The sequence below is a fragment of the Equus caballus genome, chromosome 27 (genome assembly GCF_041296265.1).
Source record: "Equus caballus isolate H_3958 breed thoroughbred chromosome 27, TB-T2T, whole genome shotgun sequence".
NCBI lineage: Eukaryota > Metazoa > Chordata > Mammalia > Perissodactyla > Equidae > Equus > Equus caballus.
This window is the reverse complement of record NC_091710.1, coordinates 21,361,203-21,504,279: the sequence shown is the minus strand read 5'-3', so window position 1 is coordinate 21,504,279 and position 143,077 is coordinate 21,361,203. Positions and strand designations below refer to the sequence as shown.

Here is a 143,077-nt window from a genome sequence, read left to right as displayed (position 1 = left end):
TTAATATTTAACATACTCAAAAGCTAACATTAAATCAAAAAGGGAAAAAACCCAAAACGTAAAAGGAATATAAACAGAAACAAATTAATCTAACTGGTTATCTAATTAACGATATAACTGTACTGTGAGAGATGCTATTTTTTTCTAATTTTTGGTGTGGGTGGGAGGAAGATTGGCACTGAGCTAACACCCATTTCCAATCGTCCTCTCTTTGCTTGAGGAAGACTGTCACTGAGCTCACACCTGTGCCAATCTTCCTCTATTCCATGTGGGACGCCACCACAGCATGGCCTGACAAGCAGTGCTAGATCTGTGCCCAGGATCCGAACCTGCGAACCCCAGGCCGCCAAAACAGAGCACGCGAACCCAACCAGTACGTCACTGGGCTGGCCCTGAGAGATGCTATTATTTTGAGTAACTTTTGAATACTATACTCTGTACATCCTCAATGGTTCTATTCTCTCTGTATGACAATATTCTAAGGACAAAAAGTCCTGCAAAGAAACCTTAAATTTCATTTGGTAAATTTATTTTTAGTAGCAATATTATGATTATAATCATGAAACTATTTTGTGTATATTACAAGATAAAGAAAATGTTGTTCTCTAAACCAAGATTTGCAGAACAAGAGAGCAGAGATACCTATACAAAATTAAGAAACTAAAGAAAAAATCTGAAATGTTAGGTGACATTTGGAAATACCAATATATACTCAGTTTTTAAAACATTCCTTCCTAGCTCTGTCCACGGAAAGGACCTAGAAACTGTGACAGTAACAGTGAACACACCTACCTCGCACCTGGATCTTTATTGGTTTCTTTTTCAATTGTGGTGAAGTACATGTAACGTAACATTTACCACCTTAACCATTGTTGAGTGTACAGAGCAGTACTGTTAAGTCAGATCTGGGCTTTTAATACCATTCCCCATTAAGAGAAATCAGGGTTTTCTAGAAATGGCTGATTCCCGGTCCCGGAGACTGGGACATCATAATATGCCGGAAAGCACTCAAAGACCATTGAGGTCAGATCAGGACACAGGAGTCAAGTGGAAGGCACTCCCACTGCCTAAATTTGGGAAAATTTAAGCATCAAAAGTGACTGTAATTTATTGTAACATATTAAAAAAATAACATGCATGAGTCCACAGTGTTCCTCAAAAAAGGAGAGAGAAGTGGAGGGAGGGTGGCCATGGAGGAAAGTTCTGCTCTACAGAAGCCCAAATAATACTGAAGAAATGCTATACTTAGAAAAGTACCACTCTGCAACCTCCAAAGTGATCAATGAGTCAGGTCAGGGTCGTCAAAAGATGCTAAAACTGGGGCTGGCCCCATGGCCGAGTGGTTAAGTTCGCGCGCTCCGCTGCAGGCAGCCCAGTGTTTCGTTGGTTCGAATCCTGGGCACAGACATGGCACTGCTCATCAGGCCACGCTGAGGCAGCGTCCCACATGCCACAACTAGAAGAACCCACAACGAAGAATATACAACTATGTACCGGGGGGCTTTGGGGAGAAAAAAGAAATAATAAAATCTTTAAAAAAAAAAAAAAAAGATGCTAAAACTATTCGGTGAGATGTGGCTGGGAGCGGGAAATTCTCAGGGTGCCAAAGTATCACCCCTCAGATCGCAAGGACAGGAATGGACCTTCCAATTGCAGACCTCTCTGTCGTCACCTTCAACCGAGTGACCATGCACATCACCCACAGGGGACCCGCTGCTACTGTGTGTCTCCTGATATAGTGCAATACGAGGGACACAGCATCACCGAAGAGTTATTCTTGTAAAAATGTTTAACCAGAGTCGAATCAGTCTAATCAATCTAATTTTCATTTTACAGGAAATGCAGGGGATAGGAGGACAGATTAAAAACATCCTGAAAAAACAAACAAATCCAGAATGTAGGATATTCTATAAAATACCTCAACTGGCCTCCCGAGAAAGTCAGTGCCATGAAAAAAAGAGTAAGTGATGGACTGTTCTAGATTAAAAGGGACTATAAAGGCATAAAAAAACAAAAGCAATGTGTAAATCTTGGTTCAAAAGTAACCAACAAAAGACATCGTTGGGACAATTAGGGGAAAATATGTGTCTGTATAAAATTTTTATGTATGTATGTAGATATACACACACACAGAAAGAGAAAGAATAAAATAAAACAGATAAACTGACTGCTTCAATGGATCTCTCTGACCGATCCAAAGCCACCTGAGAGGGGACTAAGGAGCTAGAGGATATGCCAGAGAGTGATGAGTTGTTGTCATCTGAGCTAAAATCATCAGTTCTCTGGAATGGAGCCTCCCTACTGACAGCAGCTTGGAGGCAGTCCCGTCATTTCTCAACTGCCCTTTTCAGAAAATTGAAATTAGAGCTGCGAGCCTCACAGAGGGACTCTCTGAGTCTTCACTAGTTAACATCTGTAAATATCACGGGGCTGAAAAGCATTATTAAAATCAGATGTGCAAATATCCACATCAACACGTGCCTGAGGTCTGTAGGGAAACGAGGACCGGGCTTCGGCAAGTCAGGGTGTTAAAGGGACTTAATCAGAGTGGTGGCTCTTGTGAGGTTCTCTTTGGAACTCGCCCTTCCAAGGGTATGGCTGGGGAGCAGGACCCCTGCCAATGGCACCGCATATCCACTCAGAGAGCAGTGAGGTAATGTGGGGAATGAACGTCGAATGACGGGCTCAGAAGACCTGCATGTGTGTTCTAACTCTGACGCATTTTTGGCCAGTAGCAGGTAGAGCAACCCATTTTCCCTGTGTTGGGTTGAGAGTCACTTCATTTTATCACAGGTCTTGGCTGAGCCTTAACCAAGCTGCATAGTTACATTAGATAGATATTAGCAAATGTGGTTAAAACCAACCGATTCATCTTTCTAGCCTTCCAAAGATCTGCACTGTGGCTCAGCCACGCTCCAGACCTCAGCCCCGTCTGGCCCTACCTCATTATTGTTACTATCCTAACTGTAAAATCGGAGACTGGTGAAAAAGATTTATACTTTTCAAGGCACCTTGATAACCAGGATCTCAGCTGGTCGTCCCAATAGTCCCATGAGATAGGCAGAGCGGAAAATAAATGAATTTTGCAAGTGAGTAAACTGAGGCTCAGACTATCCTGGCCAAGGCCCTGTAACTGGTACATTACAAAGCTGGCAAGAGAATTCAGTCCTTCAGTCCATGTGCCCCCATGGCCCTGGGCCTCACAGTGCCTTCCTTCCAGCACCACTTCTAGTCCTGACCCCTTTACCTAAAACCCAAACCAACCCCATTCTGTGGGCCACCAAAAGCCTGCAACCTCACCCCAATCTCCCTCGCTGCCAGCTCCTCTCTCCACCCAGGCTGTCCGGTGAAGCTTCCAAACTTGCAGTGACCGGCAGGGAAATGTGCAGGCGATAAAACGGGGCCAAAAATCAGGGTGTAATGGAGACAAAAAGATTCCATTGCCTATCTTTTTCCAGGTTCCGGCCTCTTTGTTGGAGGTTGGGGGACAAAAAGTTTTTGCATGGAAGAACAGAATTCCAGGTCAAGAAAAAAAGCTTGGTGTTGATCTAATCCAGTGGTTCCTAAACCTGGCTTCCCATCAGAATCTGCTGGAAGGTCTGTTAAAATAAAGATTCCCAGGGGCTGGCCCCGTGGCCGAGTGGTTAAGTTCGTGCGCTCCGCTGTAGGCGGCCCAGTGTTTCGTTGGTTCGAATCCTGGGTGCGGACATGGTACTGCTCATCAAAACCACGCTGAGGCAGCATCCCACATGCCACAACTAGAAGGACCCACAACGAAGAATATACAACTATGTACTGGGGGCTTTGGGGAGAAAAAAAAGGAAATAAAATAAAATCTTTAAAAAAAAAAAAAATAAAGATTCCTGTGCACCACTTGCAATAGGTCTGCAGGTGGGCCTGAGAATCTGTATTTCTAAAAAGCTCCCTGGGGGTCCCAGCTGCATGGGGTGCACTGAGCAGCAATGTGCAGCCACTGTCAGAGTATCGAGGGACTCTCCAGCAACGAGACTGATTCCCAGAGTGGAAAGAGACTTGCCCAAGGTCGCACAGGTAGGCAGTGATTTACAGCTTTATAATCAAATTCACACACATTGTCACACTAGGGCCTCTTATCAGCCCTAGAAGGTAAGTGAGAAGCTGCATGTCCTATTCCTTCTGGGAGAGGAAGAAGGGCCCCTTGTGTTCGCTAAGCCTCCTCTCCATATCAGTTTCCTAGGGCTGCCATAATAAAGTACCATAGACTAGGCAGCTTAAACAAAGAGAGTTATTCTCTCACGGTCCTGGAGGCTAGAAGTCTGAGATCAAGGTATTGGCAGGGCTTGTTTCTTCCAGGACCTCTCTCCTGGGCTTGTGGACAGCCACTTCTCCCCGTGTCCTCACATGGTCCTTCCTCAGTGTGTGTCTGTGTCCTAGTCTGCGCTTCCTATAAGGACACCAGTCCTATTGGATTAGGGCCCACTCCCATGAGCTCATTTTACCTTAATTACTTCTTTAAAGTCCCAGTCTCCAAATGCTAAGGTACTAGGGGTAGGACTGCAACACGTGAATTTTGCAGGAACACGATTCAGCCCATAGCACTCTCCCTTCTCCAACGCGGTAAAATTGCTACTTGATTTAGACGAAAACCAAGTAAGTAGGAAATAAAAACTACGTTTCCAAATTTAATATTAATTAGGCATTTTTATTGCTTTTTAGGTCCAAAATATCTTTTGAGATATTAATGCAGAGAAGTTTCTAAGAAATGCTATTTTTAAGACTAAGGGCTTAAAATCTATGTTAAAATTTATCATCGAAGAATGCTTTAATTCACCAATAACTAATATTGCCTCTCTTTATAAAAATCTAATGGGTTTTAGGAGCTGGCCCAGAGACATAGTTGCTAAGTTGGCACGCTCCACTTTGGTGGCCCAGGGTTCATGGGTTCTGATCTTGGGCATGGACCTACGCACCGCTCATCAAGCCATGCTGTGGTGGAGTCCCACATACAGAATGGAGGAAGATTGGCACAGATGTTAGCTCAGGGCCTATCTTCCGCACCAAAAAAAAATCTGATGGGTTTTAACTTTAAAAAGGAAACCTCTAAAAATAGATGTAAGAAGTGGAATAAAACACAACATTTTGGAGCAGCTGAGTTGGTGGAATAACAACCATCTTAATGTTTCATTGAACAAAATAACCTTTGACCTTGCTTGTATCTCTTGAAGGCAGGATTCCGGAGGTCAAGGGTTAATTGGCCTGGAAATGATAATATGTTTATCAGCAAAATAAACTGAGAAATAATGTGTGAGTTAAGGCCACTCTGTTCTCACTGTCTCAAATTCCCAGCAAAACACAATGAAATTGACAATCCATGCAGTCTTTGCACAAAAGAAGAATATTTATCCCTTTTTGTGGACTGAAGAGGACTGTGCCAACACAAACTTCTGCTTTTTATCTTCTGAGAGTCCAGAACAACAGTGCTATCTCTGCCCCAGGGACATGTTTTTAGAAGCATTGGATCCTCTTCACACAAAATTAATTGATGACGTGCTTTCAGTCTTTCCTAAGTGCCCCCCTCCCTGATGCTCCCAACCCTACATCCACCCGCAGCTTGCTAAATAAAGCAGTTCTGCAAAATCTGGCTATGCTGGGATACTGTAAAGGGCCACCCCATTAGAAGTCTGCAAAGCTAGGTTCTATGTCAAACTGACCACCTTCCATGCAATTTGGGGCAAATTAATTCAACTCTCTGGGCCTCAGTTTAACAATCTATAAAACTACAGCATGAGACTCAATGACCTCTTAAGTCTTTGCAAGGACTTTTGTATTCTTATTTATTTTTAAGGGAAAAATATGAGACCTTGAAAAATGTACTCAAGTCTTAGCTGTCTGACAGAAGAGGAAGGAAGAGGAGAAGGAGGAGGAAGGAGGAGAAAACCAGCAGGAAATGACTGAACTTTCCTCCAAGCAAGCGTCGCTGCCCGGCGGTGGCTGGAGCCCCCTACAAAGGGAGCATTCGACAGGGGAGTCCCCGCAACACACATCACAAGTGGAGAGGAGCCTGAGCTGATAGAAGCTGAACTGGGACTAGAACTCAGGTCTTCTGACACAAAGCACAGTGTTGTCGCTATCTAGCCGTGTGACCTTTGGAAAGTCACATAAACATCTCTGGCCCCGGTTTCTTCATCTACAAAAGGAGGGAGTTAGATGGCTTCTCTCTTCTCCAGGATTGCATTAGTGAGACAGCTGGTATTGTTAATTGATAAGGAAGTGGTTCAAAGAGGATCCATCTGTTTTTAATTAAATTCCATTTGCGACATCTTTATAAATGCTCTGCGTCCAGGAGATAACATATTAGGAGATGCTGAAAGCATACATATTGAAGCCATATGGCAGTGCATAAAGGACAGACCCAATTAAACAGAATTAAACCAGTGACTGGTGAGAACCAGGAAGCGTATGCTTTGAGAGATTTGGGGAGGGAGTTAAAGCTTATTGGGCATCAGAAAAGTTAGAGAGTATTTTCAATGGAAATTGGATGTTAGCAGAAACATCATTATAGGAAACTGACACTCTGTGGACTCTGACAGAGTAAAAGGAAGTAACGAAAATTGAAAAACAGAAGCCAGAAGTGAAATAGGAGAAATGGTTGGGAATGTCATCCCTGGGGATGTGCAGTGGGAGGGAGAGGCACAACCTGAAGCAGATGGCAATTCCCACACACAACTGACACTTACCCATGGGTTTTGTTTTTTGGGGTTTTTTTTTTAATCCATAAATTTTATTTTTTAGAGCAGTTTTAGGTTCACAGCAAAATTGCGTGGAAAATACAGAGTTCTCACGTGCCCTCTACCCCTACGCATGTACACATCCTTCGCCAGAGTCTTGCAGAGCGTTGTAGTTGATGAAGCTACATAGACACTCCATTATCACCCATAGTTTACATTAGGGTCCACTCACGGTGTTGTACATTCTGTGAGTTTTTAACAAATATGTAATGACATATATCCACCACTGTAGTATCATCCATAATTGTTTCACTGCCCTAAAAGCCCTCTGTGCCCTGCCTATTCATCCCTCTCTGACCTTTCACCCCTGGCAGCCACTGAGATTTGACTGTCTCCATGGTTTTGCCTTTTCCAGAAAGTCATATAGTTGGAATCATACAGTATGTAGCCTTTTCAAATGGGCTTCTCTGACTTAGTAATATGCACTTAAGTTTCCCCCATGTCTTTTCATGGTTTGATAGCTCGTTTCTTTTTAGCGCTGACTAATATTCCATTGTCTGGATGGACCACAGTTTATTGATCCACTCACCTACTGAAGGACATCTTAGCTGCTTGCAAGTTTCAGCAATTATGAATAAAGCTGCTATAAATATCCGTAGGCAGGTTTTTGTATGGATGCAAATTCTGAGTTCATTTGGGTAAATACCAAGGGGTATGACTGCTATATGTGTGATACAGTTTGGTAAGAGTAAGTTTGGTTTTGTAAGAAACTTCCAAACTGTCTCCCACAGTGGCTGTACCAGCAGGAATGAATGAGACTTCCTGTTGCTCCACATTCTCTCCAGTGTTTGGTGTTGTCAGCGTTTTGGATTTTGGCCATTCTAATAGGTGTATAGCGGTAGCTCATTGTTGTTTTAATTTACAATTCCCTAATGACTTATCACATGCTTACTTTTAACGTGCTTACTTGCGATCTGCATATCTTCTTGGTGAGGTGTCTGTGAAGGTCTTTTGCCCATTTTTAAATCAAGTTGTTCATTTTCTTGTTATTGAGTTTTAAGAATTCTTTGTATATTTTGGATAACAGTCCTTTATAAGATGTGTCTTTTGCAAATATTTTCTCCCAGTCTGTAGTTTGTCTTCTCATTCGCTAGACCATGTTTTTAAAATAGTCAACATCTGGTTAAAATGAGCAAGGTCAACTTTGAAGGGGAAAATAAATGAGAAAGCTCGCCCCCTGAAGGGAGCACGGTGGAGGGGGGCAGCAGAGGGAAGGGGAGGGTGGTGCACAGTGCAGTTCTGTCTCAGTATATGTGTTCCAGTGTATATACCCAAGATGTAGATAAAAGTACCAAAATAGCTTTCCCACATCGTACGGGAAACTCATTCCAGCGAGAACAGATAAGTGTCAGAGGGATGCTGGGAGGCTTAGCACCATGTGCCTTAGTTTTCCTCTCTTCTTCCCGCTCTTCATAGTTCATCTAAAACATTTTCTAGGAGGAGGGGGAAGCTCTTATTTCAGCAAGCTTATCTGTGGCTTCTTCCAGGAAGCTTTCTCTAGCCTTCCAATTTGATGGCCTGCCTTTGTATACTCTGTACTGTACTGATCAGAGGCTTCCCCGTCATCATTCTAATGGCCTGGACTCTTATCATAGCCCTCACTAGAACACAAGCTCCCTGAGGCAGGAGCCACCTGCCTTGTTTCCAGATATATCCCAAAATCAAGCACAGTACCTGGAACATTACCAACTCTCAACAAATATTGGTTGTGCGAATGAATGAAGTAAGTACTGGAACACGAGACACTCGTATTAATTCGCTAGGGCTGCCATAACAAAGTACCACAAACTGGGTGGCTTACACAACAGGAATTTATTGTCTTACAGCTCTAGAGGCTAGAAGTCTGAGATCAAGGTGTCAGCAGGGCCACGCTCCCCGTGAAGGTGCTAAGGAGGGATGTGTTCCAGGCCTCTCTCCCAGCTTCAGGTAGTTCCTTGGCTGTGGCAGCATGACTCTAATCTTCACACAGCGTTCTCCCTGTGTCTCTGTCACAAGCCTGTCTGTCTCTGTGTCCAATTTCCCCTTTTATGAGGACACTAGTCACGTTGGATTAGGGCCCACTCTGATGACTTTATTTCAACTTGATTACCGCTGTAAAGATCCAGTCTCCAAATAATGTCACATTCTGAGGTACTGGGGAGTTAGGACTCCAACATATCTTTTTTAGGAGGATGTAATTCAACCCGTGACACTCATCTAGGGACTTTGAAATTTATCATGTAGGCAGATAGGTCCTTTAAACAAGAGTGTGACACAATCAAATTTGCATTTTGGAGAGGTGTGAAAGGTGGACTAGAAGCATGCAAGACTGAAGAAGGAAGCCAAGGTAGGTCCAGGGGAGAAGTGATGAGCCCCCAGCAAAGGCAGTAGCATTGAGAATGGGTAGAGAACAGAGATTCAGAGATATTTTGGAGGTAGATAGGCAAAGGTGCAATGACTAATTGATGGTAACTAAGCAGAGAGGGGATGCCAGTCACTAATTTAGAGAATTTCAGAAAGTGGACCAAGTAAAAGAAGAGAATTAGCTCAGTTTGGGGCTTGCAGAGTTTGAGGTGTCTTTTACCCCAGTATCTGTGTCCTTGGATCTCTACCCAATCAGTGCAATGCAGGACAATTTATGATGCCCTCATCCCTAATGACAAAAAAGATAAATACCTGTGGATTGCTACTTAACAAATAGACCTTAGTATTTCTTAGAATTTTTTAACTTTTCATTTTGAAGTAATTATGTAAAAAGTTGTTTAAGAAAAAAGTCTTATATATATTTTACCTACCTTCCCCAAATGTTACCATCTTACAGACCCATAGTGTAATTTTCAGACTATTAATTAATTGTATGATTATCAATTATAATTGTATTATTAGTTGATTGTATGATTAATGTTGGCATATAATATTAATTAATCCTCAGACAATCTGGACTATAGACTGTCTTCAAGGCAACAATTATTTAAAGAAATTCAGAACAAAGCCTGACATAGGAAGCATTCAATAACTACTTATGAATGAATGAATGATAAGTAATGTTAGAAAGGGAAGCAAACCAACATCCAGTGAGTTACCGGAAGCTCGGTTAAGAACTTTACCCGAGTTATCTCATTTCATCTTCATTACAACATGTGAGGCCAGCAGTTGTCTCTGATTTCATACAAGGAAATTAATGATGTAGAGTTTTTGCCCATTAAAACATGCTGGATGGATTAAAAAAAAAGAAGAAGAAGAAGAAGAGAGACCAATCTCAAGGAATAAATGTAGCTTAGAGATGGACCACAGGGCAGGGCTCTCATCCTTAGAAGCGTGGGATGAAGAGCCCATTTTCCACAGGGACACATCTCACCTGGCAGGACATATGACATTCCAGAGAACACCTGGCTTTTAACGACTGCAAACGCAGTCATCCTCCTTGATTCCATTAAATCCTGAGGCAATTGGTTCTGACTGTCTGCTCACTTTTCAAAGGGACGTATCAGGTGTAGCAGAACTATGCAGGGAAAAGTAGGAAAAGTTTGTCCTAAGGGTTCCCCTCCCCCATTTCCCCTTCCCAAGTCCTCCCCCTAACTGCCAGATAGAGATGATCACATAAAAGCCTGCCCTACCTCAGACCTCTCCCTTCTTTCTCTGCCTGGTCCAGGCTCATCCAGCCTTTGTCCTGTTCTCCGTGGCCCTGCCTGGTGACTGACTAACCTGACAGCTACTAAGGGGCGATGGAGAAAGGTAACTTTTCTGTAGATTCGACACAATATGGGGCTAACTTTTTGTCCTGGACTAGCTCTTAGTGAAATTGTGAATGTGTGATGACATCCCAGAGAAGCATCTACTACCACTTGCTCAGGCCCTTTCCCAGGCCCCCGATGCCTTTAGGCAGCCTCAGGACCCTCAGAAAACCCTCTGGGAGCTCCCGTGGGTTATTCTCTGTACCCCAACTATTTCTTTCCACACTTCTCCACAGAAAGAAAACTCGTTCACAACCTGTTGTACCCTCCAAGGCCCTCCAGGCTTCTAGGAAAAAAGAGTCATCAGTCTAGACTAACATATTCATGAATATGAACATGTCTCAGAGACGAAATTTGCATTTCATCAATTGTGGCTTCCTGGTTACAAGGTTTGAAATTAGAGAAGCAAATCTAATAAGGGAGACGTATTTTGGGGTAGGAAGGCCTTGGGCTATTTCTTCAATTACATAATGATTTTTTTTTTTACCTCTATTACTCAAGGACGCTGCATATTGGTGACTTAAATGATAGAGTAGAAACTCTGCTGGCTAAATATAGGGGATTCACTAAATTAGGCAAGACACAAATAGGACTGACTTTTAAGAGTAAGATGGAGTTTAACAGGGATATTATGCAAGTCCCATGTTAAAGAACTGAAAGCATACCACGGACAACGTGGAGGTCACATGGTTCAGCATCACCCAGCAGGAAAAGGCGTGAGGGGTTCAGAGGGCGAGTTGAGCATGCAGTGTTTCACACAGTGCAGGGTTCAATAACATGTGTGCATGGTGGGTTAGAATGCAGAGAGGATTCTAGAACATACCAAGCAGGGTTCTGAGCCTATGGCCACTAATGTGGCCTTCTCAGAAAACATCCTCTACAAGGCCTTCCATCTTCTCTTTTCTTTTTCAGGGGGCTCTTCCATTCGTTCATTCCTCTTGATCCCTTCATAGCCCTGAGTTGTTCAACTCCTTCCCTCTATAAATGAGTCTCCATGACCAAATGTTAAGAGGAGAGTAATTTTACTCCCCAAAAAAGCAAAGATCTAAGTGTGCATCCTTTCTTCAACACATCTAGTACTCAGGGGGATAAATTCTTAAATTTATGGTCTTAATTCCCATTTTGTCAATGTCCTGGAATGCATATTACTATGAAGATGGTATAGCGATTAATCCTTTGTGTTTGATGGATATTTCTCCTTTATAAGAAAACTAGGCGTAACTTGCAGTGGACTTGACAGGACCTTCTGGGGGCAATTGTGAATTCTTCATCCTAGAAGTCACAAAGATAGTTTAAATAGTGCCCTACTCTAAGAAGGGTGCCTGGACCAAACACTTGCCAGGCCCTTCCAACTCTAGGGAGATACTATTCTAAGGGAGATTATTTTTCTTTTTCGTTTTTACTTTTGTCAAAACTCACTTTGAATCAGGTTCCACAGAGACATGGAAGCTTAATCACCTATGCTACATAGTGATGGTGTGTTCCCAGAGCCCTTCTTAGTCTTCCCAGCCATGGCTAGCCACAAAATTTGTGAAGATCAATGCAAAATGAAAATGCGACCCCCATGTTCAAAAATTAAGAATTTCAAGATAACGACAGCAAAACATTTAGCAAAGCACAGGGTCCTTGTAAGTACAGAGCCCTGTGCAACTGCACAGGCCGCAGGCCCGCAAAGCCAGCCTCGCTTCCAGCTCTATGACTTTAAACTGTGCCGGTGGAGAGAGAGTATGAAATCTCCAAACTCCCTGCCACCACCAGCCACTTCAGATTTAAGAAGTCTGCAATATTAGCCCAAACAATAAGGGCAAAGGCCTCCTATTAATGACATTGTTCAATCTACTCTTCTCCCTCACAATGAAAGAAACAAAAATGCAGGCAAGAGCAGCTCTTTCAAGAAGAAAGTGTTCAGCACAACTGTTAGGCATCTGTTCAGCCTGTTTCATGAAACTGGAACACATGTTGCTTTGGATGGTGGGATTTTAATGGGAAGGAACAGATGCTGTCAACTCAGGTATGCTAATAAGTTTATCTCAAAATGCAATTAAGACCTGCAAGCTTCTAAAACAGAAGCTGACTTCAAATTACCAACAAGTGCATGAAAACAAAGAGACAATGATCCTTAGAGTTCTGTCCACTCTGCGAGTGCACCCTAGAAGCAAGAAATGAGAACCAAGAAAACGGATCTAGTCTGTCCATATAGTTCTGCTACAATGCTTTAGAAAGAAACAACAAGAACGAAAAAAGCAATGTTTAGATGAAATGGGGGGCTTGTTTAGCAACATGAGCATGGCCAAGGAGAATAGTTTAAAATGCCTTTAGTATAAGTACAGATTTCAATTCATTCAAATCTTTATGAAGGCCCTTGGAGGAAGTGGTTGGACACAAACAGAACAAAGCTTAGGAGGGATGATAGTTGAAGAGAAGAAGTAAATGGCAGTGTGGAAAGCTGTTTGTGAGCAAGGCTGAAAATGATCTCTGGGTCAAAAGTTGAACATGAGTCAGTGACACAGAATAGGACTCTGTATTGAAAAGGTAGCTTTGTTCTAATCAGAAAAAAACAGAATTTAAAATGAAAGGACTAAAGACCAGTCTCTGATAATGTTCAGCACAGATTAATGCTCTTTTTTGGAGTTCTGTATCTAGTTCTAAAGACCAGAAGTTCTGAGAGTCATACAAAAAGACTGATGATTTGGAAAAGACATCCTACCATACACTACAAAGGGAATTGGTTCATTTACCTTGAAGAAGAGACAATAGAGGGCCAGGTAAAAGGATGTAGGATTTTTATCACTCTCTCTCTCTTCCATAAAGATCTTTTACCCTCACCGCTACCTTGGCCTCACCCAAGCAAACACCAAATTCTGGTTACTCCAGGTGTGTTAGTCAGGGTTCTCCAGAGAAATAAAGCTTATATAGAAAGAAATACATATAAAAGGATTTATGATAAGGTATTGACATATGCAATTATGAAGGCTGAGAAGTTGCCGTCTGCAAACTAGAGACCCAGGAAAGCTGGAGGTATAGTTCGAAGACCTGAGAGTCGGTGAGTCGATGGTATAGATTCCAGTCTGGATCTGAAGGCCTGAGAACCAGGAATGCTGAGAGGAGAACCAGATCAACGTTGCAGCTCAATCATTCAGGTGGAGAGCAAATTCAGCCTTTTTCCACTTTTTGTTCTCTTCAGATCCTGGATGGATTGGGTGGTACTGACCCACATTGAGGAGGCAATCTGGTTACTCATTCTACCAACTCAAATGCTAATCTCTTCCAGAAACACCCTCACAAACACATCCCAGAAATAATGTTTAACCAGCTGACTGGTCATCCGTTGGCCCAGTCAAGGTGACACATAAAATTAACCATCAATACCAGATATACTCATCATTTCCTGGACACAGGTGCTGGAATGTCCTCCTTCAAGCTGACCTACATGTTGTAATCTCTCTCCTCCCTCCTGGTCCCACAAGAATGTAAGCTTTGATAGGACTTACTCCGTGCTTTAGTCATCCTTTCATCCCCAGCTCTTATAAATAAGTACTCAATAGATATTTGTTGAATGAATTCATTTTCAAAGCTTGAGAATCTGTCATGGACAAGGTAATATAATAGATAATATATAGGGCTCAAAAAACTTGACACAGAGAAAGCACTCATTTCAAAAAGGAGGAAAGAATGAATTTTCAAGACTCTAGACCAGTAGCTTGACTTCAGCCACTTAAAATATTAAAGGATTTTTTAAAACACGTAGAAGAATGAGGTGATCTTTTGGAGCTAGCATAGATTCATGGATCATAAATTACGTCTGATTCATATTATCACCTTAGTTTGACCGGAGTTACTAGATTAATAGATATAGTAGGAATTATATGAGACTGCATATAAACTACTCAGCCTAGCTCCTGACACTGATAGCTCAACAAATAATGGCTATTGGTATTATCATGTTGATTTTAGCAAAGCATTTGACTATCTCTAATGATATAATCATAATAATAATAAAAACAATAACTACCATTTATTGACTATTTATTATGTGCCAAACACATCCTAAGTGCTTTGCACAAAATATCACATTGAAGCCTCACAAGGTAGGTATACTGGGTTGAACAGTGTCCCTGAAAATCCATGTCCACCAGGAACCTCAAAATGTGACCTTATTTGGAAATAGGGTCTTTGCAGATATAATCAAGTTAAGATAAGGTAATACTGGATTAAGGTGGGCCCTAAATCCAATGACTGGTGTCTTACAAGAAAAGAGAAATTTGAAGACACGGAGGAGACACAGGGAAGAAGTCTGTGTGAAGATGGAGATTGGAGTTATGCTGCCACAAGCCAAGAAATGCCAAGGATTGCCAGCAATCACCAGAATGCAGAAAAGGCAAGAAAGGATTCTTCCTTAGAGGCTTCAAAGGGAGCACGGCCATGCCCACACCTTGACTTTGGACTTCTAGGCTCCAGAACTGTGAGAGAGTAAACTTGGGTTGTTTTAAACCACCCAATTTGTGGCACTTTGTTATGGTAACCTTAGGAAGCTAATATAGTAGGTATTGTTATGCTCACTCACAGTGAAGAAACCGAGATGTAGAAAGGTTACACATCTATGCAAGGACACAAAGCTACGAAGTTGTAGAACCCAGATTCCAGCTTAGGTCTGTCTAACTCCAAAGCCCCCGCTCTTAACATGTAAACTGGTCCACAGATTCATGCCTGGCTTGTCTTTTGCCAACCAAGAATGCTAATCAATATATTTACGTCAACCTGAAGAATTCTTTAATGATGTCCACTCATTCATTCATTCACTCATTCATTTTTGTAGAGGTGAGGAAGGGGCCTGTCCCAGACCCTGTTCACCTATTAGTGAATATTATCAAAAATAGCTAGCATTTATGTAGCACTTACTATGTGCCAGGCACCATTTAAGCAGCTTATGTATATTAGCACATTTATTTCTCAAACAACTCCAAATGAGGCAATGTGAAGACTAATTATAAGAATTCTTCACCTTCACACCCCAATTCTTCGCCTCTCTCTATACCCATACCCCTGCAATGTGACTTTGGAGGTCCTCCCATGAAGAAGTGATGGCGCACCTTTCCCACCCTTTGAATAAGAGCTGGCCCTGTGACTTGCTTTGGCCAACTGAGCAGTGGAAGTGCCTGTGTGCCAGACGGGAGCCTCAACCTCAAGAGGACCTACATGCTTTCCCACTGCATGCCATGAAAGCACCCCAGGTTAGCCTGCTGGAGAAGGAGCTGAGGCATTTCAGCTAATGGTTAGCCCACCCCAAGAAGCAGAGCTGCTTACTTAACCTGCACCTGACCACAGACAAGCCTACCTCAGACCAGAAAAACTGACCAGCACAGTCAGTTCAAATAGCCAACCTGCAAATTATAAACTAAATAAATGATTATTGTCTTAAACCACTAAGTTTCAAGGTGGTTTGTCAACCAATGAACATAGGTAGTTACAATAATAATAGTGTATGATTCCTATTTTACTGAAGAAGCTGAGACACAGAGTTATTTAGAACTATCCCAAGGTTATAGCAAAAAAGTGTCAGGGCCAGAACTTCAACTCAAAGAAACTGGCTCCAGAATCCAATCTCTTCACCACCACAACATCCTGCCTCTCAAAGAGGGATTGTTTATAAGATTGGTCAATGACACCAAGCCAAGAAAGATGACTAATTACCATAGATGATAGAATCAAGATTCAGAATAATCTCTACAGGCATGACCCAAAATCTGCTGATCTATAAGATAAAACTTCACAGGAAAAAATACATAAAGTCCTGCATCTGAGTTTTTAAAAATACACAAATGAAAAATAAGGGAGGTCTGATTTAAAGGAGGTCACATGAAAAATTAAGAGGGATTTTAAAGAAACAAACCTAAGAGTCAAGCATGTGATGCCCCGCATTAATGAGGGTGTGGTGCCCAGGCCTCAGGAAACACTAGTGCTGCTGCATGTGGTATGATTAGAGAGACATTGATAAACTGAGGTATAACAAGGTCAAACAAAAATTCTATTACATGAGAAAGCATGAGACTAGGGTGGGGAGATTGCACAAGTCTGTGAGCTCTTAAAGCAGCTAAAGATTTGTCAAATGTTGAAGAGGAAGTGGATTGATTCTGTGACACACTGGGGAGAAGGTAGAGACCAGTGACTGGAAGTGTAGCAGTTTTATCAGGTGCTAACAGGAAATACTTTTATTTTTTCTCCCACTGCCCCTTCCAGCCTGCTCTCTGGACTTGTTCTTTCTCATCCCTCAATGAAATCTCCAGCAGCTCCCATAGCTTTCCTGGGTCTTTTCAGTCAACTGAAGTGTTTCACTTCAGTAATTAAAATACCCCTGCTGTATAACATCAACACTCCAAACTCATTTAAACTTAAGGCTTCTCTCCTCCCGAGGTTGCAAGCCTATAGAGGTTTGGGGAAGGAGGCATGGTTGGGTTAGTTTCTCTTCCTTGCTCCATCTCCCCCAAATTGTCAGTCACCATGTTTGATCCTTTCATGGTCAAACCCAAAGAGAGAGGAGATTAGAGGAAAAGGGTAAAGAGGTAAATGTAGTTGCGATCTGGTGATAGTGCCCTCTTGGGGGCAGAAGCACAATTACATTTCTTCTGCAGGCTCTTGGGGGCTTCCTCCAGGAGTCTGGCTGGGCTCCCTTAACCGAAGCAATGCCTCTCCTCTCATGGGTAGCTTACAGGTTTCCCCTGGCTACCACCCATCTATTTGGATCCTTTTTCCTCTCCAGGAGTTCCTCTTTCATAGAATCACTTTTACAAAGACCCAGACCAGCTCCTTTCTGCATGATCATTTGGTCCCTGTAAAACATGCACTTTTGCTGCACCATCAGAGAAAGCGCAGCTCCCTTCCAATGCAGTCTCTTTACTAGGTCACCAGCAGGGGCCATCTACAGACACAGCCTCAGCCTTCAAACATTTCAGGCACGAGTTCCTCAAACTCCAAGGAATTCACTAGAAGCTCTTAGAACACTCATCTTGAATCCTTCTATACTTCTTTGAGGGGAAATGCCACAGCATTCCAACAATCCCTCGAAGAAAGAAGGTTCTCAAGGCTGGCAGAGAGACAAGGGTGATGGGGTGGTGCTGCTAGGACGGGTTTGACAATCTCCTCCCTGTGTCCTCAGAGCAGTCAGGCACTCAGCTGCAGCCAGTGTTCTCAGCACTTAGAGCCTTTGTGCAACTCCGAGAAAAATGCATTCCATTCTAACACGCCATCACAGAAGGTACAGGGAAGCAGATTTCCAGCTAATAGAAGGTTACCTTTCTAACAAAAAAGATGTGTCCAGATCATAAAGTTGTAGTCTACCAGTTTCTAAAATTAATTGTCAAACAGAGGTGATGGAAGGAATTTCTGCACAGAGTGGGAGGTAACATCTAACATATTCTTCCTTGCTCTAGAATTCTATTATTTCTATAACAGTGTCCATCTCTACACTTAAGAAATGTATATATTTTTTTAAAAAGTAATCCCAAGGGTCATGAAAGAGAGTGCATGATTATGTAGCACATATGGTATTCAGACTGCTCAGGAGAATTAAAAGGAAGGAAAGCTCTTGATAGGGTAGACTTTAGTTAGGGAAGATTTCTCTGCAATTGTAGTACTTATCCCATACTTTTAACAAAATTTGTTTTCTGGACAAGAGTGTCTTTGGGGAAGTCTAGGAGTCCAGCAGAGAAGTCCCAGCACAAAGAAAAAAATTGGGGATTGGATGCATTGAAGAGGGTAAGAGTAACAGCTTCACTTTACCTGAATCCGCTCCCCCAAGGTGCACAGAAAAGTGCAGAGAGAGACCTTCTTGGTCTGTAATTTCTTCTACTCGGGAAAGTGAAAAGAGTGAGCAGCCAGCTTCCCCAGATGTGTGAAATGTTGCCAAAGAGGCCCACTTCTTTCTCACCCCATCCAGAGTACTGAACTTTATTAAGGGACAGCCAGAGCTCTCAGAGGGCATCAAAGGCACAGACTCCATCAAGAAGCCTGCCCACAAGTCACTGAGGACACCATGCCTGGGGATTCCCCTAGCTGGCCCACAGGTACCCCCAATGTGCCACATGCCTCACACACACATACACACACACACACACACACACCCCATGGCTGATCCCCTGTGCACGCCTCTGAGAGCAGTGAGTGTGAGCCTTTGCAGATGGCTATTGAGCACATGCAGAAAGCCAGCCTGAATGTGCAGGATTGGGAGAAAGAACAGAAACTTGAGCATTCAGCACCACCCTATGGAAGGCAAACAGGAGGCTGTCAGCACTCAGCCTTTCTTTGCAGGACTGAGAATTTTCCCTGAAGAAAGAATAAGAAATATGAAGCAAGCATATCCACAGAAGGTCTAAGAAAGCCTCAGAATCCCTGGCAGGGCTGATAGAAAGTAACTATCTCCTGAAGCCAGTCAGTAAAGCCTGCAGCAAGTCACTTCTTGAAATGCAAAGACAGCAACATAAAACTTCAAGAAACATGAAAAATCAAGGAATGATGCTACCACCACAGGAACACAATAATTCTCCAGTAACAACCCCAAAGAAATTGAGATCTTCAATTTTCCTAACAAAAAATTAAAAATAGTTGTTTTAACTAAGCCCAGTGAACTACAAGAAAACACAGAAAAAAATCAGTGAAATCAGAAAAACAATATATGATAAAAATGAGAAGGTTAAGAGAGAGATAGAAATCACAAAAAAGAATCAAACAGAAATTCTACAGCTGAAGAATACAATAAATGAAATGAAAAATGCAATAGAGATCATCAACATCAGACTTAATCAAGCAGAAGAAAGAATCAGCGAACTTGAAGACAAGTCATTTGAAATTATCCAGTCAGAGGAGGACAAAGAAACAAGTATTTAAGAGTGGATAAAACCTATGTGAATTATGGGATACCATCAAGTGAAACAATCTATGCATTATTGGAGTTACAGAAGAAGAGAGAGAAAAGGGGACAGAAAGCTTATTTAAAGAAGTAATGGCTAAGAACTTTCCAAATCTGGGGAGAGATTTGAACATCCAAGTTCATGAAGCTCATAGGTCCCCCAAAAGTTTCAACCCAAAAAGTTCTTCTCCAAGACCATTATAATAAAACAGTCTAAATCAAAGACAAAGAGAGAATTTTAAAGCAACAAGAAAAAAAATTCTTGCATACATGGGAACTCCCATTAGACTATCAGACGACTTCTCAGCAGAAACCTTGCAAGCCAGGAAAGAGTAAGATAACATACTCGAAGTGCTGAAAGAAAAAACTGCCAACAAAGGATATTTTACAGGGCAAAGTTGTCCCTCAGAAATGAAGGACACATAAAGACTTTTCCAGAAAAACAAAAGCAGAAGGATTCATCACCACTAGACCTGACTTACCAGAAATGATGAAAAGAATTCTTCCAACTGAAATGAAAGGAGACTGACTAGTAATATGAAATCATATGAAAATAAAAAAACACACTAGCAATGATAAGAATATAATCAAATTCAAAATACTCCAATATTGTAATATGGTGTGTGAGTCACTTAACTTGAATAAAGGTTAAAGGGCAAAAGTATTAAAAATAACTATAACTACAATAATTTGTTAATGGCTACACAATATAAAAAGGTGTAAATTATGACATCAGAAACATAAAATGTGGGTGAGAGTAAAGGGATTTTTGTATGTGATCAAAGTTAAGTTATCAACTTAAAATAGATTGTTATAACTATAAGATGTTTTATATAAGCTTCATCATAACCACAAAGCAAAAACCTACAGTAGACACGCAAAAGATAAAGAGAAGGGAATCAAAGCATACCACTACAGAAAATCAACAATTTACAAAGGAAGACAGCATGAGAGGAAGAAAGGAACTACAAAACAGCCAGAAAACACTTAATAAAATTGCATCAGTAGGTCTTTATCTTTCAGTAATTACATTAAATGTAAATGGATTAAATTCTCCAAATAAAAGGCATAGAGTGGCCGGATGAATTTTTTTAGAAAAGACATAACTATATACTGCCTATAAGAGACTCACTTCAGCTTTAAGGACATACATAGGATCAAAGTGAAGGGATGAAAAGATATTCCAGGCAAATGGAAACCAAAAGAGAACAGACATAGCTATAGTTACATCAGACAAAATAGGCTTGAAGTAAAAAACTGTAACAAGAGCAAAAGAAGGTCAGTTTATGATGATAAAGGGATCAATCCATCAACAGGATACAACAATCATAAATATATATGCACCCAACATCAGAGCACCTGAATATATTAAGCAAATACTAACAGATCTGAAGGGAAAAATAGATAGCAATATAATAATAGGAGGAGATTTCAATAGCCCACTTTCAACAATGGATAGATCATCCAGACAGAAAATCAACTGGAAAATCAGACTTGAAATATACTTTAGATCTGATGGTCTTAACAGGCATATACAGAACATTCCATCTGACAAAAGCAGAATGTACATTCTTCTCAAGCACACAGGAACTTTTTCCAGGATTGATTATACGTTTGAACACAAAACAAATCTTAACAAATTGTAGAAGATTGAAATCATATCAAGTACTTTTTCTGACCATAATGGTATGAAACTAGGAATCAGTAACAGAAGGAAAACTGGAAAAGTCACAAATATGTGGAAATTGAACAACACACTTCTGAACAACCAATGGGTCAAAAAAGAAATGAAAAGGAAAATCAAAAAATATCCTGAAACAAACAAAAAAAATGAAAATACAACATATCAAAACTTATGGGATGCAGCAAAAGCAATTCTAAGAGGGAAGTTTATAGCAATAAACACCTACATTAAGAATAAAGATCTAAAATTTTTATTTTAGATAAATATTTGTTTATAGGTCTCTTTAACCTAACTTTATACCTCAAGAAACTAGAAAAGAGGAACAAACAAATCCCAAGGTTAGTAGAAGGAAAGAAATAACAAAGATCAGAGCAGAAATAAATGAAACAGAGACCAGAAAATAAATAGAAAAGATCAAGAAAATTAAGAGCTATATTTTTTAAAAGATAAGGAAAATTAACATCTTTAGCTAGAGAAACTAAGAAAAAAGACAAGACTCAAATAAAATCAGAAATGAAAGAGGAGACATTACAATTGACACCGCAGAAATACAAAGGATCATAAGAGTCTACAATGAACAATTATATGCCAATAAATTGGATAATTTAGTGAAATAGATCAGTCCTAGAAACATACTACCTACCAGAGCTGAATCATGAAGAAATGGAAAATCTGAACAGACCAACAATGAGTAAGGACATTGAATCGGTAATCAAAAATCTCCTAACAAACGAAAGCCCAGGACCTGATGACTTCACAGCTGAATTTTATCAAACATTTAAAGAAGAGTTAATACCAATCCTTCTCAAACCCTTCCAAAAGATTGAAGAGGAGAGAACACTTTGAAATTTATTCTATGAGGCCAGCATTACCCTCATACCAAAGCCAGATAAGGACATTACAAGAAAAGAAAATTACAGACCAATATCTCTGATGAACATAGACGCAAAAATCCTCAACAAAATACAACCAAACCAAATTCAAGAGCACATTAAAAGGATCGTACACTATGATCAAGTGGGACTTATCCCTGGAATGCAAGGATGGTGCAACACATGCAAATCAATAAATGTGATACACTACATTAAAGAATAAAGGATAAAGATCATATGATCATCTCAATAGATGCAGAAAAAGCATTTGACAAAATTCAACATTCTTTCATGACAAAAGTTCTCAACAAATTCAGTATAGAAGGAATGTATCTCAACATAATAAAGGCTATATATGGCAAGCCCACAGCTAACATCATACTCAAAGGTGAAAAGTTGAGAGCTATTCCTCTAAAATCAGGAACAAGACTTGGATGTCCACCCTCACCACTTCTACTCAGCATAGTAGTAGAAGTCCTAGTCAGAGGGATCAGGTAAGAAAAAGAAATAAAAGCACCAAATCAGAAAGAAAGAGGTAAAATTGTCTTTGTTTACAAATAACATGATATTATATATAGAAAACCCTAAAGACTCCACACAAAAAAAATTGTTAGAACAAATAAATGAATTCAGTAAAGAAGGATACAAAATCAATATACAGAAGTTAGTTGCATTTTTATACGCTAACAATGAGCTATCAGAAAAAGAAATTAAGAAAATAATCCCATTTACAATTGCATGAAAAAGAATAAAATATCGAGGCTGGCCCAGTGGTGTAGAGGTTGGGTTCACATGCTCCACTTTGGCTGCCCAGGGTTCACAGGTTCAGATCCCAGGCATGGACCTACACACTGCTCATCAAGCCACACTGTGGCAGCGTCCCACATGCAAAATAGAGGAGGACTGGCACAGATGTTAGCTCAAGGACAATCTTCCTCAATTAAAAAAAAAAGTGGTGGAGGGAGATTGGCTACAGATGTTAGCCCAGAGCCAATCCTCCTCACACACACACAAAAAGAATAAAATACCTAGGAATAAATTTAACTAAGGAGGTGAAAGACCTGTAAACTGAAAACTATAAGACATTGCTGAAAGAAACTGAGGAAGACACAAATAAATGGAAAGATATCCTGTGTTCACAGATTGGAAGAAGTAATATTGTTAAAATATCCATACTACCCAAAGTGATCTACAGATTCAATGCAATCCCTATCAGTATTCCATTGACATTCTTCACAGAAATGGAAAAACAATCCTAAAATTCATATGGAGCTACAAAAGACCTCAAATAACCAAATCTTGAGACAGAATAACAAAGCTAAAGGCATCACACTCCCTGATTTCAAACTATTTCACAGAGCTATAGTATATAAAGCAGTATGATATTGGCATAAAAACAGACACATAGATCAATGGAACAGAATAGAGAGCTGAGAAATAAACCCATGCATATACAGTCAAGTAATCATTGAAAAAGGCACCAAGAACACACGATGGGAAAGGATAGTCTCTTCAATAAGTGGTGTTGGTAAAACTGGACAGCCACATGCAAAAGAATGAAAGCAGACTCCTATCTTACACCATTCACAAACATTAACTGGAAATGGACTGAGGACGTTAATACCTGAAACAGTAAAACTCCTAGAAGAAAACATAGAGGAAAAGCTCCTCGCCATTGATGTTGGCAATGATTTCTTGAATTTGACACCAAAAGCACAGGCAAGAAAAGAAAAAATAAACAAGCATAACTACATCAAACTAAAAAACTTCAACACAGCAAAGGAATCAATCAATAAACTGAAAAGGCAACCTACAGAATGGGAGAAAATATTTGCAAAACCATATATATGATAAGGGGTTAATATGCAAAATATATAAATAATTCATACAGCTCAATAGCAAAAAAACAAATAATCTGATTTTAAAATGGGCAGAGGACCTGAATAGACATTTTTCCAAAGAAGACATACAATGGTCAACATGTACATGAAAAGGTACCCTACGCTAAGCGAAATCAACCAGACAGAGACAAATACTGTATGATCTCACTTATACATGTAATCTAAGAAAAAAAAATGTCTAACTCACAGAAACAGAGAGTAGAATGGTGGTTACCAGAGGCTGGAAGGTTGGGGAAATGGGGAGATGCTGGTCAAAAAGTACAAGCCTTCAGTTATAAGATGAATAAACTCTGGGGATCTAACATACATCACGGTGACTATAGTTACTAATTACATGTTGTGTACTTGAAATTCGCTGAGAGTAGACCTAAAGCATTCTCACCACACACAAAAAAGGTAACTATGTAAGGTGATAAATGTATTAATTAACCTGATTGTAGTAATCATTTCACAAAGTGTATGTATATCAAATCATCACATTGTACACTTCAAATATATACAATTTTATTTGTCAGTTATCCCTCAATAAAGCTCAAAAAAAAAGATCTGGTGAGTGAATGAATAAATGAATGATCTAATGAATGACTGAAATGTAAATGGAAAGACCAGAATTTGGTTTAGGCCAAGAACGTGTGAAAGGTCACTCTAAGAGAGAGAACAGATAAGTGAAGCTGTGGTGGCAGAAACAAACAGGAGAGGGTTACAGAGAGGTCAGTAAACACAGCAGCCTGAATAAAAATGAAGGGGCTGTGTGAGAAAACAAGACAGCCATGTGGTTAAATTAGGTAAAAATCAGTAGGTTTAACCAGTTAGATCCAACAGACATTAGGAAAATGTTCTAGTCTCCCAAGCAGGGGACCAATGCTGTGAGACTGGAATTGTAGAAGGATTAATCTTTAGAGATAAACAGACAATTGACTCTCCCAGCTAAAGATGGGCCAAGGGAAATGGTTTAAGTTAGAGTAAGGAAACTAGATTAGATATAAAAGGTCATTATGTGGAAAGTCTGTGAAATCCTTCCTGGAATCCTTAGAAATCTGTTGTTAGAGTTTCTGCTACTAGTCAGGGAATGGTTTGGAAAATTTTTCAAGGGCATTTCTATGCCATGTTTATAAGTTTCTTTGATAACTAAAATTGAACATGTATTAGTCATACAGAATTCCAAAATATGCTCAAATGCATAGAATAGGTTGGGGTCATTCTAAACCACTCAATACCACTAACAGTAAACCAACTGTAAAAGGAAGAAGAGAGGGAGGAAAGAAAGAAGGAAGAGAAGAAGTAGGCGAAAGAGGAGGAGAATGAAGACTGAAGAAATTCCAATGTTTTAGCTATACCATAGGCCTTGACCTAAGCACATCTACAAAAGTGTTTCATCAATGTATTGTCATCCATCAGGTGTATCAGGGCAGAAAGACAGCTGGGGAGCCATTGGGTAAAGCTAAATCACTGATCCAGTCTCAACCACTCTCTCCTGGAGACAAGCAATTCTATAGTCACACATCTATCTCCCTCAGTAATTAGGCAGAACCTTAACCCCCATCACCAGTCCCTAAACAAACATAAGTGCAGGAGGGAGCCCACCTCACTCAGCTAACTGCTGGTCATTTGGAAGACCAGATTTCACATCTTTGGAGCTAACTTCCCAGATGTGGGTTGTAAGAGGTGAAATTTATAGGCTGTGGTAAGTGGGCTAAAGAAATATAACTTTATTTTCTCTTTATTTTCTTTATTCCTAGTTTGTAGCAAGGGAGGAGAAGAATCTTAAATTTGAGCATTCAAGGGGCTGGCCCCGTGGCCGAGTGGTTAAGTTCGCGCGCTCCGCTGCAGGCGGCCCAGAGTTTCGTTGGTTCGAATCCTGGGCGCGGACATGGCACTGCTCATCAAACCACGCTGAGGCAGCGTCCCACATGCCACAACTAGAAGAATCCACAAGAAGAATATACAACTATGTACCGGGGGGCTTTGGGGAGAAAAAGGAAAAAATAAAATCTTAAAAAAAAAAAAAAAAATTTGAGCATTCAAGAAAACTTTCCTCCAAACATTCTTTTTACCTGGGTTAGGTTTTAAGCTCAGTCAATTCTGAGTTTCTCTTCTCCTGGAAGGAGAAGTGTGAGTGTGTTGGGCAGGGGGTAGGTGATGACACAATATAACTTACTGTCCTTCAGTTCCTCTTTCTCCCAGCTCCCTCTTCCCAAGTATCAAGAATTGAGCTGTACCTTCTCTACTGTTTCCTGGAGTGAAAAAAAATTTTTGTTTCACCACCTAGTCTTAGTGGCCAATGTCTGCCTGGAAAACTCCAAATTAAAGACAAAAGGAAAAGTACAATGAAAAATATTTCCAAAAATATTACCCTTTTTGCTCAATGTATGAAAATTGTCTGTTTTCTTTGTCTACTCCACTAGACTGACAGCTGGAGGGTAGTGACTGCTTTACCTGTTTGAGAGTGTTCTCAACTGCAAGTATTGAATACACAGGAAAACAACTCCTATGAGATCTTACTGAGTCAGTAAGGAAGCATCAACTTCAGACACAAAGACTAGTAGACATTTAATGCAAAACAGGATCAGACGAGGGAAAAGAAAGGAAATTCCAGAAATAACCATATACACACACATACACATACAAACAAGTGATTTTCGACAAAGGTACAAAGGCAATACAGTCCAGAAAGGAGAGTCTTTTCAACAAATAGTCCTGGAACAATTGGATAATTATATGGCAGGGAAAATGAACTTCAATCCATAACTGTGGTGAGCAGAATAATGCCCTCCCCAAGATATCCAAACCTTTATCCCCCAAACTCATGAATATGTTAAGAGAGTGAAAAGACAAGCCACGGACTAGGAAAAAAATGTTTGTGAATCATATATCTGATATAGGACTTTTCTTTAGAACATATAAAGAAATAGAGAGAGAGAGAATAGATTAAAAAACTCAAAAATAGGAAAACAAACACAAATTTAAAAATGGCAAAAGATTTGAACAGACACTTCACCTAAGAAGACAGATGTTCAAAATCATTAGCCGTAGAAAAATGAAAATTACAACCACAAGGAGACAGCATAACACAAGTGTTGACAAAGATATGAAGCAACTGGAATTCTCTGGTTCTGGAACTGCTGGTGGGAATGTAACACGGTACAGCCATTTTCTCTAGAAACAGTCTGGCAGTTTCCTAAAAAGTTAAACATACTTATCCTCGGATCCAGCCATTCTACTCCTAGGTATTGACCCAAGAAAAATGAAAAGCTTTGTCCATACAAAGATTTGTAACTGAATGTCCAAAGCAGCTTTATTTGTAATAGCCCATAACCGGAAGAAACTCAAATGTCCATCAATAAGTGAATGAGTAAACGAACTGTGGGATACCCATACATATCCAGGTACAAAAAGAAATGAAGTCTTATAGCACGACAACAAATGAAACTCAAAATAGTCTATGTGAAAAAAGCCAGACAAAAGGAGTACACACTGTGTGATTCATTTTTTATAAAATTCAAGGGAAGAGAAACCAACGTATAGTGACAGACAGCAGATCAGTGCCTGGAGAAAGGGGCTGGGGAGGAGCGGGAAGGCGTGATTGCAAAGCAGCATGAGGAGCCTTCTGAGAGTGATAAATGATCTTGATTGAGACGATAGTTTCGTGGTTGCATACATATGTCAGAATTTATCAATTTTTTCCATTTTAAATATGTTCAGTTTATCGTATGCTACTTATACCTCCATAAAGCTGTTTTTAAAATACAATAGTAGAACACTTTAAAAATATATAAAAGGCAGGATCAGACAATGGTGCTATCAAGTTATATTAGCCAGGCACCACCAGATAAAGGTGAGGTGGGGTTCTTTGGCTGTCTTGCAAAAGTATGCTGAGTTAAGTGAGGGCACCAGTGACCTTGAATAAGAGAAGAGCTGCTTGTCCTCTCAGGTCACCAGAGGGGTGTCGGCTGGAGGTGCTGGATGATCATCTTTGGGGTAGGAGGAAAGACAACACCTCAGAGAAGAGTTGGAGGAGCGATGGTTGACAATGAGCCCAAGCAGGTTCTTCATCCTCCCTTCCTCCCTCGCTGTTGCCAAACGGATCCCCAGCAGCCTGCTTTCTATTTCTAAATTTGTGTGAGCGTTTGTTTAGTATAGAGTCGAGTATCCCACGTGTAAGCTGAGCCGCCCAATCAAGAGTGAAAACAACCCCCTACAATCAGTGATCCGAAACTACCGCGCCACGATCAAACCGGAACTGATGCAACCGGGAAACGCGACTCTCAAACCCCGCAACTTCCCGGGGGCTCGGGTCTCCCCGGGCCGCCCCGCCCTCCAGCCCCGCCGGCCTTCTCCTTCCGGATTGACTCCTCCGGGCGGGGCGGGGCAGGAGCGGAGTCGGCCCGGGGAGGCCGCAGCGCGCAGTCTCAGTAGAGACGCTTTACGGCCGGAGGAGAGGGTGGTTCCTAGACTTGAGGCAGGAGGCCGAGCTGAGGGGCGGGGAAAGAGGCGTTTTGCGGCAGGGACGTAAGTGACGGCGCAGGCGGCGCGACAGCAGCTGGAGGGCATAGGAGGCGGGTTCGTGTTTCCCGGGCGGAACCCGGCTGTGGGGGGCGCGGGGCCTGCGCCGGAGTGGTGGCCAAAGGCCCGCGGTGACAGCATGGGTGAAGGGGAGGGGGGCGGGGGAGGACCTGAGCTGCCTGGGGCGGTGGGTGGGTCTGAGGGGCTGGCGGGCTGGCGTGCTGGGTCCAGGCCGGGGATCTGACGCGTGGTTGGTGTCCCCTGACCCCACAGCGCGGCCCGTCCTGTCCTCGCCATGAGGCCGCAGCAGGCGCCGGTGTCCGGGAAGGTGTTCATTCAGCGAGACTACAGCAGTGGCACACGCTGCCAGTTCCAGACCAAGTTTCCCGCGGAGCTGGAGAACCGGGTAGGCAGCCTGGCTCCCCGCACCTGCTCTGGGCGAGGGAGGGAGACTCCCCAGGGGCGGGAGGGGTATGGGCTGTCGCCTGGCCCATGAGTGTCTCGCGGCTCTGGGAGGGGCAGGCAAAGAGGGGCCTTGGCCAGAGGTTACGAAGAGGGCCGCTAAGCAAGACCTGGTGTTTGGAGGAGGAGGAAGAAGGCCAAGCGGCCGAGTGTGGTGACCTCATAGAAGTCTGATGCCCGGTGCCGGGAGTCTGTACCCCGCTGTCCCCCGCCCCCACCCCCGGGTTATTGACGAGAGAATGAGGACCTACTTCCTGAGGCTCCAGGCCACCTAACTGAGCATGCTGGAAGCGGTCTCCTCCTGCCTCGCCACGCAAGGGGAATCATCATCGTTCTTGTGACTGGCGTTTGTGGCCGCTGTGCTGGTCGCGCTGCTCGGCAGAAAGCGTTTATGAAGTGCCATGCCAGGCGGTGCAGACAGGCCTTCTTGGAGCCTGCAAAACGTAGAGAATTAGATGGGCCTGGACAGAGAAATAGCTCAGAACAAGGCCTTAAACTTCTCACTCCCTCTTATGGTCACTGGAAACCACCTGTGTTATGTTGGCTTGCATCTCAAAATTGTCGTCAGGATATAGGTCCTTTGGGCAACTTTGCATACAGAGGTGAAGAGTGGGATGTGTTTCCCCTTTCTTCAGACTTAGGAAAAAAAAAGTATCGTATTTTAAAGGTACAATGAAATGAGTATATGTGAGTACGTGTGTTTTCTTGTGTCCTTTTGTGTCCACGTGGGTTCACCCACCCAAAGAGAGACCCTTGGTATTGAGCCATGTTACCTTACATTCTGTTTCCTTTTCAGAGGTCAATTTCTGGTTAGATGGGAGCAGGTTTTGTGGCTCTTTCCTTGTCACAAGGAGGGTGAAGGGCTGAGAGGTGATTAGGCATGCTGTGGGTGTGGGGCTAAGAAATGCTGGTCATGGAATAAGTGGGTGTAGATGAGTCTGTACTGGAGAAAGGTGTAGCAGTCATTTAAAATTAGCTTTTATCCAGGTAGGTTGTTCTGCCTGATTGCCAAGGTTGGAAAATCAACAATGATCAATTATAGTGTCCTTCAGCTTGATTTATAACCGTGGGCAGGTTAGTGGCCCAAGTATGTTTCTTTAAATGCAATTAAAGATCAAACGTGTCTTATAAAGATGGTTTGTAAATTAGGTTGTTTGTGAAATGCCGTATAAATGCTGCAGTTTGTTGTCACGGTGTTATGAGTTAACTCAGCCTGACACTAGGTGGACGTTTCCACAGTGGTTGGAAGAGGTAGAAATTGAGCAAGTTAGCTATTGGCTAAAGCTACCGAATGTTGTTTTTAAAGTAGTTTAACATGGAAGTTAACTTGTCTTACATGGTAGGACTTCTATGAAATAGATCAAATGTTTTATTTTTAAGTTTATTATAGAAACTCTGACTTATGCTATCTCTGTACTTTCAGGTCAGAACATAAACTATTCTTTTTCACCACACTTATTTGGATGTTACAAGATTCTTTTGTTTAAAGGTTTTAAAGTTAAACTTCCAACTCCTACTTGAACCAAATGTATGTATGCAGAATCAGCCATTAATCTTCCACTCTGTGTGTGGCAGAGCCTTTATTTTATAGTTGGAATACAGAAATAGAGTGTCGTCACAGTACTTACTGGTTCTTACAGGAAGTTGATGTTTCTGAATTCTGGAGTCCTTTTACTTCTTTGACTTCATCAAGCCCAGAACTGCTTGTGATTCTGAGCACTACACGGAATGGTATACGGTGCTATTCAATTGTGCCTTTGAAATTTTTTTTCTTTTTAAATGTTTGGGTGAAAACACTAGCTTATACTTTAAACTGTTTGGGAAAGCTTTGATTTTTTTTTCTGCGTCGAGATTAAATTTAAATTACAGGTTTAAATTTTCCTTGCTTTGTTTGATGGGAAATTGAAAGGTTTCTTTCTTTGTTTCTCTACTACTTACCCTAGAAATTGCACTGATTGCTCTGCCGCTGGGGCTGATTTTCCTTGTGAGAGAACATCACACTTGGCAACTTAATAGAGGAAGAAACTAATAGACAAATGTTTTGTGTTACTTAAAGCATTAAACACAGACACATTTGTACTCTTTAATTTGGGAGTGAGGACAAGTTCTGTCTGTTAACAAGTTTACTTTCTCCACTGCCTGTGAGAATGTGATACTTTGATGCCTAAGAGCTTTGTTGCCAGGACGGCTCTTGAAAAGAAGCTTTTATTCTCACTTCAGCCAAAATACAGACATCATAGACACCCTTGGTCTGTGGAGAAGAGAAGAGGTGAACTATAATAGAGGCGTTTGTTCCCCTCCGTACCTTCAGAAATATGTGTCTACGTCTGGTCAGTAGAAATTACCATTGACTTGTGATCGCTTTAAGCTTCAGCCCCACGCTTTCTACCATGTAGTTCAAAAAGAAACAAATTCTGAGAAAACAAGCTCGATTCCTGTTTCATTCTGACTTTCACTGTTTATGGGTCCAAATTTGTATTGGGCTCCAGCTTCAGGTGTCTCCAGGTTTTGGTACAGCTCCCGTACCAGTGTCCAGGTACCTGGGGGGAACACCAACAGCTGTTCTGCACGCGCCTGGAGGGCGTGAGAGAGACGCCCATGTAGGTTCTCTTGGGCCCTGTGCGTTAAGTGCATCCTCTGCCTTTATTGCTTCCTATCATGCTTTTTACCCTTTTTAATAATCTTTCAAAGAAATTCTTGGGTTTTTCTTTTTTTAGCTTTTGTTCCTTTTCTCCTTTTTATTAAGCTTTTTTTAAAGTCCTTCTCCTTAGTTTTGGGGGGATTTTTTGTTAGTTTGTTTAGGTGATGATAACAATTTAACATTAATATTTGTTCACTGAGCTGTTTTTCTAAGTCTGTTTTCAGGGAATGAGAACTCTGACATAGGTTCCCCAGATGACCATTCTTGACATACCACATTTTCAAGTGGTGGCTCAGTGAAGGAACGCTGCCCGGGTCTCAGCACCATCTCCACCTACCCAGCTCTTGTCAGCAACTCTCATATTCTGGGAAATTAAAAGTAGTCCCTTTTTAAGAACAGGTAGAGCCGCCACCACTTTAAAGTTTACATACCATTGTAAAGTTTTTTTCATGCCGTTGACTTATTGAGTCCTCAGAGTTTTCCACACGAAGGACAAAACGATGATTACAACTGCCTCTAGCCTAAAGCATTTTAATAGCTTAAGGGTGATGAGCGTAAATTGTTTTATACTTTAAAAAATTATGTTCTTGAGAATATTTTGTCTCAAACTGTATATTGAGGTTCTTTGATTTTTTTCTGAGTCTATTTCTATATAAAGACTAAGTAGAGGAGAGAATTCTTAGTAGTTATTAGGTTTAGGAATAAGGGAGATAATTTGTGAGAGAAAGCCTGGAGTAAGGACAGATAAATTGCGCTTTGTTACCAAGAATGATAATATTGGGTGAAATTCTCTACTAATGGATCTTGAAAGTTCTAAGGTGAAGTATTGAGATTTGAAATCTACAAAGTATTGTTAGAAGAAAATAAAGTGATATTGGAAGAAGAAAGTAAAAGCAGATGATTAGAATGAAAAATGGATGACAGTAGTATTAGTGTAAATGTAAGATAATGGTGTCACTTAATAGAAAGAAGTAATAGGAAGGACTTGGTATGAAGAGTTGTATGGTAGTTTGAGATTTTGCCTTGTTCACTGTGAACTTTTCCTAAGCAAATAGTTACTTTAAAAGAGATAGGAGATTGAGTAAACAGAATACAGAACTTACAAACTTGCACGTTTTGATCCTTCTGCTTAAAATGTCCTTTCCGTTTTTGCCTAGTAAATTCTAGTATTTAGGGACTCAATTAAGATCACCCGCTCTTTCCAGATAGAGGGAACATCTCCCTCCTTTTGTGCCCCCACTGTACTTTATATATGCCTTTATTACAGAATTCTGTCAATTTATTGCATTTTTATGTTTACATATCTGTTCTGCTTGCAAGACCTTAAACTCCTTGAGGACTGAGACAGTGTCTTATTCATTTTTCTCTAGGGTCTGTCATAACATCTTATGGTAGGTGCTCAGTAAATGTGAATATAAGTGAATGGAAAGATGGAAGGATTGTATAATTTAATTAAGTTACTTGAACTTCAACATAAAGAATAAAGAAGCACCATGTTGAGCATGAAGATACCCAGTATCCATAAGAAGGATAAAATTAAACGCTAAGCAATTCCAGTAACTTAGGTCGAGATTTAATCAGCTGAAAATTGTTTGTGGACTGTTAGATAAGAATGTTGACAAAATAGCAAAATAAATTAGTGATGGCAAGCTTTAGTGAGTTGCTGATCTTTTTTTCCAAAACTTATTTTTAAATTCTTTCTTCCATACAGATTGATAGGCAGCAGTTTGAAGAGACAGTTAGAACTCTCAATAATCTTTATGCAGAAGCAGAGAAGCTTGGGGGCCAATCATATCTTGAAGGCTGTTTGGCTTGTTTAACAGCATACACCATCTTCTTATGCATGGAAACTCATTATGAGAAGGTAAGGCTGCCTTTGTTTTCACAAAATCTCTTGAAATTGGAAAGAAGGTGAGTTTATTACATGTTTGTGTTTATGTGATGACAATTGCCATAAACTTTAAACAGGCATTTATAAATAATAATAATTCAAATTTTATTATTATTCCTATGTGTGTTCCAACGTGGAGTTGACATCAGTGTTCAAATTTACTTACACTTAAGAAGAATGTAGAAAATCTATGTTCTCATTCTACCCAGCTTTCTGAGAATCGTTTCACTTTATTTCCCCAAATTTCTCTCTTCACGCTTGTCCTCCCACCTCTCTTTCCAGTTGCCTTCCAGATGCAGAGTTGCTGGTTTCTCAGCTTAGATGTCTAAAAGTCAAACCACATACCTCCCCATTTTGTTTAATAGCGCCCTGTCTTTTTTAGTACAATCTTTAGACGTGGGGGATGAAGAAGAGGGAAAAATGTATCAATTGTCCAAGGCTGAAATATTTCCCATTTTCCCATTCATTAACTTTTCATGATTTCTTCTGCGACTATCCTAGTTTATGCCTGTATTACCTCTCTCCTAAACTGATGAAATAGTCTCCTGACAAGTCTCATTCTGGTCTTTTACTTTTCCAAACTGTCTGCTGCTGTCTTCAGAAAACACAGCCTTAGTTCCGCCGCCACTCCTCCTAAGTCAGAGGCCTTTCCTGGCTTTCCATTTATTGCCACTGAGTAGAGTTCAAGCCCCTTCTCAAGCTGACCTCCAGCTTACCTCTCCAAGTCTATCCCTCACCCCTTTATCTGTCAGCCAAACTTGATTATCGTTTGTCACTAACCTTACCCTCCGAAGTTCTCCTCCAACTACAGCACCATTCTTCCCGTGGCCAGATCTCACCAGTGCTAACGCCCACTTCATCTAACTTGTCCCTACTCTTCCAGTTGAATTGTTTCTCTGTAGCTCCACAACATTTTGTTTGTCTCTGTTTTCCGGCACTTACCACTGTCTACTTTGGAATGTAGGAGTTTACATTCTCATCTTATTTGCCCTTCAAGTGTGTATTTTTCTTGAGGTCAAGGACAGTGCCTTAACCATTTTGTATGGTCACCTCTTCATGCCTGACACCATGACTTGGGTTTATTAGGCACTCGTTGAATGTGTGTTAAATGAATGACTTTAAGTTAATCACAGCAAACCCCTAATATCTCATTAAATTCTGACCATGTTTAGAAAATGAAATGCTGTAAGAATATCTATTTAATACCCTACCTTGTAGAGGTGTCCTTGTGATTGTCGTGCACTCTGTAGTGGAGAGCAGAGACAGTTGCAACCGAAATATTTTGAGTTATTTGCTGGAAATGCTGCCATATTCTTCATTAGCATCCTGACATGAATTCCCTTAGTGGTATCATAAAACTGTATCATGTAAAAGGGTATATTTAGATAGCTAAATTAGTAGTTTGTATCCTTCTATACATCACACAGAGAAGCAGCTTTCATTCCTGTTTAACATTCAAAATCAGCAGTTATAAAGGACCAGTATCCTCTTTCAGGCTATGTTTTGTCTTAGCAGCCTCTCTTCAGTATTGCATTTGGTGGGTAAAGGAACAGGGGATTCATTCATTTGATAAATGTTTTCTGGAAGCCTACTATGTGCTAAGCAATGTGCAGAGAATATAACTGAATAGAGCAGACATGATTGCTGACCTTGTGGAGTTTATAATTTAGTAGTAATAACTGATAATCAGGAAACAAAACCAACAAAATTGTGCATTGTGATAAGTGCCTTGAAGGAAACAGACTTTCCTATGAAGGAATATAATACGAAAGACGTAATTTAGGTTGTGTGGGCAGAAAAGCCCTCTGAAATGGTGACATTTAAGCTCCTCCAAGAAAGATGAAAAGCTTGAGGCCATTTGGGCAAAGAGATCAATGTACGCAAAGGCCAGTTTGCATACATTGCAAATCAGTGTATGCAAACTGGCCTTTGAAGGAGGGCCAGTGTGGGAGGAGAGGAGTAGGGAGAGAAGGGCTAGAGATGAGTTTGGAGAGGTGAGGAACAACTGTATCCTGTAAGGAGTGTGTAGTCCAGGGAGAGAAGTTGAGACTTTATTTTCAGTGCAGTGGGAAGCTGCTCAAAGGTTTTAAGCAGGAGAGTGATATGATCAGATTTTCATTTTAAAGAGCTCTCTTTGCCTTGTGGGGAAAAAGGTATAAAAGTAGAAGTAGGGAAACTGGTTAGGATACTCCACAGAAGTCTAGGCAAGAGATGATGATAGCCCAGACCGGGAGTGGAGCATTGGAGATGAAAGGAAGGGAGCAATTCCAGGGATTGCTGATGGTAGAACCAAGGAACTGAATGTAGGAGGGCAGGGTAAGGCTGAATTCATGTGGGTAAAAACTTGGTCTCCCAGGGATTGTCATTTAAAGAATATATAATATTGCCAATTTAAGGTAGAAATACATCCTCCAGAGTATTTTATTCATGCTTAGTGGAGTATTAGAAGCTTCAGTTGTCATTTCACTCTACCTCCTAAATTTGTTAATAAGATTTTAATTAACCTTTATTTCTCAGTGTACACTTGTTGAAATAGATGTCAATACCTCCTTCTGACATCACTTGTAAAAAGGAAATTGTTAATTGGATACCAGCCAAGTCGGTTACTATTTATGTGATCATGGACAAGTTAATCTCTAAGTTCTCTCAACTGCAAAATAGGTCTTAGAGTTAATAAATTGCTTCGCATATGCTAGATGCTTAATAAAGAGTGTTTTCTTAAGATAGATTTTAAAACTAAGTTAGCATGTATATATGTTTTAATTAGATATTTCTGAACTCACGTATGCAATTTTTTATTTCAAGCATAAGTAGTTTTTTTTTTTAGCAGCAGCTAGTTTATTTAGCTGCTAAAACATTTAGCAGCTCTTAATTAAATCCTTTTGATTTATTAATCTTGGAAGGCAGTTCTCAGGATTAGAAATACAATGGAAATTGATTGATCCCAATAGATGTTTTAACTTGGGTTCATCGGCAATATATAAGATACTCCAAGTGAAATTAATCAAGACATCAAAATTTAAGGCATGGTCACATTTTTTAAATAGGTGATTTTATTTTAGAAACTGGGCATGAATAACTAGATAATACAAAGTGACTAATTTATAAATGGTCATGTAACCTGCCTATACTTTTAAAAGAAAACTCTTCAAATGTTTATTTATATTTCTGATAAAATAATAAAAGTATAAGAACAACCTTCCCCTCTCCTTCTCTCCAATTTATCCCTTAGGAATTTCTTTATAAGAAGACAGGATTGAGTCATTTAGCCTTTATTGTTTTAAACATTAAAATTTCTAGTCTGTAAACAATAAGCTGAATATGATAGCGCTTACACTTTGTCATGTGGGTTAAATTTTTTGAAATTGTAAATAGGCCTTTTAAAACTCACTAGAACAATCATGCATTTTTTTCCCTATAAAGTGCTAATTATTGATCTAAAATGAAGATAAAGACTTCAGTGTTATTTCTTCTTTGTTGCTGCCCATTATAATCAGGGAACAAATGGGCTTGTAGAAGGTTCTCTTCTCAGTGGCTGTCTGCCTTGTTCATCAACTAGAAAACATCGCTCCTGCTATGTGCTGTAATCTGTAAAAGGAACATACTTAGAAGGAACTTAGATATTTTCTGAAAATAAGATAATCGTGTTCTTACTTATCCTCACTTATTTTTTCTTTTTTTTATTCGCCCTGAGCTGACGTCTTTGGCCAGTCTTCCTCTATTTTGTACATGGGTTGCTGCCACAGCACGGTTGATGAGTGGTGTAGGTCCATGCTCAGGATCCAAAACTGCAAACCCAGGCTGCCAAGGTGGAGCGCACAAACATAACCACTACGCCACCGGGCCGGCCCCCAGGATATTTTTTCTTGAGGGTCTCGTACACTTTCTCCAGTTTAATATCTCAAGAAGGTTAATAGTCTTTCCTGAGGATTGATTGTGTTTAGCGTTGTAAATATTGTACATATTGACATTTTATTGAGGATTTGAGAATAACAGAGAGAATTTTGTTCAGTATTATGGTTTGTTTTGACATTGATTTTACCAAAAATAAATTATGAGTAAAACGTCAACACATGGTTTCTTGGGGGTGAGAATGGTGCTTTGTCCTGTCTGGGATGCAGTATGAGTTTCCTGCTAACAATGCCTTCCTATTGCTGAAGAGACTGAGAGTTTAGCAGCATCTTGTTTAGGAAAGTGCTGCCTTCACCAAAGGTAGTGTAAGAGGATTTGGAACTTAGACAAAAAGAAAACTGATCATTTTCTTTCTGAACTGATAGCCAAGTGCACATGAATGTTATTAAAGTTTAAATAAAAGCCTTGCACAACAAAGTTGTGCTTTGAATCAAATAAAGGAATGCTCTTTCTTTCCTGGTAACCTGTACCCAGGGACAGAGGGAGGAAAGCTGTTCTGAAGGAACCCTTTCTTCGAAACAGCCAGGCAGGCTTTTTTCTGAGTGTCGCCTAGTACAGGTGGACTGGGGCGAGGGGAGACTGGCTCTCCAGTTTCCAGTTCCGGCAGGGGAGCCGAGAAGGAATGGGAGAGAAGATGGAGAGTCCTGAGTGGGGCACTGTTATGGGCCATTGCATTCTGTTCATATTTTAGCAGGATTGACAAACTCTGACAGAAAGACAGTGTGCCTAAGATTTTTTTTTTTTGCTCATAAAAACCAAGTACAACTCAAAATCTTTGATAGCTTGAAAATAGGAGAATGATACTTGTGTTACTTCAGGTAATAGGTGAAAAGAATCTTTTCTTTAGAAATAGTATTAATTTACTACATAAAGAACCCTGCAGATTGCTCTTTTAATATCATACTTTTTTAAAAAAAGCATAAAACATTAGATCGTATTATTCCCAAAGATGTCACCTGAATAAACTGTTTAAATTATTTTCCTTCAATAAGAAAATGTGTTATACAAACCACACAGAATTTTCAATTCTAAATCAATTTGTACCAAAGCACATAAATTGTAACATTCTAATTTGTTAGTTTGGCCTGATATGCCCACACTAAATCATTTCTTAATTTTCAGCTTTATTTTCATATAGTTCTTTTTTCCCAATATGTTGTGATCCCATTTATCTGTGAGTTTATCATATGCTGGTAGTGTGAATTTAAGAAAATATATAGTAACTAAAGAACTGGATCAAAGCCTCTTTGAACATTAGAGCCAGGAAAGGGTTATGATGACTTTGAATCTGAAATAAAACATGTAGCTCTTTGATTTTGGATATATAGCTATTAAGATTTATTTTCTTCTAGCTTATCTGTCTCAGAATTGCCCTTATTAAAGCTGGAGATTTGGTGATTTCCAGAAGTTCCTTTATATCCTATCTGGTTTTTGTCTACGTTTGCTTTGACTTTTACAACCTTAATACTAAACTTACAGAGTGAGGTTCCCTCTGCGACACAAGAGCAGACTACAGAGTAGCCTCTGTGAGTTGTGGAAGTGATGGAAGACGCTTGTGGTCATCAGGAGCTCCCTAGCAGCCAATGACCGTGGGCTTTAGAAAGGAAACACTCTTTTCAGTTTTAAGCTAACTGGGCTGCCTTTTGTTATTGGCTAACTTTGTGTCATCACTTAAACTTGTGAAAACGCACAAAGGAGAGAAGAAGCAGTTCTTCGGCGTTAAGGTGAAATGCCCAGAGCTATCCTTGGTGTTGGAAGACGTCACGTTAACAACAGTGTATGAGCAGGGACAGAGAAAAGCATAACCATTGTGTATAGTCATCTGTTTCTCTGTATCTAGGATTGAGGTGACCAGGAGGTAAGGAGGGGAGGATTGTCCTCATGCTTTTGTATGCGTTTGTGCTCACACTGCGTTGAAGATGCTGGTGATTTGAAGAGTCCATGATGCTGTGCTATCTATTGTGTGCAACTGGTGTGAGCCAGATAATCAGAGCTGTATCCCTCCGTATGAATAGCTGTGACTTGCTTTGTACACTAATTCCATTGCCTGAATATTTTGATATCCAGGTGGTACTTAAAGGGAAATCTGATGAAATTTGTAAAAAGCTGTGGTATTTCCTTCTGTCAGGTTCTGAAGAAAGTCTCCAAATACATTCAAGAGCAGAATGAGAAGATATATGCTCCCCAAGGCCTCCTCCTGACAGATCCAATCGAGAGAGGACTTCGAGTTGTATCTTTTTAGTCCAGATCATAAGGTCTAAATATCTATAAAAAGAAAATTTTGGTGGTACTCTTTGGCATTGGCTAGAGAGAATTTAACTGTCTTGTATTTGCCTTAGGAATCGTCTCTGTGAATTACATACCTACCATAAGCCTATCTCCAACATTTTTTCTGAAACAGGTCTCTCCTTCCTTTGCATTGCAGGTCTCTGGATTGTTCAGTATTCTGGTTCTTTCTTGGTTCTGAGGGCATCTTGTAGTAATAATGGGGGTGGTATGAGTAATGCATTTCAGCTGCAGAAACTCTGAACCTAAAGCCCCTTTGAAATGCGTAAACTCATGATGTTTGGTGAGACTTGTCATCCAAATGAATTGCAGGTCCATGGGTTCATCTGACGAGTTGAAATCAGTTACAGCTGCCAGATGTATAATTTCATTACCTTTGACATACTGTGCATATTTTAAGAGGCAGTAAGCTTTGAAAATCACTAAGTGAATTTGGTAAATAAAATTGCAAAGAACTAATTTAGCCTGATAACGGGAGTAATGGGTAAAATAAATTTTTTTTAAAGCCTAGGTCAGATAGTCCCAGGCCTTCCGGCTGATAATAATTTCAACAGTTTTATTATACTCTACGGCAATGGTTCTTAAACTTTTAGAGGTCGTAAACCTTCTCCCAAGAAAAAGTTTTCATATAATTTCAGGGCGTTTTGAACCCCCGAATTCCTTACCTTCATGGATTCTCAGTTAAGAACCCCCTAGTTCTACAATGAAGCATCTTTTTTCAGAATTTTTTAAAAAAATAAATAATCAGTGTTTGGGGAGGAAATACATGTGGACTACTACAAGGATTTCAGTTTTCAGCAAGGTAGAGAAAGCATCATGTTTAACTTAGGTAGGAGAAATTTTTAATAATTTGAAAATAAGTAAAGCAAATAGAAAAGTCTGTGCAGATCATACTCATCGTCTTGCCATAGTCCCCTTTTGTGTTATGTTCTGTAGTGTGTTTTCTTAACAGCCATGCTGTTTAGATTGAAATTACCATTTATGAAGACAGAGGCATGAGCAGTGGAAGATAAACCATAGAATTAAAGGTAAATATGAAATTATATGATTCATATGCAGTTTTTTTAATTTAAGGGATGCATGAATTTTCTTTCCTACTTGATAAATAAATCGTAAATAGTGCCATATTCTCTATATTGGCCTGATATTTAAAATGTGTATTTAATCCTAGTTCTATTTGGTGATATAGAATTTAATCCTGATTCTTTCTCCCCATATTTTTTTCAGACTGGTTTTGTTGTTACTTTGTTTTTTGGATCTTTTTGGGAGGGAAGTTGTCTTGTTTTATTTTAATATTTCAAAACTATCCTGGTCATTTAAATAGTTAGGTTTTGCATATAAGAATCAGTTCAGAGATTTCCCTGCCTATATGACAAATGGTTTTAATAACCAAAGAAACATTTCAGAGTAGAGTGGGGGATGTTCTGAATATAGCCCTGTAGAAGAAACTTACCTCTAGTAGGTAGAACCGTAAATTTAATTCTTTCATTTAAAGTGTTTGTATTCCTAGATATCCATGTAATTACCTTGAATAAATAAGAAACAAGTTGTTAACACTGATAGGAATCTCCAGGCAGAAGCATGTAGGAGGCAAAGTACATGAGCATAGCCTTCTAAGTGACAGAAAATCCTACTTCACTGTTTCTGCCAATTTCAGTCATTTTCTCTTTCAACAAATAGTGTTCTGCTGCTGTACATTCCTAATCGACTTCGTTTGCAGTATCTCTCAACAGGTAGCACAGAGACAGAATCCACCAAAGCAGAAATATTCCTTCCCAGGACACCTGTAATAGTAATAGTACCGTTTTGAGGGCACCTGCTATGTGCCGGGTATTATACAAATGGTATTTCTAATTCTCACAAGTATTCTGCACAGTATTTCCCCAGTTTTACAGATGAGCATTCCAAGGTACAATTAGATTAAATGATGTTCTCAAAGTCATACGGCTAACAAATATCGGGATATGAACCCAAGTCTGATTGACCATAAAACCCCAGTTTTTTACACCAAACTTCCTCTGAGTACTTGGAGCAGCAGGAACTTGAGAAGGGAAGGAGTTCATTAGATTGTTCTAAGTGTTTTCTTTTCTTTTTCAGTACTTTTTTTAAAATACATTTTGTCTCTTCCTGTGCAATTTATTGAATCCTACAAACCAACCTACATTCCACAGCTGCCTTCTTCTAGCACTAGTGAATGTGTCACCTGAATTCTTGAAAGTCAGGGGCCCAAGTAATGATATCCTCTGCCATACGTTTTATTTCTGTAAAAAGGCCTTGTTTTGGCACATTTACTGTTACTTGTCCATGCACTTTCTCATGTACAATTTCCAAACTGATATTTCTCAGACGAGCAGTTGGGAACTTCATGTGTGGCTTTTGTTACATGCCATTGGAGGAAGTTTGTTTTATCAATTGCAGCTGCGTTGACTTGGCGCAACCCATTTGTCATGACTCATTTTGCAGCTATTATTGCTAAATATAATGTTTTTCTGAGGTGGTGTGGTATTTTGAGCAGTTACACACCAGACTAATCTATCAATATTCAAACAACTGTGAAATTTTGAAATGGGAAAGATTTACATTAGGAAACTTCTAGATAGTTTCATGAATGCAAATATTTTTGTGCAACACAATTTACTTTTCAGAGCTATGGTTCCTCAGGCCCAGGATCCAGTGTAGGCTGAGGTCTTGGAGGAGGGGGTAAAAACAATAAGAATAATTAATTCAATTCTACCATTTTTCATAAGTCTACAAGGTGTCTGCAGGATGAAGCATTATATGGGAATTAAATTAATGATTTAACAAAAGAGTACACAAATCATGGAGATAGGCTTTATTTTAAAAATCTTTAAACAAAAATATTTTGCTCTTTTTCAGCTTAATTTTTTTAATGTCTGTCTTATTAGATAGACTGATGGTGTTTTCTCTTTGGATTAAGATTGTCTTTATTTAAAAAATGGAATATATCATTATTCAGTCACAATAAATGAATGATAATAAAAGTATCTAACATTTATTGGCATTTATTATGTGCCTGCATTGTTCTAAATACTTGATTTGAGTCATCACAACAATCCTACGACATAGATACTCTTACCCCAGTTTTTCAGATGAGGAAACTCAGGCATGGAGAACTTAGGTGACTTGTCGTCCAAGGCTGAAAGCCAGTAGGTAGAAATCCAGGCAGCCTGGCCCCAGATGCTCCCTTAGCCCTGTGCCGTGCTGTGATGTGATTGCTCAGAGATGGAGATAGACAGGGCTTGCATGTCTCGGTTCTTGAGCTATGCGCTCACTTAGGCAAATGGTACAGAGCCAGGTATTCTATTAGAACCCTGGCTTAATAGAACATAGCCCACATATTAGGACCGCATATCAGTTGGTGTAAGAGAGATGTTTCAGTGGTTATTTTTGGCATCCTTTTCTAAAGCATTTACTTTTCTAATTATAGATCCCACCTCCAGCTGGGACCCTCATCTATCCACTGGCCGATCGCAGAGTGTCCCCTACCTCCTCTCCAGAGCATCATTCCTTTGTATCTGCTGCCAGAGCCACGGTGCCATTTACTCCAAGGACTAACTTTCTAAAATTCCACACCTGGAGTGACCTCTAGTCGCTCAGCATCCACTTTGTGTCTCCAAATTGTGTAAGACTCTGTAATCTTTTGATTAGTTTCTGAGAAAACACAATGAAGCATTTCACTTTTTTTATTCAAAGCCATTAAGAAAATATGCAGTTGGTCAGCCCAACACGAAGTTTATTTCTTATCTGCCACCAGTACCACTGGTTCTCTTCATTCCTTGGGCCAGCTTCCCAGATGGCCCTAGACTTCAACAAGTCATATCTTAGCCAGTGTTCAGTCTTATTCCCCCAAATTGATGAAATGCTTTTCTCCAGGATTTTGGTGAAGGGTAGGCTGTCTGTGGTTTTGCTAACGCATCTCCCAGATTTCAAAGAACTACCAGGTTTACCATGACTCAAATCTTAAAGATCTATCTCTGCTGTTCAGTTTCTCAAACTGAAGCTCGTTGGAAAAATAATGTATAATGTTATTTGTTTTATTATAGCAATTATTCCTAATTAAAGCAGTATTTAATGCAATTTCCAGTTATTTTTCTTTGGAGAATTTTGTTATTATTGCATTACCTTAAATGTTGGGAAGATGTGGTATGTGTTGCTTGTTCCTTACAAAAATAAGTAAGCACAATAAAGTGGATGCTAAACCATCAGACACATAAATGTCCCTGCTGTGTCCCTGAATGTGTAATGAGCAAGTGTAATAAATATTTTAATTATAGTTTTGTTATAAATATAACTTATGAGAAAACAATTTGATAGGAATCATACTGTATATTGCTAATTTTTAACTGTCCCTACTGGCGAACCTTGGGATCCATGGTCCCCCTCACGCACGGTACTCACTGCGGAGGGACCTTACCGTCGGTTCAGGTGCGGTAGGTTAAGCGATTTCCAAGGAAAACTCTCAAGTCGGAGTCAGTATTTCTAGATCTTCTTTTGGGTGTATGTTCTTAGCATCAAGGCTTCTTATGCCCTTCATTCATTTTTGGGGTTTGAGAGCACTGTATTTGGGAGAAGGTTAAGAAATGCATTAGGATAAAGTGAAACAGTTCAAAGTTTTGCTTTCAGAGATATTGTAGGTGCTAAAACTGGATTTAATCTTTCAGATTTAATTTCTTTTTTGGATCTGTTATTCAGTAAATCCCATAGGTCTATGTAATATTTTAATTGTATAAAACACTTTTGTTACTTTATAGCCTATAATAGTGTGTCTGTCTGCCTTTTAAACCCGTTGCAATAACTTTGCTGAAATATTAACACATTAGTAAAACTTTTCTTAAACAGATTGTCTCTGTGTCATATTTGGTGTGATTTGATAAACTGCTAAATGATATGGCATAAAATTTGGCAGATAGACATTACTACTCGAATCACTGTTACAGTGTGGCTTGGGAGTTTTAAACAAACATCTTACATTTGTGTAGTTTGTCACACTTTTCAGCTTTTTACATGCTTTATGTCATAAGAGTAGATGTTAGCTAAATAGCTGAAAAACCAGAATAGTCCCTAATAGTCAAAAATGTATTCAATTAAAGAAATAAGAGGTTAGAATGTTTCATTAGAAAAATGTGTCCCAGTTATTGTTACTATCTTGGCTTATCTGATGACTCCGTTTTTTAAAATGAAGTGCTTTTATAGAGAGTAACAGCTTATAAAATATAGTCTATATTCTTTTGTGAAATAATTTTTCTTTATGCGATTTTCCCTTTCTCTTCCTTGTCCAATTAATTGAATAGCAAATAATGCTGATATGTAGCTGGTAGTCAAAAAAGCAATCAGAAAACCTGAATTAAGTTTCTTCCATATTCCACGTGGCCCTGGCTCCTAGCATGAGCTGAAATCATAGTTTCTCAAGAGTGAGCTGCTTTGTTGTTTTTATTTCACATAAAGGAAGTCAGGGTATCTGCGTATTTGCTTTATACACTCATCTCCCCCTCCCCTTGCCATGCCTCTGCTTCCCAACAATGGGGAGTGTCAGTTCCAGGAGAGCTGAGGTGGTTTCTGCTTATTCTTGCATCTGTTCACAACTCCAAGCATCAACACACACAAAGCTACATAGACTTAGCACTCACATACCTGTGGAGTGAATAAATGAATGAGATAGAGGGTGACAGGTCATTAACAGAGTTCCTTTACAACATCTTGATTAGTGAGGTGTTTCTCTGACTTGATAAGATGGGGACTTGTATACTCCCCTTGTAAAGTCTTGTTCTAGGACTGGAAAGATGTTATCTGTGCCTTAAACTCCATTGGGGTGGGCATTGGTGCAGAGATGGCTACTCTTGAGGATTTGAGTGACCTTTCACTTCTAGATCAGGAATTCCCAGGGAAAGGAGAGGAGTTGCATTCAAAACCTCTGAAGTAGGTGGATAGTGTAAATAATGAATAAGCCGCCTACTCATACTTTGTCGTTTTATTATTCTGCATATCATTGACATTGCCAATGTCTAATGTTGAATCTAGCTATGGTTAAAGCTAGGAAACATTTTTTAAGTATATTTCTCCTTAATTCTTTTAACTTCTATTTAATCTTCTGGTAAAGGTTCACTTTTAAAAAGTTTCCACTTTTCAAGGTTCTCTAGGACCTAATAAAGCATGAATTTTGTATTCGAGTCCTTACTACTATATTTCTTCATGTAAAAGTTAGAAGAAACTGTATGAAAAATGTGCTTATCCCTCATTTGACAGCTGAAATGAATCAAATAGGCCTCTAATAGCACCAGAGACTCTTCCATGGTGCAAATACTAAGGGAAATAGCCAAAGTGATCCCCATCCTTGGTTGGAGGACGAACATCAATAGATGTACCCATTGTACAGTGACTAACTTTAATCTACAGAGATGTAAGTTACAAAGAATTTTATTCTTCCCACGAGAGCTGGAATAAATGGTTTTATAATGGCCCTCTGCCGTACTCAAAACTTGGAAAGGTGTAGGGGAGAGCAAATGTCTGAATAATGCCTTTGTATGAATTGTGGTGAATGTTAAAATGTAGGTTCTGGACCACCTAAGTTCTCGGATACTTTATGAGTCCAGCAGTACATGTATTCTGTTCCAAAATGAGTAGACACAGAATTACGTGACCAAAGTGAATGCTATGGCTCTTCTCCTAAGTTCTTCCATAGACCTCAAATGGTGCAGATGTGCAGTTTTGTGAAATTCTGCCTAAAACTTACAGGAACTTAATGCCTACTTGAAAATTTTTTAAGACTCCATTTTGCAAAAAGAAATAATTTTATAAATCAGGCACAACCAAGGATTTTTGGCTAAGGGGCGTTGTCAAGTTAAAACAAGTTTATGCCAGCAGAATTTTCTGATTTTTTTTTTTTAATAGGATCTGAGCAATATAAGTACTTATTGACCTTGTAAGGACATATTTAACTTTGTCCTGTCACTTTTTACCTTGGTAGTGAAATCGTTAATCTTCAGGTTACTAAATCACCTTGTTTCTGAAGAATTTCTTTTTGTTTTACTTACAGAGAGTTGTTTTTTAAAAAAGGCGATGGGGCCGGGGGGGCTGCCTAGATCTGTTCTTGATCTTAATGTTTCTGTTCGTGTATGTATTCTCTCATCTCATATTTTCACAGACGAGTTTATTGCCAGGAAATGAACATCATAATTTGTATTCAAAAATGTTTTGGCAGTTAGTCTTCTGGGAACAACCAAATGCCAAACAGCATAACTGTAGAAGCTCAGATTCTGTGATACACAAGGACTTGAAACACAATGTAATGTGACCTTTCCTTCCCAATTAAAAGACTAGTGTGAACAACCTTTGCACAGCCGTGCATCTCGTACAACGTACAAATGTTTTATTTTGTCCAGTTCCTAATCTCTTAGATGTTTGAAGGATTGTGTGCTTGAAAAAGCAACATTATTGTAGATGTTACTAATTTTAAAATGAGTGCTCCTAAACAATTAGCAAAGGAAAGGCCCAACAGCATGTTTGGGGCATTTTTAATACTGCAGAAAAAGATCTTCGCTTAGTATCTAATGATATGGAGAGGCTACGTCAGGAAAGGAAAATCATCTCTTAAATAACCAGAATTCCCAACTGCAACCATATTGACTATAGAAACTACAAACACCTGCCAGCAAGAGCTATAAATAAAAAATAACCAGATCCCTGGTAGAGACTCTGAAAGAATTCTGAGGAAAAAAGAAAAGTCCTTGTGTACATTGTTTTCTCTTCCCAAATGCTGTTTTTAAAGTGACCACAATTTTTCTATTTACCAAGGAAATGTGTGGTGTCAGAATAATATGCAGCTGCATATTAACTACATGCAACAGTTAAAGGCAGGAAATAAAAATCCTCTGAGACTGGAGGAGGCATTTAGGCTCACTGGGTAAAATTTAGTCTAATCAGTCCATTTAACAGACAAGCTTGTTAAGAACTTAAAAACTTATTCACAGGGCTGGCCACGTGGCCATGTGGTTAAAGTTCCACACTCCGCTTCGGTCGCCCTGGTTTGTGGGTTCGGATCCTGGACGCGGTCCTACTCCACTCATCAGTCATGCTGTGGAGCCATCCCACGTACAAAATAGAGGAAGATGGCACAGATATTAGCTCAGGGTGAATCTTCCTCACCAAAAAAAAAAAAAACCTATTTGCCTGACAAAGTCCCAATAAGGTTTTGTGTGGAACTTGACATACTGATTCTAGAAAAAGGGGAGAGACATGCCCTACAACTAGCAGGACAGATTAAGCTGTAGTGCTTCATATGTGTGGCATTGGTGCAAGGATAGGCTCACAGAACAATGGAACAGAAAGAGACTGAGGCACAGACTCAGGCATGTCTGTTGGGCTGGGTAGCCTCCTTTTGCCCCTCCAGATCCTTTCTCCTTCTGCGTGCTCCTTTATATCCTAGAAAACTGATCTGTGCAACTGCATTAACCTGGCTCTCTTGCCCTGAGGCTCCCAGTAGGGTCTGGCCAATGGGAGAGATGAGCAGGAGATCTGAGCATGGTTCACTGATTCATGGAAGTGGCTGACTAGTTGGCCAGCTGCTTAGGGGCCTGGGAGATAAACCTGGAAGGCTTGGTGAGGAGGAGTCAAGGAGCACTCTGTGGAAGGACCTCTACGAATGGACTCAGAGTGTGAAGAAATTCATGTGCCATGTAAATGCCCACCAGATGGCATCCACTGCAGAGAGGTTCTCACTGAGGAAGTGGAAAGCCTTTTGATTTCAGGCAGCCTCTTCCTAGCTCCCTGGTGCTCATTCAGTGGGACCATGTGAAATGATCGTGGCCACAAGGATAGAGGCTACATGTGGCTCAACAGCATGGGCTTCCTCTCATTACGTCTGACCTGGCTACTGCCACTGCTGAGTGCCCCATCGGCCAGTGGAGGCCAACACAACCCCGCAGTATGGCACCTTTCTCCAGAGGGGGTTTTGCTTATAACAAGACTGGGCATTTTAATTACTGTATTGGGACTGTGTTTTGTGACTGAAAGAGATCATGGGACTTTTTTTTTCAACCAAAGATTGACAAGAGTTGTCATGGATCTTCCTCAATTTTCATCAAGGGAAAGAGGAAGAACTATACCCAACAAATATATGTAAAGGGGCAAAAATAAAATCAGAGACAAAAATAAAGTTGCTTTATGATTACGTTCCGTGAGTTATCCTAATTGATACACATATACACACAATTCGTATATTATTACCATATTACTTTTGGATACATACATATGTGGCAAAATATGTAAATATGCCTAGGAACAATAAACACCAAGTTGGGGTTACCTCTAGAGAGGGAGGAAGAGGAATGAGTCAGAAAGAGGAATGCAGGGCTGCGATTGAATTTGTAATGTTAAGCGTCTTATTATTTTCCATACTTTTTCAAATCCCTCGAAAGTTTTTATTACAAAAACAACCACACGTATTTGTCAATATAAATTACCATATCCTAAATATTATGGACGCCAGTTAAGATCATCAGTATCAATATGGGCTTTGAGGATTTGGACACAACACCCACCTCCTGGGACCGCACCCAGGTCTCCAGTGTCCACATCCTCTAAGCCTTCAGGCCTGTTCGTCTCGTTGGTCTCCTTCACTCAAGAGGCACTACCTCTGAATTCTGCTAGTTCTAATTATACCAAAAAAATGGTGAAAAATATGGACAAATGTCTTTTTTCTGCTTATACATATGTGAGTAGACCTCTAAAATAAATGAGTTAAACTTCTAGCCTAGAAGCAGCACATAGCCAAGGGTAAAGTTCAGGGTCAAGCTGAATTTCTTAAAGTGGATATGTCTAAGATGAAACAGAGAGAGGATGACTGAGAAACCTATGATGTCACTTCCCCACAAACAGTGAAAAGTCCAAAGTAATTTCAGCCTTCACAGGCTCCACGGCTCACATCCACATCTTACTGACCCTAACAAGTTAGCAGCTCACAGAATGACAGCTGCTCTCAGCAAGATCAGCCAGGATGGGCCAAATGACCCAAGGCTGCTTCTTGCTCCAAAAACTACCAACAATTAACACAATTTCATGACCAGATTTCAGTATTTTCAGCTGAAAATATTTTTGTAACTGAACTGAACATAAACTGAAAAATGTAATAGTTTCTATCACTTTGGGATACTCTAAAGGTGGAATTATTACATTATGTGTTCTAGCTAATTTGATAGTAAAATACCCAGATAACATTATATGACATGGAACATAATTAATCATCCCATTCTTTAGCCTTCTGATAGAGGGTGAATACTGAATTCAATTAAGATGTTTAGTTTCACCAGTGAGAAACCTGTAAGAAGTGTTTAAATGAAGAAACCTAGACGTAATGACAGAAGTTTTTAAGGTGTCACAAATTTTTAAATTTCACTAACCCAGCTCTCTTATTCCTTATCATTTCAAGTACTGACATCTCAAGAGATGTATAATTTATAGATGCTCCATGTAGAAATGAAAATATAATGTAACAATTACAATACAACTCCACCTTTGTAACTTTAATTAGAAAGTTTGGAACTTAAGAAAATTTTAAAATAAATCTTACCATGTCTTGTCACCTCAGGGTTATCATTACCTATACACAGATAAACTCGATTATATTATAAGAGTTATCCCTACACAGAAAAATTTCAATAAACTTTAGTCCGAAGTGGGATGAGCCATTTCATTAGTTATGTGAAGTTCTCAACATGGTGCCATGTCTATGACCCACTAACACAAAGAGAAGTAAGGCATTAATATGAAAAGCAATGGATGGAATTTTGACACGGGTACACTCTTGAGCAACGCTACCCTTTAGCCTTTTCCTATGGCGACATAGTTAAAAACAAAAAAGAGCATTGCCCCAAGCTGTGAGCATTTAGAGATACTGAGTTTGGCCCAGTATTCATTTAGACCTAAAGAGTGAATTACATATATCCTAATAACTATGAAGACCTGCCCAGCCCTTAGACTAGGAGCTTTTCATCAGCTGCCCATGACATAAAAGCACATGAATTTTTTGATGGAAAGGTACATTTCTCTTTGCTTGACCCTTATCCAGAAAATCATTAATAAAATCATTTTACTTACCCTGATAAACACTATATTGGCCATAGTTTTTCAGAAGATAATCTAATTAAAAAAAGAAAAGGAAAATCCATGGTTATTGTATATTCTGCAATGAGCAAATGACAGTACAGTTTCTGTATCTCCTCACAGTGTTTCACATCCATCTCTCTTGGAACTTATTCCTTCTTCCTGCGAACTATGCTCACATGTCACCTCCTCAGGGAGGCTCTATAGGTTGAACGTCTGTGTCCCCCCAAAATTCATATATTGAAATCCTAACCCCCAAGGTGATGGTATTAGGAGATGGGGCCTTTGGGAAGTGATTAAGTCTTGAGGGCAGAGCCTTCATGGATGAGATTAGTGCCCTTATAAAAGCAGGCCAGGGGCCGACCCCCTGGTGGAGTGGTTAAGTTCGTGCGCTCTGCTTCGGCGGCCTGGGGTTTCCACCGTTGGGAACCTAGGCGCAGACATGCCATCACTCATCAGGCCATGCTGAGGTGGTGCCCCATGTAGCACAGCCAGAGGCACTCACAACTAGGATATACAACTATGTACTGGGGGGCTTTGGGGAGAAGGAAAAAAAAAAGATTGGCAACAGTTGTTAGCTCAGGTGCCAATCTTTTTTTTTTTTTAAAGATTTTATTTTTCCTTTTTCTCCCCAAAGCCCCCCGGGTACCTAGTTGTGTATTCTCAGTTGTGAGTGCCTCTGGTTGTGCTATATGGGATGCTGCCTCAGCATGGCCTGACAAACGGTGCCATGTCCACACCCAGGTTCCGAACCTGAGAAACCCTGGGCCGCCAAAGCGGAGCGCGCGAACTTAACCACTCAGCCACGGGGCTGGCCCCCTCAGGTGCCAATCTTTCAAAGCAGGCCAGAAAGCTCCCTTGCTTCCTTACACCCTGTGAGGTTACAGTGAAAAGACAGCCATAAGGGAGGTGGTCCCTCACCAGACACTGACTCAGTCAGTGCCCTGATCTTGAACATCCCAGCACCCAGAATTGTGAGAAAGATTTCTGTTGTTGATAAGCCACCTAATCTACAGCATCTGTTATTCACAGCCCAAGTGGACTGAGACGGATGCTTCCCCACCATCTAAGATGTCCCCACCTTCAATGTTCTCTGTCTGTTACTCAGCTTTATTTTATCACCACCTGACAAATAACTCGTATTAGTTTATTGTCTGTCTCCATCACAAGGTCTGTGTTTCCTATTCCCTGCTTTGACCCTAGAGCCCACACAGGGCCTGGCAGCAGATTCTCAAATATCACTAGATGCTCAAGAAATATTTGCTGAATGAAGAATTGATGCATGAATGAATGATAGGCCTGTGGTAGATTTGGGGGTTACCTTCAGGGAATTCACAATCTAACAGGAGAAACAGACATGTCAAAACTGCAATATAGCATAATATATGTTATATCAGAATAGTATAAGGTACATGCTGTCCTAAAGAAGGAGTGGATGTGTTAGGGAGGGTTTCACAGAGGAAGGGATACTTTGGCTGAGTCTTGAAGTATGCGTAGGAGTTCATTAGGTGGTGAAATGGAAAGAGAGAATCCTAGAAAGAGGGAACAGCATGTGCGAAGAAGGGAGACAAAATCTCTCCCATTCTACTTTGGACATGACTGGAGCAAAAAGGGTATAAGGGAGGAAGCCCTAAACTAGAAGAAAACCAGCAGCACTGTTTTCAGAGCGAGTGACTGAGGTCACACTAGAGCCTGACAGCCTCCTGCTTCTCTCAAGTGAACTTACTGCACCCTCCAATGGCCTGTTTCAGCGCGGTCGTCTAAACCTAAGGGTGGTGAGGTGCTGGCCTCCAGGTGGTCTGGTCACCATCCTCCGAGGAAAATTTCAAGAGTGTAAAATGGCAATGCTGGGATGAGAGAACATCCACTTAGTCTTTGCTTGAGGAGGCAGCAGCCTTCAGCAGATATCAATCAATGCCTCTGTCAATGCCAGTGGCAATCCTTATTGACAAAGTTCAGGTAAAGGGGGAGATGGCATCTACAGGTCTTTGCACAGGCTTGGGAGCATTTGTTAGAGCTGACATTTGAAACCAGATGTTCTATTTCCTGGGTCAGATGGTCTATTTCCTGGGTCCCCTCCATAGCAAACTGACTCTTTTTTGTTATTCTTAAGGCTGAGAATGGTTATTCTTAAGAATATTCTTAAGTCATGAGAAAAAAGCATCCTCCTATTAAGCAAGAGAGAACAAAATACAGAAGCAGAGGTAGGGTTTATGTGTCTGTGCCGGAAACTAGAACTGCATTAAGACCAAACTAAGAGGAGGGTCATCCCATGTTCCTACAACGGAGCTGGTAGAGAAAATAGACAACATAGCATTAGAGATTTGTACACCCATTTTTAGCTAAAAAATATTACAAAGCCACATAATTCACCTTGACCTGTTAAAACTCTTAAAACCGTGATCTCAAAACTTAGAAGAGATTTGAAAAGTTTATGTCTTTATTGGGGACATACATGGGTTAATTTAAAGATGGGACTTGAGTAAGGGTGAGGAGCTGAAAGTTTGAAGGGGAAAGGAATTAGGAAGACCATGAATTGCCCGGATCTTACATTTGTCAGGGAGCTCCATGCCTGGCCCTGGCCTCCTGAGTTCCCCAGCATCTCAGCCATATAAGCAGGTACGGTGTTTCACCACCAAAAATACTTGCAAATTCACCAGTCAACAGCTTTCCTTGTGAGGCTAAAATGAAACATGAATTTTTCTGCCCTCCTTAAAAAAGCAAGTTTCTTTCTTACTTTCCTATCCTTAGTCCAAATCTTCATTGGAGGTTAAACTTTGCTTAACTAATACATTCTCCAAAACTTAGTGCTTCGTGTCTTAGGATAGTGAGACCAAGAATGTGATGGAATTCAGAGGAAGGAAACAGTGAGAAACAGCTGGACCAAATGAGCAAAGGCAGTGATGACAGAAGAACAACAATGATGGTATTATCTTGTATTTCGAAAGCATCTTTATCCAAAAAGGCTCCCAGTACTGTATAGATATGTATATTTTGTCTTTTTCCCTTGGTGATTGAAAAAAAATTAGATTCACTCTTATTAATGCATATTTTCATAGCTATCCACAAACATTTGGCTGTTTCTATTTGAAGAAATTAACACAATTAATTTCTTCATTGAGCACCATCTGGAAACTGCATTGACTGCTCACTTTCTTCCATTGTTTAGAGTCCTATTTTCTGTATCCTGTCCAACTTTGGGCAGTAGCTTTTGCCTTCTTTTGCCATGTTTGTAGCATCATGTTTTACTTGTCTGAATTCACGTTGGCATGTTCATCTTGCTCTTTTAATCATCAGAGCTTGCCTACGAATTGTGTCCTGCAGTTTCACGCATCACCATCAGGCTTCATCCCCCTGCTTTCATAACCTATGTAATTCTGTTTTTTGCGTGATCATTTTAATGAATGGCATTCCATTTATATGGCTACGTAATTATTTTTTAAAACTCCCTGGCAGTGGGCGCACATCAACCAGGTGTTCCTGATTTTTCTCTTCATTGTCTATAATGTAATTAAGACATGTCTTTTCTCCCACCTTCCTGGACTTTACCATTTGACCAACAGTTTCACCAAAAGCTTGTGCTGCTTCCCCCCGGGTAACTCTATATATTCTTTTTTGACATCTCTTTAAATTCTCCTTCTTGGGGCCACCCCGGTGGCGCAGCAGTTAAGTGCGCACATTCCGCTTCCACGGCTCAGGGTTCACCAGTTCGCATCCCGGGTGTGGACATGGCACCGCTTGCAAGCCATGCTGTAGTAGGCGTCCCACATATAAAATAGAGGAAGATGGGCATGGATATTAGCTCAGGGCCAGTCTTCCTCAGGAAAAAAAAGAGGAGGATTTGCAGCAGTTAGCTCAGGGCTAATCTTCCTAAAAATTTATAAGTAAAATAAAAATTTTTAAAAATTTTAAAAAACCAAATTCTCCTTTACATAGTAGAAATCTTTCCCTGCAAACTCATTTTACTCTAAAGTGGATTTATCTGGTGAATATTAGTTGAAATCAAAGATCTCAGACGTGAAAGGGGTGCCCCAAGTTTTTGATCTATCCCTCTGCCTTCAGGAAGACACATACTGTTTTCACTTAACAGGCAGTGCACCTGAATCCCAGAGAAGTGACTTGTTTAAGGTCACACCTCTATTAAGTAAGGAAGCAGAAGCTGGACTCCAGCTCCCCAACTGAGGAGCAGTGGGAGATTGGAGAAGGAGTTGGCACCAGAGAAGTGTAGTCTCTGAGTCAGTAAACTAAGTAATTGGTACTTGGGTGGAGAAGTTATTGATGTTTGGACTCAAATCCATAACACTTAAGGAATATTAATAAAGACCATTGAAAAGCTATGTAGTAATGAGAACTATGGAAGAATGGAATTGTGCTCTAACACTAATGTTCTAGTCACCTAGTGCTGCATAACAAACTACCCCGACACTTAAGGGCTTAAAGCAACAATATGTATTTTACTCAAAATCTGCAGCTGGGCAGAGTTCTGCAGGGACAGGTCATCCCTGCTCCCTCCATGTTAGCTGGGATTGCTCGAAGTCTGAGAGCTAGAATCATCTGAAGGTTCATTCAACTCTGGCATCTGGAGGACGGAACAGCTGGGGCTGCTGGGTTCCTTGGACATCGCTCTCTATCTCTGCCCTTCCCACAGGGACCTTTCAGCACAGCAGCTGCAAGGTAGCCAGACTTCTTACCCATCGGCCCACTGCTCCCAAGGACTGTGGCTCAAGAAAGAGAACAACGTGGAAGCTGCACTACCATTCATGACTTAGCTCCGGAAGCCATGCAGGATCCATTCTGCCACATTCTCTCGGTCCAGGCAGCTACGAAGGCCTCCCCAGATTTAAAACACATGCACATAGACCCCACCTCTCCATGGAGGAGTGTCAACAGCATATTGTAAGAAGACTGGGTCGGATGAGATGTATATCAGAGCACTTGTCTTTGGAAAACACACTCCGCCGCAACTGAAAACCACTGGATTACCAACCCACCGAAACAGAGTTGAAATGGACCTTGAAAAGCCCATTCCTTTGTCATTAACAAAACTCATTCTGCAAGACAGCTCCAACGCCCCTCCTTTTGGAATCCCTCTTTGATGTCCCCCAGCTTCCATAGCCCTTTGTAAACATGCACCCTCTCACTCACCATATTCTATTGTAATTATTTTTATAACATGATTGTAATCAGACAGGTACTATCAACCTGTCAATTAGCCAAAGTTATTTTTTCCAATCAATCAATGTGGCATAGGAAACATCACCAAAGAAAGCAGTCTTCAGAATGATGGAGAGGAGAGGAGCAAGGGGAGCAAGGGGAGCCAGAAGTGACACTTCCAACGGAAAACAAAGGAAAGCAGCTGGAAAAACATCAGCAATTCAGAGATGAAAAACTGACATCACACAAAGAAAAACAAAAAATATATATCTTCATGTTTAACTTGTCTGAATCCATGTCAGCATGAATATACATATACACATGCTTATATATATATGTATGCTTTTGTGTGCATATATATACAAAATACATATATATGTATATATATATGTATATATATATACATATATATATATGCTTTTGTCCTAATTAAAGGTAGATGGCATAAGCAGATGTCTAAATATCCTAGAGTCAAGCAGCTGAGACAGAAGCATCGCCTAAAGCCCTGCTTCTCCACCTCCCCTGCATCAGACGCCCCGAGGTTCTGATTCAGCAGGGTGGGGCGGGCCTGAGAATCTGCATTCTCACGGGTTCCCAGACGACCTTGCTGCTGGTGGTCCAGCACCACAGCCCAAAGGTTTTCACAACCGGAAGTAGAGGCCATAGCTGAATCCCCGGCACAGAGGAAAGAACCAGAAGGGCCACAAGAGCCGGGGTGAGAGGACGACCCAAAACACGGAGGTGGCCTGATCTAGACAGAGCCCATTTCTCTGTTGCCCCTGACCTGCCAGGGCACACTCAGGCGACTGCACCCCGGAGGCCGGAGGGCCGAAGCCGCCGGGCGTCCTCAGCTGCGGTGGCGAGGCGCCCCCTCCCGACCAGCCCGGGCTCTGCCGGCCGGGACCGCACCACGGCGCTGCGGGCGAGGGGGTTGGGGCTAACGCAGGAGGGCGAGCCGCGGAGACGCAAGCCCCGCCCCCTGGGTGGGCGCAGCCATTGGGCGGTGATTGGTCAGCGCCGCCCGTGCGCGGTGACGTTGTACCTGGGCGGAAAGTTTCTGAGAGGCGCGCGGGAGACGAGACTGGGAGGGCCCCGTACGTCCCGGGAAGGCTCGAAAGGGTTGTTCCGCGGCCAGGTGCTCGTCGGGAGAGCCGGGGCGCTTCCCCACGCGCTTCCGCTCCTAGCCGCGTGCTACCTCGGAGTGCTTCTCTGCCTCCGGGCACCCGGGTGAGCGTCCGCCTGGGACCTCTGGGGGGCGGGGGAGGGTGGGGGCGTGTGTGTGTGTGTTGGGGGGGGCGGTGAGAGCGCACCTGAGGCTCTCGGCGCTTCCCTGGCCCCCACCACCTGCCTCCTTAGGCTTTAAGATCACTGACCCGTCTCATGTCGCTGGGCCTCGTGGCTCTAGAAAGTTAGGCGTTAATTAGTTCTCCCAACAATTTTAAGTGCCTGCTGTGAGTTAAGCGCTGAGCTAAGCGCAGAGCCTACGCAGATAATGATGTCCCCGTACTCAGAAGTGCCAGGCACAGAGCAGATGCGTGGTTCGTGTTTGAAAGGACCTGTGCCGGAAAGACAGACAAATGACTATTCCATGATGTGACAGGTGCTCGATTCGAGGTGTACGTGGAAAACACTTGTAAGGGGTGACCTCTGTGAGAGACTAGTACTTGTGCTAAGGTTTGAAGGAAGAGGCAAGGAATTACAAAATCAAATTGTATGCATTCTGTAGCCGCTGCCAGTGAGCCTCTACAGCCCCAGTTGTAGGGATGTAGCTGCTCCTTCTTCCAAATAAATGGAAAACGGGTTATTGGTTCTTTTATTCTCATTAGGCTCCTGGTTTCAGAGAATATGGCAGAGGAGCTGGATCTCATGGGACAGGACTCTGATGGGGGCAGTGAGGAGGTGGTCCTCACTCCTGCAGAGCTCATTGAAAGGCTGGAGCAGGTAAGCACCCCAGAGAGAATCCCCTTGCTCCATTCTTAGCCTTTTTATTTAGTCCAGCTATGCAAATGTCAGGAATCAGAAAATGAGGAAGTGGAATTCAAGGCTTATTTCAAGAGAAGAGGGACTGGATTTTACCATTTACACGGAAATAGGAAGTAGGGAGGACAGCCTCTGTTAGAAACTTTGTAATGTCAAACACAAAATCGTGAAGTGGGGCCAGTAAGGGACAACTTTGGGCGCATTTAATAAAACGGTTCACAGAACAAGGATCTGCTTGGTGTTTGTGGGGACTGCAGAGGTGTTGTGGTGGAAACTTGTAGGTTCTAACCCTTAGTCCCTGGAGCGTCTGCTGTTGCCCTGTAGAAAGCTGGGGTAGCCAGAAAGGGCTGCAACACCTGCCTCAGTAGAAGGCGCGTCGAATTTTTCCTTTTCCTCCCATGTACTTTCTTTTGTCAGCTGTTCTCTACATTTCCACTGCTTATCTAAAATCATTTCTGGGATATTTCTCCTTTTAGTCGTAATGGCTATGGTTTACTGAGTATTTCTCGAGTGCTAGTAACTGTAAGTTACTTGCAATTACTTCTCATGAAGCTCTGGGAGATAGGAGTTGAGACTATCTGTGTTTAAACCCCTCCATGCCACTAGCCTATTATGTGACCTTAGGCAAGTGTTGTAGCTTGTCTCAAGCAGTTCCTTGACTGTAAAATGGAGTTAATAATAGTGGCTACCTCACAGAGTTGCTGTGAGGATTAAGCGAGATACTATATGTCAAGTGCTTAGCAGATTGTCTGACCCGTGATAAGCACTCACTGAGTGTTAGCTGTGAGTAGTAATAATCATTACAACCCAGTGAGGCAGGGGTTATTGTTATGTCCATTTTACAGATGAGGAAACGGGAGCTTAGAGATGTCAAGTAGCTTGCCCAAGGTCACACAGCAGCAGCAGAGCCAGGATATGACCCAGCTCTCTTTGACTGCAGAACATGTGCTCTTAATCCACTACACCTGCTGCCTTATTCTCGTCTTCTCCCTTTAACTGCCCCTTTCCAGAACTCTCTCATGTTCGTTACTTTAGCATTCTTCATTCTTTCCTACCAAACATGCTGTCATGAGTGACAAAACTGAAGGAAGATGATTTTAAAATTGTCTCTCATATGATAATCCTTACTGTGGAGCAGTGAGTCTTAATTTGTTTTTGTATCACAGACGTTTTTGAAAATCTGGTGAAAATTCTGGCCCTTCTTCCCAGCATAATACACATATATACCTATGCAGAATTCTGGGTATAATTTTAGGAGGTTCGTAGACACCCTGAAGTCTGCCCACCTAACCTGTGGACCCCAGTTTAAGAGCCCCTGCTTTATTAAGAAAGGATTCTTTGAACAAAAAGCACAAACCATAAAGGAAAACACTGATACATTCAACTACATGAAAATTAAAAACTTGTTTTTACACCTTGGTAAGAGTAAAAAGACATGCCACACATCTGGGGGAAGATATTTGCAAAATATATAACTGGCAAAAGGATAGTATCCACAATACATACACTTTACAAACTGCCCCATAGAAAAATGAAGTCTTAACAGGCATCTCCCAGAAGCAGAGACCAGAATGGCCAATAATCGTATGAAAAAGATATTCAACCTTTTTAGTAATCAGGAAAGTGAAAATTTAAATCCCAATGAGATATTACTTCATACCCATCAGAGTGGTGGAAATGAAAAAAGTGAATAATATAAAGTTTTGGCAAGGATGTAGAGCAATTGGCACGTTCGTATACTGCAACAGACATGCAAATGGATCACTCTGGAAAATAATTAGTTGTTATTTAGTCAAGTTGAAGGTGCACATATCTTGTGGCTGAGTCATTCTACTCCCAGGTGCATACCCTAGAGAAAATCACCAGCAGACGTGCACAAAATGTTCACAGCATTGCTTGCAATAGTTAAAAACGAGGGGCCGGCCCTCTGGCCGAGTGGTTAAGTTAGCGCACTCGGCTTCGGCAGCCCAGGGTTTCACCAGTTCGAATCCTGGGCACGGACATGGCACCGCTTGTCAGGTTATGCTGAGGAGGCACCCCATATGCCACAGCTAGAAGGACCCACAACTGAAAATGCACGACTGTGTTCCGGGGGGCTTTGGGGAGAAAAAGGAAAAAATAAAATCTTTAAAAAAAACTGAAATAACACAGGTACCCATCAACACTAGAACGGTTAAAAAATTATGGCATAGACACACAGGGGGGAAAAACAGCAACAGAATCAGTAAAATCCATGCTTCTGCAACAGCATGGATAACTCTCAGGAACATCAAGTAGAACAATAGAAAGTAAGTTACTGAAGAAACATAAGTGTATGTAAAGTGCAAACACTTGAAAACTGTTGTTCAAGGCACAGCTTGCCAGCCTGCCTGACATGGCACACGCTGGTGTGCGGCAGATACCTCCTGTTGACCTCCACCCTCGGACAGCCGGAGCCCCCAGGCTGGTGGCCTCTTGTGGTATCATCAGGGGCCCCTTGGAAGGCAGCCTGAGGATAGTGGGATCTGACAGCACAGCCTCAGGTCGGCAGTGGGTGAGCATGAATTACGTCTTGGGCCCGATGCTCTGTCGCAATGCCCTGAGTGCAGCCAGGAGTTGGTCCACCACCTGGACAGCTGCTGCAGCTGGCCACAGCCTCTGAGGCTGCGTGGCATTGCCCGAGGAGCACCCTGACAGGACCACTGGATAGGGTCACTGATAAACACAGTTCCAGGAGCATATATAGGATACTCTTGAATGCCTGAAAAAAGTAATTTAAAACTTACTACCTACAGTGCAGTTTCTCATTTTAATGATTGTATTAGTTTGCTAAGGCTGCATAACAAAGTAGCCACACTGGGTGGTTTAAACAACAGAAACTTATTTTCTCAACTCTGGAGGCTGGAAGTCTGAAATCAAGGTACCAGCTCGGTTGGTTTCTTCTGAGGCCTCTTTCCTGAGCTTGTAAGGGAAGCTTTGTGTGTCTGTGTTTAAATTTCCTCCTGTCATAAGGACACCCGTCATATTGGACTAGGGCCCACCTAATGACCTCGTTCTAACTCAGTTACCTGTTTGAAGACCCTGTCTCCAAATGCAGTCACATTCTGAGGTCCTGAGAGTTAGGTGTTCAACATATGATTTAGGGGTAGAGAGGGACACAATTTAGCCCATAACAGTGATGAACAGAGTGTCATTAAAAATTTTGGTTATGAACCAGATGTAGCCATCTCAAACATAGAATTGACTATTGAAAAAAGACCAGGGATTTGAACACAAATTTCTCACTAGAAATCTTGAAAAGATTTTATTTGAAAAATTTGTACTAATATAAATTTTCCCGTAACATTTTATATTTTATTATGATTTCAAAATGTAAATGAGAAATCTCCCCGAAATCTACTGTTTTACCCCAGTGTACCATACAAGCGTTATCAAATACACTGAAACTATATAGAAAGTTAAATGCTAAATTCAGGCAGATTACCTCTGAGGAAGGAGGGACACATGGGGACTTTTAAAATAATGATAATCTTCTTTAATGAAGTTAAGTGCCCAGAGGTGTTTATATCACTATTCTTCACGTTCATATATTTCATAAATATTTTTGTACCAATTCAGTATTTAGTGAAATCAGTTAAAAAGAAAAACTCCTGCTTTATAAGTCCTCTGTGACAATTTGATCTTTTCTCATTGATTATCCTACTTGAAAATACAGGTTGTCTTTCTAGTTAATTTAAAATATCCGTAACACTAGTACAGAAGCTTGAGCACCTGAGAAGACTTTTCTGGTAGTAGTAGTACCCAGTATTTAATAGTGTGTCTTGATGGTGATAATTGGAGAAGTAGAGACTCAAGGATGTCAAAAGGAGTAAATTGAGCCTGACTGGCATGTAATTCTGAACTATGCTAAAACTGAATTTCCTGGAATTGAAAGATAAGTATAGTTTTCCTCAGTCACCTGTGGAAATTTCAGTTCTCTAAGCCTTGGTAACTTCTGAAATGTACCGAGCGTCTGGGCCTGAGTCAAAATGAGGGATTTAACCCCTTGTTGCAAAACTTTAATAGATGAATATCCATTTCTATTATGATGCTGTCTACTCTTGAATGGATAGTGGATAACTTAATCTGTTTTCTTGTCAATAGGTAAAGATAGCTATGTCCATTTCCTCTCAGATATTATAATGATGGATGAAAAGTATTTGTAAAGTACCCTGAGCTTCAGGAAAGAAGAGAGGTGTGGATTTGTGTGAGGTTACTTCCTCTCTCAAAATAGCAAGGTGGTGGTGCCCCCTGGTGGGCAACTGCAGGTGAGGAAGTAGAAACACGTTGATGCTACTTGGTCAGAGACACTGTTTGAACACCAGGTGGCGTCACTCTCAGCATTGGTATCATACTGACGCCACTTTTGAAGTGAACAGTGTTTTGTAATGTTAGTTAGATAAAAGGTTGTGAACACAGCGCTCCCACTAAAAGAAATAGAAAATCCACCATTAAACATAGCTTGTCTTCAAAGCATTTCCAGTATTTCCAGCTGGTAGGCAAACAGTTTTCTTTGCCTGAGATAGCTGTGATTTTCAGGGATTATGTACTGACTCCCAGGGTTTTTGTGCTCTATTGTTAGTGATGCTTTATTTGGCATTGTTTTTTAGGCCTGGATGAATGAAAAGTTTGCCCCTGAGCTGCTGGAAAGCAAGTGTGAGATTGTAGAATGTGTCATGGAACAGCTGGAGCACATGGTAAGAGCTGCTTGTCTCAGGGTGACAAAGGACGAGAACGCTAAAAGGGTCCATCGGCATAGGGAGAGGCAGTGGTCTGATAGCAAATCTGCTTTGTTTGGCCCAGCCTGGGTTTGTTGGTTTTTTTAAATTTTGAGTTAGTTATCTACAGTTACAAAGCATGAGATTCCTGTGAATATCTGGATATCAGCTTCCCATGAACAGTCTAAAAACATGTCATCACTGGCTCCGCATTTCTTCAGGAGAGCAACTGACCGGAGCAGGGTAAGGGCCCCCTCTCAGTGTGCTCTCCAGGCCCCCACAGTCCCCAGCTGCCCACCTTCCTCACAGACCTTAACTGCCTGGCCCCCATAGATATTTGAGTGTGTGGCCCTTAGCTTAGATGGGTTAGGCTTAAGTCATTAGCAGCCTCAGGGAACTTTGAAACATTGCTATTTTACAATTTCTTAACTCGTGTTTTAACACTACTTTTTAGACTCTTTAGACATTTTTTCTGTCTGCTATATTATCTCCTTTGCAATTGGGTTGGAGTACTTCTGGGCCCTTCTGACCAACCCATATTCACAGTGTGGTTTTTGAGTCCTCAACATTGCCAGAGATGATGGTCCTTGTGGGCAATGTGCAGATTAAACAAAAAAGGACGTAGTCTTTGAATATCATGTTTCTTATAAACTTCATTTTCTCTTTTACTAGGAAGAAAATCTCAGGAGAGCCAGGAAGGGGGATCTGAAGGTCAGTATCCATCGCATGGAGATGGAGAGAATCCGCTACGTCCTTAGCAGCTACTTGCGGTGTCGGCTCACGAAGGTTTGACGTGGAGATACGTGGAGGCATTAAGGCAGTGCAGTCTGTGATGTGCACTGAGCGTCCTGGGGAGAAGTTGGGCTGGGGCCTGGGAGGGGCCAGGGCCAGAAGATGCTGCTGAGGCCCAATATCAGGGTAGCTAAAGAGTAAGGAGGGTAAGAGATTGTTCTAGAGAAGCATAGACGGAACGTGTGTTGCACACCTCCAGGGACACATTTTTAGTCTATTTATCTCTGTGTGAGTGGTGCCCCCTGGAGTTACGTCATGGCAGTGCTGACGGTAGGCTTGTTTGCATTGGTGGAATGGGGAATACTGACGGGGAGAGCTAGTTTTAAAAATTATTTTGCATCTGTCGTACAGTCACTATCAAATGGACCATGATAACTTGACGTTCAACTGTAGCTCTTTGGCCACCTGACTTATAAAAATGAAATTGCAAAACAGTGTTATTTTGTATGATGTCTGTTTCAACTCTGGAAAGTTCTTCCTTCCTTGAAGTTAGGTCTCCTTTCGTTCCACTTGTCCCCTGAGTTATTACAAAACAAATTCATTCTCTCTTCTACACGAGAGTGCTTCAGATATCTGAAGACAGCTTGCAAGTCACATCGAAGTCCGTTCAGCTAAACGTTTCAACCGTTTATTTCCATTTACTCTCCTGGTCTCTTACCGAAAAAGGTTCTAGATTGTCAATATTCGTCTTAATTATACCATTATACCACCTGCAACTGAATACAATATTCCATTTGGTCACTTTTGTGAAAAACAGTACGATCACTTCCCTTATTCTGGATATTAAACTGGTAGTTATGCCACCCAGTATCACATTAGCATATCTGGCACACCATGCTAAGTTCATTCTGTACTCACCATGAAATCTAACCTCTTCTGAAGTTTTTAGTATTATCCCATCTTGTCACCATCCTGTATTTGTATGGCTTGATTTTTGACCCCTAAGTGTAGGGCTTGATTCTTATCCCTCTTTAAACTTCATCTTACTAAATTGGGCCACATCCCTGGTCTCTGGATCCTGATCTTGTCACCTAATGTATTAGGTATCTCTTAACACTTTATGACATCGGCAGGTTTGATAAGAACCTCATCAAAGGTCTTATCTGATTCATTAATAGGATTGGGCCAGTGATAGAATATTCCACCAGAGACTTCCCTACAGAGTGACACCTGTCCCATTGAATCAGTATTCTTTGTCCAGCCCTTTTTTGAGTCTCTCAATCTATATTGTCACCCAGCCCCAGGCTTACAGTGTGTCCACAAAGGTGTCATAAAGATGTTATCACATGTTTTGAAAAAATTGAGACACACAGTATACCTCTCCACCCACCCTCAACTCCCAGGCCACTCACTTTGTTGTTGTTGTTGGGATAAATCCTCTTCATGTTATTAACCACTTTTCTTTGAGTTCACAAACCATCTTTTAAATTATCTATTCTAGCATAGTACCACATATCAATGTTAAGGACACTAATCTGTATTTGAAGATTCCCCACCTTTGTATTTTTGAAAATCAGGAAATTTGCCTATCTCTGATCTTTCACACCTCTTCTGAACTCAGTAATTCTTCTGAGCTTATAAAACTACTTATATTTTCGTATCACTTACAATTACGGTAAGTGATACTGTAACAGTAACAATTTGCATATTACAGGAGAAAAAGCTTCATATACTTACTCTCCATACAAATTTTAGCTAATTTATTCTGGAACATATTGATCCAAGCCAAAAATCTTAAACTCCTTTGAATAGATAAGTGCTTCTTTGTCTTGGCCTTCACTTCCTCCTTACTGTTGTCATTTCCCTTTGTGCAAGGAACATTTCCTTCCACAGAGATAACCACAACAGCACTGACTCCAAACAACACACAAATCCCTTCCCAGCTCCTGACCACACACCTTTTTGAAGCTTGTAGCTTTGTGTGTGTGTGTGTGTGTGTGTGTCTGTGTGTGTGTGTTTTCCAGGTAGTTCTTAGCATTTTTTTTGAAGCCTCATCTCATTTTGGTCTTTATCCTTGCTGGTTCTCTTGTTGGAATTGTGTCACTATTCCATCTACTCGTGTCTTCTGTGTGTGCTTTTCCAGCTTTTGTATGTGTTTCATCTCACGGAAGAATGCCCTGTACATTTATATAAAATGTTAAATGATATCCTCGTCTCTTCCTCTTAAATGTCCTTTAAAATTGTATTTTTGGATTTTCCTTTGTGAAAGCCTCTCAGCCTTTTTTAAAGTGTCTTCCTTTTTAGAGTCCTTTTCTTTCCTCCGAATTCTTCGGAACTGCCTTGAAGTCCAGAATATAGGCCTCATTAGAAAGAGTCTTGACCAGGAAGACTTGCCATTTTTAAAGTCAGTTTCTGGATTAACCTTAGCCTATTTCAGAAATCTGGTATGTTTGACATGTGAATCTTGACAGATGTTTTCATCATGATTTTTATCTTCACAGATAGAGAAGTTTTTCCCTCATGTCCTTGAAAAGGAGAAAACACGCCGTGAGGGGGAGTCTTCTAGCCTTTCTCCAGAAGAGTTTGCCTTTGCCAAAGAGTGAGTAAGCAGTACGTGTGGGACCCACCTTACTTTCCCTGGCTTGTGAGTGTGAGTTTTGGTGGTTGTATACATGAAGCCGATCTCAGAGCCCTGTTGTCTGTCTGATAGCCCTGGTGGCTCCGTCCAGTCGAGTTGTCACAGCAGTTTGAAGTTATGTATTTCAGGTACATGGCTAACACGGAGACCTATCTAAAGAACGTTGCCTTAAAGCATATGCCTCCTAACTTACAGAAGGTGGACCTCTTGCGGTCGGGTAAGCAGAACATTCTCTTTCAGATGTCCCAGGGGCCGTAGGTTACACCCCAAGTGTTTCCAGGTGCCTTAGAATAGGATCTTCATCTTCATTCTTTTCTCTCAAACATAAAGAAATAAGTATATAGATAAGCAGAAAAGAGAAGAGAGGAAGAGTTCTGGGTTTAAAAGAAAAAATTGTTAAAAACAGGTACAAGGGTGGCCTCTTCAGGTTGGGTTGAAATTCTTATGACTGCCGTTATAGACGTAGACTTGTTCGTATGTTCAGTCGTTCCTTCCTCCAACAGTTACCTGCTGGGCATCTACACTGTGCTAGGCTCTTCTGAGCTCTGACGATACAAGAGTCTGTGCTCTCAGGGGCTGGCAGTATTTCCTCATAGATTCCAGATCATGCAGAGACTGTCCAGCCACCAAGGAGGCTTTAAATAGGAGGCTAAGGAAACCTTGGGTGATTCCCTGTTCCCTAGAGTAAGGGCTCCTGGTCTCCTTGTTGTGAGGAGTTTCCCTCATTATGGGAAGGGGGAGCAGGCCTGAGAATGTGGGAGGAGAAGGAGAAGGCGGCTGGGCGGAGGGAAGCGTGACCAGAGCGTCTGCCTCTCGCCCTCCTCCTCGCACAGTCCCTTTCATAGTCTGCTGAGCTGAGGGAAGGGAGTTGTAATAACTCCTAAGCTTGGATCAACCCGGGGGCCCCTGGACTGTAGGTTACGGTTCATATCCCTTGGTCTTTCACAGCTTGCCGTATCCGAGCAGGACCTTGCCAGGCAGAATTGCCAGACCAAATCAAACAGTCCTCCAGGGGACTGGAATCCACGCTCTTCACAAGCTCAGCTTAGTCTGCTGAGGCCACGAGTCCCAGTACAGCTGAGCCCTTGGAACTGATCGCCCACCCAGCTTGTGTGGGGGGCCACACTGTGACCCCTGTGGTGGGTGGAAGAGCTGGAACAGGCTGGGTGGAGACATGGTTTACCAGGTGTCTTGTCAGCTCAGGCTGCCATAACAAAGTACCATGGAGGTTTATTTTCTCACAGATCTGGAAGCCAGAAGTTCATGATCAAGGGCTGGCAGGGTTGGCTTCCTCCGAGGCCTCTCCTTGGTTTGCAGATGGCCACTCTCATGCTGCCTCTTCACATGGCCCCCACTCTGTGCATGCGCACCCCTGATGTCTCTCCGCTTTTTAGAAGGAGACCAGTTAAATTGGATTAGGCCCCACCCTAACAGTCTCATTTTAACCTACCTCTTTAAAGGCCTCATCTCCAAATATATTCCCATTCTGAAGTGCTGGGGGTTAGGGCTTCAGCATATGAATTATTGGGGGGAACAATGCAGCCTGTAACACCAGGAGGAAGCAAGCCCTTACCAGATTTGTGGAACTCTGAACTGGTCATTTTGGTGAATTTGCCTGCGGGAACAAAAGGCCGGTCCATGTCCAGTTCAGTGACTTGTTTGCACCTTAGAAGAACAAGAATGGAGCAAGGACCATCTCCCTAATCACTGCCCAGTGCTGTCACATCCAATTGATTAAAGCAGCCGTGGACTACTGACAGGCATGCATCTGAGTTCCTGGAACTGGCTCTAAGCCATTGTCCCAGAGCTCCTACTTAATGCTGGTGGACACCTCCTAAAACACTCACATGTCACTTGTCCGGATCCCTTCTAAGAACTAGAGCCAGACCCCTGGAATTGAAGCCATGGGGAGTGGGAACCAGCCTGCCCTAGCGAAGTCCAAGTCTTTCTTGGTTAGCCCAGATGCCCTGAGTGCCCCTCAGGCCTCCGGAGCATTGTAAGCCCAGATGGCAGGATGGGGGAAGGCATGTTGAAATCTAAGCTGGGTTTCCTGGAATCAGTAGCTGCCCCGTGGGGCCAACTGACCTGGTGAAGTTGGAGTCTCCTTGGCAGGCCTAGAGCCCTGGAGCAGCCCAGGGGACCTCCCTAGACATTTGGAGCGCGTTATCCTGAACCCCCTCCATAGATGAGGGAATCAAGGACAATATGAAAGCTGAGCTGGGCTCTTCAAGCTGAGTTGTCCAGTAGGATTTCTGGACCCTGCAGTTGATGGAATCCTCTAGGTACAGGGAGCCTCTGGGGCTCCAGGAAATGAAGAGCTGTCAACAAGCAGCCTAGCTCAACACCTGCACTTACTTGAAATGTTGGCTGCTGGGAGAAGAGGAGGGATGGCATCACCTTCTTAACCTGTAATCAACCAGTGAGGGATCACTTACAGGTTAAAACCTATATTCCATGTCTGACATTCAAGGCTATCACCATATGACCCAATGTTCCTAATACTCTCTCCTCCTACTCCTTTATATAGAAATATTTTCTAACCAGGTTTATACACTCTGTCCTCCCAAAACAGCATGCGTATTTCTACCATGGCCCTTGCTATTACCTCCCAGGCTCAGCTCTCCTCTTTAAGTCCCACCCTTTCCTTCAAAGTTCACATCAGCTGCTTTCTCCCCACATCACTGAGTGAATGTGCTTCTGGTGTGAGGTTCCATCAGATGCTGCTGGTACCACCTTGTCCAGAGACCACATGTCGTGCTTGCTGTTATACTCCACACTGTGTAGCAGAATTCCCTGCACAGTTTACATGCTCATTGTTGTAAATGAGTGGTTGCTATGTGAAGCCATGGGTGGGAAGTGTGTTGTTTCTATAAGGAGCCAGATGTCTCCTCAGACAACCCCCCCCACACTGCTTTTACATCCCGGGTCCCTCAGTGCTCAATACAGTTAATCCCAGCAACTTTCCCCATACTGATCTTGCTAGCTGAGTATTTTGATTACAGTATTGTTTTTCTGGCAGTTCCCAAACCCGATCTAGATTCCTATGTGTTTCTAAGAGTGAAAGAACGACAAGAAAACATCCTGGTAGAACCAGAAACAGATGAACAGAGGTGAGTGCCACGTGTGTCTCTGACAGTGGGAAAGACTGCTCCCAATGGAGCCCCAGCTGAGCTCTGCAGATGTATGTTCTTCCTCCTTTTTCAGGGACTACGTGATTGACTTGGAGGAGGGCTCACAGCACTTGATCCGATATAAAACCATTGCACCTCTGGTTGCCTCTGGAGCAGTACAGCTAATTTAACACCAAAGCGAAATAAACAAGAATGAAGACATGGAACCCTAGAGAAAATATTTAGGAACCTCTCCTATCACTTTGTGCCTATGGACAACGGACTTCTCAGCAGTGCTGGGGATCACCTGGACATTGAGAAGGGGCCCAAGGCAGGATTTCTCACGTGCTACATGTGCTGCCGACTCTGCCGTGTTAGGCTGCGTCAGGAGGTGGCGCCCTCGCTCTGTTGAGTCTGCCTCCTGGGCAAATACGTGGAGATCGTCACTTTGGACATCTTTTCCCTTCGTGGTATTTTTTGAGCTAAGGAAAGTGAGACAAAGTTAGTTCATAACAAGGCAGCACTGCCTATGGTGAGGGGACTAGTTAGCCCTGACCTGATGGTGACGGGAGAGTTCATTTAACCTTCCTGGTAGGAAGAATATAAATCAATTAAAGGAAACAGTTACCGCCTTCTATGATATGTCACTAAATTGTGTAAACTAGCCTTTTGGAACCTCTAATATTAAAACCAGTTTCTGTCATGCTTTACTGAGAATCATAACTAAACCAATAAACCATTAAGTTTCAGTTTGGTGACAGAAGGAGCCTCTGGACAGTTCTCTGCTTGTGGTCTAATGAAGTATGTTCTCCCTGCTGGTAACCTGCAGCCTTCCCCGAGTCTCAGGCAGCTTCGCCAAGCCAGCCTCTGGGCCATCTGGCCATCCTTGGCCAAGGCTCTGTTAGCAGAGCAACACTAACTGGCCTATCTAGTGACCTCAGTAGCAGCTTTTCTTTTTTAAGCTCTTTATTTTCCCAAGGGAAATGGATGCAGTTAAACTCCTGCGAATGGAGAGTGTCACAGTGATACCTACAGGAAGGACATACATATGGACAGTGAATGAATCGTCCTTCCTGGAGACATGATACAAAGCAACCTGCATTCAAGCCTTTTCTTGCTTGATGAGAAGGCAGCAGGTTTTCATTTATCTGATAAAGGCTGTTAGTTATCAGTGTAGTATTGCTGTCATTTCCAAGAGAAATCACTAAGTGAAAGCAGGGAAGGTTTTATTCATTAATAAAAGCTTTTTATATTTCATGTGGTGCTTTATTTTTTCCAGACTGTTTTTACCCTCTTCAGCCACTCATTGCACAAATATTTATCGAGCATACAGTGTGCCAGGCACAGTTCAAGACACGGGCTCCAACCCAGAATCAGACTGTCGCCATCCCTGCTCCAATGGTGATAAGGGCCTTGCAGAGAATTAGGACAGTGACTCACTCGAGAGTGACTCATGGTCTGAGGGGTTCTCACTGGTTTTGGTGCATCTCACTGAAGGACGCTGAGGTCTGAGTAACAAGGAGCCAGACACACACAGATCAAAAGGAAGGGCATTCCAGGCAGAGAAAGCAGCTTCGGTAAAGGCCCTGAAGTGGAAATGCGTTCTGCCTGTGGTCAATGTGGCTAGAACGCAGTGGGCAAAATGAAGAATGGCGCAGGATAAGGTCTGAGAGGCAGGCTGGGCCCAGATCACTTAAGGGCTTTGTTAGCAAGGATCCCATTTGGTCCTCGCAGCAGCCCTGAGAAGTAGGCAGGGCTGGGAGGATGCAGTAGGTGGGAAACAAAGTGGTGAGTCTCCCTCCTAGTCACGTGTGCGCCTTCTCACCATGGCCTCCATTATGGTGCTAAGCAGCCAGGAGACGGACGTGGGCTGTTACACTGTTATCTAGAACAGTGCTTCCTAAGCCTTAATATGCACACCAGTTGCCTGCAGGTCTTGTTACAATGCAGATTCTGATTCAGAAGGTCTGGGGTGGGACCCAGGATTCTGCATTTCTGAGGAGCTCCAAGGCTGTGTGCTTGCTGCTCATCCAGGGACCACACTTTGAGTGGCAGGGCTCTATATCTTCCTGTTCTGTGCATGCTGGGCCACACAGAGGAGTTTAAGGTCTCTACTAAAGGCACAGAGTGAATTGTGTCATTTCCTAGGTCACCTCTTCAGAGGAAGACTGGTTTAGATATGTCGTTTTAAAATAAAGGGGAAATTGAATTTCAAAACCAAGTAGCAAAGGAAATGATGTGGCTTAGTGTGACACTGACTGTTTTTCAGTTCATGGTATTTTGCTTTATTAGAAACTCATCACTGGAAGCATGATAGAACATTTTCCTCGAACAATTGCAACATACTTCATCATAAGCTTGTCACCAGCAAGATGGCTATTCCTGAGAAATGCTTGCAGGTGCATATCTGGGTTTTCCCAGCCGCAGCAACTGTGTGTCAGCTGTGTTCACTCTGTGCCCAGGCCCCGGCAGGCAGAGGAGCTCTAGTGCCACCCTCATAGGCATTGAACTGCCTTCTGTGACGTTCACAGTTAACCAGAAAGCTTTCAAAGTGAATTGTGAAGCAAGCACATTATAGATCAATTCTTTATGTAATGTTCTTTTTTTTTTCTGCTTTTTCTCCCCAAATCCCCCCAGTACATAGTTGTATATTTTAGTTGTGGGTCCTTGTTGTGGCATGTGGGACGCCGCCTCAGCATGGCCTGACGAGCGGTACCATGTCCGCGTCCAGGATCCGAACCAGTGAAACCCTGGGCTGCTGAAGTGGAGCGCATGAACTTAATGACTCGGCCACTGGGCCGGCCCTTACGTAATGTTCTTTATCATGAGAGGCTAAACATTCCCAACGTGGAATTCGAGAATTGATTTTTTTCCTTTTATTTCTGTTGTGGTAAAATACACATAACAATTGCCATCTTAATCATTTTGGAGAGCACGGTTCAGTGGTATTAAATACAGTCACACTGTTGTGCTACCATCACCACCATCCATCCTCAGAACGCTTCATCTTGTGAAATTGACCCTGTTAACTATTAACTCCTTGTGGTCCCCTCCTGCTGATGCCTGGCAACCACCGCTGTACTTTCTGTCCATGATTTTGACTACTCTAAAGACCTCACATAAGTGGAATCATACAGCATTTCTCTTTTGTGATTGGCTTATTTCACTTAGGAGAATGTCCTCAAGGTTCATCCATGTTGTCACATATTGCAGAATCCCCTTCCTTTTCAAAGCTGAATAATATTCTGCTGTGTTTGTATACCACATTTTGCTTATTCATTTGTCTGTCAGTTGGGTTGCTTCCACATTTTAGCTATTGTGAATAATGCTGCAGTGAACGTGGGCCTACAAATAGCTCTTCGAGACCCTTCTTTCAACTGTGGAGGGTATCTACCCAGAAGTGGAATTGCTGGATCATATGGTAGTTCTATTTTTAATTTTTTGAGGAACTGCCATGCTGTTTTCCACAGCAGGTGTACCATTTCACATTTCTACCAACAGTGCACAGAGGTTCCAGCTTCTCAGTCCTTGCCTACACTTGTTGGGGGGGGTGGGGGTTGATAGCCATTCTGATGAGTGTGAAGTAGTATTTCATTGTGGTTTTGATTTCATTTCTCTAATGATTAGTGATGTTGAACATCTTTTTATGTGCTTATTGGCCATTTTTATATCTTCTTTGGAGAAATGCCTATTCAAGTCCTTTGTGCATTTTTTTAATTGGGTTGTTTGGTTTTCGTTGAGTTTTAAGAGTTCTCTATATATTCTGGATATTAATCCCTTATCAGATACATGATTTGCAAATATTTTCTCCCATTCTGTGGGTTGCCTTTTTACCCTGTGGATAGTGTCATTTGATGTACAAAATGCTTTTAATTTTCATAAAGTCCAATTTGTCAATTTTTTCTTTTGTCACCTGTGCCTTTGGTGTCATAAATCATTGCCAAATCCAATGCCATAAAGCTTTTGTTGTGTTTTTTTTTCTGAGCTGTATTTTTTTAAGTCTTACATTTGAGTCCTTGATTCATTTGAAGTTAATTTTTGTATATTATTTTGTGTATTAGGTAAAAGTTCAACTTCATTTTTTTGTATGCTGACCTCTAGTTTCCCCAGCACCATTTCTTGAAAAGACTGTCCTATTCCCCATTGAATGGTCTTGGCACCCTTTCAAAAGTCATTTGACCAAATATGTGAGGGTTTATTTCTGGGCTCTCTAGTCTGTTCCCTTGGTCTATATATTCCTCTTGATGCCAATACCACACTGTTTTGATTCCTGGAGCTTGTAGTAAGTTTCGAAATCAGGAAGTGTGAGTAATCCAGTTTTGTCCTCCTTTTTCAAGACTGTTTTGGCTATTCAGGGTCCCTTGAGATTCCATACGAATTTTACAATGGGTTTTTGTTTTTGATTTCTTCAAAAAACGTCACTGGGATTTTGATAGAGGTTGCATGGAATCTGTGGATTGCTTCAGGTAGTATCAACGTCTTGAAAATAAGTCTTCCAGTCCGGAGCGTGGGTGGTGTTTTCATTTATTTGTGTCTTTAATTTCTTTCAGCGATGTTTTGTAGTTTTCATTATGCAAGTCTGTCACCTCCTTGGTTAAGTTAATTCCTTAGTGTTTTATTCTTTTCGATGCTATTGTAAATGGAGCTGTTTTTGTAATTTCCTTTTCAGAGTATTCATGTAGAAATGCAACTGATTTCTGAGTTTTGACTTTGTATCTTACTACTTCGCTGAATTCATTTATTAGTTGTAACAACTTTTTTGTAGAATCTTTGGGATTTTCTACGTATAATATCATATCATCTACAAACAGATGATTTTACTTCTTCCTTTCCAATTTGGATACCTTTGCTTTGTTTTTCTTGCCTAATTGATCTTTTTGTACTATGTTGAATAGAAGTGGTGAAAGGCATCCTTGCCTTCTTCCTGATCTTGGAAGAAAAGCTTTCAGTCTTTTTACCATTGAACATGGTGTTTGCTGTGGGTTTTTTATATATGGCTTTTATCATGTGAGAGTAGTTTCCTTCTCTTCCTATCTTGTTGACTGTTCTTATCATGAAAGGGTTTTAAATTTTACCAAATGCCTTTTCTCCATCAATTGAGATGATCTTATGGGTTTTTTCCTTCATTTTGTTGATGTGGCCTATTACGTTGATCAGTTTTCATATGTTGAATCATCCTTGCATTCCAGGAATAAATCTCAGTTGGTCATGGTGTATAATCCTTTTAATATGCTGCTGAATTCTGTTTGCTAGTATTTTGTTGATGATTTTTGTATCAATGTTCATAAGGGACATTGGTCTGTAGTCTTCTTTTCTTGTAGTCTTTGTCTGGCTTTGGTATCTGGGTGATGCTAGCCTCATAGAATGAGTTAGGAAGTACTCTCTCCTCTTCAATATTTTGGAAAAGTTTGAGAAGGATTGGTATTAGTTCTTCTTTAACTGTTTGGTAGAATTCACCAGTGAAGCCATCAGATCCAGGCTAGGAGATTTTTGATTACTGATTCAGTCTCCTTCCTAGTAATAGTTTATTCGGATCTTCTATTTCTTTATGATTTAGTCTTTGTAGGTATTGTGTTTCTAGGAACATGTTGATTTCATCTATGTTATCCAATTTTCTGGTGTACAGTTGTTCATGAGACTCTCTTCTAATCCTTTTTATTTCTGTAGAATCAGTAATAATGTGTCCACTTTCATTTCTGATTTTAATAATTTGAGTCTTCTCTCTTTTTTTCTTAGTCCATTTAGGTAAAGGTTTGTCAGTTTCATTAATCATTTTGAAGAACCAACCTCTGGGTTTATTGTCTCTGTTGTTTTTCTATTCTCTATTTCATTTATCTCTGCTCTAATCTGTATTATTTCCTTCATTCTACTGGCTTTGGGTTTAATTTGTTCTTTTTTTTTTTTCCAGTTCCTTAAGTTGTAAAGTTAGGTTGTTGATTTGAGGTCTTTCTTGTCTTTTAATGTAACCATTTATAGCTATAAATTTCTCCCTTCACACTGCTTTCACTATGTCCCAAGGTTATGGTATGTCATGTTTTCATTTTCACTCATATCTAAGTATTTTCTAATTTCTCGTGTGATTTCTTCTTGATCCACTGATTACTTACAAGTGTATTGTTTAACTTTCACAGTTTTGTGAATTTTCTAGTTTTACTTTTGTTATTGATTTCTAACTTCATTTTGTTGGGGTCAGAGAAGATACTTTGTATGATATCCATCTTTTTAAATGTATTGAGACTTAATTTGTGACCTAACATTTGCTCTATCGTGGAAAGTATTCCGTCGAGAAGAATGCATATTGTTGGGTGGAGTGTTCTGTGTATGTCTTAGATCTAGTTGGTTTACGGTGTTGTTTAATTCCTCTGTTTCCTTGCTTCTGCCTGTTTGTTTTGTCCATTATTGTGAGTGAAGTGTTGAAGTCTTCAGCTATTATTGTAGACCTGTCTATTTCTCCCTTCAATTCCGTCAGTTTTTGCTCCATATATTTTGATGATCTGTCATTCAGTACATGTAATGGTTTATAATAGTTTTATCTACTTACTGTATTGAACCTTTTATTAGTATATATCCTTCTTTGTCTCTTGCAGCCTTTTTTTGACTTCAAGTCTATTTTGTCTGATATTAATATAGCTACCCCAATCTCTTTTGATACTATTTACATGGAATATCTTTTTCCATACTTTCCCTTTCAACCAGTTTGTGTCTTTGGATCTCAAGTGAGTCTTTTATAGACAGTACATAGTTAAATCATGTGTTTTTATCCATTTTGACAATCTCTTTTGATTGGAGAAATTAATCCATTTATATTTAAAGTAATTACTGATAGAGACTTACTTCTGTCATTGTGCTGTTTGTTTTCTGTATGCACTATAGCTATTTTGTCCCTCATTTGCTGCATTACTGTCTTCTTTTCTGTTTATTTCATTTTTTTTTAGTAAAATGTTTAAATTCCTTTCTCATTTCCTTTTGTGTATACTCTCTATCTATTTTCTTGTGGTTACTATGAGGACTACATTTAACATCCTAAAGTTATAACCCTCTAATTTGAATTTATACCAGCTAACTTCAATAATATACAAAAACTTGACTCCTTTACAGCTCAGTCCCCACCGCTTTGGGTTGTTGATGTCACAGAATTGCATCTCTATGCACTGTGTGCCCAAAAACATAAACTAATAATTCATTTAACTGCATTAGTCTCCTAAATTAAGTAGAAAAAAAGATTTGGAGTTACAAACCAAAGTTAAAGTAATAGTAGCTTTTACATTAATAATATTTTTTTCTTAAAATGTATTAGTCTCAGGCCAGCCCCATGGCTGAGTGGTTAAGTTTGCGCGTTCTGCTTTGGCAGCCCAGGGTTTGGCCAGTTTGGATCCTGGGCATGGACCTAGCACCGCTCATCAAGCCATGTTGAGGCAGCATCCCACATAGCACAACCAGAAGGACCCACAACTAGAATACACAACTATGTACTTGGGGGCTTTGGGGAGAAGAAGAAAAGAAAAAGATTGGCAACAGATGTTAGCTCAGGTGCCAATCTTTAAAAAAAATAATTAAAAAAGTATTAGTCTCTCAAATCATGTAGAAAACAAAAAGTACAGATACAAACCGTAATTATAGTAATACTAGCTTTTATAATTGCCCATGTGTTTACCTTTATTGAGATCTTTATTTCTCCATATAGCTTCAAATTACTGTCTAGTGTCCTTTCGTTTCAACTTACAGAACTCCCTGGAGCATTTCTTGCAGTGCAGATCTAGTGGTCACAAACTCCCTCAACTTTTGTTTATCTGGGAGTGTCTTAATTTCTCCCTCACTTTTGAAGGACAGTTTTGCTAGATATAGGATTCTTTATTAAAAAAAAAGTTTAGCGTGAATGTCAGAAGTAATTTTTCTTTCTTTTAGCACTTTGAATATATTGACCCCCTGTCTTCTGGCCTCCAAAGTTTCTGATGAGAAATCTGCTGATAATCTTGAGAATCCCTTGTATGTGATGATTTGCTTCTCTCTTGCTGCTTTCAAGATTTTCTGTTTATCTTTGGTTTTTGAATGTTTCATTATAATGTGTCTCACTGGGGGACTCTCTGCATTCATCTTACTTGGAGTTTATTGAGCTTCTTGGATGTTTATATTTATGTCTTTCATCAAATTTGAGACATCTTCAGCCAATATTTCTTTAAATATTCTCTCTGCCCCTTTCTGTTTCTCTTCTTTTTCTGGGACTCCCATGATGAATAAGTTGGTCCTGTTGATGGTGTTATGTCCCATGGGTCCTTTAGGTTCTGTTCACTTTCCTTCAATCTTTTTTCTTTCTGTTCCTCAGCCTCAGTAATTTCCATTATCCTGTCTTCAGGTTCACTGAATCTTTCTTCTGTCTACTCAAAACTGCCTTTGAATTTCTCTAGTGAATCTTTCATTTCAGTTACTGACCTTTTCAGCTCTAGAATTTCTTTTTGGTTTCTTTTTAGGTTTTCTATATCTTTATTGATATTTCCATTTTGTTCACACTTCATTTTATTGACTTTCTCCACATCTTCATTTAGTTCTTTGAGCATCTTGAAGACAGTTTTTTAAAGTCTTTGTCTAGTAGATCTACTACTAGGTCTTTTTCAGGGAAAGTTTCTATTAATTTATTTTTTTCCTTATAATGGGCCTTACTTTCCTCTTTCTTTGTATGCTTTATGACTTTGTGTTGAAAACTGGACATTTGAATCTAATGATATGCTAACTCCAAAAATCAGGTTCTCCTCCTTCTTCAGGGCTTACTGATTTTGTGATCGTTTTTGTTTATTTTGTTTTTTTGATTGTTGTAAGCTATCTCAGTACCAGGGGTCAGCCTTAAGTGTAAACTTAATGTCTTCCCAGGTCTTTTCTTAGCCTTTCCCTGGGCATGCACAGTCACTTTCTAATGTTCTCTGTATATGCAGTTGATTTTGAATGTCCTAGTCTTTAAGTCTGCTTCCTGAATGGAGAAAAAGCGAAAAATAAAGGGGAAGAGAAAGGGCTTCAGCTTTTAAATCCCTTGGAAGTCACTTCAACCGTAGGGGAAGGAGTTTGCAACAATGGGAGCAGGTACGACAACAATGGCTGCCTGCCTCTTTTGCACCTCTGTGATCAGAAGCAGCAAGCAGTGATCAGAGCACAGATCCCCAATATCTGGAGGACAGGGTCCGCCTTGCCCACCCTAGCTCCCACAAGCCGTGTGCAAGCTGCCTCAGGAACACTTGCACAGCTGGCGGTGGAGGCTTAGTAGCTGCTACTGTGCTAAGAGCTGAAATTGACCGAAATTAACTGTAATTTACCATCTAAGTCTTCCTCTGGAATTTTCAAGCCCTCAATAAGAGTCCAGAGTCCCAAAATAGTTCTGTCAGATAGACTCTGCCAGTGCAGTTGTCTAGGTGAAGAGAAAGTCAAATCCTCATTTGAACTGGTTTTAACATTTTCCTGGTTCTCTCATTAAATCTTTGGCATGTGTTCATTTTGTATCTGTATAAGAGTCAACAGTTCCTACCATATAGGTGTTTACAAATCAATTTTAATTTTTCTTATGTAATTATAAGGTAGGTAATATTGATATCCCCATTTTATAGATGAGAAAACAAGACTAATCTCCCAAAGGTCACTGCTTCAGTCAGTGCTGCTAGGTCGAGGTGATGGGATGCAAACCCCAGTGAGTCCAGGACTCCGCGGTCTGTCCCTGAATTAGCTCACAGGACCCTCCACATAAGGAACGAAGATCCAAAACTGTTTTGAGCAGTGATAGCTTCACTGTGGTAAGTTCAAGTCTTCAAAAAAGACTCCTTTGAGGGAGTTACCACTACCACTCCCATTTCCCCAGAAGAGGTGGCATTGTTCCTAACATAGGAGTATTTTCTGCTTTAAGCGGGTCTTGTTCAACATACCACAGTGGTTACAAATTCTACCTAACTTAAGACAAGGAAAAACATTCAAAATAAGTTGAGCACACAATTACCTTCCCTCTCGTCCAATTCTGTTACGTTCTATGAGAACAAGAACAAAAGTAAATGACTATTTGTGCCCCCAGGAAATTTGCAATGAATCCTAAGAAGACTCCCTAAGTATAACTCTAAAAATATAAGATTGTCTCAGAAAAAAATTGTCTTAACAGCCAGGACTAAGAAGGTAGAAAGGAAACGATTTTCCTGGGCTCAGAGCTTTGCATATGAGAGAGTGTTTTCAGCCTCTGAAGTACAGTACTCCTTGGAACCCAAACTTGTTCCCAGCTCAAGTGTAAATTTTTTAAAACTTCACATTGCTGCTTCTGTTATCTCTGAACCTGTAATTTTCCTCAGGTACCATTCTGACCATTACGTTACCTCTCTTAAAAAGCTTCAGTGGCTACCCATTGCCTACAGAAACAGAGAGGGGTAAAGAAGATTAATATTTTTGGGCATCTGTGTCCTATCAATGAACAAATTGCTCTCCACAAATGACCTTGTCGAATCCTCATTGCCACCCCATGAGGTAAGCACTGGTCTCACCATTGTACCCTCGCTTCCTGGTCAAGTTCTCCTTTCTCTTTCCCTAAATGGTTGCTAATTTCCTTTTTATACTTACAGTTTACTATTTTATCTTTATTAAAATCCCACCAGAATTCTTTGGGGAACTAAGTAAGGAATAAGTAAATTCATATTCATAACACTGGAGCAATCAAGATGATTTGGGCATGCCCACTATCGAACTTCCAGAATAGATTGTGAAAATAACAGATGGAAAAATGGTGCATGCTCCATCTACCTTCATTTGTTGACAAGCACAGCCAGTGTGCCACCCACTCAGCAATGTTTGCAGACTTGCCCTGCTTCACCCTCCAGACAAGTCGCTTGGCCTTCAGTCTGAGTGAGACTGTAGTTGCCCCCCTGCCTGTTTATAACAGATCATGAGCCTTGCTTCTGCTATCTAAAGCTTTCTGATCTCCAGCCAACAACATCACATGTCTGCACTTCGGTGAGCTCAGTCTTGATACAGCCGCTAACCACAGCATGCCAACAATAAGGGTCATATCGTCAGTCCATTTCTCTTGTTTCCCCAAGTTTTGTTTCTGAATCAAACTTGATCCCAGAAAGCAGTCTCCCCAGACTAATGTTTTAGTTCCTTGCTTTTAACAAAGAAACAGCCATGTGAAAAACATCTCCATGTCTTCCAAAAATTATGACTGAAAACATTATCTATTACCTGTTGTTTTCTTTAAAAGGACCCATGTAATAAATTTTTAGTACAAATTTTAGTACTTAAATTTAGTACAAGTAAAAGTTTGTCTCTTCAAACTTCTGTAATTCATTTTATCAGACAAATCAGTCCTACTGGTTTCTCTTTTTAGTCTTCCTACCAGGGAGCGCAGAGCCAATTACTGTGCTCACTGCTTCACCCCGACTTCCTTGTAAATTTTCCCTGGGTCTTTCCTTACATAGTTTCTGATCTCCTTTTAGTACCTACAGTTTTACTATTTTATTTTGTCTTAATTTAAAAAGCTACCCCAAATTTGGGGGAGAATTAAATAAAGGATAAATAAATACATAGTAGCAACTTGGGCATATATTAGTAACCTAGAGTTCCTAGTTTCTAAAACATGTATGAGAATGAGCCATTTCACAGCATACAAATTCCTAAGTGAGGCACATAAGCAAAAGTGGTAACGAGGGCAAGAGTTGTAGTGTCTTGTCACTCTGGAACTTTAAAAAAGTGAATAGGCCAAGTAAACGACGCAATAAATATAGTAGTATGCCGAGTGTACCTCTGTTCAATTTGGTAAATGAACATATAGGGTCAGACGTGGTGGCATGTGCTGTGTGTTCAGAGGAAGAAAGCCCCTGACTTGAAGCAGCAGAGAATCTAGTGAGGGAGACCAATAGGAACGCAAATCTCAGAATAACACGCTCTTATAAAAGTAGGGCAGAGCATGGAGCATGATGAAAGAACACAGGAAGGACTCCAAAGATAAGAAATCACAAACGCTTCCCAGAAGGGCTGGTGGCTGTGCGGGGACTTGGGACACTAGAGGAATTCGCCGGGCCAAGGAGGGAAGAGGGAATGGCTGCTTTGGGCAGAAATGCCATGAGCAAAGGCACAGAAGCCATAGGACACGTACACCACTCTGGGCACTCCAAGGAGTTGGGCAAGCGCATGGGGTGAGAGTTGGGGTGTGGGAGGAGAGCAGCTTCCCATCTTTTAGGGTCTCAGGAGGCCTATGTTATAAGACTCATATGACGTACAAGTCTCACAGGAATCTGATTTATCATGCTAAAGAATTGAATTCTGCGCTAAAACATTTGGGATTCTCTGAAGGACTTTAAACTAAGATCTGATATGATCAGATTTACATTTTTAGAAAACTGATTTGCATTTAGAAAAATCCCTATGGTGACTGTAAAGAATGAAGGCCAGACCACACGGTTAGAAACCAGTGGCTGTGCTGGCGATCCAGGTGAGAAGGAAGAAGGACCCTGCAGCACATAGAGGTGGAGATGATGCGGCATCGGGCAGGCGCCTCTGCTTCCTGGAACGGTGGACTAGGCAACTGGGTCGCTGCTCACACTGAAGTCAATTAAAAAATTGGATGAAATATAAAAAGCATTTTTCTAAAGACATCGGATTGCTAACAAGCTAGTGAGGAATTGTTGCACCCAGATCTAGGAGAAAAAAGAGCTCAGGAGAGGTGAGTCTAGCCTTTGCCTGGGCAAAGGGGTAGCTGAGAGACTGGGCAGCTCTTCAGCAGCCAAACTCAGTGATCATTAAGTCTGAGATTCCCGGGCCGTTCAATTCAGGGCATCTGTGAACTTGGTTAATAAAAGATCCCATCTTTTTTTCACTAACCTCTAAATGAAGCTTAGGCTTTCCTTCTATTATGAACCCAGGCAACAAGCCACAGCAATATCAGCAGGACTTGTGAGCATCACCAACAGAAATCAGATATTTTCACATCACATTTACAGTCACTGCAGATTTCTCAAAATGTTATTTACATTCACTACTATTTCTAAATTACTGTTGGTATTAGACCTGCTGCCAGGAATTGCTATTTATGTTGTCATAAAGAAGCACATGTATTAGTATAACACAATTTTCTTATTGTATTTCAATATATTGGTTTCCTTTGCAATCCTACATATTTTATGCTTTTAAAAACATTGTTCTGAGAAGGAGTCCATAGCTTCATCAGACTGCCAGCAAGGTCTGTGGAGCAGAGGTGAAGCACCTGTGGCCCAATGGGACCAGTGGGACGAAAGTTGGAGTTCAGTGCCTATGCAGCTTGAGAGTTCTGGCAAACCCCCCTCATTTAGGATTGGGACTCCAGGAGCAAAAGTGAATTGGAAGTAAACCAAGTCCTCACCACAGATTTTAGCCTGGCTTTGAATCATGTGGATGGTCCTGAAATTTTCAAACTTGTACATTAAAAGATCTGATTAAAGAAATCCAGATCACTGGTGCCTCCAGGGGCCTGGCAGAACTAAAATCATCTCTGAGGAAAGAGAACATCGTAGGCCTCAAATGATTTCTAAAAAACTTTTTCAAATACAATGTCTAGCATAAAGATAATAGGCACATAAGGAGAAAAGATATTAAGAATGAGAACCAAGAGAAGCAACAGATACCAGAAACACAAGTATCCCAGATGGTGGAATTAATAGACACAGGCTGTAAAACAACCATGTTCATTGGGATAACAGAGGAACTCAAACATTTCAGGAAGGAACTAGAAGCAATACAAAGTAACATTGCAGATTTGAAAAAGAATATTAGCAGTGAGGGGCCGGCCCAGTGGTGTAGTGGTTAAGTTCACGTGCTTTGCTTTGGCAGCCCGGGGTTCACAGGTTTGGATCCTGGGCACAGACCCAGCACTGCTCATCAAGCTATGCTGTGGTGGCAACCTACATAAAATAGAGGGAGACTGGCATACATGTTAGCTCAGAGCCAATCTTCCTCAGAAAAATATGTATATATATTAGCAGGAGCAAGTCTGAGAGAATGGGATGACCATTTAGATTGGAGGTGGGTGGGAATTAAAAGAGGAGTCTAGAATGACATCTAAAGTGGGCAACTGAAAACAATAATTACGCTAAGTGGTACAAGGAACGTAGAAGAATTTTGTTAGGTGGAAGTGGAGTGAAGAAAAGGATGATGTCATAGACATATTGAGCTTGATGTCTTCATGGGACGTGAAAGTGGAAATGCCTGCAAGAGTCCGAGTGTGTGGGACTCAGGAAGGAGACGTGGTCTGGAACATAACATGGAATTCGTCAGTACTCAAGTGAAACGGAAGTCCTGGGAGCAGCTAAGGTAACTCAAGGACAAGTGTAGAGAATGGGTGTGAAGGGACTTGTAGGATCAGAGATTCTCGTTGCAAGTGATGAAATCCAACCTAAATTAACTTCAGGAAAAAGGAGATTTACTGCCTCCTATAATTTAAAATAGCAGCTGGCCTCCAATGACGAACTAGGCCCACAGATTCCAACGCTACCTTGAGAGTGTGTGTGCGTGTCCCACTCTCTGTCTCTTCTGTTTCTCTGTGTGCTTTGACCTTATTCTCTCCTGCAGGTGGAGTTTCTCCTCATGGCAGCAAATAGAGCAGCAGGTAGCCACACGATTACACCACTCCAGCTTAACACGGAATAAAGGCATCTTGGTCTCAGCTTTGTGTTTTAAAGCCCTAGTTTGGGGCATGTGCCCACCCCTTGAACCAAACACTATGACTAAGATTGGCCCAACCAGAGTAGGAGCTAGAATATGTAAGCAGAAATGCAAATGGAGAAATGGCTGGGCAGATAGAAACAGTAGCAGCTACAGCCCTAAGGAGTCCTGCTTGCATGTTTTACAGAGTTAGATCCAGTGGGAATGATTGCTGTCATCACCTCCTTCCTCCAGTGACCAGGATCTCAGTGGACTAGATTTCCCCTGACCCTACTACCATTTACGGGAACTGGGGGCCTAGACTTCCCGAGCAGTTCGTAAGCTTTCGGGGGATCATCCCTTGTTTACCCACCTCCTACGCCATCTGTTCAGCAGCACTGGGCCATAGCAGTGTCACTGGACTTCACTAGGTGACTTCTTGATTCTTTGTGCAGCAGAGAATTCATCATTCATAACAACCTAGCTTCATCTTTATTCATTATAAAAGATCTCAGGACTGGCCCCGTGGCCGAGTGGTTAAGTTCGTGCGCTCCACTTTGGCGGCCCAGGGTTTCGCTGGTTCGGATCCTCGGCGCGGACACGGCACCACTCATCAGGCCATGCTGAGGCAGCATCCCACACAGCACAACCAGAGGCACTCACAACTAGAATACACAACTATGCACCGGGGGACTCTGGGGAGAAGGAAAAAAAAGAAGATTGGCAACAGATGTTAGCGCAGGTGCCAGTCTTTTTTTAAAAAAATAAAAAAGGTCTCAAACACACAGAAAACAGATACCTTTTTTTTTTCAACCTAACAGTTCATCCTGGAGATATTTCCATTTTGTTACATAGATAAGGTCCTGTATTTCTTTTTCAGCTACATAGAATCTCATTGCATGAATATACCATAGTTTACTTGACTCATCCCCTAGAAATCATTACTTAGATTGTTTCCAAATTGTTGCTACTACACACAGTGCTACATTGAATAGCCTTGTACATGTGTCATTTCATTCATGCGTGGGGACAACTGTAGGATAAGTAGGATTATAGTAATGTATGTCGCGTCATATATGGTGCATACTAATCCTCTGTTGGTTATATACATTGTAGATACCTTCTCCTAGTCTGTGGTGTGCCTTTTGACTTTTCTCATTGTGTCCTTTATCATGCAGAAAAAGTCAACTGAATGTAGTTAATTTTCTTTATGGTTGTGCTTCTTATGTATTAGGTATCTTTTCTTACCCCAAGGACATAGATGAATTTTCCAGTATTTTCTTCCAAACTTTTAGAGTTTTGCCTTTCATGTTGAGATATTTAATGCATCTAAAATTAATCTGGGGATATGGTGTAATGTAGGAATTGAACGGTTTTTCCATATGGATAGCCAATTATCCCAGCATGATTTATTGAATAGTTCATTCTTTCCCTCTTTTAATACTGTCAAATTCCAAATATGTATGTGTGTGTGTTTCTTGGCTGTCCTTTCCCATTAGTCTATTAATTTGTTCTAGTCTAAAACCACACTGTTTTCATTACAGTGGCTTTTAGTTTTAACTTTATTTAAATTACTAAAATATACATTTCATTGTAAACAGTTTGGAAAGAAAAGAAAAGCTGAGAGAAGAAAATTAAAATCATCTAAAAATCTCATCATCCTAAAATAACCACCAGTAGAATGTTGGTGTATATGCTTCCTTTTTGACGCTACAGTTAAATGATTAAGCAAAATCATAAAAGGTATAAAAAACAGACCTCATGAGGAAAGGAATTCCTTTTTTGTTTTGTTTTTGGGTTTTTTCATTTGTTTGTTTACTTGTTTTATGAAGAAGATTGGCCCAGAGCTAACATCCGTTGCCAATCTTCCTCCTATTGCTTGAGGGAAATTGTCACGGAGCTAACATCTGTGACAATCTTCCTCTATTTTATGTGGGATGCAGCCACAGCATGGCTTGACAAGCATGCTAGGTCTGTGCCCAGCATCCGGACCTGTGAACCCTGGGCCGCCAAAGCGGAGCATGTGAACTTAACCATGCCATAGGGCTGGCCCCCAGGAAAGGAATTCTTTAGCTTAATTAGGGGAAGAGAGAAAAAATATAAATATATTCTTAAAAATAAAGAAGAATTTTTAGAATAATGCTAAACAGTAAGTCATTTTTAAATAGAACCAAACAAGAATAAAATTACTTAACATCAAAAGAAATGTGCTCTGAATATGAGGCAAGCCTCTGGACTACCAAGGAGAAAAAATAGTGGACTGGGCAATTGCTATGGACTGAGAGGTTGTGCTCCCCAAAATTGATATGTTGAAGCCCCAATCCCCAAGGCGATGGTATTTGAAGGTGGGCTCTTTGGGACGTGATTAGGTTTAGATGAGGTCATGAGGGTGAGGCCTCAATAATGGGATTAGTGCCCTTTTAAGAAGAGGAGACCAAAGCACTCTCTGTCCACCGTATGAGGACACAGCAGGAAGGCAGCCATCTGCAAGCCAGGAAGAGGGCTCTCCCCAAAACCCATCCATGCTGGCACCCTGATCTCAGACTCCCAGCCTCCAGAACCGTGAGAAATAAATGTCCTATTCAGGGGCCAGCCCGTGGCCGCGTGGATAAGTTCACACACTCTGCTTTGGCAGCCCAGGGTTTCGCTGGTTTGGATCCTGGGTGCAGACATGGCACCGCTCATCAGGCCACGCTGAGGCGGCGTCCCACCTGCCACGACTAGAAGGACCCACAACTAAAAATACACAACTATGTACCAGGGGGGCTTTGGGGAGAAGAAGGAAAGATAAAATCTTTAAAATAAATGAATAAATAGTATTCTTTAAGCCCCCAGTCTACGGTATTTTGTTATGGTGGCACAAACTGACTGAGACCGCACTCAAAAGATCCATGGAATTTCCATCCCCGGGAGACTCTGAGAAAGGTCCGGCTCTGTCCTCCGTCAGCTGGGAAGCTGGGCCTTCCTTACTGCTTGTAATTCACAGCCAACCAAGACGCCTTAGACTCCAGTGACCTTTAAAATGAAACTGCTTAATTTTAGTGAATTACCCAGAACAGCTTGGGATCGGGACACGATGATCAATGATGAGACCATCAGTTTGCGTGTGGTAATTAGAGGGATAAACTAGGTCTGCTGCCCCAATTCGATCCTGGTTTCTAAAGACAAATTAGTTTTGTGGGATGAAAAATTCAAGAGGAAATTGTTAGGCAATTATTTAATTCCCAGGAAGAAGGAAGGAATTAAGCAACTTTTTTTTTTTAATTTTTTTTTTTTTTTGAGGAAGATTAGCCCTGATCTAACATCTGCTGCCAATCCTCCTCTTTTTGCCAAGCAAGAGTGGCCCTGAGCTAACATCTGTGCCCATCTTCCTCCACTTTCTATGTGGGATGCCTACCACAGCATGGCTTGCCAAGCGGTGCCATGTCCGCACCTGGGATCCAAACCGGCGAACCACAGGCCGCCGAGACGCAGAACATGTGAATTAACCGCAGTACCACCGGGCCGGCCCTGCAACTTTTTTTTAATGAATGTTAAAAGACCAAAATTTTCTATATTATGAGTAGTAGAAAGAAAACAATAAGAAAAAAATAGGAGTCTTGTAAAAATCAAGCTGCTTTTCTAAAGCGTGTCAGCACACTCAGGAACATATATAGAGAACAAAAGAGTCAGAAAAGTGACAAGTGACTAAGAAAGCGAAGTCTAGAACTTTCTAGGAAGAGGAAAGAGACCTATATTGTGTCATGAAGAAAAGGCTCTTTGTCATCCAGATAACAAAACACTGGAATGGTCTACCCAAGAAGGTTGTAGAAGCTAGAGTCTTAGCGATGCCAAAAAATTAATAGATATTTTTCTGTCCTGAAAGGTTTAAACACTTGCTTGCCTAACATGTGCAAAGGACTGGACCAGAAAATCTTTCAAGCTTTCTTCCAGTTTTCAATCTGCCTGCTGTCCAGCAGTCTTCTACAGATTTATGCACAGTCCCACATATGCCTCTTTCAGAAAATTAACACTAATTCCTTATATTTGCAAGATGCGTTTTGTTTTTCAAAATGTTTTCACACGGTGCAGGGTACAGTGAAATGATCCTGGGAGTTGGAGTCAAGAAAACTAGGCTCAAGTCCTGACTTGGCATTTTTATTAACTTGGGAACCTTGGAGAAATTTCTTCCTTATCTGTGCAATTTTTTTTACCTTAAGAACCCTATGATAAGATGGTCCAAAATTAAATATGAGATCGTGCTGGAAGACGAGCCCCCCAGGTACGAAGGCACTCCAACAGTGACTGGGGAAGAGCAAGAACAAGGACAAATAGCACTGTTGTCATGACGCAACTAGACCAAAGCCGGGAGGACATCTACCGGCTGACATGCATAAAGGTTAGAGGAAAGTCCCAGGCTGAACCACACACATGACTGGAACATGAACCGTGAGAAGCTGGGACCAAGGTAAACTGGAAAGTGTAAAGTGAGAAATGGAACGTTTAAGTATCACAGTGCTTGGTGTTAGCAAACTAAAATGGGCTGGGATGGCACACTTTCAGTGGGACAAGTACACAGTGTTCTTCTCTGGAAATGACAAACTCAGAAGAAACGGGGTGGCTATAACAAGAAGGCAAGATGTAGCACAGGCAGTTAGGGGCTACAATTATTGATATGAAATAATATCAATCAGACCTCTGGGAAAACCTATTAACACAACCATCATCCAAGTCTATGCTCCAACTACAGATGCTGAAGAAGATGAAACTGAAAGCTTTTATGCAAGTATCCAAGAAGATATTGATCATATACCAAAACAAGACATGCTGATAATTATAGGTGACTGGAATACAAAAGCAGGAAATAAAGCAGAATCGAACATGGTCAGAAAATTTGGACAAGGGGTCAGAAATGAAGCAGGAGACCGGCTCGTGGATTTCTGCGAAGCCAACAATCTGTCCGTCACAAATGCACGCCCCAAGCAACCAAACAGCCGACTGTCTATGTGGACATCACCTGGTGGCCAATATAGAAATCAAACAGCTTATGTAATTGGAAGCAGGAGGTGGAGAAGCTGTATTCTCTCTGCCAAAACAAGACCAGGAGCAGATTGTGGTCCTGACCATGAACTGTCCATATTAAATGTCAGACGGAAGCTGAAGCCGAGCGCTAAAAGAATCATAGTGCCAAAATATAACGTAAACGACAAAATTAAAGCCCACATAAAGTGAATTTACATTGATGAACTTAATTGAGAACCAGAAGAACTATGAACTGAAACCAGAAATGTCATTAAGGAAGAATGCAGAAAGAAAATGCTTGAAGGTAAAAAAAAAAAGAAAAACTGAGATGGATGACAAGTAACACTAAAAATTGTTAAGGACAGGTGAGAAGCAAAAGTAAAAGGTGACAAAAGCAGGGTTAGAATCCTGAGCGAGGTTTTTTAGTGACTGTCACATAGAGATAAAGAGAACCACTATGGGGCCAGCCCCATGGCAGAGTGGTTGAGTTCACACACTCTGCTTCAGAAGCCCAGGGTTCGCTGGTTCGGATCCTGGGCATGGACCTACACACCACTCATCAAGCCATGCTGAGCCGGCGTCGCACGTGGAAGAACTAGAAGAACTTACAATTAGGTTAGACAACTATGTACTGGGGCATGGGGGAGAAAAAAAAGAGGAAGACTGGCAACAGATGTTAGCTCAGGGCCAATCTTCCTAAAAAAAGGAAAAAAAAAAAACAACAAAAAAGAGAGAACCACTCTAATGGCCGCTGCAAAGAGATAGAAGAAAACAATAAAAAAGGAAGAACAAGAGGTCTCTTCCGGAAGATTCAGGAAATCAAAAGGAAATGTAGACCTAGTCTGCGAATGCTGAATGACCAAAAGGGAAGCACACTATCTGATTGGAGAAGATAGAGGGAAAGTGGAAATGGTACACTGAGGCGGTGCACAGAATAGACAGAAGGTGGGCAGATTCCTTTGAGGAAGATTCCTATGAGGAAGAACCCGTAATGCTAGAAAGTGAAGTGAAAGCTGCCCTGAAAGCACTGGGAAACAGTAAGTCACAGGGATAGGTGGCTATGGATACAATTGTTTCAAGCCTCAGAGACTGAATCTGCCAGTCCTAGCAAGAATATGCCACCAGATCTGGAAGACGAAACAATGCCCTACAGACTGGAAATGCTCAATACACATCCCAATCCCCAAGAAAGGAGCTGCCAAGGACTGCGGTAACTATAGGACCACGGCTCTAGTTTCCCATGCAAGTAAAGTGATGCTCAAGGTGCTGCAGCAAAGGCCCTTACCTTATATGGAGCAGAAAATGCCTGATGCCCACTCCGGGTTTCAGCAAGGGAGAGGCACGTGAGATCTAATTGCAATTGTTCATTGGCTACAGGAATGCTCCAAAGAATTTCAGAAGAAGGGTAGTCTATGTTCTATGCAGACTCCAGTAAAACCTTTGACTGCGTGGGTCACAAAAAGCTATAGGTTGCTCTGAAAGACATGGGCAGGCCTCCACACTTGATTGTCCTGATGCGTAACCTGTATTGTGGACAAGAGGCCACTGTCAGGACAGAATATGGAGAGACAGAATGGTTTCCTACAGGCAAAGGTGTCAGACTGTGCATTTTATCTCCCTATCTGTTTAATCTCTATGCAGAACATGTCATACAAAAAACTGGGCTGGACATTTGACAGAGGAGTGAAAATAGTGGACAAAATATCAACAATCTGTGGTATGCAGATGACACCATCTCACTGGCAGAAAGCAGCAATGACTTGAAACAACTTCTGATGAAAGTAAAAGACAAAAGTGCCAAAGCAGGTCTGCATCTGAACATCAAGAAGACAAATCATGACTACAGAAGAACTACACAACTTTGACGTAGACAAGGAAGACATTGAAATTGTTAAAGATTATGTTCGCCTCGGTTCAGTCATCGATTTCTCTGGAGGCTGCAGCCAAGAACTCAAGAGAAGCCTGAGACTCGGAAGGGCAGCAATGGGAGAATTAGGAAAGATCATCAAGTGTAAGGAAGTGTCATTAGAGACCAAGGCCGAGACCCTCCACATCCTCGTTTTCCCAGTTACTGTGTGCGAGAGCACAAGCTGCACAGTGAGGAAGGCCCACAGGAAAGACGGCTTCGCTTGAAATATGGTGTTGGAGGAGAGCTCTACAGACACCCTGGACTGCCGGGAAGAGGAACAAGTGGGTCCTAGAGCAAATTAACCTGAACTGTCGCTGGAGGCAGTGATGATAAAAGTGAGGCTGTCCTGCTTTGGGCCCATCAGGAGAAGGCAGGATTCTTTGGAGAAGACAGTAGTACTGGGAGAAGCAGGAGGCGGCAGGAAAAGGGGGAGACCAAATCTGAGACGATTGACTCCATAAAGGAAGCCACAGGCGTGAGCCTGCAGGAGCTGAGGTGGGCTGTCGAGGACGGGACCCTGCGGACCACACTCGCTCATAGGCAATCAGAGGAGCTGGAGCCGACTTGATGGCACATAGCAACATTCTGTAAAATAGGGATAATAATAATACCAACATAACAGGGTTGTTGTAAGGAAAAAGTGAGATGAGGTATAAAAGGTTTTTGAGAATTCTAAAATATGAATGCCTATATAAATTGTTAATTCATTATTGCCTTCTTCTATAATGCATTGATGTAAACAGATAGCACTTTCCCGTTGACAGATGTATCATGGCTTTTCCATAATCCCGAGTAAGCAGCTTGGCCAAGATTGGAATCCAGCACTTCTGACTCAGGAAATCAGTCATCTTTCCTGACCCCACACTGCTTGTCCAGCAGAAATGTGTCTAGCCCTCTGTAGATGGCTCTTACACAGGCACTGCCTGCCCAACTGCCTGGTTTCCGGCTACATTAGTAGCAAGGTTGCTCAGCTTGCGGGAGAGCTTTCCCAGTTCTCACTTTGGTTGAATGTGTTCTTCTCACACAAGATCTATTGGTCGATGAAAGGTTTTAGAATCTTTGAAACTTTGCTTATGCAAGCACACACATGTGTGTCTCTGTGTTTGACAGATTTGGGAGGTTTAGGTGTTCAGGATAAATGCACACAATCCTGTTAAAAAGAGGTGTGAATAGTTGCTTGAGGAACTGTGCTATCAGTCTACATTGGCTTTGGTAGCAACGCAGGGATCACGCTGAGCCGGATGCGTGGCATTAGCCAATGTGAATAGAGACAAACAAATGGAGGTCAATTGGAAACCTAGAGCTTACTGAAAATACAAAGAATGAGAAGATGAGAAATCTAGAAAAATACAATCCAGCTACTTTCTGTTCCCCCAAAATAGCTTCACAGTTAAAATAACAGAAAAGTGAATAATAGAAAAATAAACACACCTATAACAGACTGATATTAGCAAAGCAAAATAGGGGTAGCAAGAGAAGTATCAACATAGAATTCAGGGCAAAAAAAATAAATGGGATGAAGAGGTTTACCATCCATTGATCTAAGAAAAAATCACCAAGAAGATATAATAGCACTGAGCCTTTGCACACCAAACAACATAGCGTTACAATAATATAAGGTATAAACTGTTAGAGAATGTATGAATTTGAGAAAAAAACAATCATCATGGGAGACTTGAGCATTCTTTTCTCAGAATTTGAAGATCAAGTGAGAAAGCTTCATTTTAACAAATTTAGACAACATTTCCCTTTTTTTAGAAAATTTGTTCACATACTAGTCAACAAAGAAAATCTCAATAAATTCCTCAGAATAGAGGTAACAAAGACCACATTTTCTGAATGGTAGAAATTAAACCCCACGTGGTCAGCCCCTTGCCAGTTTTGTTCACCTTTTACCTCAGCACCTAACACATTGTTTGGCACATGGCAGGGCTCTGTAAGTGTTTGTTACATAAGGAAGGAAGGAAGGATGCCCATAAGACAACTCAAAAGCAGCATGAAAAATATAGCCTCCCCCGATATAATCCCTTAGAAATTTCAGTTACAATCATAAAAGTAATTCTTGTCTCAAAGAGAAAACTAAAATGGGAACTGGAACCTATTTAGAAATAAGTGACAATAAAAGAGCTGGGTGTAAAAATGCACAGTTTTTCTTTGTGGAAAATTTACAATCTTAAATGCATTTCTTGGAAAACATAGAAGATTGAAAATAAATGAAATATATATTCCACTGAAAAAGGTAGAAAAATAAAAGGGGAAATCATAAAATGAAAACAAAAAACAATGAACTAGACAACAAGAAAATCAGTATATCTAACAAATTAAATAAGAAAACCTCAAGTCTGACCATGAAAAAAATAGAAAACACAAATAAAGGATATTAGGAATAATAAAAGAACTACAGATAATGTGGAGCTTTTTAAAAATTAAGAAAACACTATGCTTAACTTCATATCATTAAATTTAAAGTTTAGAGGAAATGGCTGATTTTTTAAGAAATTACAAAGGATCAAAACTGACTCAAGGGGCCGGCCGGTGGCACAGCGGTTAAGTGCACACATTCAGCTTTGGTGGCCCCGGGTTCACCGGTTTGGATCCTGGGTGCATACATGGCACCACTCGCTAAGCCATACTGTGGTAGGCATCCCACATATAAAGTAGAGGAAGATGGGCATGGATGTTAGCTCAGGGCCAGCCTTCCTCAGCAAAAAGAGAAAGATTGGCAGCAGTTAGCTCAGGGCTAATCTTCCTAAAAAAACCTGACTCAAGAAACAGTAACATCACCAGGTTGGTCAAACATCTACAAACATGTTTTCCTAGTCTTTGGTTTGTTGATTTGTTGATGCTGTCTTTAGCCATACAGAATTTCTCCCACCCCAAAATTATATAAATACTCTCCAATAATTCTTCCTTGTATAGTTTTTAAATTAAATTCTTCAGTTATTTTTGGTGTGAGGTAAGAGTCTACCTTTATTTTCTTCCAGACAGACAGCCCACTGCGCCAGTATCTTACATTAATCCAGGAGCTGCTATTACTTCTGTATATTTAAAATATACAAATGGCTTTGAAAATTGGCAAAAGGTTTGAATATGCATTTCACTGAAATGGAAATCGTTGATAAATATATGAAAAAATACTACATACCATTTTTATTTAAAAATATAATGAAAACAATCATGAGATACTGTTTACTTATCATATTGGCAAATATTTTAAAATTTGATCATTTTTAGTGATGGTGAAGGTATGAAAAAAGGTCAACTCTTAAAGATTATTGGTGAAATTATAAAGATATACAGCCTTTCTGGAGGCAATTTGGCAGTACTATCAGAATTTTAAATGTGCCTACCCTTTGAACAGGCTTTATTCTAAATATCTGTCATGGAGAAATTCTCACACACATACGCGAATGTATGTATACAAGAGTGTTAGTTGCACCATTTTATTACCAAAAAAATTGAGAACCACCTAAATGTCTGTAGCAGAGTATGGCGGACCCATATGATAAACACCATGCACCATGGTGAAAAATGAGCTACGTCTATAATACACTAATATGAAAAGACATCCACTGTGTATTACGTGAAAAATGCACATTGCCTATATATATTCTGAGGCCATTTTGGTAAAAATAAAATATCCAAACCACTATATAATTAACAATTTTACCTTCTTGCTGGTTTGTTTTTTTTTTTTAAATGAACTTTTGATTGATTGGAGTAAAACATACAGACAGGAAATTACACAGGGAACACATCTGTGTTACCACAAACCAGATCAAGAAATAGAACCATTCTCTAGGAGTCTGGAGCACAAGAAAAAGGTCTGGGCTGAGATAAAGACTTGGGAGTTAGCATAGGAAAGTAATTGAATAGTTGTCGAAATTGGGTAAAGGCTCCCAAGGAAGAGGCATAAAGTGAAAAATAGGGAAGACTGATTGAAGGGGTGGGGAGAGTAAACTGGGTCTGCGAAGGAGACTGGGCAGCATGCCAGAGGTAAGAACACCAGGAAAGTCATCCACCACCTGAGACGGTCTGACCGTGTCCAGCTGCAGAGCCCAGGAGTGGTCCAGGTGCCCCAGGCGGGACTCCTTACCTGGGTACTGTCTGTCCTATGATCCTGTCACTCGGGCCACAAGTGATTGAACGAGAGATCCATGCCCAAGGCCCTCTGGGTGCTCCGACATTGGCCAGTGAGTGCCACACCCACTGACCTTCCTCTCTCTTTGGATCACAGACACAGAGGGATACAGAGGAGTAAATCGACACAGAAACGGAAACAGAGAAGGCAGTAACAGAAGTGTGCCTGGGAAGAAACCCCACAGTGGAGATGAGAGGCCAAAGAGTGGGTAGGGCGAATGAGGAAAAGCAGCAAAGTGTACTCCCTCACAGAGAGGCAGAGAAGTGCGTTAGAACCCTGGGGAAGCAAGCTGGGAACCTCCCTCGAAGCCTGTCTGTTTCACTGTGCTCTCCTTATCATAGACACCTGCCACAGGTAACCCAGGAGTGACGTCTAAGGCTGCTCGGTCAGCAGTGGCGTGCTGGAGGCCTGGGACAAAGTGCCCGAGTCACATTTCTTATCACATCCTTTTCATTTCCCCCAGGGTTTGGCATTTCCCCTTTTCTGATTGGCTGCCTCCCCAGGGCCCGGGCCTCAGTGCTGGTGGCCCTCTGGGGGTCGGGAGCGCATAAATAGTTCCTGCTGGGGAAACTGGGAAACTGGTCTCAGACAAGAGGAACAGACATCTCTGCCACGCACTGCTGCCTGGAGCTGCATGAGGTAAGTGCTCTTGTCTCCAGGAACTGACGGCTGTTACTAGGTGCCCAACCCACTGCCACTTCTTACCTGTGCTGCTTTTTATTCAGTTTCATCAGACACTTGTGGGCTGGGGACCCAGGGGAGGAGAAGGGCAGTGATGTGGCAAGCTGCAGTTGAGAAGGCCTGGTCCTTCTGCTCTGTCATCAGAACTTCCTTCCCCTTTTGTCACAGGTCCCAGTGCTGCCAGCGTGTCTTCTGTGTATAGCCCCATGCACCTCTGCCTCAGCCACAGCCCTTCCCCGCAGCAGCTCCCGCGGCCTGGCCTGGTAGAGCTGCAGTCCCAGGCCTCCTTCTACTCCTTCCTGGTACGACTGCATGAACCCCAGAGACCCAAGAAGCGAGTAGTGTTTGCAGACACGAAGGGGATCTCGTTGACATCCGTGTACAAGTTTGAAGATGCTGTGGGCAGACACGTGTCCCATGTTCAGTTTCCTGCGCCCTGAGCCACCTGGCTGGCCAGAGCCACCACCTACGCTCTGGGCTTCCCCGCACCCAGGCAGGGTTCGGGGGTTCCAGAGGTGCCTGCAGGTGCAGAGTGTGCGCCCGGAGCAGCGTGCTGGGCAGGGGGCTTCCTGCGAGGCGCTGTCTAGCAGGCAGGCTGGGTTCCAGAAGGCAAGGCAGATGCGCATCACCTTTGATGTCAGGGCTCCTTCCAAGAAGTGCCTAGTGTTCACACGGCCAGTCCTTGCAGAAGCGAGACTGACAGCTTCGCCTTCCAAGCCATGTTGCCACTAGGTCCCCCAGGCCGGTGGGCACCATTCAGTTCTGCTTCTGTTGTTGGGGAAAACAATCAAGGGCAAACCTGTTGTTTGGTGCCCAGTTCTCAGTCACGCTCATCACAATGTAAGTGAGCTCTGTGAGGGCCCACAGACAGGGTGAGCCGTCTGTGGTTACTTTTTCTGCAGAGGCAAAGCTTGAATTCCTCACCCAGGATGTGCTATTCCTATCGCTTCTGGAACTTTATTCAGACTCTTCTTTCTCCTGAATTCACAGTGGGGAGACAGGAGGGACACAACTCCCAGCCCCCAGAAAGCCTTGAATGCTTTGCATTCTTCTCTCACAAGGGGAGCCCACTTCCTGACCAAAGGGCTGAAATTTCCTTTAGGGAGATGCTGGGAATGGCGCCCTTTACCCTTTGCAGAGGAGCCTTTGGAGTGTGGAAACAGAAGAAATGTAAATAAAGCTTTTATGTGTCATTATTTAACAGGCCTGGCAGAGTGGCTGTAAGGACTGTGTGGAGTGGGGGAGGGCCGGGGAGGGTTCTTTGCATTGAAAGCAGGAGGCACCCAGCACAGGAAGGAGCTCTTACACTTTCCTCTCCAGGTGGAAAGGGCCAGCTTTCTGGTAACTTGAAATTGTACTGCTGCTTCAACTTTTGCCTAAAGAAAAGTTCATTAAAGCATCTTCAGTGGTTCACGTTGTAAACACTTGACCTTTCCCCCTCTTTAGCAGGTAAAAGTCTGGGGAAACTCTGTCTACCTCAAAACAGATGCACTTAAAAAAAAACAAAAACATTTTTAGCTGTTTTGTGCATAATTTACCAAGACCCAGAAACCTGACCTTTGTTCCTAGGCCCGTCCCTCCCCTGTTGTATTTATCACCCTATATGGAAACTGCTTATTGAACTGTTTGCCACCCTCAGGGCCTGGAAAGGCTGGACCAGGACTGCCATCCACCCAGCTGGCCCCCAGGCTGGCAGCCCTGGAATGCTCAGGAGGTAAGGGTTGGAATAATAAGTGAATGTTTGTGCCAGGTAGGCCCCTCGCTTCAACTTGCAATGCTCTGAGATCTTCAGTCTTCAGAAGATTTTAGCCTCTTTTCGGAGATTGCTCATTCTCTCAGATTACTGTTCGTGGATGACAAATTTTAAATATGTGTTTAAAAAGAATGTTTCTCTCTTCTGATTCCTTGACTTCTTGGGCTATATTTGTTTGTGCCGGTGGCAGGCTATATCAATGCAATCATTGTGGCTGAGCAAGCAGCATTCTCTTTTTCTCCCTAAAGGGCCTGCCCCAGCTGATTCAATCTGTAAAACAACCAGGTGGTTAACAGCGTAAAGCTAGAAGCAGCCAAACACACCGGCTTCCAGGGCCGCTCTGAACACAGCTGCAGCTTCCTCATCTGATAAGGAACGCTTTCATAACTGCACCTGTTTCCTCCTGCTCCCTCTCCAGCCTTCTAGCCCTGCCTCCATTAAGGGATGATCAGGAATAGGTGAGTGGTACCCACAGGGTATGCTGTCAGGATTGGGGGTCGCTCTCCCAAATTAAAGCTGGTACGAATCAACAGAAAAACATGAGTAGCCAGCTCTAAAGGTGATTTACCTCTAGAATGTGTTGTAGTATATTTCTAATGAAACTAGGGTTTCTGAAATCTCATCAATGAGCCTCTGAAAAAATACAACTCAGGTCAGGTCCTACCACTGGGGAGGGGAAGTCGTGGAAGACCACGTGGGTCAGGTTTTACAGTTATAGGGGGCCTGAAATCTAAGACTTTTGATATTATCTCTGATGAAGTTACACTCCAATGAAGTATGACGGGGTTCGGAACAGTCCTCCCCAAGACGTGCCACTTTGGCATGTGGAATATTTTGAGCTAAAAACAAACGAGACCCTGCGGGCTCAAGCGAAACTTTTACCTCTCCCTTAAAGAATTTAAATTGGGAGACTTGCCCATAATAAGAGTTATTACCAGAAATAACTTTTTATGACCTATCTGTATGGCAGGGCAAACATCTAATTACCAAACATCTGCTCTTCTTATCATCCTGTGAATGACTCTCCTCCTCACTGAAGCCCCAGGCCCCCATCCCATTCCTTGGCTCAAGATAGCAGATACACCTCATTTTACCTTTCTGTCTTCGAACCTCTCATGTATGTGGGGTTCCCATATGTACAAAATTCAATGTTTTTCTGTTAATCTGTCTCATGTCAACTTGATTATTAGACTAGCTGAAAGAACATTTGAACAGTAGACAGAAATTCTTTCTCCCCAAAATGTACAACCACAGAGATAGCTAACCAGATTGAAAAAAGATGCATTAGTCATCTTTGAATTTCACTTTGGTGTTTCATTGACCGACCACATTGCCTGTAGTGCACTTTGATTTAATATTTGATATTTTTATAAACCTTATCTTGTAAATAGTACAACTGTGTTATTTGCCCCCTTTTCTGTTAAAATCGATAATTTTGGAAATACACACATGTACTATATGCCACAATTGTAATCCTGTAATTCTTTTTTTTTTTTGAATAGTGATAATCTCAAAAAAGCAGTTGTAGTTCAGGGCTCTCTTGACCTCTGAAACATCCAGACTAAGAAAAACTGGTCCAATTAAGACCACTTTTTCCATCTAGCTAATGTTTGCATTCAGGGAGCTCTGATATTTTTACTGTTAAGAACCCCTTTTACTGTTTTTCCCACATACCCCAAGTATTGTCTACCAAATTTGATGCATTAAGTACTAGTTCTTTTCACAATTTTATTAAATACGTATGTAATTTGTCAAGTTTCTGGTACTCATCATGTAGTTTTCCCTCATTCAACATTTATTGAACAACCTCTCTGTGCCAGACATTATGGGGACAGAAAGATGAATAAAACAAAATTTACAGTCCAGTGAGGGGAGCCAGACATCTAAACAGATCATCAATAAAAATAAGTAATGTGAGAGGCACCTAGAGAGTGTTAGGGACTCATGAAGAATCCACCCTAAGGGAGAAATCAGAGAAAACTTCCTTTTGGAGTTAATGCCAGAAGTGAGTCCCAAAAAGATGAGTAGATGTTTGCCAAAAATTACATCTTAGTTAGCTTAATTAAGTGGCCTTATTTATATATGTGATTTCCACTAGACTTTAAAAATTATTATTAAAGTAATTGGAAGCTCCCCTTTTCTTTCCTTGAGAATCCCAGGAAGGCAGCCATTGTTTTAATGGGTGGATAACGGTAGATGAGAGTGAATTTTAGAAAATAGAGAGCTGGGCAAAGAAAAGTGGTTTACCATACTCATCCAACAGGATGTTCTGCTCAGCCAAGTTTTTTTTCAGCTGCTTGGCACATAGAATCCTGTACAAGTAGAACTTTGGGATATGTCAAATCTCCAGAACCTCTAGATATGTACATTTCCTTTTTTCTTTTTTTTTAAAACTTTATAGTAACAGACAACCTATCGATGTTGATTTAGTTTCCCAAGTAGATTTTCCTACTGCTAGTGTATGAGCTGACCTATGGATTCTATTATTCCGGTATTATTATTCTGTTATTCCAGTTAATTTTGCATTTTCAATTATCCACTTCAACTATCCAAATAAGCCCTTTCTTTTTATCAGTGTCTCCTGCAGGTTTGATTACTACAAGTCAGTGCTCACCCTGCCGTGAACTGGCAAAATTGAGCCTGTATATTTTTAAATTGAGGACCACGGTGTAGATATGGACTGAAAAACTTGTCTTCTTCATTTTGCTCTCAACTGCAAAGTCTCTACTTCTTACATCTGAGCGTTGTTGAATTGATCTGATCCAACATGTGCATCGTCTGTATTCTGATGACTCTCACGTTTATATCACTAGCCTGATCTCTCCTCCCAATTCCAGACTCATATATCAAAGAATAGCATCTCAAATAGCAGTTGCAAAAAAAATTAAAAATAGAATTACCACATGATCCAGCAATCCCACGTTGAGGTATATATTCAAGAGAGTTGAAAGCAGGAGCCCAGATATTTGTACATTCACGATCATAGCAGCATTACTCACAATTGTTAAAAGGTGGAAGCAACTCAAATGTCTATCCGTGGAGGACCGGGTAAAGAAAACATGGTATATACATACAGTGGGATATTATTCAGCCTTAAAAAGGAAGGAAATTCTGCCACATGCTACAACATGGATAAACCTGGAGGATATTATGCTAAGTGAAATAAGCCAGTCACAAAAAGACAAATTTTGTATGATTTCACTTATACTTCATGTGAGTATGAGGTATGAGTAGTCAAATTCATAGAAACAGAAAGAATGGTGGTGGGCTGGGGGGGAGGGGGAAATTTTTTTTTGTTTTTTGGGTTTTTTTTTTTTTTTTTTGAGGAAGATCAGCCCTGAGCTAACATCTGCCAACCCTTCTCTTTTTGCTCAGCTAACATCCATGCCTATCTTCCTCTACTTTATACACGGGACGCCTACCACAGCATGGCTTGATGAGCGGTGCAACGTCCGCACCTGGGAACCGAACCCGCGGACCCCAGGCCACCAAAGCGGAATGTGCGCGCTTAACCGCTGCGCCACCGGACCGGGGGTTTTTATTTAATGGGTATTGAGTTTTCATTTTTCAAGATGAAAAATTTCTAGAGATCGGGTGTACAACAATGTGAATATACTTAACACTACTGAACTGTGCACTTAGAAATGGTTAAGATGGTAAGTGTTGTGTGTATTTTACCACAACTAATTTTTTTTTTTTTAAAAAAAAGAACACAACTTTTGCTTAATTTGGCTTTTTCTCTTGGTGCTTGGAAATGAGCATTGGTGTTGCTGGTTGTGTAGTAAACAGTTGTGGGTTCACCTCTTAATGAATGTTAAAGACTTTGTACATTTAAAAGGTGACCATGGAAGGGAAAGGAATTATACAGCACACTTATGGTGTTGTTCTACTGAGGGACAGAGTACCTTTCAAACGGAGTATCTTCCCAGGTTCATAGCACTGTGTGTCATACACGCAGCAAACACAATGATTGTAGAGGCACATTTTGGGAAATGAGCTCAAAGTTAGGATGGGATGGGGTTTGTTAAACCTCTCACTGAGACCTTAATCACTGTGACCCCCTTCTTTTAATGGCCTATCCTTCATCAGGTACTTAAAATTACTCACGTAGTTTTTGTAGCACAAGAGTATTTTCATCGTAGAATGTGAAAATACCTTCAACAATAATCTAGAGACAGTCCAAATTCAGTGTCAAGGAATTTAGTGCCGGCGATGAGCCTGGTCATGCTATCAGGCAGTAGGCCTTCTCTATAGATAAACCCACGCCATGTCTAAATTCTCAAGCGTTACTTGCTCACTTTCTCTCTCCCATTTGTATTCTTTGTGCCTAGAAATGACCATGACAGAGAGATGCCCAGATCACTGACCTTTGCAAACAAAACTTTGGAGCCTAAGAGAACTATATTAACCCAGTTCTTACTGATTTCCTCTTTGGGGGGGAAGTTTGATTGCTTTCCCACACCAAAGAAGTTTAGAGAATGTGCCAGTGAATGGGTGCCTACTCTCACCTGGGCATGTGTGCGTGTGTTGATACCCAAGAAGTGAGTTTACTATTTGGTTGGGCAAAGAATCAATGAACACGATTTGTATTGAGCCTGTAACGTGTGTGACTTATTTTTTAATTTCAAAATTATTATATACAAGGAACTGTAATATTTGGTAAGAATTGTGAGAAAATTTAAACATGAATAGACACTAGCAGAGCAGACAGACACTTCTAAGCTTGGCTGGTTCTAGGGGTGGGAAAGGAGACCAGATATAAGAATCCAAAGAGCGTTTAAGATGGTGGTGGCCACTTTAAAACCCTATCCCTAGTATTGGGGAGGACACAAAAATGTAGAGTGTCCCATTTCTTCTTTTATGGAACTGAATCTAGTTGAAGATTAGACATGGCAATACATTATTCTACTTTGCATCATTGGGACCCTGGCAAAAACTGGCCATATGGTAAGGGTTCCAGGAAGGTTTGTTACATGAGTGGATAAATGATTGAGTTCAAGTCCCAAATAGGTGTGGTAACATTGAGCGTGGGGATGAGTGGTCCAGTGTTTTGGAGCAGAGCCATCATTCTCATAGTCAGATTCTGAGGTTTAAGAAGGTGAACTTTTGGGGCCGGCTCCGTGGCCGAGTGGTTAAGTTCGCGCACTCCGCTGTGGCAGCCCGGGTTCTGATCCTGGGCGCGAACATGGCACCGCTCATCAGGCCACGTTGAGGCGGCGTCCCACATCCCACAACTAGAAGGACCTGCAACTAAGATATACAACTATGTATGGGGGGGGGGGGTTGGGAAATAAAACAGAAAAAAAAAAAAAGAATGTGAACTTTTCTCTCAAGATTTATTATCAGATTACTTAGCACGGAATGGCAATCGGATAGCAATATGCAGAATAAACTAGTGGGGAGGCATTGGTACTGGAGGCAAAAATATCCTTTAAGAACGGGAAGGAGAAGGGCTAAAGAAGGACGAATTTTAGAGAGGTGATAAGCTTGGGTTAGGTATTTGAAGTCTGAAGAGATGATGAGAAATACACTTACAGACTCCAGCAGGTACCCCCTAGATTTGAGTAGAGTGATCAGTGTTGAGGTAGACGTTGGAAAGTTGCAACTGCGAGGAAACATGGAGATCGTCTACAGCAACCCCTGAACTCCTTGGCTTCACTAGCAAGGCAACCAAGACTCCGTGATGATGATGAAGTAGTGGTGGTGGGAGCAGCCGCGGCAGTCGAGGGTGATGGCAGCTCACCTGTCTGGAGCGTGCCGGGCCTTGAGCTAAGTTCTTTACATAAACAACCGTATCTCACTGCATACTACAGCAGCCCCAAGACGACCAGGTAACTGATGATTCAAGCCTCTTCTCACTCAGCGGGGCTGACTTCACCCTCCAGAACCTAGGCTAGTGTACCCCGGGGGAGGCGGCAGTACGCGGGCCCTGACGCAGCTCAGAAACGCGGAGACCCCCCTTTAGGGAGCGCTCCCCGTGTGGGGGACGGAATCCCGGGGGCGCGCCACGGCGGTGAGCGGGGTCCGGAGGCCGGGGCCAGGGCGCACAGCCTCGGCGCTGCGGCACCTGGGTCGCCCGGCGCAGCGGCCGCCCGCCCTCCAGGGGCTGCTGCGAGGTGCGCGGGCGACGCCCCGCCCCACCTCCCAGACGCCCTGCCCCTCGGGGCCCGCGCGCCGCGCGAGAGTAGACGAGGGCGGGGCGGGACGCGGGGGCACGTCAAGGCGGCGTAACAAAGGGCAGGCGCGCGCACGTCCTGACGCACGCCTCGGCGGCGGCGGCGGCGGCGGCAGCGGCGCGGGCGGGAGCCAGCGGTCACGGAGGGAGTTGGAGCCCCGGAGCCTAGCGGTCGGTGAGTAGGATCGAGCCGCCCCTCGCTGAAGGTCACTGGGCTGCGGGAACCGCGAGCACCGGGGCGCCTCGGGGCCGGGCGCCGGGGACAGCGCCCCTGCGCAGCCCGGCGTCGGGAGACACCATTGCGGCGTCCTGGGGTTTCCCGGCCGCCCCTCCCGCGGTGGAACAGGCCGCCCGGGCAGGCCCGCCCCCGGCCCGGCCCGCTCGGGGCGCTGCTCTGGTCCCCGAGGCCCGGCGCTCCGCAGCCCGCCCTCCTCGCCCCCGGGAGTGTGGCTTGGCAGAGCCGAGGGCTGCTCGACATCACGAGGAAGCGCCTGCACCTGTAATAATTCCGTAGCCTCTTTGGCTTCCCTGGGATGTATGTTTTCCTTTCTCGTTCTTCCACAGGAATCCCATTTTCTTTAGGATTTCCTAACCCCCGAAATCCCTTCTTTGCGTTTTGATTTCACGTCCTGCGAGACATCCGCCTGCCAGAGGGTCTTATTCCCTCCCTCTCCGTTTCACGTAGGGCTTTGACCTTAGTTGAAAAGTTAGGGAGTATGTACTGTGCATATACACACACAGCTAAGTGTGAAGCGTGCGGCATGGCTCTGTGGACGTAAGTTCATGCTGTGCTCGGTGCCACTGCCTCTCGCTGCTCCTGCCCTCCGTGTCGTGGATCTTCTCATTGAGAACCTGCACATCAGTTGAAGAATTTCCTTTCTGCTTCATTTTCCTTAATTTTGGCGGAACTTTGAGTGCCTCTGCTTAATTTCCTGTCTTGTAGATCCTGTCTCAAACCAGGGGAAATGGTGTGAAAAGCAATTATCCTTATGCCAAGACTGTGTAGTACTGCCATTCCGGTATTCTTTTCTCGCTTTGACAGTGAATTATTTTTTTCCGACCTTGTATTATGGAGAATGGCAGACACTCAAAGGTAGATAGAATAGTGAAGCAGCGCGTAGCCATCGTCCAGCCTCAAGACTCACGGTAAGTAAGCCTGTCCCATCACTTCTAGATCCGTGCCCCCTCCTCCATATCGCTGGGGCAAATTCTTCATGTCAAAAGTAGCTTGAGATTTGAAATAAAAATCTTACTATGGATTAAAGTCATAATGTACTTTTATTGGGACACAGTCTACTATTATAAGTCCTTCAAATAAGAAGCACATTAGGGAAGGACCAGAAATAGCTATCTAAAATGGTCAGGCTGCTGGAGGACAGGTTAAAACAAAATGTGTTTCAGATCCAGATGAGGACTTCCAGATCATCTGGTCTAACTTTGTCTTTTTTTTTTTTTTTAAGATTTTATTTTTCCTTTTTCTCCCCAAAGCCCCCCAGTACATAGTTGTATATTTTAGTTGTGGGTCCTTCTAGTTGTGGCATGTGTGACACTGCCTCAGCATGGCATGATGAGCAGTGCCATGCCCGTGCTCAGGATCCAAACTGGCGAAACCCTGGGCCGCCAAAGCGGAGCGCGGGAGCTTAACCACTCGGCCACGGGGCCGGCCCCCATAACTTTGTCATTTCTGATGAGCCCTCAAGGTCCAGAGAGGTTCAGTGACTCGTCCAGGTCCACTGGGAGTAAGAGGCTGAACTGAGACTGGAGCCGACATCTGCCACCCCTGCACGCAGTCTTTCTGCTGTGCTGCACTGCTTGCCTTTAAGTGCTTTCCTTCAGGAAAGAGAAAGTGTGGAAGGGCTATGACTGAACCCTCCTACAGTGAAGGGCAGGGATGGGTAGATATGAACTTTCATACCAGATTCTGGAATAATAAAACTTGGGGATATGCCTTAAATTATTTCTGAAACTCCATTTGGGACAAATGAGAAGTTCTAATCATAGCTTTTAGGAAACATGGGAAAATTCTAACCTTACAATTGGAATACCAGACTGAGAATAAGGACAAACTTTAAAAGATTTAGGTAACATTCACAGCTATTTTGTGAAGAGTTAGGGAAACTGGGGTGATTTAGAGTACACCCCTATGTTTTGCTCCTGATAGCAGACACCATTAGCACCCTCCCGTAAAAGGTGCTTTCTTGCCATTAGCAGATGAGAATCCTGCCTGGACTGGTCATGGATTAGGCTTTTTTTTTTCCCCTTAACAAAACCATGGTATGCATTTCCCAGCACACTTTATGCTATTAAATTTTCTTGTCTCAAGAAAGAAGTAAATTCGGTACTTGTTCCTCAGTTTTCTTACCTTTCCAATGGGGATATTCTACCTACAAAGAATGCTGTGAACAAGGGCATCTTTGAGTTTGCTTATAAATTCAATTTATATGATGTAACATAATGGTTCATAAATTTACTTTCAGAATGGACTTTTCCTGTGTGACTTGTGACCTAAGTACAGCAGTTGTCACACATCCAGTTTATGGAAATACTGCTGAAATAACAGTATCTGGGTGTCTCGGTAAATTATTACCCCTAAAGACGGCCCCCAGGGCTGGGGTGGTCGTGGGGATTGTATGTTTCACGTGGAGGTTTTTTTGTGTTTGTGGTGTTGGAAAGAGTGCTGTGGTTCGTCGTTCAGGATTCTAGCCTAACTTGCTAACTGGTTTCTGCTAAAAAATAAATTATTTCTCTCATCTGTGTGCCTATCACAAAAAGTTACCTTTTACTTTTAAAAATCTCTTGCTTTCTGGAGATACAGTTAAGCTTGAGCTGTACTGCAGAATTGTTTCTTCACTTAAAATAGGACCTCATTATGGCATGTCATTTACTTCTTACTGTGTCATCATGTTCATGGAGAAAACTTGACGAAATATTATCAATTCCATGTCTCACAAGCTACTTTATAATGCTTACTATAGCATGGTGAGTCCTTGTTAAGAGCAGAGAACTTTAGTACAAGTGTTATAAGTTTTTTCCTAACTCCTTTAAGGTACTCTTTCTCCTTTAAAACATATACATACACACGCACCTGCCGCACAGTCACAGAGGCCGGTCTGCTTTCTTTCAGCACTTTCTAAATTTTGTCTTGTATAATAGTAGTTAGTGTGTTTGTATTGCACCTCCTAGTAAAGCCTAAGCTCAAGATCTGCCATACCAGAATAATGCTTTCTAAAAAGTAGGAGCATGGTACATTTTTGTTGACTTTTTGAATTAAAAAACAAAAAACTGGGCCAGCGCCAGTGGCCTGGCAGTTAAAGTTCAGCATGCTCCACTTCAGTAGCCTGGGTTCGGTTCCTGGGCATGGAACCACACCACTTGTCTGTCAGTGGCCATGCTGTGGTGAGACCTCACATGAAAAAAAAAGGAAAGGGGAAGATTGGCAACAGATATTAGCTCAGGGCGACTTGAGGTTCCTCAGCAAAAAAAGCCCCCCAAACTGGTGAGGAAACTTAAATTCAGGGAAGCTGAATGACTTATTCAAGGTCACGTAGATCAGATAGTAACAGAACTATGCCTCAAACCTAGGAAGACTGAGTTCCAGTTGTGCACCCTTCCATTGTACTGTTTTCTTCACACCTCAGAGGAATAGGGAAGGAAAAAATATATGTGCATATTTTTTTCCTTCCCAGTTGGAGATATATTGTTTTCAGGGTCTGCTTTGATCAGTGCTACACAATAGGAATATAATACAAGCCACATACATAATTTTAAATTTCACAGTAGCCACTTTAAAAAAGTAAAAAGAAACAGGTGAAGATAATTTTAATAACATATTTTATTTATTCCAGATTATCTAGAATATCACTTCAACATGTAAAAAATATACATGCTGTTAATGAGTTCTTTTACTTTCTTTTTTTCACATTGTCATTGAAATCTAGTGTATATTTTACGTTTACAGCACATTTCAGTTTGGACTGGCCACATTCCAAGTGCTCAAGAGTCACGTGGTCTTGGCTGCTGTGTTGGACAGCAGAGAATCACGGTCAGCTGCACACAAAGGTGAAGGAGCATTTTGTGTTCTTGGTGATATTCAGTTGTGAGGTTAGAGTTTGTGGTTTTGGTCTTTAGTTTTTTTCTTTCATGTTTTAGTGATTTTTCCTCGTACAAACAGGATTGTTTTGAGTTTTTGGCAAGTTGAACAGAGAAGTCTGATGTTGCACGAATTTTGTACCTTCATGATGAAGTGCTTTCTCATTATTATGCTTTTTTGCCTGTGGGATCAGCCTCCTCATTTTTTTAACCATCTTAACCATTTTAAAAGTACAGTTCAGTAGGAATGCTGTCTCATTTTAATACGACTGCTTAGTCATTGGGGGGGAAACCTTGACTTAAAAAATGGCTAGTAATGGGGCTGGCCCCGTGGCCGAGCGGTTAAGTTCGCACGCTCCGCTGCAGGCGGCCCAGTGTTTCGTTGGTTCGAATCCTGGGCGCGGACATGACACTGCTCATCAAACCACGCTGAGGCAGCGTCCCACATGCCACAACTAGAAGGACCCACAACAAAGAATATACAACTATGTACCGGGGGGCTTTGGGGAGAAAAAGGAAAAAATAAAAAAATCTTTAAAAAAAAAAAAAATGGCTAGTAATAAAACTCAATAATAAAACAAGCTACTAAAAAACAGACAACAGATTTGAACAATTCACCAAAGAAGATTTATGGTTGGCAAATAAGCACATGAAAAGATGCTCAGTACCATTAGGTCATTAGGGAAATGCAAATCAAAACTACCAGATACCACCTCACGTCTGTTAGTATGTCTAAAATTCAAAAGACTGATCACATCAAGTGTTGGTGAGGATGTAGAGCAAATGGAACTTCCATACGCTGCTGGTGAGAATGGGAAAGGGCACAACCAGTTTAGAAAGCAGTTTGGCAGTTTCATAACAAGGTAAACATACGCCTACCTTACTTAGGCATTCCACTCCTAGGTATTTACCCAAGACAAATGAAGGTCTATGTCCGTACAAAGACTTATCGCTAGCAGCTTTATTTGTATCAGTTCCAGACTGAAATAACCCAGATGTCCATCAAGAGGTGAATGAATAAACAAATTATGGTATATTTATATGGTGGAGTACAGCTCAGAATAATCATGCTGAGTGAAATAAACCAGACAAAAAAGATCCTTAAAAGAAAAAGGCCACGAAGTTGCCCCTAGTTACGTATCTAACACTCGAATGTAAGAGCGCTGATGTTGTAATAGAGCTCTCAGGTCAGGAGTGAGAGGTCTTGTGTCTTACAGCCTCAGCAAATCAAACTGTCCTTCCTTAAACTGGTGGCCCCGAATATCAAAATATCCTATATCCTTTGTCCTTTTTTTCTTTTCCAGCTTTGAAGACTTAGGTTGATTTGGGGTGAACTTGGTACCATGTTGCTTATTACCCAGTTCCTACTCAAGCTAGGCCTTTCTAGGCAAGAAGAAAGTACTTAAAGTCAGAATGACCTTAGTTAAGACCAAGTCCCTGAAACTGACCATATTCCTGACTTCTTCCTCGTGAGCTGAGTCATCCTTTAGTCTCTTGTGTCCTGGCTTTGTCTTGACCATTTGTTTTATCCAGGGTTGACGTCAGCTGAGTGTATATTCTTAGTTTTTCAACACTTCAGATTTACTTAACCTAGCAGCTCTGAGTGCTGCCCTGTCTCTTTGGAAACATTATACGTTTTCCTCCTAATTAGCAGCATCCTGTTTGAGCAAATTTCTTATACCCCACTACTCTGGTACACATGACATTAAATTCACACCAGCATGCATTTCCTCTGTGTTTGCGCAAATGTTTGTTTATTTACTGTCACATCAGAATTTGATGAGTCTGTGTCCTGTCAGAGTAAACTAGGAAAATGGATGGCTTTTCTCTGAGGTATAACCCACCCCAAAGTGGTGAGAGGTCAGCCTCTGGAGCAAAAAGGCCATAAGACCAGGGATCAGATCTGAGTTCTAGCTCTGCATCTTGTTACTGGCCAAGTTTGTGACTTGTCCTGGTCATTTAATCCAAGGCTCAGTTATTTGAGCCATAAGAACAGGTTGGACCAGAATTCTCAATGATTGACTAATAGAGTTTCAGTTTGTTACCGTTTTGTTACTGCTTTGTAGTGATGATTAATTAGTAGTAGCTTCTGTTTATTGAGCACTTGGTGCTGAGCACAACGCTGTAGCTTGATAGGCGTTATCGTCCGCAGTCTTCACAGCAATACCACAGGATGCATGTTATTCCCATTTTGCAGATGAGAAAACTGAAGCTCGGAAAGTTCATTTGTTTTCCGCAGGTCGCACAGCTCCAAGGTAATGGAGGCTAGTTTCGACTGCAGCTTGCGTGGTTCCCTGTATGTTTAACTGTCATGCTTTACTGCTCCTCTGATGTGACGATTTTAACCATTTGAGGAATTGCCGGACTGTTTCCCAACGTGGTTGTACCATCTTACATTCCCACCAGTAGTGTGAGGGTTAGATTCTTAATATTCTAGCTAAAATTTACACCCCTTTCACTACCAACCATAATACCAATTCTCTTGTCTCAGGGTGTCCAGAGCATGTCTGCCTTTTCTGGAAGACAGCCCACTTGATCTGATCTTCTGAGTGCTCTCGAATGCTCAACGGCCTCTTTTCATGATTCTGTGATGTAGTTTTAGATCTTCTCATCAATTCTCTCATGGAAGTCTTCAGTTTGTCTGCTGTTGCTCCCTCTTTTTTTATTTAGAGAACTAGGTACAGTTTATTTACTTATGGGTAGTTTGTAATCAGAGATAGATAGTAATTGTCTTCTCAGTTTCCACTTCTTTGCTGGGGTAACTGGTAAGAATCCTTAACCTAGTAGTTCTCAACTCTGGCTGCCCATTAGAATCACTCAAGTCTCTTAAAAACAAATCCAGGTCTCACCCAAGGAGGTTCTGATTTATTTCATCTGGGCCGAGGCCCAGGTGATCCAAGTGTGCATCCTCGGTGGAGAATCAGTGCTGCCAGGAGTGGCCAAAGGAATGGTTCTGGCTCGGTCTTCTGAGGGCCCACACTGCTCCCATCCCTGCCATGTTTGTATGGATGTCTGCTTTATTGACTCAAAAATACTGTGACAGTCTTAGTCTTTGCTGGTGCACTCGCGTAGAGTGCCATCTTTAAGCATCAAACATTTATTTTTCCTGATTTCTGCAGAGGTTTTGTTTCCCCTCACTGTGCTCTGCAGACATTGGCTGCAGCTGTGTTTTGCCTCAGTTTCAGGCCACATGCAGTTTCTGGGTTGGTTGACATGCTCCAGCCATTTTAGGGGATTTTAAACACCTTTAGGTAGAAGTGGTAGTGGAAAACAGATTTCTCATTAGTGTGATGTTATGACTTCTTTGGAAATACCTTGGAATGCCCCTCCTCCTCCCTAGTAACAGGAGCTTAGAATAGTAGTAATAATGGAGCATTTACCTTGTTCTAGGCATGTGAAAAGTGCCATATGTGTATTGTCTTGTAATCTTTTGAACAGTCCTTTTCATAGGATTTTGTTGAATAGAAGCTTAAAGAGATTAAATAACCCAAAGTCACACACACACTACTAGGTAAGTGATAAAGTAAAGATTCAAACCTTGGTGTGTTTCTTTGGATTTTTGAACCATAAGGCTATTACCTATTCAAAGTGACAAATACAATTTTAAAGATACCAAAAAGACGAACAGTGACCTCTCCCTTCCATCCCTAGAGGCAGCCACTGTAGCCAGTCTGTGGTGTATCTTTTCAGAGATATGTATCTTTGCAAATACATATAAACTGTATATATTTTTCCTTTTCCTCCCTCCCTCACAATTGGTATTTATTGTGGACATTGTTCTGCATCTAACTGGGAGATTGTTTCTTATCAGTGCATACGTAGATGTCTTTCTATCTTGTTTTTTAACAGATGAATAGTATTCCGTTGTTTCCTCTGTTAATGGACATTGATGTTTCTTTTGATATTACAAACAATGCTGCAGTCAGTAACTGCGCACATAGATCATTTTGCACATGCTTCAGTACAGGCTTTGTCACCCTCAGCGCTGTTGACATTTGGGGCTGGATAATTCTTTGTTATAGGAGCTGGCCTGTCCCTTATAGAATGTTTATCACCTCCCTGTCTTCTATGCACAACGCCAGTAGCACCCCAATCCCAAATTGTGATAAACAAAAATGTCTGCCGATATTACCAGTTGTCCCCCAAGGAAGTAAGAAATTGTCCCTGGTTGATAACTGTTGTTCTAACTTATCTTCAGGATAAATCTTTAGAAGCGGAATTGCTGAATCTAAGGTTATGTGTGTGTGAAATTCTGATGCCAATTGCTGAGTTGTTCTCCATAGAGATTGTACTGTTTTACACTCCAACCAGCAGTATTTGAGGATATTTTCTCATTTTCACCAATATGGTGGTTTCTAAAAAGTTTTTTGGCACCTCACTATGGTTTTAATTCGTATTTCACTGCTTTACAGCTAACCTTGTTGAGCACTTAGTGCTTGCTAGGCACATGGTATTTTTTGGCTTGTGGGTTTTGTGACATGCTGTGAAATGCCATCCTCTCTATGTAGCCCTCTTAAAGTTTGGTACCTAGAACTGAAGACAGTGCTCTGGGTTTCTTCTGATCATAAGGAAATGATAATATGTAGCATCTAATGTGTGACCGACACTGTGCTCAGTACGATTTAAAAGTGCGTTATCCCCATGTTGCCTAAGCGTTTACTTTTAATAAAATGGGGCGTACATTCTTCCTTTTGCGTTGGTATGTGGTGTCTCTCTGGACACGTTCTGCTAGTCAAGTTCTCCTGAATTAGGATGTGTCACAGCTGGCTGAAGGAAGTATTTGATTCTGCAGTTGGGAATCATAATAGTCCTTGCCTTGTGATTGGGTCAGAATTGGTTTAGATGCCCCAATTTAAATTTGTAAGTTCTCTTAGTTATTTTCTCTTCCAGGACTCTCTTCTTTTCCTTGTTAACCGTCGTCAAAGTGGGAAATTATGGCCTTGTGTATGCTTATTTTCTTCGTTCTTTTCTCTAGGTGTTTTTGTTCATCACTAAATACCTAACACCTGATATAATGTGTGGCCCGTAGTATGCGCCCAGTGAATATCTGAATGAATGGGAACTGAGGAGCCCTGGGAATCGGGTCATTTGAGGCCCTAAAGGCCTAGGTTTGCTGTTCAGTGGGTTGAAGAGTTTGTTTAGCTTAGCGATGGGCTCTGTCACCTTCCTAGGATGAAGCCATCTTCCCTCCTAAAAGGGTCAGAACTAGTTGGTTCTTATGTTTTTCTCTGGACCCTTTGGGTTTTGGGGGGAACTTTGATCCAAATAAGTCTCAGTGAGTTTGGCTGAAAGCTGTGGAAGTTAAGAGAATGAGTAAATATTCCTCGGAGTTAATGGCTTCCCCGGCCTCATGCCTAAGGAGTGTAGGGGAGGAAGACATTTCCTCCGCCCACTCTGGGTCCCTCTGGCCGGACAACAAATTAAATTCACATGAGACAGAATGACAGGAGAAAATGAAACAAAGCCGTATAACATGTATACATAGGAGAGGCTCCGGCAAACTGAGCAACTCAGCCAACTGGCCGAGGCTACCTGTGTAAGTATCTTCAGCTACAGACAAGGAGGACGTTTGGGGTAGTGGTTTGGGTCTTCAAAGGGGAGGAAGGCAACCCGCATGGAAACGGAAAAGCAAATGTTTGGTAAATAGAACCTTGAGAAGAGTGGGCTTAGCAAGGATCCTCCCAGTCTACCGAAACCCAGAGTTACCTAGATTATGGCCTGTCCTGGGGACGGGCCTTTATTTTAAACTTCTTTCAGGCAGTTAGAGGGAAAAGTCGAATGTTCCTTGCTGAGTCTGAGCCTTTATCGTCTTCAGCTCGAAATAATCTGCATAACAGAGTGGTGCATCTTGGGGTGGCCTGCCCTGAACCCCATCAGGAGTCATGTTTATATTTACTTGAGGCAAAGTGATAGCCTCTCCTAAATGAGCAGTTATCTAGGAATTGTGGTGTGATTGAGTTCGGACGGGTGTGATTTTCTGGTGTTTCCAGAGGTACAGTCTGTTGAGGCCTAAGATGCAGTGACCTGTGGCTTTACCTACTGCTGTGCTGATCCAGCAAGATGTTTGGAACCCTGCTTACTAGCCACAGTTTACTTGCTTTTTATCTCTACTTCTCAGAATTTTTGTGAGGATTGCTTAGTGTTGGCCACATAACTTGTTTGGCTAGTTTACTGTTCTCTGTTCTGGAGCCAGCTTGTAAACGAGAACTCAAGGGTGGGGCGAGAACTCAAGGGTGGGGCGGGACAACAAGGGGAGTTCGCGGCCTCTGATGCGGGAAAGTGCAGCTGGGTCATGGTCGGCAAACTGTTTCTGAAAGGGTCAGGTAGTAAATAATTAGGCTTTGTAGGCCATGGTGTCTGTCGCATATTCTTTGTTTTTCACAGTTCTTTAAAGATAGAAAAACTATTGCTAGGTCATGAGCCTTATGAAAACAGACTGTAGCCAGATTCAGCGCATGGGCTGTGGTTGGCCAACCTCTGAGCTAGGTGAAGAACTTAGTTTAATGCTAAACGTGTTTAATGTTTTGGGGACGTGAACCAGAATAACCTTGGGAATTCTCAGTTGGTTTTGATCCAAAGAAAGGGATCTAAATTCTGGCGTGGGAAGTCAGAGTGACCCTAGTGTCAGTCACTTTGGGTCCTCGGAACTCAAGGTGACCTTGGCCAGTGAGACAGCAGCTGTCCAGTGGGCCAGAGGGATCGCGCTGCATCTTTGCTACAGGAGTGCTGGCTAAGGGAGACAGGGATGGAAGAGTGGAACGGAGGTGTGGCCCTAGAATTAGGCTGGAATTAGATAGGTTTAAGGAATACAGTGACTCAGCGTGTTAAATTGGTTAAGTCTCAGAAATACATGTAATTTCCTGAACCTTTGCTAGGATGTAGTTGGAAATCTGGCATGTGCAATCAGTTTGGCCAGTTTATAAAAATGAAAGAGCAGATTTGTACTTTGGATTCTGAGAACACCAGATTCTGATACATGAATCCAGATTTGTCTTGTGGTTTTTCTCTGATCGCAGTAAGTTCTATAGAGCAGGCCTGGCATGAAGGAAGTGTTAATTTATTTCACAGTAGTTTGGGGGAGAGGAAGACACAGTGGTTAAAGAGCATGGTCTATGAGACACATGCACTTGTCCAAATTCCTACTCTACCACCTGCTAGCTATGTGATCCTGGGGAACGGAATCCTCTGAGCCCAGTTCCCTCACTTGTAAATAGCGGTGATAATGATAACTCCACCGTGGGGTTGTTGTGAGAATTGAGTGAGGATAGTATATGTAAAATGCTTATTATATTAGCTCAGTGTCTGTCATGCTAGCTTTCAGTAAATGTTAGCAGTGAAAGTGGAGGATCAGAAACAAGTATCAAGTATTTGTATTTGATCAAGTATTTGTATTAGTATTTGTGACTCAGCGCTGCTGAAATACCATGTCCTGTTAATTTAATCACTAGATGTGTGGGAATGTAATGGGAGCAGTACTGAATTAGGAGTCAGAAGAACTGGATCTGTCTCCCTCACTCAGTTTCCTAATTGGTAAATAAAAATAATACGTGTTGACAGGTTATGAGATAACATGTGAAGGGGCATTGAGTTCTATAAAGCAGTGAACAAAATTGAAGGTGAAGTCAGTAACCTGTTCACTTGTTCAGTTTCTTGGCCTTCTAAATATGTTGGAACAGAGCCAGAAGGTGACTAGTGTGAAGCTAGAAGAAACTCAATAGATGCTCCGTGGTTCCGGACTTGCATTGGTAACTGGTGGTTAGGAATGAGTAATAGAAAATTGGAATACTTTTGTAAGTTATTTGAAGTAGTGGAATATTGAAAATGAGTGGCCAAAGTAAGTGAAAGAAGCCAGTCTGAAAAGGCTGCGTACTATTGGATTACAACTGTATGATCTTCTGGAAACGGCAGAACTATGGACACGGTAAAAAGATGAGTGATTCCTAGGGGTGAGGGCAAGGAAGGCTGAATAATTGGAGCACAGAGGATCTTTAGAGCAGTGAAAATACTCTGTATGATGCTATCAAGATGGATGCATGGTGTTATACATTTGTCCAAACCCATAGACAACACCAAGAGTAACCCTAATGTAAACTGTGGACTCTGGGCGATTGTGATGTTAATGTAGGTCCATCAGTTGTAACACAGGCACCACTCTGGTGGGGATGTTGATGCTGGGGGAGGCTGTGCATGTGTGGGGGGAGGGTATATGGGAAATCTTTGTACCTTCCTCTTAATTTTGCTGTGAACCCAAAGCTGCTCTTAAAAAATAGTCTTAAAAAAAAAAACAGTGGCTAGTGTGGGGAGATAGGCTGGAGGAGTTTAATCTCCATGTTGAAAATGTGACAATATCTTGTAAAATTAAAACTGTATATTTCTTTTCCCCTGCAATTCCATTTATAGGAATTTATCCTGAAAATATATTTGCATGTGCATTTTGTATGCTAAATCCTGTATACACACATTATTTATAACAACAGAAAAGTGGAAACATTGGTGTCCAACCTCAGGAAACCAGTTAACTACATTATGGTACATTCTTACAGTGGAAAACTATGTACCAGTAAAGAGTGAGGGAGCGCTGTGTGTGCTGAAGGAACACTTCCAAGATACGTTAAGCAAAAGAAACAAAACAAAGCAAGGTGAAGAACAGTGTTCATAGTATGCCATGATTATTGTTGCAGGTGGGGGGCAGTAGAAGGGATCAATTATGATTTCCTTGTATAGGCATAGAATATCTCGGGAAGAGTAGGGAGCTGGTAATATGCTTGCATCTGTGGATAAGAACTCTGGGTAGCTGGGGGACAGGTAGGAGGGAAATCTACTTTCACGGTATACTGTCTTTATCTTTTGAAATGTGTCTTATTTCCATATATTTTCTATTCAGAAAGTTTGAGTGGCCGCAGTTTGGAGTTGAAAACTATATGAAACGTGTTTGTTTTCGTCCCACGTCCATGTCTGCCGCTTGTTGCTCCACACCATCGCTTTGCTCTTGATGACTGTGGAAGCTGGCACTGACTCTGGGCACAGCCTGTAACAGCCCCCATCCCCAAAGCACCTTGGTGTTTCTCCTCTTGGTTTGTGTGACTGACGGTGTTTCTGTTTCCACCCCCAGCTTTGGCAGCGTGTAAGCAACTTCTTACCAAGAACCCAGGTCACCTCTAAGAAGGGGGCCTTAGGGAGAAGAATATCCAGAGGAAACCAATGCCAGACGCGTCTGGAATTACAGTCACCGCGGGCAGCATGAGACATTGTGTGCCAGCATTTATGTCCTCCTGGCAAAGACTGTAGCTCTCCAGGTGGGAGGGTCCTGGAAGCAGCACGCACCAGGAGCCTCCAGAGGAAGAATGGAGCCAGATGTGAACTCTCTACAATGAACACATTTTCAGCTTATGAAGGAAATTTGAGTAAAACAATTATTTAATTTCCACATATTCAAGTTCAGTGGCCTTCCGTGTGAAGTGCCAGCAGCCACCCCTCCACAGGAGTTACTAGGATTTTTCTGGCACCAGGTTGAACTCTTCTTGGTACTTCTGGCAGTGACGGGTCTTCAGGACAGATTTATCTGCTAAATGCTCTTGGGCAGGAAAAAAATAAAGCTGCCGAAAGCAGCGTAAGGGTAGCAGGACAGAGATCCCTCCTTCACTGCTCACTTTCACAGAAACTCAGCCTGGACACGGATGCTTACCCTGAAGATTGATTCTGCCTCATTCCCCTGCAAGCCCGTCTATTCTGGAGAGAGCTGGCATTTTTGGGCTGCCTCCTGTGGCCCTTCTTACTATCCTCCTCCTCGCAAACTTACTCTTCAGGCCGTCAAATGATATGAACTTTGGAATGGAGTTTGTTATCCTTTGGGGACTTGCTCCCTTTCCCGGGCTCTTGCTGTCTGAGAGGACCATCTGAAGGCTGTGGTTTGTTCTTGGGGAGGAGGGCCTTGGCCTTGCCTGGATCCTCCACCATGTTCCTGTTGCTGCCTTTTGATAGCCTGATTGTCAACCTTCTGGGCATCTCCCTGACTGTCCTCTTCACCCTCCTCCTCGTTTTCATCATAGTCCCTGCCATTTTTGGAGTCTCCTTTGGTATCCGAAAGCTCTACATGAAAACTTTGTTAAAAATCTTCGCGGTGAGTGGTCCTGTTTACAAGTGGTTCCTTCACAGAGGAGGGAAGAAGTGCCCTCAGCAAAAAGTTATCTGGTTGATTTTTATTTCTGTTGACATGGAGAAGGTAGGGAGGATGGGAAATGGCATTCGGGTAAAAAGAATAGCTAAGTGTGTACATGTGACAGCCCGTAGCAGTCTTTCTTTTTGAGCTGAGGTGCTTGTGTGTGTGATTCTTCTGTGCAGAGGAGCCTGTTCCATGACTCCACACCTGGCCTGTCTACTTGAAAGAGAGGGGCTTAGAATTAAAGGAAAAATCACTGCCAGACTCTCCCTTCTCATATGTTACAGATAGTGAAGCACAAAGCTGCTGCTGACATTTTCCCTCACTGATAGTATGAGAGAGTCTTTTCTCTCTTTCACACATTTATCTTAAATAGGTTCTTGCATTTAGACAAAAAGAAGGAACAGAAAAGGGCATTTGATGAGTTGTTAGATTTTCTTAAAGATAGAGGAGAGGGATAATAAATTTCTTAACATATGTCAGAACTTAACTATCTCCCACTGAACAGAACTGGTCACAATGCCAAGGGGATGGATGAGAAGTGGTAGTGCCTGGATGTTGATCTATGCCACAGACTTTAAATATCTGTTCAGAGATCTGGTAACTTATTAGTAATATCTGTTTTCAGTGGTCACCAAATCGTGAGGTATTCTTTTCCACAACTGAGACCATGTATAATTTGAGAAATGCACTCATAATAGTAAAAATAATACAGTATTATTTGTTCATTCTTATGGTATCAGAATAATTTCATCCATTTTCCTTTGGTTCCTTGTAATTCTGCAGTAACATTTTATCAGTGAAGAAATAGAGACTCAGATAAGTGAGCTGTATGAAATATTACATTACAGTGGGAAATATTTTTTATGTATGTTATTGAATCTTGGGTTTTGGTATTTAATATTCCTATAAGAATAGGACTTTTTTCACGTTTTAAAAAGTTGAGGTGAAATTGACATAGCATTGAATTAACCATTTTAAAGTGAAGAATTCAGTAGCATTTATTATATTCACAATGTTGTGTAACCACCACCTCCATCTAGTTCCACAAGTTTTTCATCACTAAAAGGAAACCCCATACTCATTTAAGCAGTTGTCCCCCATTTTCCCCTCCTCCGGCCCCTGGCAACCATGAGTGTATCTTCTGTCTCTGGATTTACCTATTCTGGATATTTTACGTTAATGGAATCGTATAAAATGTGCTCTTTTGTGACTGACTGGCTTCTTTCGTTTAGCATAATGTTTTAAGATTGATGCGCGGTGTGATGTTTCAGTACTTTGTTTCTGATGGCTTGATAATATTCCAGTGTGTATGTGTACTATAATTTGCTTATCCTTTCATCCATTGACGGGCCATTTCCACCTTCTGGCTGATGTCAGTAGTGCTGCTGTGGTGTACATGTATTTATTTGGGTAGCTATTTTCAATAATAGGATTTTGGAGCACTACTTACATCCCTGGGGTTATCTAGTTCCCTGCTACTCAGAGAGTGGTCCAGAGACCACCACCGTGAGTATCACTAAGACCTGGTTAGAAATGGAGGTCTCAGGCCCACTCCAGACCTCCTGAATTAGAATTTGCATTTCAACAAGATCCAGGTAATTCATGGGCCCATTAACATTTAAGAAGTGGTAATCTAATCAGTCTTTGGACTAGCTACTTTACTAGTGTATAGTATTTTCATTAATCAGGAAATGTGATTTTCTTAAATTTCGGTCTGAGAAAATCTTCAGTAGAGCCCAGGGTTCCTGTGGACCGTATAACTTACTACCCATGCCTTTTTGCCACTGTGAAAACACACCAGTGTAGAGTTAGGAGAGCAGCTGATAAACTTTTAGGAGACAACAGTGAGGGATGTCTACCTTTCATTCAAGTTTATAAGCAAGTGATTCATTCATAGACCTATGGAAATACTTTATTATTTTTTAAATTTTTTAATTTTTTCTGAAGAAGAGTCACCCTAAGCTAACATCTATTGCCAGTCTTCCTCTCTTTTGAATGTGGGTTGCTGCCACAACATTGGCTGAGGAGCGGTGTAGGTCTGTGGTGTGCATGGGATCTGAATCTGCAGACCTGGGCCACCAAGGCAGAGCATGCTGAACTTGAACCACTAGGCAATGGGGCCAGCCCGGTGGCACAGCAGTTAAGTTTGCACATTCCGCTTCAGCAGCCCAGGGTTTGCCAGTTCAGATCCTGGGTGCAGACATGGCATTGCTTGGCAGGCCATGCTGTGGTAGGCGTCCCACGTATAAGGTAGAGGAAGATGGGCACAGATGTTAGCTCAGGGCCAGTCTTCCTCAGCAAAAAGAGAAGGATTGGCAGCAGATGTTAGCTCAGGGCTAATCTTCCTCAAAAAAAAAAAAAGCATAGAAGTAGGCATTATCAGCCTAGGGTTCTTCTGTAATGGCTAAAATTTTTTAGCTTGGATCGCTTTGTGTAGGACAGAAGACCTAGAATCCATGTATATTCACTACTCCATTTTGAAAATGTCCCCCCAAATTAATAAAGTACATAGCCAAGTAAATTTTTCTTATTGTGACCATATTTTTAAGTATACATTCTTGCGACTTGTACTGTAGATTATAATTATACAATGGAAAGTTCACTAAATATATATTGTTGGCCAATCCATGAGGCAGGTAATCTTGAACCATCAGAGACTCTTTGCTGACTACATCTTGAAAATCACTGGTTTGAGGCACGGTAATTTAGAAGTGGTGATGGAAGTAATGTGTATATATGTATATACCCATTTGTGACCTCAAGATTTCAAATTTCAAGAACTAGACTTGTGCCTCTTATTTCCTAGAAGTGTATATCTGGCACTTAAAGGGTTCTGGGTCCTGTCCTGTTGAGTCTCATGGACAATTACAACTTGGCTATGAGCTAGACTAAGGAGTGGGCTGGAAAGGACTGGTATATACCAGCAGGGACATAGGGTGGGGCTCCAGGAGTGTCCAGTCTTTTCTCACCCTTGGTGAAGTGTTACTGCTCTGAGTTTATCTTAATGGACAGTAAGAACTGAATATGATTTTTATCAGCGGTAGTATTAGATGGAAGTTGGATTTGGCCAAACTGGTTTTAGATCTTGGGAGGTACACATCTGTGTATCCATGTATGTCTCTAAAATACACCTGCCCTTGTGAGTGCTTTTTAGTGGAGGAGAGACCTTTATTTTGCTTTCTTTAACCTCTTCATCCCTTCCTAAATTGGCATGATATATATATATAATTTTGTAGTGGAAGGAAGCTCAGAGATCATCCCAGTTCTGTGGGTCTCTCCTGCTAACTACACATTTGAATCACTTGGGGAAACATTTTTAAAGTACTTACTTGAGAGCACTAGAATGGAGAGCACTCCCAAGAGATTCTGATTTAATTGGTTTGGGTGGGCATTTTTAAAAAATTCCTCAAGTGATTCTGGCATCTGCCATCAAAAGGTGGAGTCGGATTGATCTCCTCTTGAATGGGGACCTGCCTCAGGACTCGTTTCTAAGAAATAGAACGTGGTGGAATGTGACACTGGATGACATGAGATTAGGTTAGAAATGGCAGTATAACTTCTATCTGGCTCTTGGGATGCTTGCCTCTGGAACCCAGCCACCATGTTGTGAGGAAGCCCAGGCTACATGTAGGTGTTCAGCTCACAGACCCTGGAAGGCTCTGACAACCAGCATCAACTGCCACACACAGGAGTGAGCAAGCCTTCAGAGGATTCCAGCCCCCCAGCCTTTGAGCCACTCATCTGATACCAAACTGTGCAGTTTGCAGATTCATAAGCAAAATAAATGGTGGTGGTGGTCTAAGCCACTAAGTTATGGAGTGTTGTATTGCATAGCAGTAGATAGCCAGACATAATATAATATTAAAGAATTCTGTTTTTTTATTGAGGTCACATTGGTTTATAATATGTAAATTTCAGGTGTACATCATTATATTTCAACTTCTGTGTAGACTATATCGTGTTCACCACCAAAAGTCTAGTTGCTATCCGTCATGACACAAATGTCCCCCTTTACCCCTCTCACCCTTCCCCCATCCCCCTTCCTCTCTGGTAACCACCAGTCTGTTCTCTGTATCTATATGTTTGTTTTTTGTTGTTTTTTATCTTCCACATATGAGTAAAAGCATGCAGTATTTGTCTTTCTCCATCTGACTTGTTTCAGTTAGCATTAAAGAATTTTAAACATTCATTCATGCCCCACAGCCTATAAACTTAAAAATTTTTTGTGTGCATCACCTTTCACTCTGGCAGTATGTGTCCATATTTTATGGTTGTGTTAATAGCATGTATGTATAATTTTGTATCTATGTTTTCTTTGGGGATTTTATCAGCCATTTTTACATTTTACTAGATAATCTTCATAAAGATTATTAAAACTGGGTATCTAATGGTCCATGCAGTACATATACCTGTGCTTTTGGAGGATCTAAGTAAGCCCTGTCTTAACAGCTAGTTTCCCCTGTTAGTTCGTCTTTCTGTATAAAGGAGCCTTGGTATACCTGCCGAGCAGGTAATGTAGAGTCTGGGTGGGTCAGCGTCTGTTCTGTTCCCTCTCCTGGAAGCTTAACTCAGTGCAGGTCCTGTTGATGCCAAATTGCTGAAGGTGGTCGAGTGCAGAGGACAGCATGTTACTTAAAGTGTTTGAGTTATCTTAATGTTTGTGCTTCAGATTTACCCTCACTACAGTGGCGTTGGTATTATTTGGGGTAGAGTTCCTAGGAGTGGACTTTCAACTAAGTCGAGAATGATTTGGAAAAGGGCAGAGAAGAAAGCCTGGATATAAAGGAGAAAGATAAATGACCTGAGTTTTCTTGCCTGATGTGAAAGGGATTGATCAGGTCAGGTTAGAGAAGATGGGACATTTGTCAGCTGGTTGACATTACACTCCCAAGTGTAGTCAGTTGGGACCGAGTGGGGGCTGTGAGGAAGTTGGAGGTGGTGGGGCAGTGGTGTGATGGCGTGAGTTTTTGAGTCTAGTGCCCTCTGCTTGAATACCAGGGCTTTTCTTCCCAGCTCTGAAACTGTCGTCAGACTTTCCGATCTGCCTTCTCATCTAGAGAGTGGGAGTAGTAATACCTACTTCACATGGTTGTAGGGAAAGAGGTCATGTTAACCAGGCCTGTCCTCCTTACCCCAGTGAGAAGGCTGATTTTAACTTAACCTTTAGTAACTTAAAGGATGAACTGAGGGAGATGAGAATGCGGTTGTGGTGGGGACGGTCACAGGAAGTAGTTTTAGGTTTTATCATTTCAGGTCTGTCTGTTCATAGGGAGACTTTGAGGAAGAGAAATATTGGGAGTTGATTAATTACATGCAGCCCTTACTGACTGCCTACTATGCAAAGCAGTCAGTTAGACTGCAGGAATGCAAATATGGGTAAGTTCCGGCTTCTGCCACTCAAGGTGTTGATAGTCCGGTAGGAAGACAAACGTATGCATTCACAACTAAGTTAGAATGTGATTGCCAATTACAGTGCACAGCGAAGATCAGCTCTGACTGGAGGAATTGTGTAGACAGCATTTCATACAAAATTTGGCATTTGAGCTAGATCTGAAAAAGGAAAGAGCATTCTAGAAGTGCAGTGGGTAAAGATGAGAAAGTACAGGCTTGTTTAGAGATGGTACATAGTTCAGAAGAGAAAAAAACATTTGGTGCATGGTGGGAATGAAGTAGATGATAAAACAAAGTGTGTCTTTGGGCCTGGAGAAGCCGTTGGAAGTTTCTGAGTAGAGAAGTGATGTGAGCAGCCTGGCAGCATGTGTTCGGATGGATGGGGGGGAGGAACAAGCAGTTAAACAGCCATTGCCTTAGTGTAGGCAGAAGAGTGAGCAGTGAGCGGAGCGAGGGGCACGACGCAGCTGTGAGTGCCCTTCAGGGGAGGACTGCGCACTGAGTGACAAATGAGGAGCCCGAAGGCGTGGGTGAGCAGCACCACAGGAGGAGGGCTGGAGGCAGGGGCGCCCTTGGGGCTGGGGGGCAGCTGTCTTTATCCTCCATGTGCCGGATGATGAGGGCTGGACCCAGGTGAGAAGGGGACCAGCGGGTGATTGGAGACGGGAGGGCGCCCCTTTTGTAAGGTCAAGTGTGTGGATTGGACAGTAGCTACAGAGATTATGGCTGACACAGGGAGAGACTTGGTAAAGATGTAGTCTTCGTGTGGGAAATAGAAGGCGATGGATGAGGGGAGCGGATTTTTGTAAGCATCTGATTCTTGGGGTTTGTGTAGTTAGTCATGGGAAAAGGCCCAGGAGGCTGACTGAAGGAGGGAAGCTCTGCGCTGAGACTAGTGTTGCCACGACAGTTACACCTTACTCCTGTGAGTGGTTCCCAAGTTGGAGTGTTCTGTAGAGTGAAGAACCAGCAAAAAGGCCATCATGCGCATTTCTAAGGGCTGGGCCTTCGTTTCACCTGCCAAGCTTTGCATTGGGTTTAATGTTACCTGAGAGTCCAGCATTGTTAGTGTCCTAAAATGATCTCCTCCGTCTGGGAGAAGCTGAAAAGGGAATAAGGAACCTGATACTGAATAGCATAGTAAATGGCATCTCAGATCAGGAGAAGGGAGAGGAGGTTTATAGGGAAATGAGCTCCGAACCTAGGAGTCTCAGTTTTATTCTGGATGTCTGAACACTCTACTTAAATTCACAGTGTGGAGAAGCCACTTCTGTGGCCGTCAGACGTCGCTGACATACAGGGCTCCTTTCATTCAGGCCTGTGCACCAGGGTGAAGTAATCCAAGTCACTGGCCAGCCATTCTTTAACAGGCTGCTCCCAGCCAGCCCCCAGGTTCCTTCAACCCTGCCCTCTTTCCCTACTTTTTTTTTTTTTTTTTTTTTGAGGAAGATTAGCCCTGAGCTAACATCTGCTGCTAATCCTCCTCTTTTTGCTGAGGAAGACTGGCCCTGAGCCAACATCTGTGCCCATCTTCCTTTACTTTATATGTGGGACGCCTACCACAGCATGGCTTGACAAGCGGTGTATAGGTTCCGCACCCGGGATCCAGGCCGCTGAAGCGGAACATGCGAACTTAACCACTGAGCCATCGGGCCGGGATCCCCCCCAACACACTCTTGACTTTGGGCAATTCTTTTTTTTTTTTCTGCTTTTTCTCCCCAAATCTTCCCAGTACATAGTTGTATATTTTAGTTGTGGGTCCTAGTTGTGTGGGACACAGCCTCAGCATGGCCTGATGAGTGGTGCCGTGTCCATGCCCAGGATCCAAACTGGCGAAACCCTGGGCCACCAAAGTGGAGCGCGTGAACGTAACCACTTGGCCATGGGGCCGGCCTCTGGGCAGTTCTTTCCTAGGCACGGAAACATTTTGTAAGGTACCTGAAGTTTGAAAAAGTAAAGCTAGAAGTAAAAGTAGGTGGGCAAGGGGATGTCTGTGACAGAGCTTTGTCGCAGAGCTAGGAGATGTAGAATCTCATTTAACCAGTACCTTCCCAATTAAAACAAAAAACCACAGCCATCTCAAATTTTGCATAGTGCAGCAGTCCTCACTGACATGAAGTCCTCAAGGGGCGTGATGTCAGACATTCCTGCCTGTTGCTCTAAGTATCGGAGGTGTCAGGACAGAACCACATTTTTCTGATTCTGACCATGCTTGCAATACCAACACAGAGTCTTAGCCAAAATGGAAAACCCTAAACTCTAGTTGAGTGATCTGTGTGCCAGGGCTGTTGTCAACTCTCTTATCCTTTATTCACCTCTTCCCTGGATGGAATTCATCTTCCTCCATTTGGGGGGTTATATATACATTTTCTTCTAGAAAAAAATCATCTGTACACAGAGCCAAAAGACATCAATGGCTAAATATCTGATATAGAACATGGGTTATGTGAGTTTCCTTGCCTTAGACCTTGCCTTGAGTGGGTGTCTCTGTAAGCCATCTGTTTTTTCTAAAACTGTTTTAGAAGAAACTCTTTGATGTTTGAAGAAGTTTCCAGATGAGGTCAGATCACTGGTTAGACTCGTGTCCGTGCTGGTTCTGGCTCTCGCGGACACCTAAGGCTCTGCCACAGACTCTGCGTGTGCTTCAGGCCGTGTGCATTCTGCTGTGTCGGGATGGGAGGGCTCTTGCCCACCTTGCATCACCGTGGAGACAGGTTTGAAATGACGCTTTTTAAGGTATCTCTGCTATTTCTTTGACTCCTAGTGGACATAACTTTGTGTGCAGTGATAACACCTGCTAGTAGGGAGTAAGTGAGCTCGTGTCTCCAGCGGTCCTGATTTGATAGTGGGAGAGACCCAGCCTCTGTCTTCCTATAGTTAAAAGGATTTTAGTGAAGGAAGGGAAGCCCTAGGAAGAGCCTCTCTTTTCTAGCTCTCTTCTGGAGTCCCTTATTATTTCAATAATAATGAGGACAATTAGGGCATTTTATAGTTTCCCAAGTTGTGTCACATATATCTCATTTGATCCTGAGTGATCCCATGAAGTAGGAGGTTGACATACCATTCTGTTTTGTAGATAGAAAAGACCAACATTCAGAGCGTTGGAATGAGTTGCTTAAGGGACATAGCATACGTGCCAAACTTGGGATTTGAACCTAGAATTTTTAATCTCTTAATAGTGTTCTTTTCTTTTTCTTTCTTTCTTCTTTTTTTTAACACTAAGCCCCTCAGGCCTTTCTGTGTCAGATGTGAAGTTCTCCTGTTAAAAGGTTACTCAGGGTGAATGGACAGTCCAGACATAAATATTATTTAAATCCTTTACTTGAAAACTAAAATCGTTGCTTTCTCGGAATAATTTGGGAAGTAGGCAGCGTTGTGTGGCAGGCAGTAGCTTAAAGGATGCTTTACGTGGTGGTTTGTGAATAGTTGCTGTTTGGCAGGAAGGAAGGAGTGTGTGAGGTGTGTGCACTGTTGGCTGGTGAGTGCCTTGAGGAACATGGAGACAGATTTAGGCAGTGAGAAGCAGGCCTGAGAAACCCACCCAAGCTCCTTAGTTTCCAGCTCTTTCCTTTAGGTGACTTAACTTTTGGTCCTCCTTATCAAGGACGGGGCTGCTCTAGGAGGAGAGGGCTTTGAGTCTCCATTTAGAATGAATGCTTTCTTGGTTACGATCCGATCTCAGGTGACTGGGCTTGAGGCTTTCACAGCATGGAAATGGAGGTGTTCTCTGAAGGAAAAGATCTCATTCTTGTTGATTGCCGTTTTTCCCCCACAGTGGGCCACCTTGAGAATGGAGAGAGGAGCCAAGGAGAAGAACCATCAACTTTACAAGCCCTATACCAACGGTAAGACTGGGACTAAATCCTTGTCCTAAGAGATCCCTTTGAGATATGTTCCTGGGAGCTTTTAATTCCACACCTGCTCTTCCCCATCTAAGAGCAGGATGTGTACTCTCAGTATTTTTAACATGCGTTCTCCCACTGTGCTGCTTGACAGGGGTGTTCTCTTTTGCAGGAATCATTGCAAAAGATCCCACTTCACTGGAAGAAGAGATCAAAGAAATTCGTCGAAGTGGTAGTAGTAAGGCTCTGGATAATACTCCAGAGTTTGAGCTCTCCGACATTTTCTACTTTTGCCGGAAAGGAATGGAGACCATTATGGATGATGAGGTGACGAAGAGATTCTCAGCAGAGGAGCTGGAGTCCTGGAACCTGCTGAGCAGAACCAATTATAACTTCCAGTATATCAGCCTTCGGCTCACTGTCTTATGGGGCTTGGGAGTGCTGATTCGGTATTGCTTCCTTTTGCCGCTCAGGTGAGGGCAGGGCCTGATGGGGACAGACTTGAGCTGCTGCTGCCTAAGCCTGATGCAGGATCCCCCTACCTCGGTCTCCTCGCTTTGTTTTCCCATTTTAGAAAGAAGGATAATGTGATTCTTTCACTGGCCAGTCCTTCTGACTCTTGGAAGGGTACTGTGCTGGTTATCCTTTAAAGGCCCTTGGATTCTCTGCCTATCAGACAGAAATAGTTTGGGGTCTTAAAGACAGAGTGCTTGTCCAGGTGGACTAAACACAGGGACAGGGAACACAATGTCCTTTCTGGCCACTCCTCCTGGACACAGCTAACTCTTTCCTCCAGCGTGCCTCTCTGGTGCAGAGGCAATATTGATCTCTGAGTTTTTCTGTACCATGTGCTGTTCTGAGTCTCTCTTGCCAGATGCTGGTACCTTCAGACTCTATTTCCTGTTGCTTCACAGAGAAGCTGTGCTTCTGCCAGGGTTTAAAGCCAAAGGGAAGGGTAAGACGGCAGGGCAGCAGGTGCCTGAGGGCAGAACAGCCAACGTTAGGATTTTCCATCATTTTGGCTGCCTGATGCCTGAGGAGATTGTGTCAGCTGAAAGCCGGCTCCGTAGTTCACTGTGAGCTGGAATCAGAATGATCTCTGGCTCTGATAGGCCCTCTCAGTTTCCAGATGGAGCTCTTCTCTAGGTCCCGGGTGATGGGATCATGGGGTGGTTTTCATGATACCCATTTTCATTTCACACATTCAGTTCTATACTAGGTGCGAGCATTTGTTGGCTGTGTTTTAACTTGTCTTCTTGTTACAGGATAGCTCTTGCTTTCACGGGCATTAGCCTTCTGGTGGTAGGCACAACCATGGTGGGATACTTGCCAAATGGGAGGTGAGTCGAGTGCGAGTGTCCATGTCTGAAGGGTTCTTACTTCTGGGATTGCTGGCTCCAATATTGAAGGCCAGCCTGCTGCTTTGGGTACAGCCAAATCCACAGAATCTTAGGTGGATAAAATAACCCAGTAATCACAGTGGCATCATCATTAAAGTCTTATTTTTTACTGATCCTGCTCTGTGACTGTTCTTTGTGCCCTCCGAGACTCACACTCTTCCCATTTTAAAGACAAAAGGGAGAAACGACAAAACTGTAGTTCCGGGTGAGCAGATTTTATAGCATATTGTTTAGTTTTGAGTATTCTGCTGTGTCGATAAATTGGGGGCAAGAAATGTACGTAGGGCTCTTTTGTTTGTTTTTTTAAAGACGAATTTGCTCCTTCTGGTAAAGTTCCAGGGCTAGTAAAGCTCTCTTCCACCCGGGCTGCTGAGGAGGTTTGCCTGCTTCCGCCTGCCTAGGTGCTGCTGGGAGGGGAAGGGATCTAGGAGACTCACCTGTGCTGGGAATTCAGGGCTGTGAATGCTGACCCCGTTAACTCAGGTGAATTTAAGCAGTTCTCGTCATTTCTGTTCGTTCATGTGTAGACATAAAGATGCTAATTCCTCACAGGGTTTTACCATATATACTAATATCTATAAAGATACTTTGCAGTCATAAAGGACTCTAGGCAGTGATAGTTAAATTGTTGGAGTCAGCAGTTTTTCCTGTCTTCTTTATGTACACTAAAAACAAAAACGTCTGTCCTGTTGCTCCAGGTTTAAGGAGTTCCTGAGTAAACACGTCCACTTAATGTGCTATCGGATCTGCGTGCGAGCCCTGACGGCCATCATTACCTACCACGACAGGTGAGGTTGCTCTGTACAATCAGAGGGACGTGGTGCTGGTGAAACATGCCCGACTCTGGCAGGTGGGCGGGGCTCCTCTGAGCGCTCAGTCAGAGCCTCTGGGGCTGCCGAGGTGCGGGCTGAGTTCCAGATGAGTGGTTTCACACTAATTTTTGTTGCTTTGCATTTTAAACACAGGAAAAACAGGCCTAGGAACGGTGGCATCTGTGTGGCCAATCACACGTCTCCTATTGACGTCATCATTTTGGCCAGCGATGGCTATTACGCCATGGTAAGACCTCTTTCTCTGGCTTTCCTAGGGTGGGCCTTCTTACATTAGACTGGTCAGGTCTGGGAGGCTCTGGACCCTTCACGTAGCTCTTTCTTTAGGGTACAAACAGGTAAACGTATCTTTGCACATGTTTACACCTTTAGGCGACCTCAGTTGTCACCTTTGTTTCTGTTGCTTTGGGGAACTCCTTGGGACTTCGGTAGGAGATGTCCGGAGCAGAGTCACTGAGAGCGTGGTTGGAGATCAGACTGTAGATATTTAGGTGGACTATAGAAAATGGTGACCGGTGGGGAAGGAGGATTTGAAAGGACTGAGTCAGGGGCGTTGAAGAATCTGCTCAGGGAGAGCGTTGTTACACAAGGTATTGCTCAACTTCATTATTTCCTTTTAGGGTTTTCAGCTATGTTCTTAATTACACATCTTTGGAATCACTGACTAAAAGGAGAAATTTAAGATTCAGGTAGTTTAATAGTGGTTTCTTAGTAGTGAGAAACCTTTATGGTTATCAATAGAATGTTAGAGGGTGAAAGGTTGGGGTACTTGTGGGGTTGGGGGCTTCCTCCACAGAGTGGGGGATTTGTGCAACGATGGCTTCACCACCAGTTGTTCCCTTGTCTGTGATTAGGTGGGACAAGTGCATGGTGGCCTCATGGGTGTGATTCAGAGAGCCATGGTGAGGGCCTGTCCTCATGTCTGGTTTGAGCGCTCAGAAGTGAAAGATCGCCACCTGGTGGCTAAAAGGTAAGCCAGCAAGATTGTGCTGTTCTGTATGACCAGTTGTAGAGAAAGGATGCATTTTAGGGGTAGTTATCCCTCCGCAGTGGAGTTACAGCATCTTCTACACCAATCCTATACTGCGTTCATAATAAAAAAAATTTTTTTTGACATGGAATATAAAAAATATAGAAACCCTAGTATTGTTTATCGAGTTAGTAATGTTTCTTAACCAGTTTTGTTGTACTCATTGTAATAAACAGCATATGAACTTTTTAAAGAAAACTATTGAGATTGCAGTAGTTTATGACATTGTGAAATTTCAGTCGTACGTTGTTTGTCAGTCACCATATAATCGTGCCCTTTTACCCCTTATGCCACCCCACAACCCCCTTCCCCTCTGGTAACCACTAATCTGTTCTCTTTGTCCATGTATTTCTTTATCTTCCACATATGAGTGAAATCACGTCGTGTTTTTCTTTCTCTATCTGCCTTATTTCACTTAACATAATACCCTCAAGGTCCATCCGTGTTGTTACGAATGGGACGATTTTGTCCCTTTTTTTTAATGGCTGAGTAGTATTCCTTTGTGTATGTATACCACATCTTCTTTATCCATTCATCCATTGATGAGCACTTGGATTGCTTCCACTTTCTGGCTATAGTGAATAATGCTGCAGTGAACATAGGGGTGCGTAAGTCTCTCTGAATTATTTCAAGTTCTTTGGATAAATAGCTAGTAGCTGGGTCATAGGGTATTTCTATTTTTAATTTTCTGAGAAATCTCCATACTGTTTCCCTTAGTGGCTGCACCAGTTTGCATTCCCACCAGCAGTGTATGAAGGTTCTCTTTTCTCCACATCCTCTCCAACATTTGTTATTTTTTGTCTTGGTAATTATAGATGTTGTAATGGGTGTGAGGTGATATCTGATTGTGGTTTTGATTTGCATTTCCCTAATGATTAATGATGTTGAGCATCTTTTCATGTGTCTGTTGACCATCTGTGTATCTTCTTTGGGAAAATGTCTGTTCACATCCTCTGCCCATTTTTTGATTGGGTTGTTTTTGTTGTTGTTGTTGAGTTGTGTGAGTTCTTTATATATTACGGAGATTAACCCCTTGTTGGATGTATGATTTGCAAACATTTTCTCCCAGTTGGTGGATTGCCTTTTCATTATGTTCCTGGTTTCCTTTGCCTTGCTGAAACTCTTTAGTCTGATGAAGTCCCATTTGTTTATTTTTTCTTTTGTTTCCCTTGCCTGAGTAGACAGGGTATTTGAAAAGATGCTTCTGAGACCAACGTCAGAGTGTAGTGCCTATATTTTCTTCTAGGAGTTTTATGGTTTCATGTCTTACCTTCAAGTCTTTGATCCATTTTGAGTTAATTTTTGTGTATGGTGAAAGATAATGGTCTACTTTCATTCTTCTGCATGTGGCTCTACAGTTTTCCCAGCACCATTTGTTGAAGAGACTTTCCTTTCTCCATTGTATGTTCTTGGCTCCTTTGTCGAAAATTATCTGTCCACAGATGAAACAGCATATGAACTTTTAATGCTATTTGAAATCTCAAAATGAGTTTATCACAAATAAAAACACACTTAAGGCAATGGAACAAGGTCCTGCTCTGTTTTCAAGCTTGGAAAAAAGGTCAGTATAGTACGAGCGATGACAGGAGCTTTGCAGTAAATGGAGAGGAATCAGGACGCAGCTGAGACCATCTTTGCTGGGGACAGATGAACCCGCCACTAAATTCCCTTTGCTGCATCTTTAGGGACAGTGTTGGCCAGGTGGACTGTAGGTCCAACCCAGCATGGCTGTCAGGAAGTTCGGTAGCAGGTATTTATTCAGGGTGCTCTTGGCAGGGCCTTGTGGCAGGCGTGTCCTTTGTGCAGTCCCCAGTCTGAACAGTGTCCTCTGTGCAGAGACTGTAATACTTAATTGAACAGTTGTATGGATTAAATAGTGATCTGATTTTCCCTTCTAAGTTTTGTCTTTATGAAATAAAGATTGTGGGTTCATGAAAGGTAGGATCATATTTGTTAACTTGCTTTTGTACCACCTAGTGTCACATGTATGTAGATTATTCCTCAATGCATTTTGATGATGATGCACGTAAGGCTGTCTGACCCTTTGTTTTACTTTTCTCTCCTGAAGACTGACTGAGCATGTGCAGGATAAAAGCAAGCTACCCATCCTCATCTTCCCAGAGGGTAAGAAGGCTGCTCACCACAGGGGTCTTCTGTGTGGGGCAGCCCTGCAGGCTGGGGTCTCTGCTGTGTCCTTGGAACCAAGTCTCAACCTTTGTTGGGATGTCTGTTTTCACTGCCTAATGTTAGGTCCCCTTTAAGTTGGTTGTGGGACTGAAAACTCAGGGGAATTCAGAATTTGGACTAAGATTGCCATGGTGTGAACTCCCCCAGTGCAGAAATCCCATCCTTCTATTGTCGTCAGGGTGTCATCTTCTTGTGGAGTTCTTACTGAGACCTCCCAAGTCTGCTGAGTGTCTCTGGCCTTTATCTAGGCTGGTGTGTGTGAATCAGTGAAATGGTCTTGTAATCAGAGGATGGGAAACAGTACAGTATTTTGCCCATCTCTTTTAGGTGTTCATTTATGAGCTAGGGAGATGACAGGTTTATCCTGTTTGAAGGGCCATTAGAAGAATTTTTATTATATTTAGTCATTAAACTCCTAATCTCTGGGGTAAAGGACCAAAAGAAATAGCATTTTACTCTCTCCTGCATTTTAGGAACCTGCATCAATAATACATCGGTGATGATGTTCAAAAAGGGAAGTTTTGAAATTGGAGCCACCGTTTACCCTGTTGCTATCAAGGTACATGACCTCTGAGGGTGTGTGTGGTCGTTACTGCAGCTGCCGTGAATGGGATGCAGCAGGACAAGGTGGAGGAAGGAGCAGTCAGTGGGTTGATCCACTCCAGCGGGCAGCCTGGGGCTGGGTGAGTGTGGGTAGGATGCTAGAGAAGGAGAACGTGACACTGTTCATTACCTAGTTGAAGAGACTAGGGAGAATTTGAATGAGGCACAGCCAGATTCCAGCCCATACCTTGCTCTCACCACCAGGTTCAGGAGCTGGCGCACCCTTCATAAACTGTGTGTATTCCCCCCATTACCTTTTTCTTCATAAACCCAACTAGAATGTAAGGTGCTTCACTTGAAGAGGTGGCTTGCTGAAGGGAGGGGCTGGCGGGTATGGCTGCTCGAGTGGATCTAATAGAGAGGTGAGGGTGGATGGGTGCAGCTGTATCCTCATTCCTGAAGGAAGACTACCTCCGCTGCTTTGGGTTGTCGTATCATCTTTATAAACCAAGGACAGCTTATAAGCATGAGACACATCTAAGAGCTTGTACCTCTGACTGTTCCAGCTCACCCAGAGATGAGATCCAGTTAGCCAGTCAGTTTCCCTTTTTCCCCCTTCACATTCTTCTGATTTTATAGATAGCCACATAGTAGTATTTCTAAAAGAATGTTATTACGTTGTTACTTCTAAAAAACACAGGCTATTGTCCATATGTTTAAAGTATTTAGGTTGGAATCTCGGATTAGCGTAAAGCATTGTTTAAGTTCGGGTCAGAGTTGTGCTTAGGATTTCGTCTCTATGCTTTTGCAGGCGTGCCTCTGCAGAGCATTCTGTAGAAATATTCCTCATTTTCACTCTGCAGCACAGCAGGTGCAGTTGGGAAAGAGGTGTTCCTCTTGGTTAAGCAAGTGCTTGCCAGCCACTCCCCTTTTACCAGGAGTCAAAGCACCAGGGCAGGGATGGCAGATGATGACCGCAGGGAAACCGAGCTATGGGTTAGGGCTGCCCGAGCGATGTGTCAAGGATGCTGTGTCTGGGAACAGCAAGAAGGAAAACAGTCTGTCAGCAGTGTCTTCTGTGGGTGTGGGAACAGGAGTGGTGTTTGTGTCACACGCATTTTAACATTTTGGTGGTCCAGTGCTTCACCACGTGTTTATCAAAAACAGACTAGTAGGTAGAAGCCCTGATCACTCACTCCAGAGCTTCGGTTCTTTCCAGCTGCGTTAGCATCACCTGGAGGGATGTGCCAATGCTGGGCCCCATGCCCAGCATTTCTGAACCTGCATTTCTGATCTGTTCCTGTGTGCTGGTGATGCTGCTGTCGAGAACCACGCTGCAAGAACCCTGCTCTGGAGCAGTGGTTCTTAACCAGTTTTGGGACGTGGACCCTTGAGACGGTTACGACTCCTTTCCAAAGAAAAACGTGTAAATTTTACGTATGCTTTCATTCCGTTCACGATTTATTGAAGCCCATGGGGGATCCACAACTTGCGCTGCGCAGATGTTTTCCTAGTTGTTGGGAAGCCTTCATTGGTAACCAGACTTGAATAACCTTAGCTATTTCAAGGCTCTTTTAACATTTTCAGTAATATTAAGCCATTATCTGATTTTGAGGAATTTATTGCTATTTTGAGCTTTTGCCTTGTTTTTCTCTCAGGTGTCTGCCTAGCCTGGAATAGAATCAACCCTAAACAAAGGATCCTCACACTCACACATAATATCACATTTTTTATCCTTATAGTGCTTTATAAAATATAGCACCACTTCCTTCCAGTCATACTCATTTGCTTCTGTTTAAAACTCATTCTTCTCCCTTGTTTCCTTTTGGTATTATACTGTGAGCTCCTTAAGTTTTCTGTAGTTAAATCTAAATTTCTTAGTTTGTATAATTAAATCTAAATGTCTTCACTTTTGTAGTCAGGTCCTCAACTAGGCATAATTATCCATTTTCTGCTCTGAGGATCATAAAATTTAGGCTTGACAGGCCTAAAAGATCATACAGTTGAAGTGCCACCCCCACCCGCAGCATCCCTGCCAGCGTCCCTGCTCCGGCTCTTCCAGGGAAGGGCGTTTTTGACGCTGGTGACAGCTTGGTCCTGTGGGATAACTCTTGAAATTGTGTCCTTTTATTTTGTCACTCCCTGGTCCCAGGGCTTCACTTTATCATTACACACAGTCAGTCTGTGGTAGCCCCTCAGACTTTTGGTAGGAGTTCCTCTGTTCAGGCATTCTCCTCAAGAACTCAGTCCCTTTTGTTGCTTCGTATGTCACTTCCTCGAGCACCACTCCCAGCCTGCTTACCTGCCACTTGCATTCTTCTGTTTGGGGAGAGTGAGGGGCACAGCTGCAGCCGGTTTCCCACAAAATGCGTGAAGGACAGCCTTGGCCTCTGCTAGTCACTGGCAGAGGAAGGCACATGACCCCCTGGTTGTGGGTGGGAAGTGCGGCACCTGTGTGGCAGGGACCTTGTGAGCTGTCGCCATGTGCCCACTTGCTGGTGAACACTGGTGGCTTCCTCAAAGCAGAGCCACCTCCTCAGCAGATGAGCTGTGTTATAAGTGTAATTACAGAAGCGTATCGTAAGATTTTTAATTGTTTTCTCCTTGGTCTGGGGCACCAGAAGTTAAAAAGTTGGTAGTTGTATAAGAAAATATCTTTATTGGGGAAGGTACATGAAGACGTATTTATGAGTGAATGACGTGATGTTGGGGCGAGGGTTTATAAGAGGGGAGGGGATAGAGGAGGCAAGTATGGTGAACTGTTGGTAATTACTGAGTCTGGGGAATGGCTATATGAAAGTATATTATCCTATTCTCTCTGTTTTTGGGTATGCTTGAAAACTTAAATAATAGATTCTATACACCTGTGAGTGAGTAAGACACGCGACTAACCCCAGGAGGAAGGACATGTGTTTGAGGAAGGCTGTTAGGTATTCTCCCTAATGCCCACAGCAGACTCTGGGGTCAGTCAGGAGAGGTTGGTGTTGCTGGAGGTGAGAACCGCCCAGATGTAGGATTCCTTCGGAATGTTCGTGGAGGGGTCTGGCAGCAGCTTTCTAATACTCATACTGCCCCCCACCTGATGCACTCGGAAAAGTGGCTGTTGACACACACACGTTGTTACCATTTAGCTTGCCGTTGCCTTTTAGTATGACCCTCAGTTTGGTGATGCCTTCTGGAACAGCAGCAAATATGGGATGGTGACATACCTGCTGAGAATGATGACCAGCTGGGCCATTGTCTGCAGTGTTTGGTACCTGCCTCCCATGACCAGAGAGGTAGGTTCCCACACCGGGCAGAGGTCTTCAGCTACCTCTGTGGGACCTCTGTTGAGTGGTCTCACTCCTTCTTTTCTTACAGACAGATGAGGATGCCGTCCAGTTTGCCAATAGGGTGAAAGCGGCCATCGCCAGGCAGGGGGGACTCGTGGACCTGCTGTGGTGAGTCCGAGCCAGCCTGCGCCCGCTGAGTCTGGGAACACGAACTTCCGGAGCAAGCGCTGAAGGCTTGACTCCATTTACAAAGACGACTCCTCTCTCTTCCTGGTGTGGAGGATTGAGCCTCCCAGCTCTGGAGAGTGAGCACTTTGACTCCTTTCTCCTGGTTCCAGCTCGGAAGTGCCCCATGTTACGTATTGACCTTGAGGAACATGGAGCCCAGCAGGCTTCAACTGAAATTGTTGAGTCTGTGTTCCTTTCTGGGGTGTGTACCGGTCTACCAGGGCACCCAAATAGTTTTTGTCTCTTTAGGTAGAGTGACCTGATGCTGATCTGGAAACCTCATAGGAGTACTGGGCTCTCTGAGTCCATGACCTTTAGCAAAACTGGACCATCCTTAGAAAGGCAGAAGTTGTATGTATTGCATTTAGCTTGTTCCCTCCTAGAGCAGGAGTTGACAAACTTTCTCTGTAAGGAGTCAGTAAATACTTGAGACTTTGTGGGCCGTGTGGCCTCTGTTGTAACTGCTCAACTCTGCCATTGTGGTGTGAAAGCAACCAGAGACAATACATGGACGATGAGCGTGTCTGTGTTCCAGTAAAACTTTACTACAAAAACAGGTGTCAGCTAAGTTTGGCCCATGGGCCATAGCTCCGTAGACCCTTATGCTACATAATGAGATGATCAGCTTCTAAATAGCAGGAGAGTAACTGGGATGCAGGCTGGTTCAGGGGAACCTTTCCACCTGCAAGGACTCTTAGTTTTAAGTGCAAGGGCCAGCTCTGAAGGCCATTTGACTAAAGTGGGCATTATAGGAAAAGAAGCTGTAGTAATTCAAGTTTTAAACTGACCTGTGGATTCTTAAGTAATAGCATGGCCCTCAGATTATGGCCTTTTTAAAAATGCTAACATTTATTGAGCAATTCCTGTGTGCCAGACACTGTGTCGTTGGTGCTTTACATGATGGCCTCACTTCATCCTACAGTAACTCCATAAGGGATAAAACTGTTACTCCCATTTTACGTGATGGCCTCACTTCCATCCTGCAGTAACTCCATGAGGGATAAAACCGGTACTCCCATTTTACGTGATGGCCTCACTTCCATCCTACAGTAACTCCATGAGGGATAAAACCGTTACTCCCATTTTACGTGATGACCTCACTTCATCCTGCAATAACTCCATGAGGGATAAAACTGTTACTCCCATTTTACAAGTGAGAAGTTGAGACTCAGAGTCTCAGTAACTGTTGTCACAGACTAAGCACCAGAGCCAGATTTTAGGCTCAGGTCCGACAGGCTGCTGGAGCTGGAATGTTCCACCACTGCTCCATGTTCCCTGTCACTGAGGCCTGGTAAAGACAAGGGGCTCCTTGCTTACAGTGCCTTTGCTGTGGGTTCTCGAGTGCGTAGCAGATGTGCATCTCCCTAGTGTAAGTCTGTCAGTGGTAGGGCTTCATCAGAGACTTTTTCCGCCACTACCACCAACATAATTCAAAAAAAAAGTATAGCAGAAAGACAAAAGTTGGCTGGGATTTTCCTTAGTTACTGCAGGTGATGCTAATTCTAGAGTTAGGCAAGGAGGTGGGATGACGGTGGGAGTGGGACCTTGAAGAAGCAAGTCCAAGTGTGCAGGATTTATTTGGGGTGTTGGAGGAGGTGCTGGGGTGTTAGCCCAGAACTCTGAGAGTCACTTGGGTTCCCTTACACTACCGGCCCTTGAGCGCAGAAGCAGTAAGAACTTGTATTTCCCCTCGTGTTCGTTGTTTGGGTGAATTTGGAGAATCCTTGGGTCTGATTTTACAGGTTTTATTTCACAGATAAATCTTACAGATTCATTCTAAGTCTCAATATTTCCTAAGCTTGGCTCAGCTTCCATGGTGCCAGAATGCCTCCTTTATCTTTTGTCAGGTGGCGATGAATGTTCCAGTAGAATTTTAAACTCCTTGGTAGACTAAGCAATTACAAAGTGCCTTCAGTATGGGTAGGGAATTCTGACCCCAGGGCAGGAGTGAGAGTTTAAGGTAGAAAGGGCGCATTCCAGGAGTCCAGGGCCAGTTTCTGAGGTTGTGCTGATGAGAGCGCCCTGGAGTCCTTTTGTTTCTGGTGGGTTTTTCTTGGTGTTTGAGCAGCATGTGCATCTGGCTGTGGCGCGAGGGCGGGTGAGAAGCCTGCTCTGCTGTTACAGCCAGTCTTTCTGCCACCAGGGATGGGGGGCTGAAGAGGGAGAAGGTGAAGGATGCATTCAAGGAGGAGCAGCAGAGGCTGTACAGCAAGATGATTGTTGGGAACCACGAAGACAGGAGCCGGTCCTGAGCCCATGGTCGCACCGGCTGGGGCTGCCGCGCCTGAATCCTGACACGTGAGCCAGCTGGAGTTGTCACCGCCTCTGCCCCCACTGCTGCATCCTTTCCAGACTCCAGGGCTCTTCCGGCTGCTCTGGAGCCCAGGACTCCAGCTTCTTCAGAGCCGCCCCGGGATCCTGGGCTGGCCGTCTGAAGTGAACAGTGCTGGGTGTTGCTGCCCAGGACGAGATGCCTTCTTGTTTCTTGTACCATAAGTCCGTTGGAGGAATGCCATTAAAGTCAGCTCTCCACCTGTGCGCATCCACGGCTGAGTGGTTGGGGAAAACTGGCCCCATTCCTGTATCCGAGTTGTTAGGATGTTGGTCTGTTACAGATGGCCACCTGCCAGGGACTTTGCTGGGGAAAGGATCTCCCCACCCGTGAGGAAAGGCACCACCGAGGCAGTGCGGCTCGCTTTAACCTGAACACCACCCGCCAGCCTTGGAGCTCTGCAGACTTGATAAAAAGAAAGCTTGTCTGCAGGGGCTTTCAGCAAAATGAAGTTTTAAATTCTTTGCTGCTGCCCACTGGCAGTAACCAAAGGGGAGGGGAAGAGGCAAGGTGGGCCAGTGACTGGTGTGCAGTGGCCGCCAAGAGGCATTTTGCACTCAAACTCCACGCTCACCCTGAACTCCAGTGTGACTTTCTCTCTGTTAACATGTGCCTCAGTTTCCCTGTCTCTAACCTGGACCAGGAGGGGAAGGGTGGCGATACGTACCTCACAGGGTGGTTGTGGGGGTGGGAGGCTACTGGGAGTGAAGGACAGGTCTGTGAAGAGCGGCAGGACAACGTCTGAGCTCAGAGCTGCTGCCCAGGGCTTGGGGTTTGTTTTGTGAGTAAATAAAATTGTCTTCTGTGGTGAATGAATTGAGGGGTTTTTCCCTTCACTCTTTCTCCCCTAGATGTACCCCTAAGCAACAGGTTTCTAATCAGAGTTACAGTTCTCTCACTTGAACACCTGTAGAATGTTGGGACTAGGAAATCCACATGACCTCTGGGATGAGGACAGGTATTGTTGGGAAGACGGTAAACGACTTGTGTGACATCTGCATCTCTCTCTGATGAGTTTAGAGTTCTCAGCACAGACTGGGATGTGGATCTCTGCACAGGTGGGGACTCCACTGGTGGAGTTTGGGGAGAGAGTGAGGGTGGCAGGGGCAGCATGGAGGTAAGGACAATGGGAAGCAATGAGGAATATGGGAGCAGGGAGGAGCAGCGGTTCTAGAAGGGTTGGCGAGGGTGGCAGGAGGGGCAACGAGATCTTTGGTGCCCCTTGGGCTTCCATCCGGCCAGAGAGAAACTGGGCTTCCTGCACCCGCCTGCAGTCCCTGTGAGGGCAGATCCGAAGCCAAGCATCCCTTGCCAGCGCTTGCTTCCAGTGCCCACCAATTTCAACATCCCTTGGAGGAGAGCCTTGCCTCACCCCCGTTTGCCCATCTCTCCATCCCCCCGGCACCCTCCCCTGGCTCCAGCATGGCAGTCACAACACACCTTCCAGGTCTTTGCACAAGCCATTCTAAGTGTCACCTCTCCAAGGCTGCCCTCTGGGCGATTTGGCGATGGGGAAGTGAAGCCCTGCTCCTGAGGCAGCCGATCTGGTGGCCTCTCCTCCCTGCCCTTAGTCTGACTCACCTCGGTGGCCTTCCGGTGCCGCTGCCTCCCTGAACAGCCCCCAGCTCCTCCTCCCCGCCCTCTTGCTAGCCAGTGAGAAATTCTCTCTCTCAAATAAAAACACTATTAGGACTGTAAGAACAGGCTGTTATGAACTCTTCTACAAAATGTTCGGGAGTAAAGTGGTTTTCAGCTTACAGGAGGTGATATTTGCAGCGTTTAAAAGCTATCCAGAATGATCTTTAAAAATTGGGCTTGAAGATCAAGTTCCCTTTTTAAAAAGCTGCCATTTAGTGATTCTCACAGGTGTTTTTTAATACTTTGTTTTTAGTTTTCTCATGTTCTTTTCAGCAAGCCTGTCCATTGTTGATGACCTAGCAGAGTGCTGGGGAGCTTGGTTCAGACCCCTGCTCCATGACAAGTGCTTGTGGGGGCTGGGTAGCGTTTTGTTCCTCTCTCACTCAGCAGAGGGAGGCGAATTACACCCCCAAAGAGAGATCGCCCAAACTTATTTGGTGCTTGTTACAAGCGTGCAGACTCATCAGACTGCTCCATCCTTTTAGATTGGGGTCCCTGCAGGCCCCATGTTAATCCAGAAGTCAGAACACCTGGTTTGAGATGACAGGGTTGGTCTTGAGTGGTGAACCTCATGGCACTTAAGAATAAGGACAAAGACGCACGTCGAGTACAGCATCCACTCTTGTGAGCCCGGCAGCGATGAGGACAATCTTGGAAGAAAACCAAATGGAATTACTTAGTGGGATGAGCACAGGCTGGCGTCTAGTCCCACTTCCAAACCTGCTACTCCTTTGCTGTTGTGACTGTATTTCTCTGTTTCCTGATCTGTAACTAAGGACTTGAGCTAAATGACCTCCAAAGCCCGTTCCACCTCTGAAATTTCTATAATTTTTAAAACCATAGTTCAGGCTTTGGCTTTAAGCTCTCAAGTCATCTGGGTTCAGAAATAACTTCAAAACTTTGGGGCTAGCGAAGCTCCACTCCACTAGAGCATGCCCCACGTGTGGAGGAGAGTCCTCAGGGTTTTAGGTGATTGTGGGCCTGGCTAGGTTTGATTGTGGATCTTGGAAAGACTTTTTTCACTCAGACGTGAGGTTTTTTTTTCACCTAGTTAGAGAAGGAACTTTCTAAAAAGGCTAGTAAAATTCCCCGACAGAGAAGCCTGTCAGCCAGGCCGGAGCTCAGCAAGCTAAGCTCGATGGAGCAGTTTGAGGTGGCATCCTTGTGACATGGTAGAAGCAGCTTTGGAACTTGACTCTTCGCTCTGTCAGAGCGCACTTCCTCCTCCTGCCCGTCAGAGATTAGAAGAGGCTTGATGTGAGGTGGTGGGGAGTGCTCTGCAGAGCACTGAATGCCCACGCCACACCAATGGCAGGAGTCCTCAGGTGTGTCCCGTTTCAGCCCTTCATAGCAGCACCTACCGGGTGTGCTCTAACTCTGTTGTTCTGCATAAGTCTTCTGGGACTATAAACCCTACCATTTTCTTCCTGGAATTGACCAAAAACTCAGCTGTCTGTGGGATAGTGCTTCCAGCTGTGCCCTGATGCATGAGAGAGTCGACTGTGCCATGGGTCCCATCTGCCTGCTGTGCGTCTTGGGTGGGCACACTCAATTTCTCCAGCCGCACTCACCGTGTGTGGCCTGGGACATCTGGACTGCATGGGCACCTGCACGCACACTGACTCCTGGACAGGTTCAGAGCTGACCATCCCGCCATCCATCTTCCACTGCACTACCACCCCTCTCCCCCCAGTCAATATGTCTCTCTCCGATGGGAAAGTTAATAAATTTTGCTCTAGATTAAAAGTATTGATCATTTCATTTGTAAACGATAAATAAAAAGGGGGAACTTTTCATTGCACCAGGAGTAGCGCCTGGTGTATTTTGCTGGTGAAATTGCGCCAGCTGTCGGGGGGCGGGCGTCTCATATGCATTCCGGCTGGCCGGCTGCATTGATTTCCTATTAGTCTCCCAGCACCACCCAGTAACACATCATTTCAGTACCTGCTATTAATGGTCTTTTGATAAATAATCACTTGTAAGTCAATAAATTTTTATTAAACAGTGTGGCTCTTTGATTTATTAAAATCCGACCGTGTTTGTCTGGGAGAAAAGGGATGCTGAATTGAAGTGGAGGTTTTCATACATCTTCCTGACGCTGAGCAGTCACCACACGCTCCAGAGAAAAACAATTGCATTTTAACAGAAACAAAACAGCCGAGTTTGGAACTTGGGCGCAGGGAAACTTCATCTCCGTCAGTCTGAGGCCCACTCTGCAGGGAGCAGCTGCAGGCCCGAGGGCGCGTGGCGAGAACTTTGGGCCTGCTCCCGAGAGTGGTGAGGCACCCGGGCTGGGCCCCGCAATTGCATTCTGGGTAGCACAGCCCCTCGCTGGTGCCACAGACGGCTCCACGGGTCAGCCATGCCCCCAAGAGGTGCACCTGGAGTAGGCACCCACGGCAAATGGACATTGAAGATCCATCCAGGACCTGTTAGCTTCCTACCTGCCCAAATCACCAGTCGTGGCTTGTGGCAGGAACTGCCAAGAAATTGTATTTTGTTACGTGGAAATTTGGCTGTGTATTATTTTAAAAAGTGAGGCAATAGCTGAAGGTTGGAAATCTTTTTTGTGAGATTGGCATTGGCATAAAATTTGCTGTAAAGGGTTTGACACCTTTTCATTGAGACTAACATGGTCCCAAACATGAATATGGAGCAGCCCAACCACTAAGCATAGCCAGGACTACCCAACCCAGCAGGAAGTTACGGGAAGGGGAGAAAATGGCTAGTCAAGTGTTTTCTTGAAACTAATAGTGGAACTCCTGCTCCTTGACCCTGTGATTGTGCAGGCCACTGCCACCAACTTCTTTGCCGTTGAAACTTAGTGTGACAGGTGTTCACAG

At 42.5% G+C, this 143,077-nt stretch overlaps 3 protein-coding genes and 2 long non-coding RNA genes across 22 annotated transcripts; 4 read left to right on the top strand and 1 right to left on the bottom strand.

The window, feature by feature from the left end:
- The first annotated feature begins 27,731 nt into the window (after nucleotides 1–27,731).
- On the top strand, nucleotides 27,732–44,393 carry GOLGA7 (golgin A7). 3 transcript variants are annotated; one of them, XM_005606286.4, is made up of 6 exons: nucleotides 27,732–28,399; nucleotides 28,616–28,748; nucleotides 33,157–33,309; nucleotides 39,377–39,478; nucleotides 40,500–40,562; nucleotides 42,983–44,393. In XM_005606286.4, the coding sequence occupies exons 2-5, from the start codon at nucleotides 28,638–28,640 to the stop codon at nucleotides 40,545–40,547; spliced, it is 414 nt and encodes a 137-aa protein (XP_005606343.1). In that variant the 5' UTR covers nucleotides 27,732–28,399; nucleotides 28,616–28,637; the 3' UTR covers nucleotides 40,548–40,562; nucleotides 42,983–44,393. The 3 variants fall into 3 exon arrangements, with proteins under 3 accessions (XP_005606343.1, XP_070109486.1, XP_001490329.1); XM_070253385.1 differs by having other exon boundaries at nucleotides 28,082–28,348; XM_001490279.7 differs by having other exon boundaries at nucleotides 28,367–28,473.
- Nucleotides 44,394–56,692: 12,299 nt separating this feature from the next.
- On the top strand, nucleotides 56,693–70,259 carry GINS4 (GINS complex subunit 4). Of its 6 annotated transcripts, XM_070253383.1 has the most exons (10): nucleotides 56,845–57,033; nucleotides 57,633–57,747; nucleotides 61,909–62,072; nucleotides 62,415–62,501; nucleotides 62,643–62,765; nucleotides 63,195–63,308; nucleotides 65,756–65,853; nucleotides 66,021–66,109; nucleotides 68,912–69,002; nucleotides 69,097–70,259. In XM_070253383.1, exons 4-10 carry the CDS (start codon nucleotides 62,421–62,423, stop codon nucleotides 69,191–69,193), a joined length of 693 nt encoding a protein of 230 aa, XP_070109484.1. In that variant the 5' UTR covers nucleotides 56,845–57,033; nucleotides 57,633–57,747; nucleotides 61,909–62,072; nucleotides 62,415–62,420; the 3' UTR covers nucleotides 69,194–70,259. The 6 variants fall into 6 exon arrangements, with proteins under 6 accessions (XP_001489849.2, XP_005606340.1, XP_070109485.1 ...); XM_070253384.1 differs by lacking the exon at nucleotides 62,643–62,765 and having other exon boundaries at nucleotides 56,842–57,033; XM_070253381.1 differs by lacking the exon at nucleotides 61,909–62,072 and having other exon boundaries at nucleotides 56,844–57,033.
- Nucleotides 70,260–84,103: 13,844 nt separating this feature from the next.
- LOC102148621 (uncharacterized) lies at nucleotides 84,104–102,784 on the bottom strand. Its single transcript, XR_289601.4, has 3 exons — nucleotides 102,651–102,784; nucleotides 95,387–96,738; nucleotides 84,104–84,325 (listed from the first exon to the last, which is right to left on the bottom strand). It is a non-coding gene; the product is annotated as an uncharacterized lncRNA (long non-coding RNA).
- On the top strand, nucleotides 94,759–95,656 carry LOC111770911 (uncharacterized). The gene is made up of 3 exons (XR_011433369.1): nucleotides 94,759–95,035; nucleotides 95,145–95,320; nucleotides 95,531–95,656. It is a non-coding gene; the product is annotated as an uncharacterized lncRNA (long non-coding RNA).
- Nucleotides 102,785–103,291: 507 nt separating the features above from the next.
- GPAT4 (glycerol-3-phosphate acyltransferase 4) lies at nucleotides 103,292–139,412 on the top strand. Of its 11 annotated transcripts, XM_070253378.1 has the most exons (14): nucleotides 103,443–104,436; nucleotides 107,249–107,349; nucleotides 116,492–117,499; nucleotides 126,708–126,777; nucleotides 126,947–127,247; nucleotides 128,040–128,114; nucleotides 128,873–128,962; nucleotides 129,140–129,233; nucleotides 129,859–129,974; nucleotides 132,103–132,158; nucleotides 132,695–132,780; nucleotides 135,914–136,042; nucleotides 136,125–136,204; nucleotides 138,408–139,412. In XM_070253378.1, exons 3-14 carry the CDS (start codon nucleotides 117,335–117,337, stop codon nucleotides 138,514–138,516), a joined length of 1,371 nt encoding a protein of 456 aa, XP_070109479.1. In that variant the 5' UTR covers nucleotides 103,443–104,436; nucleotides 107,249–107,349; nucleotides 116,492–117,334; the 3' UTR covers nucleotides 138,517–139,412. The 11 variants fall into 11 exon arrangements, 6 of the variants coding, with proteins under 6 accessions (XP_023486355.1, XP_023486358.1, XP_023486356.1 ...); XM_023630587.2 differs by lacking the exon at nucleotides 107,249–107,349 and having other exon boundaries at nucleotides 103,292–103,465; XR_011433363.1 differs by lacking the exon at nucleotides 107,249–107,349 and having other exon boundaries at nucleotides 103,302–103,465; nucleotides 136,125–136,341.
- The last annotated feature ends 3,665 nt before the right edge of the window (nucleotides 139,413–143,077 follow it).

What these genes read in the sequence shown, in the direction of transcription:
- GOLGA7 (XM_070253385.1), top strand. Translation starts at nt 28,083, where the DNA reads ATGCAACCGGGAAACGCGACTCTCAAACCCCGCAACTTCCCGGGGGCT. An exon ending in AGGCGTTTTGCGGCAGGGAC is followed by an intron (nt 28,349 to 28,615) that starts GTAAGTGACGGC and finishes CTGACCCCACAG; the next exon opens with CGCGGCCCGTCCTGTCCTCG. An exon ending in TCGAGAGAGGACTTCGAGTT is followed by an intron (nt 39,479 to 40,499) that starts GTATCTTTTTAG and finishes CATGCTGTTTAG; the next exon opens with ATTGAAATTACCATTTATGA.
- GINS4 (XM_070253381.1), top strand. Translation starts at nt 57,652, where the DNA reads ATGGCAGAGGAGCTGGATCTCATGGGACAGGACTCTGATGGGGGCAGT. An exon ending in GAGCAACTGACCGGAGCAGG is followed by an intron (nt 62,766 to 63,194) that starts GTAAGGGCCCCC and finishes CTCTTTTACTAG; the next exon opens with GAAGAAAATCTCAGGAGAGC. An exon ending in CCAGAAACAGATGAACAGAG is followed by an intron (nt 69,003 to 69,096) that starts GTGAGTGCCACG and finishes CTCCTTTTTCAG; the next exon opens with GGACTACGTGATTGACTTGG.
- GPAT4 (XM_023630587.2), top strand. Translation starts at nt 117,335, where the DNA reads ATGTTCCTGTTGCTGCCTTTTGATAGCCTGATTGTCAACCTTCTGGGC. An exon ending in GGATACTTGCCAAATGGGAG is followed by an intron (nt 128,115 to 128,872) that starts GTGAGTCGAGTG and finishes CTGTTGCTCCAG; the next exon opens with GTTTAAGGAGTTCCTGAGTA. An exon ending in GGACTCGTGGACCTGCTGTG is followed by an intron (nt 136,205 to 138,407) that starts GTGAGTCCGAGC and finishes TTCTGCCACCAG; the next exon opens with GGATGGGGGGCTGAAGAGGG.